General features: G+C 43.1%; 1 long non-coding RNA gene across 1 annotated transcript; it reads left to right on the top strand.

The window, feature by feature from the left end:
- Positions 1 to 51,675: 51,675 nt before the first annotated feature.
- Positions 51,676 to 137,566, top strand: LOC102900808. The gene is made up of 5 exons (XR_002740524.2): positions 51,676 to 52,043; positions 53,535 to 53,644; positions 65,632 to 65,862; positions 82,160 to 82,274; positions 137,147 to 137,566. It is a non-coding gene; the product is annotated as an uncharacterized LOC102900808 (long non-coding RNA).
- Positions 137,567 to 144,179: the final 6,613 nt, after the last annotated feature.

The raw sequence follows: 144,179 nt of genomic DNA, 5'->3' as shown, positions 1-144,179 counted from the left end.
TGAAACTCATGGCTCCTGGAAGACAGCCAATGAAATTCCCAGAGCTGAAAGAGGCCTGTCTTAACCACCAACCTGAGTTACCACTGACACCGAGCAAAACGTGTAGGAAAATATTAGCATTTCCTATTCAAACAAATAGGAGATAGTCTGGGGACATAGGTTTATCTAATTTGCCTTTGAAAAGATAACATAGAAGAAAGCACGGAGTTTAAGCAGGAAAATCACTTTGCACAAAGTAACCAGTGATCCAAAGTGGGGTAGTCCTCCTTGCCTCCGAGAACAAGCAGAGCATTGTCTCAACCATGAAAAGGAAACACCCTCTGATTTTCTAATTTTGTTCTGAACCAGATTCTCGGTTAGAACCTGAGGATGTATTTTCTTTGTCCTTCTCTTGCCTCCCTTCTTAATTTTCTTAACCTCCTATTTTTAATGGGCCTATCTAAGTGGATGTTGAAACAGTCTGAATGTTCAGAAAGAGTACATTTCCTACGTAAACAAACACAGCCCGGCTTAGAGAGAAAGGAAAGCAGTCTTGTCAACCCGAAAGGACCCAGCACATGGTAATTTTCGTAATTGAAGTATTCCAGGGATTCCAGAGTCCAGGAACAATCCATAAAACGGGAACTGGACCACACAAAAACACACCCATGGCTCCAGGCGGGCATGTTTGAAAATAAGCAGACCTTGGGGAGTAGGAAGCAGGGGGCTTGCATCAAATGGTCTTTATAAATGCCCCTCTAAAATTAAAACCCTCTCTAAGCTTCTTCCAGGTAAAAATGTTGTCTCGGGGGCTGGAGGCTGTGAAACCCAAGTGCTGTGGAGAGGAAGACAAATAGACTGTTGAGGTCAGGGCCGGAATGACATGACCTTGAGATTTTTGTTTTTTTTCTCAAGGTCTTTTACACGCATCATTGGATTACAGTCTCAAGACTGGGATGCCGATGGAATTCATATCCATTGAGAATGTTCTGTGCTCTAGGCACAGAACTACATGGTTGTGTACACATTCTCTCCTTTGGGTTCTTCAAAGACAACCCCTAATTATCCCCACAGAAATCATGGCTGAAAAGATGGGATGGTGAGGGAGTTCCTAAACCTATTCTAAACATGCTATCCTCTGGAAGTTGTCTGCCATTGTCAAAGACAATGCTTTCTTGCCTACTCGTTGGGAAAATTCTTGACTCTCTTAATTCTCTAAATAACTGTTATTGAAGCAATCAGATAATTTTTTAAAACAGCAGGCGAAACGTCAACGTCAATCTGTGATTCTTGTAGCTTCCATTCTAATCCAGTTGAAGTGCTGTGGGCACCAGAGTATAGATGAGAATTCTGGCACCTCCAAGGATTAGCAGAACATGGGGAGAAAAAAGAGACCCTATTATCTTTCCATAGTGGTGGCCATTTAACCTCTCAGAGATGGGAGTCAAAATTTCCTTCGGTGTAAGTGGTAGCTTTTGACTGGCTGTAAGGAGAGCCCAAGTTTGTTTAATTTGGAGTAAAATTTTATGAGTTAAGCTCTAGCGAGGGAAAGCAGCAGTAAACACAGAACATATTGGTCATTATCCCAAGTAGTTCTACATTCTTTCTCATGCATGAGAAGAGAAAAAAAAATTCAAAAAAATGGGGAGCCCCGTTACTCAAATGTGTGTGTGTGTGTGTGTGTGTGTGTGTGCGTGCACACATCTATAATTTTGTTTTGACCAAACCATCTGGTGTACAATATGCCCCAGTAGTGTGAAGGCAAACATTTACCAGGAGATTCACATGGTTTCTGCTGTGTGTAAACATACTTGCCGAAGACTCTTACGTTTCTAGAAAGTGGAGATAAACATAGATCTCTCTCTGCATATATTCACACAGTTCAATCCTTTGCAGACCAAACTGTTATTTATTTTGGTGGACCTTATAAACTCAGGTGGGTTAAAGTGCCAGAGAGCCATACACAATCTGGAAATGATCACTGTTGCGTCTGAGGGAAACTACCTTTCTTCTCAACTTTAGTAATAGGAGCAAAAAATTCAGGGATATTGTGGTATGATTGTGTGCTGAAAAGTGGATTAAATCTCAATTAAAGTGTAACATAAATAATACCTTAACTAAGAATGTTAAAAGTGAACTCGAAATGGTCTTAAAAACAAAGGAGGTAATTTGCCTGATTTATTAGGGGAGAGAAAAAGTAGCTTGGTGTGTGTTCTGTGGATTTCATGTTTAATGGGACAGACTTCTAGGGAAACTGCTGGGATTTGGGGAAAGCTAAACCAAGAGCTCCTAGCATGCTGGCTGGATTTTTAAGAGGCTGGAGGGAGGGAAAAATCACCCACCCATCCACCCAGCCATCCAACCAACCAACCAACCAACCTACCAAACAAGCTGATTGCCCAGGTCTGGGGAACATGGCCATTGTTTCCAGAGGGGGTCCTGGATATCAGAAAGCCACTCAGTGAGGGAGCACTTAAACTTCAAAAGGAGAAAGGGGATTTATTAGGAGACTTGAGGGGAATGTTCCTGTAACAGGGGCCCCTGCTGTTATCATTCCCAGGCCTGTGCGTTGCTGAAAACATTCTGGTAAGATCCAGATACAACTTTGGCTCTTCTCATGTTAGCTGCGGCTGGAACATTTCGCACTACCGTCTCTCTGAGAAGTCCGGGATGTAAGGTGCTTCCTTTGAAAGCCTCTTAGCCCTTCACAAAGAATAGGCCACATTCAGCTTCACTATGGGTTGGCAGTGGGGACGGGCTGGAGGTGCTGGAAGACATGCTTCTGGCTGGTCATGTGTCAGTAGGCAAGGACGTCACCTCTTGGGCCCTCAGTCCTCATGTGAAGTGGGGGAGTTGTTCTTTAAGGAATTTCCCAGCTTTAAAATCCTATGATTCTCAGTGGGCCAGAAAAATGCAGCCTCTGAGCAAACAAACCTCAGAGTGGCAGAGTGGAAAAGCTTGCCAAAGGCCATGCAGCAATTGATGGTCAGTTCTAAAAAGAACCTGAGACCGTATCTGTCTTCTGACAGCTGGACTCTGACATCCAATAAGGCAGTGGGCTCTCGGAGGGCGATGACCATGCCTACCCTGGTCACGATTGTATGTCCCGTACGCCTGGCACATAGCCAGCCCTCCAAAGACATTTATTGACTCAGTAAATGAAAGGATGCATAGAAACCAGGGACTTCCTAGGAGAGGATATGGCTTTCTCAGTTCTGTGGCATGGAACCCCACGTGATCAGCAAGCCTGAATTTCATACCGAGGTCGGCAGACGCCCCAGCATCCTGGAAGAGAGACGGACAGAATGACTGTTTGGGAGAATAAAACATTTCTGTCATTAATATTGATGGCAAAATCTGGATTGCTGTTTCACAGACGCACACGCCAAGCGTCATACTTCTGGAGGCGACACAAGGAAAATTGGATGATAGCTTTGACTGTGGATATTGATGAGTCAAGCGGCAAATCTCGAACTGTCTAGGGTTGTGCAACAGAGTCCCTTTGATGGGACGCGCGGAGGAAGTAGGTTACGTGAGGACTCTTCATAAAACATGTCACAAGTTTTTGAAATAGCACATTGTGACCCAGTGCATGCTCACCAAATGAAAATTAAAGCTTTATGAGATGAAGCTGGCTTTTACTTTGTGCACCGTACCCTGATATTTTACGCTAATTCCATTTGGTTTTTATTTTATTATTTAAAACCGCTCAGTACAATTTACTAAGTTGATTTTGTGACCAACGCATAATCAGCAAACAATACTAAAAGATGTGTTTGAAGTGGGACAATTTATGGTACGTGTGCACTAGGCAGTTTTTTTTCATTTTCATTAAAAAAAATCGTTTTGTTGAGATATGGTTTCAATGCCACACAACTGACCCATTTATAAAGTTTTTAAAATTTTTGTTTATTTTTGAGAGAGAGAGGGAGAGAGTCAGAGTGCTAGTGGGGGAAGAGGCAGAGAGAGAGGGGGACACAGAATCGGAAGCAGGCTCCAGGCTCTGAGCTGTCAGCGCAGAGCCCGTCGCGGGGCTTGAACTCACGAACTGTGAGATCATGACCTGAGCCGAAGTCGGATGCTTAACCAACGGAGCCACCCAGGTGCCCCAATTCGCCCATTTAAAGTACACGATTCAGGGGCACCTGAGTAGCTCAGAGGGTTGAGCGTCTCTGACTTTGGCTCAGGTCATGATCTCACAGTTTGTGAGTTGGAGCCCCATTTCAGGCTCTTTGCTGTCAGCACAGAGCCCTTTTTGGATCTTCTGTTGCCCTCTCTCTCTGCTCCTCCCTTGCTTGCGCTCTCTCTCTCTCTCTTCATAAAATAAATAAATATTAAAAAAATAAAAAAATTATATAAAAAAATAAAGTACACAATTCAGGGGTGACTGGGTGGCTTGGTCGGTTAAGTGTCCAACTCTTGGTTTTGGCTCAAGTCATGATCTCATGTTCGTGGGATTGACCCCACATCAGGCTCTTCAGTGACAGTTCAGAGCCTGTTTGGACTTCTCTCTCTCTCCCTCTCTCTCTGCCCCTCCCCACTCTTTCTCTCTCTCTCAAAAATAAATCTCTCTCTTTCAAAAATAAATGTACAACAAGGTACATCCATGTTGTAGCATGTGTCAGAGCTTCATTCCTTTTTTTCTTCTTCTAAGTTTATTTATTTGTTTTGAGAGAGAAAGTGAGGGGAGGAGGGGCAGGGAGAGAGAGAGAGAGAAGGAGGGAGAGAGAGAGAATCCTAAGGAGGGTCCACACTGGCAGCGTGGAGCCCAGTATGGGGCTTGAACTCACACACTGTGAGATCATGACGTGAGCCAAAATCAAGAGTCAGATGCTTGACCTACTGAGCCACCCAGGCGCCCCTTCATTCCTTTTTAAGTCTGAGTAATATTCCAGGGTATGGGGTATGCCACATTTTGTTTATCCCTTCATGTAGGCATTTCGTCTTTATGTACATAAAGGCTGACTGTTGCTGTTAGAGCCTTCCAGAAACCACTAATTTGAAGGATGGCATAGTGGAAGCCCCGGACACCCTTGCTGGTGAGAATGTTTCACAACCTGTAAAACTGTTCACAACCCCACAGTGCATCCTGACACGTCTTCCTGTTTCCTCCCTCGTTCTCACCGTCAGGAGGAGTCACAGATGGAGGGTGCAGGAAAGAGCTGGTTCTGATGGAAATGAGGGTCGCAGAGCACCTGTTCCTTCCTTCAGGTGGCAGCGGCCGCTGGCGGGAAGCACGGGCGGGTGCAGGAGCACTGCATGCGCCGTTTGTCAGGGCCCACGGAGAGCACAGCCCACGGTGCATGGAGCCCCGCGGCAGGAAGGAGCCCCTTGTCCGCCCACCATGATTTCAGGTGCAACCTGACCTGCAGAAGGAGGTTTCTCGCATCTGAGTATTCTCACCTTGAGTTCCTTAAACTCACGCTTTTAAGGTGCTCGGTCTCACCAAAATCACAAAGACAGGCTGCTACGTTGCAGTTGGATCCTCTTTTGGGGTCTGTGTTATTTTATCTTTTCAAACATCTCCTTTCGTGCTTTTATTTTATTAAAAAAAATTTTTTTTAATGTTTATTTATTTTTGAGAGAGAGACAGGGCATGAGCAGGGGAGGAACAGAGAGAGAAGGAGACACAGAATCTGAAACAGGCTCCAGGCTCTGAGCTGTCAGCACCGAGCCCGACGCGGGGCTCGAACTCACAAACCATGAGATCATGACCTGAGCCGAAGCCGGACGCTCAACCGACTGAGCCACCCAGGCGCCCCTCCTTTTGTGCTTTTAAATAAAAACATGAAGTGATATGTGGACAAATCCCCAGGTGGAAGATAGTGGGTGCGCTCTTGCTCCTAAGGACCTTACAACACTTAATAGAGGATTTGATTTAACGTTCACTGAAAAGCCGCCTTTGGCCTGACCTGGTTTCTGGAATTTTCCGGGTTATGGAGGCTGTGCAGGTCTTCATTTTCTTGGCCTTGCCTGTGACATTCCATGCGGACGTGGCTGCGTTTGCCTGCTCTGTGTCTGAAAAGTTCCTGGCGTTTTCCTTGGGTGTTTGCTACCCCAAGGTTGTTCGTGATGGGTTCAGAGAGGAGAAACCGGGCCACAGAGCAAGGCAGAGAGGAGATAGCGCCCCCCAGAGGGAGCTCTTGGGCTTTGCACACAGCCACAGGTAATTGGAGCAGAGCGACAGCGGTGCTGTGCAGGGTCCGGTGATCTCTCTCAGCTTCGCCCGGAGGCACCAGCCTGTGGTTCCAGACAGCGGCCACGTGTGTATATGCCGCAGACCTGGGAGAGCGGGGAGGGCTAGCTTTCTCAAGCAGCAGGCCCTGGGAATAAGCCACATGGATGGTTCCCGTGAAGGTGGAAGCTAGGAGGGCTTCTCTAATCAGGAGGATTCGTGTTTGGAATACGCTGCCTATCGGAATTTCTTCAACAGGTGCTTGCTCAGTGCTCGCGATGCGCCGGGCAGCATTGAGGGCATTCAGGACATATTTTGGCAGGACAAACTAGAGAATGTTTCTCTCTTCATGGTTTTCTTGTTGTGGGGGGAGGCAGAAATCAAATGATCAAATATGTAGGTATCATATGATTCAGGGAGAGACACACGGCTTTTAAAGGAAAATAAAGCAAGTAAGGAATGTAGAGTGAGGTGCGACCACAGACACAGAAGTCAGAAGAGTTTTTTCAAGGAGGTGATGCTTAGCAGGGATCTGAATGAAGCAGGAGAGTGAGCTGATGAATTTCTAGGGATTTATATTCTAGGCCCATGTGCAAATGTCCTGAGGAAGGTGCTTGCTCGGCTAGAGGAGCAGCTGAAGGTACAGTGTAGCTGGCACGAGGCAAAGAGCAGTGGGGGTGGGCTTGCCAGGCAGCCAGTGACCCCACCATATAGGGCCTCCCAGAAGTAAGACTGGTGCGAGTCCAGTCTGTGCCTCAGTTTCTTTATTTAATGCTGTTTGCGATCATAAGATATGCAGTGAATTGTCTGGATGTAAGAGGCACTCAGAAAGCGCCGGTTATCTTTCTCCTCTCCCAGGAGATGGCAACAGGAACATTTGTGATGCCCCCATCCCCATAGGACTTGCTTGGTTCACCAGGATTGTCACCCTTTAGTTTCGCCTTCAGTCGGGCATTTAAAAAGTCTAGTTTATCTCCACTTTTGACTATCACTAGACCTCCTGTGTGTTGACTTTGATTATGGTGGAGAAAGGAATTGGAAAACCTATGCCATGGGAATGCTTTCCTTGGCTTGCCAGCAGGAACTGCATCTATAGTTGGTCATTGTATTTGGTGCCCAGAGGAGGAAGAAGCATATGGTGCTTCATGAAGCCAGAGAAGGGGCCTGGGTGCCCAACGATCTCTTCAGCTTCCGCCTGTGATCGTTAAGACAGTATGGTGAGTGTTCACTTTACTCTTCTGCACCTATTTGTTTTTTCTTTTCTGTTTTGTTTTTATTAAAATTAAAAAAAAATTATTTTTAACGTTTATTTATTTTTGAGACAGAGAGAGACAGAGTATGAACAGGGGAAGGGCAGAGAGAGACGGAGACACAGAATCTGAAATGGGATCCAGGCTCTGAGCTGTCAGCACAGAGCCCGACACAGGGCTTGAATTCACGGACCGTGAGATCATGACCTGAGCCGAAGTTGGACGCTTAGCCGACTGAGCCACCCAGGTGTCCCTAAAAATTTTTATAATGTTTATTTATTTTTGAGAGAGACAGAGAGACAGAGTGTGAGAGGGGGAGGGGCAGAGAGAGAGGGAGACACGGAATCGGAAGCAGCCTCCAGGCTCTGAGCAGCCAGCATAGAGCCTGACACGGGGACTCGAACCCACGAACCATGAGATCGTGACCTGAGCTGCACTCGGATGTTCAACTGACTGAGCCACCCAGATGTCCCTAGCTTTCCATTGTTGAGCTGAAAAGAAGAGTTCCCTTAGAAGTTAGGCATCCTTCATGCCCCATCCCCTCCCTCCCCCTCTCCCCTCCTCTCCATGGGTCCCCAGCCTCTTCTCCTCAACCAGTTAATCCCCTGTGAGTCACTTGCAGGTGTGGGTGGGGTGGAGCTGCTGGGGGCTGTCTCCAAGTGGCCTTCTGTGAGCAACAGATTGAATTCTGCCTCAAAGGGAATCCCACGGCATGGGTTTCATGGGACTTCATGTTGCCTTTGGCTCATAGATCAGTAGCAGCATCTGCTTATAATAAAATGAAGTGTCTGTGCCCTTACTCTGTTTGCAAAGGGCCACCCTGCCACAGCCATTCAGAATGGACCAGACCATTAGTCTGGCCGTCCACTAGAGAGCTACATGTCAGTTCTCCAAAATGAAACTACAACAAAACAAAACCCAAAACAACACGACCGCTTCCTAACAATAGCATTTAAATGCCTTTTATTGTGGGAACTTTTAAGTATATACAAAAGTAGAGAGAAAAGTGTAATAAATCACCTTTGCATCCAGCACCCAGGTTCCCAAATTACCAACTTATGGCCGATCTTGTTTCATTTATAGCTCCCTGATTTCCCCCATGCCCTGGAATATTTTGAGGTAAATCTCAGACATCATATCATTTCATCCCCATACGTTGTTTAAAAAGACCATTTAGGATATTGAACCACCTGGTGAATGGTAAGCGGCAGAGAAAAACAATCCAAAACCTAGCTAAAAGCAGCCAGTGTGCCTATGACCTTCGAGGGACCTCTGTAAAAAAATGGAGTGGAGAAATGGCCAAACTAAACTCACTGTCTCAACGCTGAGGCGGCTACTAGGGGCGCATCTGGTCCTGAGTCTTCAACTCTTTCACAGCATCAATCAATTAAGAAGTAAATTTTCTGGGATGCCTGGGTGGCTCCGTCGATCGAGCATCTGACTCTTGATTTTGGCTCAGGTCATGGTCTCACGGTTTGTGAGGTAGAGCCCTGTGTTGGGGGTCTGTGCTAACAGCATGGAGCCTGCTTGGGATTCTCTCTCTCTCCCTCTGTCTGCCCTTCCCCTGTTCACGCACACACAGGCACGCTCTCTTTCTCTTTCTCAAAATAGGTAAACTAAAAAAAAAAAATTAAAATAAAAAAAATCCTTTAGAAAAATTACAGCCACAAAGAAGAACATATTAATGGAGGAATAAGCTAGAGAGAATCTGGGAACCTGGTTGTAGTCTGAGGGGGGGTCGTGACGCTCCCATCAACTTAGGGGGTGTGTTATTGAGCCTCGGGATTGGAGAATCAGTGACTCAGATGTATCAAAGAGGGACTTTTACATTTCTGAGGGAAAATGGCAAAGCTGGTGTAGAAGAAAATGATAATGTCTGATTTGCCTTCTAAAAAGGAACCCAGAGGGGCGCCTGGGTGGCACAGTCAGTTAAGCGTCCGACTTCAGCCAGGTCACGATCTCACAGTCCGGGAGTTCAAGCCCCGCGTCAGGCTCTGGGCTGATGGCTCGGAGCCTGGAGCCTGTTTCCGATTCTGTGTCTCCCTCTCTCTCTGCCCCTCCCCCGTTCATGCTCTGTCTCTCTCTGTCCCCAAAATAAATAAACATTGAAAAAAAAATTAAAAATAAAATAAAATAAAATAAAATAAAAAGGAACCCAGAGAAGATTTCAGTGGCCTTTTCCTTGTCATCCTGCTGAAGAGTGTGGTTAGGTGCTCACTTCCTTCTCTCCCCGAGCACTCCCGTGGCATGGGGACAAGCCACTCGGGTAGTTTTTGAAATGTCACCAGCTCCTGATAGACAATCTAAATAAGGAATGCTAAGTGAGTAACTTGTTGTAGTTGTTGTTCGGAATTTGAAATTCTAGAAAGTTTTATCCAGCATTTCTACACATTTTTTTTTTTCTTGGAGAGTCTAAACAATTTCTTTATCTTACACATTTTGCTCAAACAATTCTGTTCTTCTCTATTACCACTGTCCTAATACATCATGTTCAACTTCTCTATTCTTTTACCTTCTTCTTCTTCTTCTTCTTCTTCTTCTTCTTCTTCTATTCTAATGATTTTCATTAGTAATCCATGCCACAGGAAAAGATACAATTTTTTTTTTTTATTTTTCTTTCGACGTTTATTTATTTTTGGGACAGAGAGAGACAGAGCATGAACGGGGGAGGGGCAGAGAGAGAGGGAGACACAGAATCGGAAACAGGCTCCAGGCTCCGAGCCATCAGCCCAGAGCCTGACACGGGGCTCGATCTCACGGACCGCGAGATCGTGACCTGGCTGAAGTCGGACGCTTAACCGACTGCGCCACCCAGGCGCCCCAGGAAAAGATACAATTTTAACATGAAAGCAGTTCTTCTTCCACCTAAGTAAACTATTAGAGACAATGGAAAGGAGAACGAATGTGCTTTTCAAGAGCCATTTTCCCCCTCCATTGTATCAGCACATTGCAGATGGCATGTGTACAATTCACTTTTGACTGAATCATAATAAATATGAGACAATATGGTATAAACCACTTTTTACAACACGATGCTTACCAATAAATTCCACTTATAGCCTTAAATCAAATTGGTGCAGATGCGAAAATTATATAAAACTGGTGGTACCTGTTCCTGACCTTGTGCGGGCCTTCCCAGATTTGACTCAATAAACTTTTTCTTCCCTAATGATCTGGCAGTTACTCCTATCAAGAGGATACAATGGGGGAGCTGCATGGTGGGGGAGTGAAGCAGTGATTCAGAGACCACCAGGGCCCTTAAGAAGATTAATTTGTATGAGGAACCTGAAAAGTTGGAAAAATCTCAGTGCATTTCTGAATACACATATTCATTTTGAGCTGATTTCTGTTCCTCTTGTGCCCTGTAAAATTTCAAGGAATGTAGTTGAGGTCTGGAGATTTCCACAAAGAGATTAAGAGAGGCTATAAACTGAAGAAATAGTGGTTTTGTATAACTGTTGGGCATGAAATATTTTCAGTGCCGAGACGATTTTCAGTATAGAAATCAGTACACTGATTTTCGGTACAGAAACTGAGCAAACACCTTATAAACATTCAGGGAACATTTCTATTAGTGCTCTTAATAATAGGGCATATGAGTTTAAAAAGGGCCTGCATCTGTTATGTTTACTTGGAACAACATATGAGTCTAGTGTTGTATTATTTCATTAACTAGTCAGTGAAGTGGCTAGATTTTCTGTAGACATTTATGTCTGATTTTGTGTTTTGTTTAGAAGCCAACCCCTTTGGGAACCTTAATGAACACTTTTATTTAATACTCGCTGGATTTCATGATAATAACCAAATACTTATCATCTTTCTACTTTTAAAAGAAGTGGGGCCCCTTGGCCCAATGAAACCCCGAAATGTTCTCTCACAACGCGTCCGTCAGTCCACTTTAGAGCAGGGCTAGACAGACTATTTCCTGGCTCCTTCTTGCAGTCCAGATGATGCACTGATCTTGTAATTGCTTGGAGAAGGGGGAACCTTATTCATTTCTTTGAGAGTGGTAAGGTTAGGGGATTTCATGGAGTCTTACCCAAAATTTTAGCTATTTCTAGCTCAGAGGGGCGCTGGGGGGGAAAGAGAGCAGGGCATGATGGGAGCAGGTGCAGTTAGGTAGACCTGAGGTGCAGCCTCACTTGAGCTACTTGCGGACTCAAGCAAGGGACTTACCCTCTTTCAACCTCTGTTCTCCCTTGTAAATTAAGGATAATGTTATTTACCTCCAGGGTAGATGTTAAGATTAAATGACTTTGCAAAGTGGTATGTAAAATAGAAACAGTTATTTTATTATCGTCATGTAATTATGGAGTGGTCCTGCATCCCTAAGGGGTAAGTAAGGGCACAATTTTGAACGACAGGGAGTTTTTTTTTTTAAATATAATTTATTGTCAAGTTAGCTAACATACATTGTATACAGTGTGCTCTTGGTTTTGGGGGTAGATTCCTGTGATTCATCAATTACATATAACACCCAGTGCTCATCCCAACAGGTGCCCTACTCAATGCCCATCACCCATTTTCCCCTATCCCCCAGTCCTCCCCCCCACCCCAGCCCTCAGTTTGTTGTCTGTATTTAAGAGTCTCTTCTGGTTTGCCTCCCTCCCTCTATGTTTGTAACCATTTTTCCCCTTCCCCTCCCCCATGTCTTCTGTTAAGTTTCTCAAGTTCCACATATAAGTGAAAACATAGGATATCTGTCTTTCTCTGACTGACTTATTTCACCTAGCATAATACCCTCCAGTTCCATCCACACTGCTGCAAATGGCAGGATTTCATTCTTTCTCACTGCCAGGTAGTATTCCATGGTATATATAAACCACATCTTCTTTATCCATTCGTCAGTTGATGGACATTCAGGCTTTTTCCATAATTTGGCTATTGTTGAAAGTGCTGCTATAAACATTGGGGTACAAGTGCCCCTATGCATCAGCACTCCTGTATCCCTGGGGTAAATTCCTAGCAGTGCTACTGCTGGGTCATAGGGTAGGTCTATTTTTAATTTTTTGAGGAACCTCCACACTGTTTTCCAGAGTGGCTGCACCAATTTGCATTCCCACCAACAGTGCAAGAGGGTTCCCGTTTCTCCACGTCTTTGTCAACATCTGATTTTTCCTGAGTTTTTAATGTTAGCCATTCTGACAGGTGTAAGGTAGAATCTCAATGTGGTTTTGATTTGTATTTCCCTGATGAGGAGTGACGTTGAGCATCATTTCATGTGTCTGTTGGCTGTCTGGATGTCGTCTTTAGAGAAGTGTCTATTCATGTCTTCTGCCCATTTTTTCACTGGATTATTTGTTTTTTGGGTGTCGAGTTTGGTAAATTCTTTATAGATTTTGGATACTAATCCTTTATCCGATATGTCATTTGCAAATATCTTTTCCCATTCTGTCGGTTGCCTTTTAGTTTTGTTGATTGATTCATTTGCTGTGCAGAAACTTTTTATCTTGATGAGGTCCCAATAGTTCATTTTTGCTTTTATTTCCCTTGTCTTCAGAGACATGTTGAGTAAGAAGCCTCTGTGGCTGAGGTCAGAGAGATTGTTGCCTGTTTTCTCCTCTAGGGTTCTGATGGTTTCTTGTCTCACATTTAGGTCTTTCAACCATTTTGAGTTTATTTTTGTGTATGGTGTAAGAAAGTGGCCCATTTTCATTCTTTTGCATGTTGCTGTCCAGTTCTCCCAGCACCATTTGCTAAAGAGACTGTCTTTTTTCTATTGGATGCACTTTCCTGCTTTGTCAAAGATTAGTTGACCATACATTTGTGGGTCCAATTCTGGCATCTCTATTCTATTCCATTGGCCTATGCATTTGTTTTTGTGCCAATACCATACTGTGAATGACAGGGCATTTGATGGATTCAAAACCTTTTGGTTTCCACCCTTGCCCCCTTCACAAGGTGATCTTAATTCCAAAGATATTAAATAAGTGGTATCTCTACACTAAGGAGCAATTTTATTTTTTAAGCAACAGTAACTTAATCTATTATAAACTATAATAGATTATAATGAGATGTGGAGGATGTCTGTGGGGACAGATTTACTTCTCAGATAAAAAATACAAAATACATTGGGGATAAAGCCTTCTGATTATCCTCTTCTTTGTTAATTGCAATAGTTCTGTGAAAATATGATGCTAGAGCTCTAGCAGCCATCTTGCAACCATGAGGCAATTAGCAAGAAAAGCCAAAATGCTTAAGATGGTAGAGCTGAAGGAAGGAATAAGTATGAATTTTCAATAGTAAAGTTGAGCTGCTAAAAGTGTTGAATTCACCTGCTTCCAGATTCCACACAGTTCAAAGCCCCCATTAGACAGGTTTCAGTTTGTACATGAACCCATTGGCTACTCTAGGCAATATTCAAAATGCAGCATGGGATCTGTGGCAGGGGAAAGATGGATGAAGCCTTTTCAGAATTAGGGAAGATGCATCAGGTGAGGAAGAAAGGTCAGATGAACATTTCAGTTATAAGGAACAGAATGTGCAGTGACCCAGAGGCATAGTATTGTGTGGAGTGTTTTAGAGGCTAAGAGTCGTCCAGCTTAGTTAAACGCAGTGGTTGTCCGCTGGACTACCCCTCGGAGAGAATTTGGAAATGTCCCAATGCCCAGCAGGTGATTCTAGCATTTGGTGGATGGGATGCTAACTGCCTTGCAGTTTGAGGGTTGTGAAATGAGCACAAATATCAAACAGGAAGTCCATATGGCAACAAGATCTGGGTTGTCTACCTTGTTGATATAACATCTCCTCTAGGGACAAGAAGTCTTCCTTTCTTCAAATGCTGAGAAAGAGAAAGAGTGATTTCATTTCTTAGGGACGAGAGACTGTAACCATGCTTAAAGAGTGAGGGGACCCTCCTGACAGCCACTCTCGAATATCATCAGAATTGTCTTCTTAAACATTTCAGTCTCTCATTCTGAAATTTGTCATTCTTATCGTTAAAAACCAACAACCCAGGAGCAAGGAGTAAATGATCCCCACGAATGAAAGGTTGTTCTTATATTTAGAACAGATCCACTCTCAAAACTCTGTAGCTACGTAGCTCATTCCTTTAGAATTTTAAGGACTAAAGTGTGGGCATATTTACAAATGTAAAATAGGTCGAAATATTTGTTTATGTTTCTTGAATACAAAATAATATGTGCACATGGTAAAACCACGCAGTCTATAAAGTCAAAGTTTCCTACAATTCCCTTCCTTCCAGATAAATGCTATTAACAGGTTGATGCATTAGAATGTTTCTATTGATAAAGCAGCACATTTACTTTCACGTGAACGGATAAGACCTAGTTTTACATTTTGGGGCAATGCACTATGTAACAGAAGCCATCTCTTAACAAGCACGGTGGGGATTTTTCCACGAGGAGGCCAAGAAGAGGAGGACTTTTGTTTCTTCTGTTCCTTCTAGGTTTGAGGGGCAGAGTGAATGTTCTGCCAGTGTGCACCAGTCCAACTGCAATCCGATCAGATTTGGCAAGTATCTGTTCTAATTGGTTGGGGCCTGTGCCCAATAGTTAAATATTTTAAATACGCCCCTCTGCTATGGACTGAATTGTGCCTCCCCCCTTCCCATTCATATGTTGAGGTCCTGAGCCCCTAGTGTGGCTGTATTTAGAGAGAGGGTCTTTATAGAAATAATTCAGGTTAAATGAAGTCATGAGAGTGGAATCCTGATCTGGTAAAATTAGTGTCCTTACAAGAAGAGAAATCAGAGATTCCTCTGTCTTTCTCTCTCTCTCTCCATCCTGTGAAGATACGGCTAGAAGGTGGTTGCCTGTAACCCACCGAAAGAGCTTTCACCAAACACTGACCCCTGGCACCTTGATCTTTGAGAGATCAAGAGCGGTGAGAAACAAATTTTTTTGTTATTTAAGCCACCTGGTCCGTGGTATTTTGTGATGGCAACCTTAGCAGACTAAAAGATCCTTCTAACAATATTGATTCACCCTGAAAATTCCAGCAGTGCATTTAGTTATCTTTAGAGTATGATAGCTTGAAAGAAGATTGTGTGTGTGTGTGTGTGTGTGTGTGTGTGGTGTTTTTTTTTTTTTGATGGCCATTTGCAATTTATCTGTCCATATGCAATTACATAAAAACAGACTCCACATTCAAATTTCAATAGCATCAACTTTCCAAGTTCATTGTATCCAGGGAACCACCTCTGCCTTCCTTGGACACCGCTGGGTGGAAGAAAGTCTCACTCAGAAAAACTTTCTCACATAATTACCAGCCAGGGGATAACCCAAGTCCACGGTCCACAGACATCTTTCCTTTTCCCTCATTCTCAAAATACTGAAGCTTGGATGAGGAAAAAAAGAAAACCTTTCCCATGGAAATATTGTATCTCACACTCTCTATTCTCCTGATTTACACCAGGTCATCATTTTGGACAAGTGTATTTTGGAGTGGGGCTTGGGAACAGAAGGGGAGAGACAGAAAACAATTTGTTTCAAGCCATACTTGTTGCAGGGATTTGTATCCTTAATTTTAGAATTAGAAGGATTATTAAAAGTATTTGGTTCTAGTTGTCTATGAAGGATGTGTTTCTTCTTTTCTTTTTTTTTGTTTTTTAAGTTTATTTTTGAGAGACAGATCATGAGTGGGGAAGGGACAGAGAGAGAGGGAGACACAGAATCTGAAGCAGGCTCCAGGCCCTGCACTGTCAGCACAGAGCCCGACACAGGGCTCGAACTCCTGAACCGTGAGATGGTGACCTGAGCCGAAGTCGGCAGCTTAACTGACTGAGCCACCCAGGGGCCCCAAGATGTTTTTCTTCTTATCTTTAGAAATAGGTGAATGTGTTTTCTGATATGCATTGACATAATAGGACACACATAAGCTAGGTGATATTGGGACTTCCAGTTCAGTTTGTTTTCAACTCAAATTTATTTGGAATCTCATTGCTTGATAAAACATTCTCAGGAAAAAGAAAATTACTTAACTTTCTTGGGAAAAGCTGGGCCTTCTCATGTTTACCGGAAGATAACTTTATTTTACAACTTACTAGATGTCTTTCCTGAGATGGTTCTTCAATATTTCTCACAAAAATAATTTATTGTTTTTTTTTTAAATTTACTTCATTTCAAATAGCCTTTGAGAGATTTCTTATGTAGATACGAGATTTCTTTGGTTAGATTGAAATTTATTTGAGTACGTGATATGAAGCTTCCTTTTATTTATTACTGGAAAAATCTAAAGGGTAGCTCATTATATCAACACACCCTGAAGGGTAGGACACACTCAAGCCTTCCTCAGTTGTTTAATAGAAGCTCCTAATTTTCTCCTTGTCAGTGTTCATACCCGTTAGGATTTGTCTAGAATGTTCTTAAAGGTGCCTGTGCATCTTGCTCCCCAAAATGACCACACCCATGTCTAGAATGGAGGGACCTCTTCCTTGCCATGCAGGACAGTCAATTTTGGAATTTACTGGTGTGAGAAGAATGGAGAGGCTGGGTTGTTCAGGTCCATCCCCTGAGCCATGGGGCAAGTTAAGGTAGAAGCCGAATTGTAGTTCATGGTCATGGGGGCTTCACCGTGATGGCCGGTTGTCCATATGCCCCTTCACACCGCAAAGGCAGGAATGTCATCAATGGGAAGAACCCCCATTTCCCTGTGATCAAATGACATACAGTTCTCATGTCCCATTCTGAGAGAATATATTTTATGTATTTTCTTTCCTAGTGCAAAAATAACAGTTGAAAACGTCTATCATTTATAGGCCTTTTATCCTCTTGGAGAAAACAAAGCCACGGAATCTCAGTGCTGTGAACCTGTGGCTTCAGACCATGGTGGGTTCTTTGGGAAAGTGCCAAAAAGCTGGTTTCTGGAGGAGAAACATCAGCATTTTCCTTGTGGGACTTTAATTGGAAAGAGAATGGTGGTTCAGCCTAGACAAGAGATCAAAATGAAACGGGCTGTGTTTTCATCCTCGTCCCTTAATGGACCATAATCCTGGTTGTAAAAACCCACCACTTAAACTTTGGCAGTCTTGCGTTCCCAGGAAGCTTTATTACTCAGTATTAGCTCGACTCAAGACGTAGCTTCTCCACGCCAGGTTTGAGCCAAGGCCACTGGGGAAGAGAATGTGTTTGTGGGCAAGTCAGGGCTCCCCCGCGGCCCTGCAGTGAGCTACACAGTGGTCCTCTGCGGCCCAATGGCATTTTCTGGGTGGAGAAAATATGTTTTAGCCCATTCCATAGAAACCATAGCTTGGGCCAAGGACACAAAGGGAGGCTTAGAGAATTCTGAACCTCAGGTTTTCCTGAGAGTGGCAAGCTAATACATAACCGTAAACCACTTTAAGAACATTTCCCCCCTTCAAGTGAATCCAGCATGCTCTGGATAATCTCATGCAAAAGGGTCAGGACCTGCAGGCCACCTGGGGACGGTGTTCCCAACCAGTTCTTGCTCATTTATGCCTAGTGCTCGGTCTGTTTACCTTTGTGCCAATCAGTCAACTCTGGGGGCTCTTGACCTTGGTGCTTGGCCCTCGCTGTTTCCTGGTCAGACTGATCTGTTCCATTCATCCTGCCAGTCAGATCTTCTCCTGTGTAGGCAATTACATGCTGAGGAAGCATCCAAGGTTCTTGCTGTATCATTCGGCTTCCCTGGATAGTCGTAAGAAATGGAATTTACTCCAGCAGAAACCCATCCCTGATTGCCGTAGGTAGATTTAACGTCAAAAGTGGACCCACTCCAGGGTCCGCCTAGGCTGAGGATGAGCTATACTTCTATAATTCCAGCAAAAGATAATCCATGTCCAAATTAGACTTTTTTCTTCTCTGATCAATCTTGTGGCTTAAAAGAATGTAATGGAGATGAAGTGTTTTCACTTAAGATGACTAAGTCTTATTTTTCCAAATATATTATTAAACCACTTAGATTTCTATTGCCCACCCTTCTCGCCGTAGTGCACTTTGCGGATCCCCCAGAGGAACGTTGCTTTGCTACAATGCGCCCACTCAACAGCAGTGGAGAGGGGGGGACGCCAGCACAGCCCTGCCTGGCTAGCTTTCAGAGGATGAAATGAAAATCATTTCTGTGTCTGAAACGCGAGGGGGGATATTGTGTAGGCAGGAGGCAATTATCCAGGTGGGACTTGGGCCAGGCCAGTAAGGATCAGTTGCTCCTCTTGCAAAAATTACCATCTGGTCTTTAATGACCCAGAGTGGTCAGGCTGGCATTAATTTACACCTCATCTCAGGAAGGCACCTCTGAGAACGAGAATGCCTGGTAATGTAATACTGCTTCTCGGCTCCAAGGGAAGGGGGCTAGTGTTAAGTGGAGATGGGAGCTGTTTGTTCGAAAGAGCGTATTCCAGAATGAGGGCAAGTGTTCACAAAAAGGCGACCCTTTGAACAGAAGGCAGTAAGAGCCAACACAGAGGGGATGAGCCCAGACACTAGTAACCCTTCCTAAGATGTGCTAGGTCCATTTGTACCATTCACGTGTTCATTCGGCAAAGGTTCGTGGGAAGCTTACCAAGCATCGAAGACTGAGCACCGTGCTGGCAAGCACAGGGGCCCCATGGCTTACAGGGATGAACAGACGGCGGTCTCTGAACACGGGCCAGTGGGGATGTAGATATAAACACATATTTTTGTAGAGGTCTGTTCAAGGTGCTGTCACAGTACCAGAGAGCAAGAAAGGACTTTTCTTGGGGGCAGGGGTGTAGAGTGTATCAAAGTAAGGAATTTTCAAAATCCATTGAAGATGACCTAAATGTCGAAAGATGTGCTTTGATGTGGTCTTTTTTAAAGTTATAATAAGAAAAAAATAAAGTTGTAATAATAGTTTACATTCATTTGAGCCTTACATATATCAATTGCTGTTCTAAGCCCTGTATATGTATTATTAAAAAATTTTTTTTAATGTTTATATATTACTGAGAGACAGAGAGACACCGAGTGTGAGCAGGGGAGGGGCAGAGAGAGAGAGGGAGACACAGAATCCGAAGCAGGCTCCAGGCTCCCAGCTGTCAGCACAGAGCCCGACGCGGGGCTTGAACTCACAAACTGTGAGACCATGACCTGAGCCAAAGTCGGTCGCCCAACCGACTGAGCCACCCAGGCGCTCCTACATGTATTATTAATAAGCTAGATTAATCCTCCTAACAGCCCTGTGAAAGAGAGGCTATAATTATTTCTACTTTGCAGTTGAGGGAAATAAAGCACAGAGAGATGATGAGGCAGCTTGGCCAGGGATACCCAGGGACTAAGTGGCAGAGTCTTGATTTGAATTTGGAACAAGACAGAAAATTACATAAAAGAATATGATCAAGAAATCAGCATAAACCAAAAGATTACCTTGTAAAACAATGACGTTTGGTTATTAACAATGACATGTATTTTGCTAACATGAAATATATTCCTAAAGAGACCAAACCACCCTGCAATTCTTTCCTTTTGACCAACAGAATATGTCCTAACATGTTACAAAGAGAAAATGAAACACAGTTAACTATAACTTTGAAGAAATCCTGTTTCAATAGCTGTTGAAAATCATTCTGCTCAATACGAGTATCTGTAAACTCTACAAACAGTTGAAAGAAACCAGTTTCACTAAGTTAGTGAAGTTGGAAAATGTATCAAATGGGGCGTTTAGATAAATGGATTATTTGGTAATTGATTTTTAGCAAATTAGTTTCTGACGAACTGATTCTCTGTTACTGACTTACAGCCAATGCTCACTCCTGAGAGAACTTAAGGTAACGACCAACAAATGCCTCCTCTTGTACCTGTAGTCTTCAGGCTACGAGAGTCATCAAAGAGGTCTGCCAATGTGACATGATAAAGAAGGAAGGTGGGTTCTGGACAAGAGAATTCAGTGGCTGCAACCCTTGAGGACTTGAGCAGATTCAGAACTCAAACCCAGTCGAACTTCATATTCCATGTCTTTTCTACGATGCTGTGTTGCCTCACAAGAACAGCATCATATGAGCGTCAAGATTCCAGTGAAACATTTGCAGACCAAGCTCTGAAATCTTGTTAGGGCTCCTTCCTGGGATAGCTTTGAGGGACTGTCCTTGTGGTGTCTTATCCCTTACAGATTTCATGCAAAGAGGCTGGAGGCGAATGTGAAGGAAATGAAAAACAAAATAAAACAAAGCAGCTAACACACCCACAGTCCTGAGATAATAGATAATGTTAAAAAACACGGTACCGGGGCGCCTGGGTGGCTCAGTCGGTTAAGAGTCCGACTTTGGCTCAGGTCATGATCTCATGGTTTGGGAGTTCAAGCCCCGCGTTTGGCTCTGTGCTGACAGCTCAGAGCCTGGACCCTGCTTCGGATTCTGTGTCTTCCCCTCTCTATGTACCTCCCCTGTTTGCACTCTGTCTCTCTCTCTCAAAAATAAATAAACATTAAAAATTAACAACAAAAAAACCCACACGATACCAACTGTCCTGATATCCTGCTTGAGGAGGCCAGAAATGGGCTATGAGATCTCCTCCAGTCCTGTCCAGTCTTGTGAGTCTGACAGCTGCTGGAGTTTGTGGGATGCTTATCGTTGGTTGGACCAATGGCCTGGTCATACTGCCTGTAAACATGGAGTGTGGCCTCCCCGAAATGTTGCCGTAAGATCTTTCCATCTTAGCATTTCGGTACCCATCCTCTTTAGTGTTTCCCAAAGAAATTCTTTGGAATATGATCTGCTAGTTTTCAGCACGTCATTCCAGCGAGCCCAAGCTGTGCCCAACATTGCTTCACCACATCAAATAGGTGTTGACGCCACGTTGGCCCAAGTTTGGCATTGCTCTGCACAGACCGCACGTGTCTGGTTTGTAAACATAACAACGCTGAGCTTTCATTCGGGTATGAGGCAAGTCCCAGCACTTGTTTTTCTGCCAGAGTGCCCCGATGGTAATAAATCTGAGACACTAGCATCACCCTGGTTAGCATCTCTTGAAGACAAGCCCTCCTTCCAAGAATGTTGCAACGTGTGGGCCTTTCTCTTGGGTATTTCTGCATTTTCTATCTATTACGTGTGCCGTTATAGATCTCTCTTTTTTTCCCCCATGAAGCTTTTAATAAAGTACGACATTCTTAAAACAAAGGGTATTTTCTTCAGAATCCTCTTTGGTGGCCATCTAACGATTTTTTTTAAAGGCTGTTAATACTGGAGGCATTCTTTAAACAGGGCTACCCTTCGCCAGGGGCCCTGGAGGATTTGTATTTCAAATGGCAGTACTGTGAGGGAGGAAGCTTTTATGGCTGGAAGAGCTATTCTGCTTTATAGTTGTGAAAATTTGTTTTTGAAACAGGTCTTTATGGATTTACAATACTGCATCAGCCTGGCGACCAGAACCTTATGCAGTTTTGTGAGATTTCGCTCACTTCCCTTCTCCCAGTATCGCCTGCATCACGGGTCACAAATAGCTCCGGGGGAGGGGTCCCCGTTTCTGCTGATGTGGCAAAGTATGGTACAAATTAAACTGCCCCGGTGGTATACGGAGGACTGCCAACATTTTCTTTTTTTGGTGCTTTTATCTTCAAAAGGGCAGAATTGGCCCTTAACATGTGTATTTTATTTACATCTCGTACATACACGGACAAGAATAGTTAACCAGAAACAAGCCACCTTGGGGCGCCTGGCTGGCTCAGTAGGTGGAGCGTGCAACTCTTGACCTCGGGATTGTGAGTTTGAGCCACACGTTGGGTATGGAGATTACTTAAAAAAAAATCCTGGAGTGTCTGGGTGGCTCAGTCAGTGAAGCGTCCGACTCTTGATTTTGGCTCAAGTCGTGATCTCACGGTTTGTGGGATTGAGCCCCACATCAGGCTCTGTGCTGATAGCATGGAGCCTGCTTGGGATTCTCTCTCTCTCTCTCTCTCTCTCTCTCTCAACCCCCTTTCTAATCCCCCCCCAGAATAAATAAATAAACTTAAACAAATAAAATCTTTAAAAAAAAAGTGTAGGCATTAGTCTTCTAGTTAAAACAGGTTTATAATAGGGACACCTGGCTGGCTCAGTTGGAAGAGCACGTGACTCTTGATCTCAGGTTTGTAAGTTCAAGTCCCACGTTGGGTGTGGAGATGACTTAAAAATAACATCTTTAAAAAAATAGAATGAAGCCATCTAACATTTCTTACCACAAATTTGGTAATATACACAATAGAAATGTTGTAGTTCATAGTCTTATTTTGCTTTGCAAGCTATGTTGATGTACAAAAAGTTCTCTCTTTTCAAGCTAACACTGTATTTTCATTTGCCCATGCCATGTTGGCCTACTATGAACATACTTATAAAATAAAATGTTTTTATGGCACAAAAACAGACACATAGACCAATGGAATAGAATAGAACCCCAGAACTAGACCCACAGAAGTATGGCCAACTCATCTTTGACAAAGCAGGAAAGAATATCCAATGGAAAAAAGACAGTCTCTTTAACAAATGGTGCTCGGAGAACTGGACAGCAACATGCAGAAGGTTGAAACTAGACCACTTCCTCACACCATTCACAAAAATAAACTCAAAATGGATAAAGGACCTGAATGTGAGACAGGAAACCATCAAAACCCTAGAGGAGAAAGCAGGAAAAGACCTCTCTGACCTCAGCCGTAGCAATCTCTTACTCAACACATCCCCAAAGGCAAGGGAATTAAAAGCAAACATGAATTACTGGGACCTTATGAAGATAAAAAGCTTCTGCACAGCAAAGGAAACAACCAACAAAACTAAAAGGCAACCAACGGAATGGGAAAAGATATTTGCAAATGACATATCAGACAAAGGGCTAGTATCCAAAATCTATAAAGAGCTCACCAAACTCCACACCCGAAAAACAAATAACCCAGTGAAGAAATGGGCAGAAAACATGAATAGACACTTCTCTAAAGAAGACATCCGGATGGCCAACAGGCACATGAAAAGATGCTCAACGTCGCTCCTTATCACGGAAATACAAATCAAAACCACACCCAGATATCACCTCATGCCAGTCAGAGTGGCCAAAATGAACAAATGAGGAGACTATAGATGCTGGCGAGGATGTGGAGAAACGGGAACCCTCTTGCACTGTTGGTGGGAATGCAAATTGGTGTAGCCACTCTGGAAAACAGTGTGGAGGTTCCTCAGAAAATTAAAAATAGACCTACCCTATGACCCAGCAATAGCACTACTAGGAATTTACCCAAGGGATACAGGAGTACTGATGCATAGGGGCACTTGTACCCCGATGTTTATAGCAGCACTCTCAACAGTAGCCAAATTATGGAAAGAGCCTAAATGTCCATCAACTGATGAATGGATAAAGAAATTGTGGTTTATATACACAATGGAGTACTACGTGGCAATGAGAAAGAATGAAATATGGCCCTTTGTAGCAAAATGGATGGAACTGGAGAGTGTGATGCTAAGTGAAATAAGCCATGCAGAGAAGGACAGATACCATATGGTTTTGCTCTTATGTGGATCCTGAGAAACTTAACAGAAACCCATGGGGGAGGGGAAGGAAAAAAAAAAGAGGTTAGAGTGGAAGAGAGCCAAAGCATGGGAGACTCTTAAAAACTGAGAACAAGCTGAGGGTTGATGGGGGGTGGGAGAGAGGGGAGGGTAAGTGATGGGTATTGAGGAGGGAACCTTTTGGGATGAGCACTCGGTGTTGTATGGAAACACATTTGACAATAAACTTCATATAAAAAAATGAAATGTTTTTATAGTGCTCCAAACAGAACCATCAGGAAAAAAATTGCAACCGTTAAAAATTATCTTCGGACTTCAGTTCCAAGATGGTAATTAAATTGATATTACCAACTTGGTTTTCACCACAGAAACATTTGTTTTAGTTGTTTGGTCTGACATTTATTATTTGAAAATAGAAAATAGAAATGGTTTGTGTATGGGGCATGACATCTTTTGGAAAGAGATCTTTCTGTTGGTGATGCTTAATGGTCATAATTTGGTTTGCATTGCAAATGAATAAGTGAATGGGTACAAAAGTGTTTAGGGCACCTGGGTGGTTCAGTCAGTTTAGCGTTCGACTCTCGATTTCTGCTCAGGTCATAATCTGTTGGTGAGTTCGAGCCCTGCATCAGGCTCTGCGATGACAGTGTGGAGCCTGCTTGGGATTGTGTCTCTTTCCCTCTCTCTCTGCCCCCACTCTGCTTTCACTCTCTCTCAAAATAAATAAATAAAATTAAAGACATGTTAATGTGCTTCTGAAGTAATAGTTGAACTTGAGGAAACATATGGAGGGTTTGGGAAGATAAGGAGGTAGCCCCCTACAGAGCAAGAGGTTTCTCAGGGCAAACAGTATGGAAATGATTTCATCTCAGGAATTCCTACAAGGATAGAGATGTAACCGAGAAAGAAATGGTTGTGTGGATGGCAGGGTGAAAGGAAATAATCTGGGTATAGATAAATGTTTTTAAATTTTTTTTTCAACATTTTTTATTTATTTTTGGGACAGAGAGAGACAGAGCATGAATGGGGGAGGGGCAGAGAGAGAGGGAGACACAGAATCGGAAACAGGCTCCAGGCTCTGAGCCATCAGCCCAGAGCCTGACGCGGGGCTCGAACTCACGGACCGCGAGATCGTGACCTGGCTGAAGTCGGACGCTTAACCGACTGCGCCACCCAGGCGCCCCGATAAATGTTTTTAAAATATTTATGTATTGAGCCTGGGTGGCTCAGTCGGTTAAGCGTCCGACTTCGGCTCAGGTCATGATCTTGCGGTTGGTGGGTTCGTGCTCCGCATCAGACTCCGGGCTGACAGCTCAGAGCCTGGAGCCTGCTTCGGATCCTCTGTCTCCCTCTCTCTCTGCCCTTCCCCCACTTGTGCTTTTTCCCTCGCATACATATAAATAAATATTTAAAAAACCATTTATGTATTAAATTGTTGGAATTACTAATAAATGGTTGGGTTTGTTAATAAGCCAAGAGTGAGTAACGCACTTGTGCACAGTAATAGGTAAGATGTAAGGTTTGTTTGTAAAAGTCAGCTGTGTGTAAGCCATGGCCTTCCTCTAAAAAGTTTGTTCTAGAAAATGAAGAGGAGGAGTTCCTTCCACTTATTATTGAGAAGGGGTGTTGGAGAAAAGAGCACAGCGTTTGTCATGTGCTTTGAGCTTCAAGTGCTATAGTCCTGCTGCAAGGCGGAGAGAGGCTCTCTGGGGACGTCATTTCCGAAGAGAATCTTCTTCCGCAATCACATGCCACCTCTAACCACAGTAGCATGTTCTTAGCTTTTAAATTTTCTTGAAAGAGTGCTCATTTTTCACAGCAGAAAGCGTTTTTGCTGCATTTGAAAATAGGTTTTATGAATTAATGAGTCCTGTTCTGTATTTCCCCGTTGACCTGGATATGTTCTTTACACAACACACTCCTCTTTTAAGTTAGAAGAGGGAGTAATAAACTTTTTTTTTTTAAGGAGAAAATCAGAACTTTTATTTCCATTTTCTAGTGGCAGATCTTTTAAAAAGTTATGTAAATTTTCAGACCAAAAACAAAAGGAGAGAACAGATGATCTCAAATGCCCACACATCCATACCCTAGCTTTAACGGTTACTAACATTTTGCCAATCTTGTGTGAAGTCATTATAAAGTACAAGTGTCTGGGGACATTTTTTGCAATCAGACGCATTCCTGTAAAGGGGCATATAAATTGGGGAAACTCCTCTTAAAAATCATTGAGGGAAACCCATTTGTTGGAGTGAATAATCACCCCCTTATTTTCCTGTTTTGTAAACAGAGTGAATATCTTCTATCCTCCCTCTCTCCCTTCCCGCTTTCCTTATTGATTCAATAGGCACTACTTTTTGCAGTATGTTGGACCAGAAGGTTGTTCTCCACAGGATTGTTCTCATCTGCTAACTTTAATGAGAAAGTGAAGAGTGTTAGAGAGAGGTTTGTGTTGTTGTTGTTGTCATTGTTGGTGTGATTTAGTAACCATGTGTTTGGTTCCTGTTTTATGGGTCAATCTTGTCTCGGGAAATCTTGAAGCCACTTGCTTCCAGAATTAGTAGTGATCAAGCCTGGATCCCACAGTTGCCCACTTGGCACAAGGCATGATATAATTCAGGATTTAACCCCCTGGGAATTCAGGGCAAAGTTGTCCCTTTTGGAGAGTGAATGCCTCTGGTACTTACCAGTGTCTTGGGGAAAGACAGACTGTTCCACTGAAGTCTGGGTGTGCCCTCTCCTTTGGGTAGAGATAGGTAACTAAGAATGCTCTGTGTTAGACTCCACCGGGGACCTTCCCAGCATCCACCATCCCCTCCACCTTCATGAGAGAAATCTGATCCTATTTGGGGTGGCAATGCACCCACCCTGCCCAGTGAGATAGTAGTGAAAATCTGCCAGGGACTTGGGGGAAAGATTTTGCTTTTCTGGTGTAGGCTGGCATCACTTTCTTCCTTTATGCTTTCTTTCTGTCTGGACCAGGAGACTTTCTGTTTTCAACAGGTGTTCAAGACCACCATCTTGGGACCATGGTAAGAAGCCCGAGGATGAGGTGAACGAGACGGACACCTGGCTCACGTTGAGAAATTGCTACACTTGCCTGGACCGGCCACTTCAGGGCTGCTTGTTATGTTTGGGAAATAAACCCCATTTGATTAAGTTGGTAGAGTCAAGTTTCTGTTGCATGCAGAGAGAGGCAATTTCAACCAGATGCATGCATAGTGTATAGGAAATATTACCACAACCTCTGGTAGCATCTCTTGAGTTAGAGAGAAACTTTCTCAGAGAACCGTGAGACCAGGGCTCACCCTTCCAGGTAGTGACCGTTCTTCTTGAAAACAGCCCGTATTTTCTACGGAGGACGTGCTGCAAATGTTCCTGAAAAAAGAGAAAAAATTATTTAAAAAAAAATTTATTTAAGCAATTATTTATTTATTTTGTTAAAAGAAAAAAAAAATTCTTATCCCCAGTCTGTGCTGACAAAGTGAAGCAGAGAACTGCGGAAATTGCCTGGAGAGTCCTGACTTCTCGAGTTCATCACAGGAACCAGTCACGTGATCGAGTCACCGATGATTTTTAGGCATTTTGTGGGATCATTTTTCCCTCGGTGGGTGTAGATCTGCTCTTAATGTCTCCAAGTATTACATAAATACTCTAAGAAAGTTAGAATTGTGTCGTTCTCTATTTTTAAATGCTTTCGTGGGTTAGCTGAGAAGGTGCCACATGGGGGTGGCTGATTCTGAGGTGAAGAAGCAGGGCCTGGGGTGGCATCACGGTGGCTTCAAATACTCAGAGCAGTATGTATAGGAGGGGCATTCAAGAGTGGTCTTTTTGAGAAGTGACAGATTACCTAACACAATAATCCATGCGATTGGACAAATTGGTTTGAAAAGGAAGACAGCTGGCTTTGTTCCAACACCAATAATACTATTAACAGCAGCGGCGGAATGATGCCAGGAGGGCGGGGGGAGGGGGTGCTGCTTGGCAGACCTGGATCCGGGCCAGCTGAGGGGAACATGCTCAAAGAACTTTCTCCCCCACTGTTTTTCTGTTTACACTCGGCCTTTGGCAGCCACAGAAGGGCTGTTAACATCGGATGTTGTGTAAATCTAAACAGGTAAAGAGCAGAACCGATTTTTAAGATGGAGAATTTTCCAGCAATTCATCTTGAACACAGAACTCCAGCATTCCTCATTCTCTGGGAGGCCTCCTTTGCCACCAGATAATTTATGACTCCTCGATCTTGGCATTTCGTTAAAACCCAAGGCATGTGACAAAGGATATTTTTTAAAAAGTTTTCCGCGAGTTGGTTTCTAGCAGGAGGAATTTATGATGAGTTGACTTAATCCTTGCTTTTCGGAGACTTCTAAAAAAAGTTCTTTCTCTCAACAATGGAATTGTGTGTAGGGGCCGGGAGACCAGGCGATGGTAAGACGTCAGGGCCGCTGTGTGAGAGAAATCTCCCCAGACGACTTCTTAAAGGCCCCTGTGTGCAGCCCGGCATCTGTGTCTGCCCTCTGAGCTAATTGTGCTGTATGGCTACTGGCAGGCTTCCAGCTTTACCTGAACCAGTTCCGCTCCTGAGCCCAGCCAGGTTGCCTCTGTATTCAGTTATTACAACTAACCACTGTGAAATCATTCACAGACCTTGGAAATAACATATGTAAGGTGATTTATTTATATATTTTGACTAATAATCTTAACTTGTCATTTCGTTTTTAAAATTTGATAAACGGACTGGGAATTTGAAGAGGGAGCTGTTTGTGTTAAATTTATAACCCTGCTTCCTGGCATTTTGGAATTGGTTATTGCTTTTGGATTCTGTTCTTGTCAGAGGGGTGTGTGTGTGTGTGTGTGTGTGTGTAAAGAGTCCCTTGCTCACTCTCTTCTGGTTTTCCCCCCAAATAGTATGATGTCACAAAGACAATATTTGAGAGGTGTAGGTTTCACAGGATACATTGGTGTTTTCCAAATTTCTATGCACTGACAAAATGGAAAAGTGAAAAATGTGGGTAGTGTTTTACTAGTGCAGTTTTGGCCTTCTCTTGCTGTACTTCCCAATATAAAGTCAAATGGCGTTTCAGCGACTGTTCCGTTATTTTGACAGGCAAATAGAAAATTCAGACGCCCAAATCGATCTATTTCTTGTCTGTTTCCATTGCCAACTGCATGGAATTCAGTGATGTTCACGATTTCACTTCACTCTGACCTGAATAGACATGGTTATCTTCCTAACCCTTGTCTGTTTCTATGACCAAAGAGAAATGGATGGAGAGCCGTGAGACAAGGGTTTGAATATTTCATATCCCAGTTGCAGTTGCTCGAGGGAAAAATAGGAGGACAATTATTTTGACTGAATGCAGTTGACTGATACATCTCCTCCTAGTCTCTGCCTGTGCAGACGTAGATCTGCGCAGCTTGGCTAAACAGCAATAGTTCCGGCAAAGAAAATCAGAGATGTGGCAACTATCTGCATAATTCAGGTAAAAAACGACTCGCCCTGGAAACACTTTCAAAGGGAAAAATGGTTTTGTGGGGACTTATTTAGATCAGAATCTAGCAAACTTTCTTCAAAGAACCAGGTAATAAATATTTTAGACTTTGCAGACCAGATAGACTCCATCGCAATCCCTCAACTCGGTGGTTGTAGCACCGCAAAAGTCAGAGGAAATACTTAAAGGGGTAGGCATGGCTGTATCCCATAAAACTTTATTTATAGAAACAAGCAGTGGACTGGATTTGGCCTGGGGGTCATGGCGGCCAACCCGTGATTTAGTCCCACTTCCTCAGTTTACTGGATGAACAGATGGACCCAGTAGGATGGAGCACAGTACTCTGAGTCACCCAGCCGGGTATGTGAGGCTAGAATCCCTCACTTGTGGCTCCCGGATACCATGATTCCTTACCCAGACAGCTCTCCTCGGTTACTCCCCTGTGGATCCTCATTCTCGAAGTCGTGTAAACGTTGACAGCCAGTGATTGCTATGCTCTGTGGGAGTAGCAAGCACCTGTGTGAGAATGTACCCGCGTGGAGCTGCCAGGGCTGTTTATGGGTGTTAAAATGAATCAAGATATAAGAAATCTGAAGTGTGTGCAAGCTACTTATTTTCAAAATTGGTAATGTTTTTACACGGTCTTTTCTCCTGTCAATCTTTGTGGTTGCCCCAGCTTTTCCTGCAGACGTGCCGGTGGAGCTCGGGGTCTGGGGCTGGCTCAGGGTGCTGACAGGCTGTGGGAAAGGTCTCAGGCAGAGACTGAAAAATGGAAAACCGACACCTTACAGAAAATGAACAGGATGACATGGTCTGGGATGTCTGAAGAAGTGAAGAAATGAGATGTTAAAGCTGGATTAGGCTGCAAAGCCTTTCTGAGGTTCAGAACTCATCTGTCATGGACAGGTACTGCTTTTGTCTGCCCCATGACTGCTCCATCGGCCATAGAGACTGGGGCAGGATTGCCACATGTCACCCACCAGGTGAATCGGAAGCCTTCCCTGCACTGTTAGAACACGGGTCTGGCAGTGAGGGCGTCTTTCCTCAAGCCGGAGCTGTCTGTGACCGTGCTCCCTTTAGCAAAAGAAGCCCCTTGGCAGTAGACAGAATGGCTCCAACGGCATATAGACCCAGGCACATGAGATGCGCAGAAAGAATTCTGGTGCCCAGGTTTCCTTTGCGATGCCCAGATCAGCTCCGATCCCTGAGGTCTTTCTCTGGCTCTGTGAACACAGCAGTACCTCCTGATTACTGTCATCCCCCACCCTCCAACTTTGCTTGAGCTATTTTTAGTCGAATATTTGACACCCCAAACCAAACAGTACAGACTGTTTTTTTAAAAAACCGTATCATTGGTAAAAGTATCTGTCTTCAAATGTCAAGTTGTATATAAAATCTATGTTTTCATGTAAAATCTGTTTCTTTTTAGCAAAACTGATGCCGCTATATTCCTCTGACATTCATTATGCTCCTAAGAGAAGCAAAAGTTACCTTCCAATGTCTTTTTAGGGAGAAATGTATAATTATATCCAGAACTTAATGAGTTTATGTGCACACACTCATAGCACGCACACATACAATCATACTTACCCTGTCTCCTACTCTGCAAGAAAAGTTGCTATTTTGAGACACAGCTACCTTTCGTAAAAAGAATAAATAATAAGAAGAACAAAGAATAAAACTTCCACAGAGGTTTAGGCCAGTATAGAGGAACTGAGCAGTGTTTAAAGAGTGCTTTCATTGCATAAGGGGATTCTTTGAGATTTGGATTCATATAACCACATAACTGGTCTCCTCTGCTAAGGTGAAACAGAAGCTCAGGACAGAAAGCCAGGTGGAAAACCAGAAATGAATGTAAGCAGTGTTCACAAAGTATACATTTCAAGGAAAAAGATTCTATTTGATATGCCAATTTTCATATGAGGCAGTCCATAAAAAGCTTGATAAATAGTATATTTTAAAGAATCCTCTTGATTCTGTGCAATGGCTATGCAACCAAGTCAATAGTAGAGACAAATTCATGAAAGAAAATGTCAAGCACCTTGATTTCCAATGGTGAAGACATTCTTTTGACTTTTTACAACTTATGTACAGTACAAATCTTAAGTGGACAGATTAGTCAGTGAATTTTGATATGGAATCACCACTCAAATCAAGATTTACAGTATTTCTAGCACTCCATAATGTTCCCTCATCTCCCCCTGCCCCCGGCGCCATAAATTCCCACCAAAGGTAACCACTGTTCTGGATCCTTTACCATATATTAGCTTTGCCTGTTCTTAAACTTCATATAAATGAGATCAAATGCCATATACCCGTTTAAGTTTGACTTTTTCCACTCAATATATCCGTGAGAATCATCCAGGTTGTTGAATGTAACAGCGGACTTTATTGTTTTGTTTGTTTTTCTGTGTGTCTCTGCTTTCTTGTGTGTGTGTGTATGTGTGTGTGTTCGTTGTGGAATATTCCATTGTATACGTACACAGTGATTTATTTAACTATTTTGTTTTTTTTTTAAGTTTGTGGCTATTACACATTAAAGTGCTAAAAATATTCTTGTATATATCTTTTTTAAAAAATTTTATTTTTAAGTAATCTCTATACTCAACGTGGGGCTGGAACCCACAACCCCAAGATCAAGAGTCACATCCTCCATTGACTGAGCCACCAGGTTCCCCTCTTGTATGTATCTTTGAGTGGACACATATACCTTTTTCTCTTTGTTAATATATCCCCAAGAGTGGAATTGTTGGGTCATAGAACAGGCATATGTTTAGATCTAGTAGATACTACTAAACAGTTTTCCAAAGAGATTCTACTAATGTATACCCAAAAATGTTCCGTATCTTCAACACTTGGCATTGTAAGTGCTTTTAATTTTAGTTCTGTTGGTGGTCTTGTACCGATATCTCATTGTGGTTTTAATTTGCATTTCTCTGAAGACTAGTAATGTTGAGCAATTTTTATATGCTTACTGGCCATTTGGCTATCCTTTTGTAATGCTCAAGGTTTTTGCTTAGTTTTAAAAACATTGGGTTATCATTTTCTTTATTGATTTGTAAGAACTCTTTATATATTTTGGGTACTAGTCATTTGTCAGATATATGAATTATAAGTAATCTTCTCTGAGTCTATAGTCTTTTAATGTTGGGTTATAATGAACAGAATTTCTTAATATTAAGAAAGTCCAGTTTTTCAAACTTTTGAAGTCAATGCTTTTTGTGTTCTGTTTAAGAAATCTTTGCCCACTTCAAAGTTATGATAATGTTCTCTTACATTTTCTTCTAGAAGCTTAATTGCTTTGACTTTCACATTTAAGTCTATGATATGCATTGAATTAATTCTTGTATAAAGTGTGAGGTAGGGGCTCAAAATTCATTTTTTTTTATATGTAGATCCATTTGACCTTTTTAATCATTTATTAAAAAGATTCCTCACTGAATTATAAGGTACTTTTATTGTAGATCAGATAACTGTGTATGTATGGGTCTATTTTTGTGTTCTCTATTTTTTTTCCCCATTGGTCCACTTCTCTATGCCTATGCTTCCATTACTGTTTTTACTGCTGTAGCTTTCTAAGTTTTGTTATCCAATGACAGAAGTCTGCCAGATTTGATCTTTAAGATTTCCGTGGCTAGTCCTTTGTATTTTTATGTACATTTTAGAATCAGCCTGCTAGTTTCCACACAAATCCTGCTGAGATGTTTGATGGGATCACATTGAATTTATAAGTTAATTAGGGAGGATCAACATTCTAACAATATTGAGTCTTTTAATCTCTGAAAATGGTCTATTCTTTAATCTATTGAAATCTTCCATTATTACCATCAATGCTTTGTAGTTTCTGGTGTATAGATCATGCATATTTTTTTATTAGATTTATTCCCAGGTATTTTATGATTTTTAGTGCTATTGTATTTGTCATTTAAAAAATTTGATTTCTAATTGTTTTCAGTATTACATAAACATACAATTGTTTTTTGTATCCAACAACCTTGCTAAATTAACCTAATAAATGTAATAGTTTGAAGTTTCATTTGGATTCTCTCTGTACACTTAATCATATTTTCTATGAATACTGATATTTTACTTTTTCCTTTTCAATCATTTTACCATTTATTTCTTTTACCATTTATTTCTTTTTCTTGCCTTACTGTACTGGGTAGGACCTCTAGTATAATACTGAATAGAAGGAATATGAGAGTGTTGCATGTAGAGTTTTGTAAATTCTTTTATCAGATTAAGGATTTTCTCTGCTCTTTCTAGTTTGCTGAGAGTTTTTTTTTAAAGCATAAACAGTTGTTGAATTTTATCAAATGCTATGTCTGTGAGTATATTTGAGATATGACTATATTTGAGACGAGAATATTTCTTTCTCCTTTATCCTGTTAATGTGATTAATTATTTTATTTTATAATGTCAAATCAACTTTGCATTCCTGGAGCAAATCCCATTTGGTCATGACTTATTACCTTTTTAATCTATTGCTAGATATGATTCATTAATATCTTGCTTAGGAGTTTTGCATCAGTAATTTTCTTAGGTCAGGTTCTAATATCAGTGTTATGGTCTCCATCAAAAAGTTGAGAAAAGCCTTTTTAAAAATATTCTCTGGAAAGGTTAGTGTAAGAATTTATAACTGAAGCCATTTGAGTATATGATTTATTTTGGAGGAAGTCTTTAAATTATAGATTTAATTTCTTTAACTGATGTAAGAATATTCAGATTTTCTATTATTCTTATGTCAGTTTTGGTAAATGGTGTTTTTCTGGAATTTGTTTATTTCACCACATTTTCAAATTTATTTTCATAAAGTTCTTCATAATATCATCTTATTATCTTCTTAATATCTGTAGGATTTGTGGGGATAGCCTCTTTTTATTTTTATTCAAAAATAAATTATTTTATTCATAAATACATTAGTAATTTGCTTTTTAAAGTTTATTTATTTATTTTGAAAGAGAGAGAGAGAGCACGCTGGCAAGCGGAGAAGAGGCAGAAAGAGAGGGAGAGACAATCCCAAGCAGGCTCTGCACTTGTGGCCGACGCGGGGCTCAATCTCATGAACCATGAAATCATGATGTCAGCCGAAACCAAGAGTCAGACGTTCAACAGATTGAGCCACCCAGGTACCCCTGATATCCTCTTTTAATCCCCAGAATTGGTTATTTGTGATTTCTCTCTTTTTAAAAATAGTCTTACTATATGAATTTTATTAATCTTTTCAAGCTACCAACTATTTGGTTTGTTGATTTTTCTCCATTACATATTTATTTTATCAGTGATTTATGCACTTATTTTTATCATAACTCTCCTATTTTTCTTGGATTTAATTTGCTGTTTTCTCCCCAAGTTTCTCAAGATGGAAGCTTATCTCATTAGCTGTCAACCTTTCTTCTCTTAAAATATATGTAAATACTTAATATATTCATTTATATTTTTAATATATGCATTCAGTTATGTAAATATCACTTTAAGCACTGCTTTAGCTGCATTCCAAAGGTTTGGATATTCCGTATTTTCACTTAACTCAAAATATTTTTTCATTTCCATTTTGATTTCTTTGATGATCTGTGAGTTATTTAAAAGTGTGTTCCTTAATTTCCAAATACTTGGTGATTTGCTATTTCTTTTTCTGGTATTGATTTCCCATGCAATGCTACTATGATCACAGAAAATATTTTTATTTCAATCTTGAAATTTGTTGAGACTTCTTTTGGTCCAGTTTATGGTTTATTTTGATAAATGTTTCATAGGCACTTGGAAAGACTATGCATTCTCCAGATGTTGGGTTGAGTATTCTAAGTACACCAGTTAGGTCGAATTGGTTAATCACGTTTCAAACTATGTTTTTTACGGATCTATTATCTGCATGTTCCATCAGCTACTTAGAGAGGTGATTCGAAGCTGGTGCCCATTTGGCTTTGAAGAAGGTGGGCTGGGCTGCCTTCTGTAGCTGCAGAATCTGGCCCTCCCCTTAGGGAATATGTATATGGCACTTCCTGAAGGTGTGGGTTGGAACTTCGGCTGAAAATGAACGTCAACCTAGGACTTGGGCTTCTAAAGGCTAGACAATCTCAAGATGAGCCCGAGGCCTGTGTGAAACATTTAGTGCCATATTTGAAGGACAAGTCAAACTCTGTCGTTTATATAGTTGGCGTCTGGTTGGATTTTTTATTTCTTCGCTGTGCTATTTCTTTTTTAAGTCAGGCCATAAAAACACCACTTTTCCCAGGCTACAGAGTACACACTAAGACCCCCGGCCAAGTTCTGTGTGAAGAGCCTGAGGAATGTGAATGTGAATATGGAATAACATAGATGCTGGAGGGTGGGTATATGGTAATTATCTTTTATATGGAGATTTGCTTCCTTAGCAATTTCTAATTTGGGGGACCTGACACTGGCTGAACCATGGGTTCAAACATCTCCCCCAAACCTATTTCTACGTGGTGAACATTTCCAGATGGGTGTACATGCTGACTCCAAATTGTCTATGGCTCTGGGCTTGGTACCGGTGAGGGGTTAACAAGCAAGCATAGATCTCTTTGGAGCATCACGCTGGGGAAGAACAAAGATTTTTGAATTCAGAAAGACCTGGATTTGAATCCTAGTTTTGCACTTTCTTGCTACGTGGCAAGGACAAAGTCACAAGCTATCCAAGCCGCAATGTTTTTATCTGTAAAACTTGATTCACAGGACTTACATTTAGGATGAAATGAGTAGGAAGCTAGTAGCACTGTGCCAGGCTATAGAGAAAATGAACACATGCTCTTCCTCCTCCTTCTCTCCTAGTGTCCTAAGTGAAAAAACTGAAGAACGACCCTAGTTTTTGCTTTGATGTTAGACACAGTGTGGGGTTGGCAGAAGATCCCAGCACTGGAATAAGGCCGGGAATAGAGAGGATTGGGGTCCACGGCTCTTTGCCGTTGAACAACAGCAAAGTTTTCTCACAAAAGGAACAAGCGCCCGTTCACAGCAATATTAGACCCTGCCCGTTACCCTCGGTGATGCTGATGCAGGTACTCAACCCAGGAGAATTGTAAGACAACCAGGAAAGACCTGACGGGCACTCCAGCTTGTGTCCAAACGTGGAAAAGGCCCTCACGCATCCGGAGTCGACCCAAATATAATTCTAGTGTTTTACTTTTGCACAGGACTGGGATCTGTTAGCACTCATCACTTTCTGAGATTTGCAGTAAAGCACATCAGAGGAAAATGTTATTGCCAGTGACTGAAGGAGGGCTGGTGGTTGGGACTCAGCAGGAACTCGGGCAGAAATGGAAACGTCGGCTCAGGCTGGTGGAGGGCAAATCAGATATAAAGAGTCATTTTAGGGCTTGGGTGGGAGCTTCTGGGAGCCCTAGCATCTCTGGGAGGGTGTTCAACTTGACCTGGAGTAATGGAGGACAAGCATTCTGGGTTAATACAAGCCTGTTTAAACTGTGAGAATAAGTTACAGGCAAAGCACGAGGCAGATACACATTAAGTAAGGTCTAGTTCCAGCATGGGCTTCATCTTTTGCAAGATAAATGGAAGATTCCAGAGGGTCTTCCTGGGTTGGTGCGAGATTAGGCAGCAACTGATTAGTGATATCTTCTGTGGAGCAGGGAAGGGCTGGTTGACCCACATGGGCTCTTTCTTTCTTTATTTCCTTTAGAATTTAATTTTAATTTTTCTCAAGGGAATATATTTACAAAATGGGAAAAGGCGATGATACTACAGGGCTTTAATGAGAGCAATGTCTGATCTCACCTTTCCCCATACTGGAGCCCTGCCTTCTGCCCCCTGACTCCCTCTCCAGAGGCAAACCTCTTCCACCTTTTACAAGCTATAGATTCTTATGTCCATATTTCTTTTTTTTTTTTCTTTTATTAAGAAAAGACTCAGACACAAGAGTTGAGAGAATGGTATGAGAAACCCCTTATCCATCACTTGGCTTCAACCATTATCATCACATGGCCAGTCTTGTTTCTCTCTCCGCTTTATCTCTTTCCACTCTCAGACTATTTCAAAGCAAGTTCAAGTCACTGAGTCATTTCATCTCTAAATAATTCACTATGACTCTATAAATAAGGAATCTTGTTTTTAACATAAACACATACCATTATCTCCTTAGTATCACCAAATATCTGGTGTTCTAATGTACTTGATGATCTTATCATTTAAAAAATATTTTGACTTACTATTTTTAAATGATATGCTTATATTTGAGCCACTTATTTTTGAATCCAATAGCATGGTTGCTGTCTTCCAGGGATCCTCATCTATTTTGCAGAGCAAGGTTGCGAATCACTGAGGGGCACAAAGGTGGCCGTGGGTGAGTCCTGATGGCTTCCCAGCTGGGGTCCCCTCTCCTGCGGCCTCCCCTGCAGATGCTGGCATTTGGAGCAGCTGTGTGCTGGGATTAGCTAACATGGGGCTTTGTGTTTGAGAACACAGTGTTGGAGACAAATGTTATAAAGTGCACTTACGTACTCAAGTTTATTCGTTCTGGACACTGGGAAAGCAGCAGTAACAATGCCAATTGTTTCTGAGGTAGCCAGTGTGGAAAGACATCATGGGTTTTGGAACTAGAGAGCTGGGGTTTAAATCCAGGCTCTGTCACCTAGCAGCAGCTATGTGACCTTGAAAAAAATGACATAACCTCTCTGAGTCTCAGTTTTCATATGTGTGATACAGGGATACCAACGTGTACCTCTAAGGGAAGTTATTGTAAAGACTCAATGAAATAACACACATATCACACTGGAGTAGTACCTGGCACATAGCAGGGACTCAGTAAATTCACCTGCTCTTTGTCTCTTGGTATATACATATATATGCTACATGTATGTGTACGTGTGTGTGTAAATATATATATTTCCAAATATAATATTTTACTTTTTATAGACAGATAGACAGCAAATCCTACTCAATTTTATTTTGAATATTTACCATTGTATTCACTAAAGAACCATATAGCCTTTCTATTTAAACTTCTACTTATGAGTGCCTAAAATAAAAAACAGAAAACAATTCCTTTCAGTAAACCATCCTTAATTCAAATTAAGAATCAAATTATAGAGTTGAAAAAAATAAAATAACTTATCAGTTTCACATAATGCTAACTAATTGAATGTAAATTCTTTTAGTCTGAGGTGGTACTCGATCCCATGGCCCTGGGATCCATGACTTGAGCTGAAATCAAGAGTCGGATGCTCAACCGACTGAGCCACCCAGGTGCCCCTCCCTGTTTGGGCCTACTTTTCTTTCTCTTTTTTTCTTTTTTTTTTTTTTTTTACATTTTATTTATTTTTGATAGACAGAGAGAGACAGAGCACAAGTGGGGGAAGGCCGGAGAGAGAGGGAGACACAGAATCCGAAGCAGGCTCCAGGCTCTGAGCTGTCAGCACAGAGCCCGACGCGGGGCTCGAACTCACAAACCACGAGATCGTGACGTGAGCCGAAGTCAGATGCTTAACCGACTGAGCCACCCAGACGCCCCTGTTTGGGCCTACTTTAATGGACACATGACTCATATAGTTAAAAGTGTTTCAGTCAGGGCTCCTCTGGTTGCAAAGCACAGAAAGATAGTACCAACTTGCTTAAAGCAAAGAGGCATTTTACTGGCTCCCAAATGGGGCAAGTGTAGAGGCAGAGTCGTCTCCAGTTATGTCATGATCCAGAGGCTCATCAAGCATTGTTAGATTTTTCTCTTTCTCTTGCCATCTCTCAGCTCTATGCGTTGGCGTCCATCTATAGTTTCTTCTATTCTCAAAGGTGTTCAGGGTAGCCACCTACCATCTCCAGCTTGTCTTGTCCATGCAGCTCTTAATCCCAGAGGAAGAGGATCTTTTGTTTTTCAGGATCCACAAATCACCTCTCCTGGAAGACTCATGTTGGCTCACTTTGGTCATGTGCTCCCACAGACAGTGAGAGCACAGCATGGGCTGTGCTGGTTGCTGGGATAGGCAGTCTCACCAGGACCACATGGAGGCAAAGAGGTGAGTCTCCAGAGGAGAAGCAGAGTTGATATCCTCTAAGGATAGTGTTTCAGGAAAAATAATTATACCATTTACATAACTATTTGTCCAGTGGATATTGGTCATGCTCGCACAATCAATATATTGTAATTTTTATCAAACTGAGAAGGTGAGTTTTAAGCTGGGCTGTAAGGGAGGAACACACATGGATTAGCAAAAACTCAAACAAAGCCATGGCTAACATAGGCATGAAGACTGACATTTGTGCTGCCATGAATCAAGCAATCTATTAATGCCTTCATGTGTAGGCTTATATCATCTTCATGCATGATAACCCTATGGGGCAAGTATTAGCATTACCCTCATCTTAAAATATGAGGAAACCGAGTCGTAAAGAAGGTTAGGCAATGTATTCAAGGTCACACAGCTGGTAAGTAGAACTGGCATTCATGCTGAAGTTCTAGCTGTTCTAGAACCCCAATTCCAACCACTATGCCCTTAGATATATCCTGTTAAAAACATTCCCATTTAAGAAATGTTGAACTCTATCATGTATCAAGTACAATGGTAAGACAGATAAAGCATTCATTTGGTTCTAGATGTGGGGAGATACCCTTGGGTCTCTGGTGCACAAGTGTGTGTGGGTTCTACCACCTTCACTCGTGTGGCAGAGCAGTTGACCTGGCAAAGGGACATCTATAGACATGAGTGGCACAGTGATATTGACACCAAAAAATGCCCAGGCTCCATATTGTCCAAGCTGGATCGTTCCAGTGATTTCCATGGATGTCTTTCCTGGGGCCATACATTACCAAGGCTCTGCAAAGAAAGTGAAGGTTGGACTATAAAGCACCAGTCTAACCTTAAGCCAGTGAAACAGCAAGGCAACATTATTCAGAGTTTGCTCACATCAGCATAATCTGGGTGAACCAACCCCAAGGACAAGCCAAAATGAGTAAGGAAAGGCAGGTAAATGACGTACAGTCATCAGAAGCAGAGGAAAAGACAGGACAAATTGACAAAGCCAGCTGTGTGACATTTTCTAACCAGCTTTCCATCATCTTTTTGGCTACAGGGTCCACAGGCACAACCCAAGTCCCTAAGTTGACAAAGAAGAAAAAGGACATGTGTGTTTATTTTGTGTGCCTGCATGAGAATGTGTGAGAGTGTTTAAATTCATGACCAGCAACTCTGTTGTATGTGTTAAGTGGCTGAAAAATTAGGAGAATGCCAGGCTCTGCTTTAATTGAATTTTCTAAAGCATAAATAAAAGGTAGGAGAGGGAGATGGATTCTTTGATTGATGTCTTCCCTCAGAGTGTGCACAGCTGGTCCAGAGTCCCTCTCTTGCCTAATTAAGGGACCTTATTCTGCTCACGCTCAGAGCTGCTGCCTGTGTGCTGGTCTGGAAGCTAACGTCAAACCCATGTGGCCAGAAAACGCCTCTAGAGGTAGGGTGAGTACAGAAGACTGGACCCCTAAAGTGTTCTGGAATCTATACAGGAACAAATGTTAGCATAATGGAGAGTAAAGAAACATGATATACAGCTCCAGTTTGGAGAAAACGTCCCTAGAAAACTGGCTTCAAGTGAGGTTTAAAAATACACCCCAAGGGTTAACCTTTAAGAGCTTCATGAAGATAAGCCCCTAAAACCTTTGAAGACCAGCCTTTTGTGGTGGGAGTTGGATTTGGCGAGGCTGGGCGAAGAGAGAAACCATCTTGTAGTCTTGTCTTCTATTGTCCATTTTCCTCACTAGGGCCAGGACCCCAGAGAGGCAAGGTAGGCACTTAGGGCATGAAATTTAAGGAGACATTCACTCTCTGGTGCTTGCAATACCACAGTCAGACACATCTTCCAACCATGCAAATATGAGTGCCGCAAAGATGGAGTCCAAAGGCCTTAAGGCTTGCAGAAGTGCTTCTCCCATTTTAATGTGCCCATAAACCACCTGGGGAGCTGTCAAACATAAAATGCAGATTCTAGGTTAGTAGGTCATGAGCTGGTCCTGAGACCATGGACTCATGGTCCTGGTCCATGAGCTGGTCCACATTTCTAACAAGCTCCTGGGTGAGGCTGAGGCTACTCGTTTGGGAATCACACTGAGAAGAGTGAAGATTCAGATGCCAGCTAAGAAAGGCCACGAGCCATATCCAGCCTGCTGCCTGTTCTTATAAATAAAGTTTTATTGGAACAAGTTCATTTACATATTGTCTGTAGGTATGTCCTTGATACAGCAGCAGAATTGAGTAGTTCTGACAAGGACTGTACTGACCACAAAGCCTAAAATATTTACTATCTGTCTTTTATGAAAAAGTTTGCTGATCCTGGTTTACAAAATCAATTTTTGTTCATCACTCATATTTTAGCCAAATGCCATGTACTTCAATTTGTAGAGCTTTGTGAATGATGTTACTTCTCTTTTGATGTTCTATCTCTTTTCTTTGTTACTTCTTACCTTGTCATTCTGATCTCAGCTTAGATGTCATTTTTTCCCATGATGCCTTGTTTGACCTCCCAAACTGAGCTAGGTGACCCTTATATATATTCTCAGAGATTCTTGAACTTCCTCTTGAGACACTAATTACCCTGGACTATAGTTGCCTATTTCATCATCTGTATCTCCCCTTAGAACACAGACTTCTTAAGGATAAGGACAACATCTGCTATTTCTTGAATTCCTAGCCCCAGACACACAGTTTTCAGTTTTAAATTTGATAATTTTATGATGACTTTAGATACCTTTCTTATTTTTAAGCACCATGAATGGAAAGAGGTCTTGACATTCCAGGGAAGCACAACCCAGTCTGTTTCCCATTACTGGCCTCCTTGAACAGGATGAAATACTCAGTGGTCATCCACTCTAGTGAGAATAATGCCACCACACACACCCAACACCACACACACACACATACACACTCACACACACACACACACACACACACACGCACACAGTGGTTGTCAGCTCAGATTCCTGCATGGGCCAGAGGACCTACATGCCTTTTGAGATTAAAAATACTTGACAATTGAAAAATGGATCTATTTTTTCTGGAATCTTCTGCATGAGGATGCTTAAGAGCTTCAGTAAGAGTTTTGGGGTGTGGGATGTGGAGGGAGGTAGTGAAACTCTTGTTTAGAATGATTCTTGGATTATATTTACCAGTTCTCCTTTAACAGGGAGCATGGAAATCCAGCTCAATGGGCCATTTCAAGAAAATAATCAACCACTGGGTCAACTGCCTCTTTTAAGAGGCCAAGGAGTGGTTTTCAAAGCTCATTTCAAAGCAGGGCCAGTGGAACGTTGGGTGAAGGGCCAGAGTCTGCCCCATGAGTCACTGTGGGCCAGCCTGGGGTCTGGCTGCTGCAGACAGGCCCCTGCAGTTCCCTCAGATTGTTCCTTGAACAGCACAGCATGTGGCTCCAGGGTGGCCCTCCGGCAGTAGGAAGAGGTGTCCAGTGGCGAGGCTTGAACATGTTAAGTCAACCATTGATTGAAGGTTGGTTAAGATTAGCTGGGTGAGATGGTCTGAGACAACCAGATGTACCTCCAACCACTGATTCCTTCATTCTTCCCTGAGACGCTAAAATCATCACCACAATGTTTGCACATCATGAGGCATTTACCTCTTTTCCCCACACTCTTCATTTCTGCCTGTTTATGGTCAGCTCTACCAGGCTCCATTCCCTCGAGTTCATGGGTAACTATCAGAATCTATGTACATCCAATGCCGCTGCTTTTTCGTTATCACAGATGAGTACTTATGACTTTTTAATATCATAGGCATTTCCTCCACAATTTCTCTCACTCTTTTTTTTTTTTTTTTGAAGTGAGAAAAAAAAAAAGCTCCTTAGGAGAAATTATGTAACTCTAGAAACACCAGCCAGCATTTGAGACATCCTGTGACAGTGAAAAGCCAAATTCCAGATGTTGGGTTTTGATACTCTAAAGCGGTGTGTGCACGGAAGGGAAGGATTGCAGGCGGGTCAGGAACTCGTTAGAGAATTGATGGTCCCCCCACCCCACCAAGGCGCACATGGTTAAGAGTTCAAGGCAGGCAGCTGAAAAAGGCTTCAAGGGACAGGTCAAGTTGGCCAGGACCTTCAGCCCTGTCCGCTGAGCAAGGAACGGTCCTCCACCTTCAGATGTCTGGCCTATCTTCCCTCCTGATACTTTCAACAAGCTTTTACCGATGGCCATCTGAGGTAGGACGGATAGGACGAGGTGCTTGCAGAAGTTAGTTTATTCATTTTCCTTTGTGCGGGAAAGGAAATAAAAGATTTCCCCCCCTTTCAAATATGAAGTAGATGCTCATTTCTCTGTTTTAGTTTTGTCATAGCTGAGATTCCTCAGGCCACACGCAGACATGCTTTTTAGTTTGGGCAAGAAGTAAACAGCCAAAGCTCATAAATTATATTCAGAAATATTTGGTGCACTTAGTTGTGTAGAGGAGTTTTAAAGGAAAGGAAAAACTGAGACTGGGTAAAAACAAGCTTTATCTAGAGGAAAACGAAATCCTTCATTGTTTGAAGACTTGAAAGCAGTCACCAAGAAACAAAAATGAACTTTTGAAGTTTTCAAAGGAATCATATTCTGCTTCCAACGTTAACAGCACGGAAAATATATCTTGATTTCAATATTTTTGGATTAAGTGTCCCAATGACAGGGTGAAGAAGTGGTTGCTTTTAAGAGCCGATGAATCACGAAGAAAAAGAAACTGCTCCTGGAACTAATCAGTGATCTAATACGGAACCGCTCTGGGGTCAGACGGTGGGCAGGAGTCAGAGAATCTGGCTTCTCATCTTCCATTCCTGGGGAGGGAAGCCTGCATTGCCCTCCTGTGTCTGAAAGAGGTAACTAGGTGTACCCCAAGTGAAGAGGCTCTGAAGTGCAACTCTTTGCATATATCAGAAAGGATGCTGGTAGGAATGGTGCTTGTTTTGGGAAAGGATTCTTCACTTCTTAAGAGTGTTCGCCTCCATTTATCTAGTGGATTGCTCCAATACATTTAAAATAGAATTTAATTTCTAAAACTTGGATTGCCACAAAGTTTTTGTTTGTTCGTTTGTTTTAGGTCTCTATTGCGTAAAGTGAGATATTCTTGTATTCTTGTGCTGGCTAACTTTGTCTCAGATTTATGGGGTATCAACTCCAACTTCCTTGCTCAAAACCTCTGGTGTCTCCCCACCACTTGCCACAAGCTTTTTCAAGTTTGGCCTTCTTGATATTGGGGCTGGATAATTCTTTCTTGTGGGCAGCCATCCTGGGCATTGTAGGGCGTTTAACAGTGTCTCTGGCCTCTACCCACCAGCTGCCAGAGGTATCCCCACTCTCGCTTGTAACAATCACAGATGTCTACAGACATTGTCAAATGTTTTTCCATGGTGGGCAAAACTGCCTTCAGATGAGAACTAGTCTCTTAAATGAAGGATATAGGTATTTCTTTCTCTACCATCAAAAGTTTGGACCCCACCTCCCTTGCTCTCTCCTTGAGGCACGTTTATCTACGAGTCCCCATGATACATACTTTGTTCATCATCTCTTTTTGGTCACGTGTCTTTCTCCCTTGACGCCTTTCTTTTTGCTTGTTCCTGTATAAAGCCTTCCCCTTCTTCAGATATGTCTCTAGTTCCATCTCCTTCAGAGTTCTCAGCCCATATCTTTTTCCCTTCCAGACACAGGTAGTGTTTATTTTTCCCCTTGTGCTTTTTGGGCCAGCAGAAACTCCACCTATGGTTAGGGCAATCTGAGAGCAGAGAGATCTTGAGGTCCTGGGGACAGCCCTGGAGAAGAATCAAGAATCCAGAGTGGAAATGACTACCTGGAATTGCCCAAGAGTTCCTGTTACTCAGAGGGGACCAGGTGCTTCTGAGAGAGGACGAGACTCAATGAAACTTTGCAATAGGTTGGCAGTGATGCCTGGTGATCACCTGAGTAGGCTGATTCCAGAAATCCAGATGGGGACAAGGAACATGGTTCTTGGGGATGGGTGACAACACAGGATAATTTCCTTGCATGCCGACATCTTGGCACTGCATAACCTATTTCAGACAGTCAATGGTGGCACCGAATGGGTAGCTTAGAAGTTTAAGTACCTCACAATCCCATCCGATTCTTCTCTAGTCTCTATGATAATGATGATGATGACGATGATGACGATTTTATTACTTAAGAGTGGCCAACTCTCTCAATTTGCCAAGATGGGTTGCAAGGAGAACCTGGGACTTTCAGTTTTCAAATTGAGGGAGGGGCACCTGGGTGGCTCCTCGCTGAGCGTCTGACTCTTGATTTCGGCTCAGGTCATGATCCCAGGGTTGTGGGATTGAGCCCCATGCTGGTCTCCAAGCTGAACGTAGTGCCTCCTTAAGGTTTTCTCTCTCTCTCTCTCCCCGCCTTGACCCTCTCCCCCACTTGCATTCTCTCTCTCTGAAATAATAAAATAAAGTAAAAGTTAATTAATTAAAAAAATAAAATAAAATAGAGAGAGTCCCGAGCATGTTGGAATGAATTAGTCACCCTACTACCATTGTTAACTCCTGCAACTGTCACCATCATCATTACTGCAGGTTCTAGTCTTCTCTGTCACGTACAATTTAAGTTGTCTCAACTTTAGGCAAAGGTAACTGAAAGCTACTTAAAAAAATTTTTTTTTTCTGATCTGTAACATATAATCCAAGAGAAAAAAAACTGTGCCTATTACCCAAACATCTTTCACCCAAAGGTCCGTCCTCGTGAGTCTCCTCCTATATAGAATTCTGGAGTTCCCACTGCCCATAGGGCTTTCATTATGCCCCTGGCTGGGATACCGTTCCGTCAGAACATGTGTGGTCATGAGGTTGCCCAGTCATGAAAGAATATCCAAATATTTGAATGAGTAGGTTAGGTTTTCTTTTCTATTTCTGCAGTTCAGGCCTCTTTACTGGTTGAGCCAACTGGGTGACTCCATCTATGCCACCTGTATTTGCTATAGGCAACTGTTCCATTTGTAAACCACCTTGAGTTCCAGATAATTTAGTTAGCTAACCTGGATTCTCCAAAAGAACAAAACGAGCCAGCAAAACTCGTTTAATTGTGCTAATCCGAGTAGACTCGGTCACAGAAGTACTTGTCCTGAATTCCAGTCTCATATACATTACTGACAGGCCTTATAACTATACAGACCAGTTAATTCTCCCCCACCCCTGGCTCTCTCATCTATAAAATGGAGAAAATATTGCTTCATTTACATCAAATGAGGTGAAAGCATGCTGAGAAATGTAAAATGTTATGCAGATGGAAGTCTTTGTACTGAAAATGCTTTCTTTTGGTGACTTTTAAAAAAGAATGTTATATTAACCTTACGCTGGATTTGTGTTCAAAATCTTATGATGCATCAGCACTCGATTTCACATGTGTGGTATAGCTGTTATTTTTGGCTAATGTCATTGTTCCATTCACTGTGCAGTCCTGAAGTTTGAGCCCTGAGACAGCACATGGGGAACGGAGACAATGGAATTCTCTATCCTTGGATTCCATCAAATGCCCTCGACTTCACACAGGGCCCACTTGATGGTAACTCTGAGCTGTATTGCTCCAAAGATTAAACTACCACAAAGTATTAAAAGCCTTGTTCCGGATGGACAGAGGCAACACTACCTAAACACGCCTCAAAATTCAAGCTCGAAAGAAAACGATCCAATTCTATGATTCCTATGTGATGTTTCAGCCTGGGCTATGAGGGCTGGGTGTTGGGTAGGACGTTGGGTGGGGCCTATTTTACTGCTTCAATAGTATTTTTGGCATTGAGAACGTCATGGAGGTTCTGAGAGAGAGAGAGAAAGAAAGAGAGAGAGAGAGAGAGAGAGAGAGAGAGAGAGTGTGTGTGTGTGTGTGTGTGTGTAGGGAGGATCGAGGAGCACGTCAGCTTTAGAGTTAGACTACCCTGGGTTTAAAGAGCTCTTTACCTGTGACTTTGAATTAATGATTACTGAATTAATAATACTCATATTAATAATTAATATAATTATGCTGGCTAAGTTGAGATGAGAATGTGGTCTTTGTGTCAAAGATACCTGCCTGGGTGGCTCATGATGAGACAAACCTGGGAGAGTGCTTGAGGGAGGATGATTCAAGACAGGAAGAATTAGCTCTGGCCTCATCCTATCAGCTTGACTGTCTTGTAGGAGAATCACCTGGGAAGTAGGTGTGTGGAAGGTTGGTTTCCAGAAGGGTCTACTGGCAGATAGAAGAGGAATAGAGGAAAAATTGTCACCTAACCTTCAGGCAAAGGGGAGAACACTTCAAAAGGTGTGGCTGGGAGGGGCAGTTGGGTGGCTCAGTCGGATGAGTGTCTGACTTTGGCTCAGGTCATGATCTTGCAGCTTGTGAGTTCGAGCCCCACATCGGGCTCCTTGCTGTCAGCCTGTCAGCGCAGAGCCCGCTTCGGATCCTCTGTCCCCCTCTGTCTGCCCCTCCCCCGCTTGTGCTCTCCCCTCAAATAAATAAATAATTCAAAAAAAAAATGTGTGGCTGGGAAAAGAGAGTGTTCAAGAGCCAACTGCAGCCGGGCCCAGACTGGGCCTGGTGAGGGATGGGAAGGTGGGTTTCAAGGTGAAGGACAGGAGCTCTGTCGTCTAGCAGCTCCAGGCTGCTCAAGGGCGTTCAGATAAACCTGATTCTAGACGGTGGATAGAATGACCCAGGCTTCCTTCTTCCTTCCTTGCTTTCTCTGCAGATTCCACTCACACCACAGTCATTTCCACGTGCTGGAATCCAGCCCACCTTGAGGTCCATCTCAAAGGACTCCTTCTCCCTGGAGTGACACAGCTCACAGTGCTCTCGCTGCCCTGACTGTTGGGGTGAAGGCAAAATAAAAACAGAGAAGGAAACAATGTGAGGTTTTGGAGAGGGTAGGTTTTAGATGGACAACTTTTATGTTACTAAGTAAGGATATTTTAAAATGCACAACCCAAACTATTGTTATTTAATTTTATAAAAGTTAATATTTTAATTTCACAGGTAGGAAGAACACGTTTCCAGAATAAACAAAATAAACAAAGGCTTTTTAAATACAACAAATTTAACTTTACAAAGGAATCTGTTGTGCTGTCTTTTTCTTTTTTTCTTTGCCTCATTTCACCTTGGATTGCTGAAAAACACACTATGGGCTTATATTCCCCCTGCAGAGAGTGGGATCTCAACCTGTAACAATCTCAGCCCTGTAACAATTTCTTGGTTCTTTTTTGGCCTTTCTCAAGGTCCTCACTATGCTGGCATGCCTTTGGGTATCCTAATCTCCTTGGTAGAACTCTGGCCTTTCTTATTTCTGTATCCTATAAAGCTCTTAGCCTAGAGTCAATCCCCATAGAAGTTTGAATGGATGGATGGATAGGCTATGCGTGAACAAGATAGACTCCTGGGTGGACCGGAACAAATGATAAGGGCTTTCTTAGGTGACCTTTACTGCCCTAGTCCCAAACTGGAACCAGTGCTATGATTGATTGCATTAGCTGTCCTTTTTCTGTAACCTTACAGTGCCCTACAAGGGGCCTAGCCATATGACTTATTTGAGAAAATTGGACATTAGCACACATAATGCAAACAAGGGCTTGAAAAGGATACTTGCTTATTTCCACTTGTGTTCTTGCACTTGGTTATTGCCTTGAAAAGAACATGCTGGAAAACTGCCTGCTGGGAAATGAGGTAAATGAAGAAAGCCAAGTTATCCCAGTCAAAGCCAACCTATATTAGCCAGCGGAGAGCCAACACTCCGACACCGAAGTAAAAAAATAACACTATTATAGGCAGAGGCAACTGGTCAAACTGCAGCTAACAAGAGGCTCATGAGATTTCAACTGAGATCAGCTTTGTTAAAATCTGAAGTGAGCAGAAAGAGGACTGAGCCAGAAGAGGGGAGGGAAAGAAAAGGAAATCTACAGAGAGGGGAGGGGGCAAAGACCACCTCTGCCCACTCAGCAGTTATCCCTGGGCCTGGACTCAGCGGCGGCCCTCGAGTTCCTGGGGACCAGCTGAGAGGGGTGTGGCACCTCTTGAACAGGATCAAGTTCCCAGGAGATGCCCCTCTGTTCCCTGGGACTCCTGGCCCTATAGTCCCAACCTCCAGCAAATGATTTTGCTGGTCTGATACACAGGTAAGTACTCCCCTAATTCTGAGTTTGTTAATTAAACACATATGAAGTGCATCTAAATATTTTCAAAACAATGTGCCATAAAAAATACCAAAGTTTTGATATTTAAAACTAAGCCAGACTAGACAGGCATCCCGCCTCTTGATGCCTCTGCTGCATTATGTTTCATCTTCTCAAATTTCTCAGCCAACAAGCGGGGGGGGGGGGGGCAGGCTTATTGCCTTTTAACACAAGCCTCTGGTACCTCTTGTCAAGCCATAGGTCAGGTGCAAATGAACCATTTTCTTCTGGCTTTTCTTAAGTTTTCAAAATTCAGCCCTCCTTGTAAGATACGGAATTCTGCTTTGAAAGGGCTTGAGAAGAGAGTAAGTAGAACGAATGTCGGCCGTTCACCAGAAACCATTTGGCACCCATGGTCAAAGTGGTCCGTGGAAGATGGGATTGATGTAGCTATCTTCTAGAAAATGTGTGATTGTGCTTCTTGGCTACACCTACGTGTGTACCTACAGAAATCACCTTGCTACTTTCTCTGAAAGTAGTTTCCCTGGTATAGACATAAAATACCTTATCTTTTTCTGTCCTGGGCAATTTGTTAAAGGCTAGGCAGTCTTTGGTTTTGAAGAGACTGTAGGCAGTGGTGGATATGTGGAATGGAAGGTAAGTGGTTCTTCACCCTGGCTAGACAGGAGAAGCATCTGCGAAGCTATAAAATGACCCATGACGGTTACCTTTATGTGTCAACTTAGCTGTGCCACAGTGCCCAGGTATTTGATTGAACATCATTCTGGGTGTTTCTGTGAAGGTGTTTCTGGATGAATTTGACACTTAATTTGATCAAAGTGGACTCTTCCCATAATGTGGGTGGGCCTCATCCAATCAGGTGATGGCCTGAATCAAACAGAGGACTGAACTCTCCCTGTCGGCAGGCACCGTTTGGACTTCCAGTGCAGCACTGGCTTTCTGGGTTTCCTGCCTGACCACTTACCCTGCAGATACTGGATTTGCCAGCCTCCATAATCACATGAAACGGTTCCTTAAAATAAATCTCTCTCTTTATGTATATGCATCCTACTGGTTTCTGTGGAGAATGCTGACTAATAACAGCAGTCGTGTTTGGACCCTTGCCCCTGTCATTAGGATGCAGTTGTCCCTGTGGTGGGCCAGAGGACTGTTATTTCTATAAGATCTCTGGTGACACACATGTGACCAGTGTTGAGGACTACTGCCAGAGTCACTGTCTTCTCCTTGCACATAAAATAGGTCCTGGTCCATGGGGCACCTGGGTGGCTTCGTGGGTTAAGCATCTGACTTCTGTTGAGGTCATGAACTCACGGTTCATGGGTTCAACCCCGTGTTGGGCTCTGTGCTGACAGCTCAGATCCTGGAGCCTGCTTGGGATTCTGTGTCTCCCTCTCTCTCTGCCCCTCCCCTGCTTGAGCTCTTTCTCTCTTAAAAATAAATAAACATTAAAAAAATATATAACATAGGTCCTAGTCCAGTGATATCACTGTCATTTGAGTCTTGATTCTGCCGCTAACTGGCTGAGTAACCTTAGGCACATAATTCTGAAACTTTCTGAGGCTCAGCGTTCTCATCTCTGCGGGACCTCAGATTGCCGTGATGACGACGAGGTGTCCCATGCAATGAGTGTGGAAAGGTAGGTGAGCGTGAATGTGCGCGTGCCATACCCCTGTTACTTCTGCAATCTGCGTGTGTGAAAAACGCAGGGCTCTGTGAGTGGTCGGGGAGGGGTTTCTTCACCCTCCGGCACTCACCTTCGGCCTCTCCTCTCAGGTGGGCAGCCCAGTATCTGCCGTCAGCCTCCTGTGGCTGAGAGCCTGGGGTCTGCCCCGGTTTCAGCACAGCAGGGGCCAAGTCAGGATGGGTGGGTGGGGGACCCTGGCTAGTCAAGATTCAGCCCTTGTAGTTGATTTCGGTGGGGGGGGAGCGGGGGGGAGGCGCTCTGCACAGCAGGACTATCCGGGGCTTTGGGTGAAGCCATAGGTCACTTTGCAAGTGTTGGTGAAACAAATTGAAACATTGTGGTCCAGTCGAGGAGCCACACATCTGAGCGATTTTCATGGTTAGCCCTCGCCTGGGGCGAGAAGCTTCAGCTCATGCGTGGGTGAAAGCGATCTCTCTCCGGCCCAGGGGGCAGCCTGCTGCGGGTGGCTTGTTCCTTTCAGGCGGCCACGCTCCCGTCCAGGTATCGGGAGGCCCGGCTGGGAAGCACGCTCCTTGGTGCAACTTCATACCAGGACATTCGAGAGGGTTATGGGAAACCATTTTTCCCTTACTCTGTCATCTGGAATGACACGGATTCAGGGCGTGTAAAAAGCGTGTCCTTTAATTTATGGCGACATAAACAAACCTGAGCAGCCTGGACTGAAAATCAGAGATGAAGGTGATAGGAGAGAAGCGTTGGCGTGGATAATGCTGTTAACATCCTTTTACCTCCTGTGACGGGGCTCCGGGAGGGATGGCTTCGGCACGCGGGGTCTTTGCAACATGTTCTGCTCACATTAAAACTGTAGAAATAGCAGTCGTTGTTTACTTCCTGCATTGGAAGAGGGCGTTTTTAAGAGCCGAAGGAAAGCACTTCACTGGCAAGGATTGGAGAATAAGAAGTCAGTCTACATTCAGAAAAGCGTATATAGCAGGTATGCGAGTTTTTGCCTTATCCAGGAAAATACAGTATTCAGTGGCTACCAATGGAAACCCCTTAGCAAGATCATGAAATTCTTGATGGTTTGAGATGTAATCTATTCATTTCAGCATATACTTATAGGCCAACTCGGTAAGGTTCTGTGCTAAACTCTGAACAGGAAAAAAGATGTGTTCGTTGAATGCCAACCCTAAAGGGACTTAATATTAAAATGCAGTGATTAACACAGTATGCAAGTTCCAGGTTTTACTAGTCGAGTAATTATATGCAAACCACTTTAAAACTCAGTTTCCTCATCTGTAAAATGGGTTTGACAGTGGTGATGATGTTGATGATGATGTAATAAACACATATTGAGCATTTACTGTGTGCCAGGCTCACAAGGAGCTCAGTTGTAAGAGCATGTATTTCTCATTCAATCCTCATAATAACCTGAAAAAATAGGCTACTGTTATCTCTATTTTTACTTCCTTCATAGGGTATAGTTAGGATTAAATGAGCTAATGTATATAGAGCACTTAAGACAATGCTTGACATTTGCAAACCTCAGTAAACGTTAGTAATAATAATAATAATAAATATTACATTATAATTGGTTGCCAGAAGCCAGTCCCCTAATAATTGTAATATTTTCTCTAAGAGAGGTATAAGAAAAATGCTATGAGGGTTCCAAATGGGAAGACAGTACGTCTAGCATGGGTAGAGACTCCATGAGAGAGGTGGTCTGGGAACTGGGCCTTCCGGAAAAGATGTGATCATGACAGACAGGGAGGCTGCAAAGGCATGTAGGCAGGGGCACCAGCATGGGACGTGACCCACACAGTGGGAAGTAAGCCAGTGTGGGGCAAGTCTGGGGCGACTGTGACTAAGCCAGTTGGCCAAGGCCAGAGGAAATCTATAGGTTAAGATTGAAAACGTGTGTTGTATTGTGGAGCACCCCCAAGCATTCCAGTTTCCACTGGATCTGGTAGGCGGGGAAGCCACTGAAGGAGTGTGAGTGGTGAACGCCATGGTCAAAGCTGTTTGCCTCTTGAACACAGTGGCGCTCCAGGAGTTTCCCAGGGAACACATAAAATGTTGGCAAAGCCATCAGTCCTGGGATTCAAAATGCACTCAGAGCCAGGCCATAGTCCAAAGTGGATGCGAGTTTGGCTTTAAGGGTAGGATTAGATCAGACCTGAAAACTCACAGGGGCCAGATTTAGCGGGTCTGGTCCTGGCGTCAGGGGCAGTGCCAATAGTTTATCTGTTTTGAAAATGATCCTGCCCATCTTGCTTTCGCCTTTTGCCCTTCTGATAGAGACAGTTAAAAGGAGCAGCACGTAGCACACACCTGAGACCGAGTCGTGTTGGGTGAAATCTGTGTAAAACTTGCCACTAAATATTGCAGCGTTTCTTCCCCACTCCCTGTTACTTCTAAGTGGGACAAAGAGTGATTTAAGGACAATCAGTTCCTTGTGTATTTCTTATGTGATTTCAACACACAGGCACGGAGCTCTAAAGCTGCATCCCATGAACCCTGTCCTTTAAGAGCTTAGAGTCTCCTGGAAAACCTAAGATGGGAGCATAAATAGCTGTGAGATAAAGTGAAAAGGAGGTAAGAGCATTTGGGAGCGTGCAGGCAGCGTGCTTGGGTGGTGGTGGGGGGGGTGCAGGTGATGATGACTTTTCTTGGAAAAAGGCAACGTATATTATAACCCACCCCCCTGATTTTGTCCTTTATAATTTAGCACACCATCTACTGTGAGCTGTTTGGTATAGTGTCTTGAAGTTAGACCTTGGTTTGAATCTTGGCTCCGCCTTTTACTAGTAGGACTCCCTTGGTAAATTTTTTGAGCTTCTTTTTCTGCAAAATAGTGATGATATTGGGGTATAATAAGGCAACATATCAGTTAAGATATGTAGATACTTTTGTCCGCAAGTAGCAGAAAACCCAACCCAAACTGACCAAATGGGGAACTCCTTAGCTTGTAACAGAGGCACTTTAGAGTAGACTAGCTTCCAAGTGGAGCCATCTCGTCAAGGGGCATCTCTCTTCTGGTTTCTAGCCTGCTGTTCACAGTGTCAACTCTCCTCGGACCTGTTCCACTTCCGCTGTAGCATGGATGTCAATGTCCACATGACTTTATCCATATTCACTTCGGTTGAGCTAACTTAGGCCAGTGCCTGCTCCTTAACCAGGGGCAATCATCATAGGTGCCTGTGTGAATTGCTGGAAAGTTGTGAGACCTTATGTAAGTTCCTTAATCTTTCTGTGCCTGAGTTCCCGCCTTTGTTGAATGAACTAGATGATAGTACTTACCTCATAGGGGTGGTGTTAGAATTTAATGAATGATGGTTACCTTAGATCAGTGTTTTGCTTTGTTTTCCTAGACCATCTGCAGCAACCTATTGGTAAGTCATGAAATAAATTTAGTGGATTGTGGCTATCTTGAAGCCACAGAGAAAAGAAACAAAATAGGACAGTAGTGAATAGAGAATCTCAGAGCGTGTAGCATATGATAAACATGAACAGTGTTTCATGAAACCTTTTTTAAGGTTTTATATGTATTTGTGCATGTACTTGGTTAAGACAGAAAACTTATTAGTGAACTTGATACATGGAAAAAAAAAGTTGAGGAACATCAGCTGGACTAATCAGGGTAAATTGCTTTAACCAGGACATTGAGAGAGAGGAGAAACTGATGTTGGGGAGAAAGACAAATCACTAACCCTTCCACAGGGTTTACCAAGTGCCAGGCACTGATTTAAGAACTTTGCATATATGAACACATGAGACATTTGCATCAACTGTATAAGTTAGGCTCCTTTATTAAACCCATTTTCCAGATGAACATTGAATGCTGATTCTTAGTGTAGTGTAGTAAAAATGTGGGCTGTAGGTTCAAATCCATGCAACCCAGTTCTAGAGCCCAATTTTTACATTATATTGAGAATCAGCATTCAATGTTCACTCCCTAGATTATCAGTGCTCAGCACAGGGCCAGACACGGAGAATAAGCACTCCAGAAACGTAGTTATCATTAGGAATATTTTTTTGAAAAGACCAATTTGCAGTCAGGAAACGCCCTTCTTTGGTTTCTCTCCAGCCTGAGGATGTGTAGACAAATCCACGGGAGGGTAGGAAGACTTGACCTTCCGTCCAAGTCGCATGCTTAATAAAGAGGACACCATGGTGTCCTCAAAAGACCTTTTAGGACACAGCCAAGTTTTTCAAAGGCTGTTCATATCTATGGGGTGGTCAGGGACAAAGGTAATTTGTTTTAAAATGGGCCACCTCTGTCACCCTGAGCTGTGTTAGCGAATGGTTTCAATGGTGCATCCAGAAACACATAGTACTAGCCCCTGGGGCATGATGAGGTAGGTGCTGGTAGATGAGCATCAGCTTGATTCTTGTGTTTAGAAGATATTCTGATCTCTTCCTGGGGTGTTTGAAGGGAACCTGGGAGACTAAAGTGAGGGACCTGTATGTGCCCTGGTGTAGGCAGGAGCAACAAAGAAATATCCTGGAAGATTCTGACCTTATTTTATACAGGGCGTCTAATCTAATACAGCGGAGGAAGAATTTTTGCAAAGAGTCCCAAGAGGACTAATAAAATGGCTTTGAATTTCATTACGTTTGAGAGGGAGGCACTAATTCAATTAGCCACAAAATGAGAATTTTCCTACCCCTTCTGTTTGGAGCAGCTCCGAAGCTAGGCTGCACCCAAGGAAGTGCTCGGACTGCCTTTGGATATAGTCTTCCTTGTGAGGAAAGGTGATTCTTGTCAAATTTTAGGCCAGCTTCTGAACCTTTATGCTTCTGCTCTGTGCAGTTTTGGGGAGCCAGGATAGCATAGTGAAGAAGAACACAGACCTTGCATTCAAATCTCAGCTCTGCCATTTATGGGTGTGAGCCGTGAGCAAGCTACTTAACTTTTCCAAGCCTCAGTCCCCTCGCCTGTGAAGCGGGGTTAGTGAAAGTAGGCATCATTGTCATAGGACATAATATGAGTATTAACTTAGTTAATAGATGTTAAAGCATTCAGAAGAGTGCCTGAAGAGATTTCTGCTCTTCTGGTCTTAGAGTCAGTAGACAAGCAAGCAGAAGGGAACCATCACACAAGCAGTCAGTGCCTGACATGGTAAAAGGCCCAAGGAAGGAGCAACTGTCTCTGGAATTTGTGGGGAAGGAAGGAGGTGAACTTGGATCTTGAACAATTCACAGGAGACCGCAGAGACGGGAGTCAGGAATAGCATGTCTGAAAAACGTGTCTTGCGCGCCCATAGTGTCTCCGGGGATTGTTGGGCATTTACTAGGGGGTGAGGCCAAGCATTTATGGGGTGGGCTGGTGAGGTAGGAGGCTGGAAGGTCCCTGGGGGCAGGCGATGAACAGGACTTTTCATTTTGGCAAGACAAGATCGTTCCATTAAATTAGGAGTTCTGTGAGCTTTACAGAATTCAATAATTCTCGTCTAGGTTTTTTTTCTTGGATAGAGGATTTCAAATACTTTTGGAGAAAGCTCATTCCATAGCTGAATAGTCATGTCTTGGGGTTGACATTGGATCTTTCACTGGTGACTGCTCTGGTGATCCTCCCTCCCCCCCCCCCCGCCCCCCCCCCCCCCCCCCCCCCCCCCCCCCCCCCCCCCCACCACCAACAGGAATTTGCCATTCTGGTTAAAAGGATTCTGTAAGAATCAGAAAGAAAATGTCTGCAGTTTGTTCTTCCTAAACCTGCTAAATTGTTAAAATCACGGTTACAATTTGATATGTCCATGGAATATGTGGTTTTTGACTTTGGCAGAATGTGCCATTCTGCTCTTGAAATTATTCTCATAAGTTTTTTTTTTTTTTTAATTTGTCAGTTTCAGAACCCTATTTACTGCATAATTCCTACTTGTAAATGGGTGATGTGTTAAAAATTCATTTTTAAGTCCGTTGTTTGGACCACAGATTGCATAGTTCCATAGAAATGACCATGTCATTTGTTAGGTCTTTAGGCAAGTTTATCAGACTTAGTTGACACAAAATGTAGTTGAACAGTAGCTAACATTTATTAAGCCAACAATACAATTACACTAATGAGAATTTTTGTTATGAAAAGATAAGAAGACACTAATGGTGAATAGAAATTTTAAATTACTGTTATATTTAAATTTTTTATTTTTAACGTTTGTTTTTGAGACAGAGAGAGACACACTATGAACGGGGGAGGGTCGGAGAGAGAGAGGGAGACACAGAATCTGAAACAGGCTCCAGGCTCTGAGCTGTCAGCACAGAGCCTGACGTGGGGCTCGAACTCACGGACCGCGAGATCATGACCTGAGCCGAAGTCGGACGCCCAACCGACTGAGTCACCCTGCCGCCCCAAATTACTGTTATATTTAAATATAGATCAGCTTTCCTAGATTGATACTCTTTCACATCCTTGATAGTTTTAGGGTGCTTTTGGATACATTATCCAATTACAGCCTCAAAACCAGCCCGTGTGGGGAGTGCAGAGAAGGAATCTACAGTTCAGAGAGGCACACTGGCTTGTCCAAGAACATACAACTTTCGTCAACACTCTTTTTTTAAAAAAAAAAAATAAAGGTACATTATAAATGGATGATGAAGTAAGGTTAGCTTCACAATGTCAATTGTATAGAAATCTTGCTACATTTTGATTAGAAATTTTAGAGGAGATGTTGGCTATGACAAGATCCTGCAACTGTTTATCTAATCTATTAAGTATTTATTGAACTCCTACTAATCAGTCCTGTTTTTAGGGGGGGTGGGCAGGGGGAGGGTAGAGAATCATAAATATTTAAGGCTTGGCTTCTGGTCCTTTTTAGTTATTGTGGTACAAATTGTAGGGTAGAAGGCCCCTTACCCAATGCAGGTGGGGCCGGGGGTCTGTTGGTTAATCTAAAATTGTGGTTTAAGGTAATAACGGGAACAACAACAAAAAACCACACGTTTTCAATAGCAAATATCACCATGTCTTTCTAAATACACCAATTTACCCCAAATAAGTCAACACCTTATAGAAAAAGCAAATTGTTTCTATAGTGGAATGAATATGTCTTGCTATATTCTAGGGCATAGGAGAAAAAAATGAGAAAATGGTAGACTGAGGTTATGTGACAATGTAACAGTCATCTGCTCATATGGAGCACCTTCCTCAGGCTGTGATGGCAACTTTTCTAGGATTTATTACTCTGTGATTTTTAATTTGCATGAATACTCCTTAAAACCAGAGACCTGCCTTATTTTTTCTGTGGGTGTTCCATGGCAGCTAATTCTGTGCTGAGTACCTAGTGCTGGATAAATGTTTGACAAATAAATGAAAGGATAATTTAACACAATATTAGCGATGTTAGTAGAATAATAACGTGAATCAGTCTCAAGCAGTCAGTTATTCTTTCCTGTTTAACTGTCTCCCAGAGACAGCCTTAGGCCTTGGGAGTTGAATCTGCCTCGGCTGAATTTTCAAATGACATGGCCAGCTTTCTTAAAAATGTATTTCCATTCCATTCCATTCCACACTTTGTTATGATTCTTGGCTGTCTTCCTGGACCTTGTGACAAATCCTCGCAGAGAAAATGCCTTCTACACCGGGACATTTGCCAAGAAGAAGAGAGGTAAAATTCTACCCACCACCATTTTTTTTTTTTTTTTTTAACTTTGAGGCTTCAAAAAGGGGCGGTAGGACATTTTCGCCTTACCTCCAGATTTTTCCTGGAGTTTATTTTTGCCTTCTGTGATACATTTAAGCTCTATTGTTCCCAGTGTATTTATTTGTAAAATGGATTTAATTCTGTTCTTGTAAAGCCTTTAGAAAGGTCCGTCAGGGGCAGGCAGGGGTACACAATGCTTAAGAATGATGTTAAGGTTTTAAAAGAGATTTATTTGACCCTGAGGCCAAATGGCACAGCCTGCAAATGTGATAAATCTAGCAAATAAATAAACAAATAAATAAATAAACATAAATGCCTTTGAGGAGGCAACAGGCCAATAGGCAGCTTCGCAGTTGGCATTTGCTTTTACAAGAGCACTTGTTAATCCCACATGCTCAGGACAGTTATAAAGGTTTCATTTCCTCCCCAGACCTTACTTCCCCCGCGGGTGTATGGAGTGGAACACTTTATTTGAGACCAGAGTCGTGAATGTACTCCCTGCAAGGTGATGACTTCATGTATATTGATATTGCCAGTAGGGGTTTATTTTCTTTCTTGCGAGGCTGTGATCGTTTGAAGTAAGGAACGACGACCAGCACAGCTCTTTGCACAGAGCTTTATACATAGAATGTGTTCGAGAAACACTTGTTAAGTGAATGAATGAAGAAGGTCCTATTTACGGCTGTACCTCCGGCACCAAGCACCGTGCCAGCACCTGGGAGGTGCTCGAGAAATACTTGTCAAATGAATGAATTGTGCCAATCATGGTTCCAGCAGGTGTTTCTATCTTCAGTACTCTTGCAGATCCGAAGCAAGGCAATATCGGAGTTTTTCCGTTGCTGGAAAGGCACATTGCCATTATCTGAAAAAGTCAGCCTCAGAACTTATCTCAGTGACATGTGGTGCTGGATTGTAGAAGAGGGAGGAGAGAAAGGCTAGAGAATGAGAGGAGAGAGAATCAGAAGCACAAATGCCAAACATTCGTGTCTGTCTGTCTACCATTCATCTATGTATCGTCTACTGATGCAGATATACACACGTATATGAAACTAGCTGTTGAAATTTATTAATCAACGTGGAAAACTAACATCCGCGTTTATTTCCGTCTCCATCTATTTATATATAAATGCAGTTTGTGCCTTTCTCCTGAGTGAGAGACCTGAGTTCCACTGCTGTGGGACATTTCTGCCTGTATGCCCACTGACAGCCTAAACTCTGTTGTGTGTCCTTGAGGACCGAGCGGTTGGACCATCACAGAAGTCAGCTGTACCCATCTCAGGATCCACTTTAGATAAGGTCTCTATCTCAACGATCCCCTCCCACTGTTTTACATGGAAATTTTCTAGGGGGTCCATCACTGACGTGCTGCAGGTATCTGTGTAAAGTCTACTCCTACCACCCTTTCTGCTGCTCAGAAACCTTCAGTGGCTCCTCATTATTTATAGGTTGAAATTCAAATGCCTTAGTCTTGTTTCTAAAGAACTTTATAACCTTTCCTTGGAACTCTCTCCTAAGACTCTATTTATATTCCGCTTTTCTAGCCGGGCTTGTACTTTTTCTAGAGAAACGGCTGTTCATTTCCATTTCCCCTCAGTGACCCTCAGTGAGCACCCTGCTATATGCCAAGCCCTAGATAACATTTTGTTTGTTTCTTCACCTGTTCGCTGGACACAGGAATGCCAGCTCTCCCTCCTCCCAGCTGAGCCAAATCCTGACATCCTTTAAGGCCTGTCTCAAGTCCTTCTTTCGCCAGGTAGCCTGCTTTGACAATCCCAGCCATAGTCCTCTTTCCCCTATTTGGGCTGGTCACTTACTATTGTGTGTTGATATATCTTTTAATGTTTGCCTTGTCCCCCTAATTGCATTGTAATTGCGTTGTCTGCTCCCATGAGGGAAGAGTTCCATCACAGCCTGTCTCTCTCTCTCTCTCTCTCTCTCTCTCTCTTTCTCTCTCTCTCTCTCTCTTTCTCTCTCTCTCTCTCTCTCTCTCTCTGTGTGTGTGTGTGTGTGTGTGTGTGTGTGTGTGTGTATTGCTTGCTAAAGGCACTCCTTAACTGGGGGCTAATTGATTGTGTAACTACTTTTCAACATTTTGAACCTTTTATTATTTTCTAAATTTGTACCACTTTAACAAAAGTGCCTTTGAGGCAAACGTAATTTATTATACAAAAATTTCAAATCTCAGTGTTAATACACACATAGATTTGTTTATTTAATTGTTTATTTATACACATCATTTTAAACATGGACATTTAAAACACAAGTTTGTCCTTTCAACTCTCCTTAACCAACATTTTCTTTTCTGGAATGTTGGTAAAAAAGTAAACTTATCACACTCATTTCTACTTTGTGAGCTCGAAAGGATTGGAGAAAGGTCTGTCTCAGGCCCAATCTTTCCCTTGTTCCTGGTGGAATAGTTGAAGGGTCATAAGGAAAGATTGTATTGCTGAGAAGTCTGGTAAAATCTCCACCATTGACTAACTATTGACTAACCGTGCTACTTTGGGTGAGACACCCATGTCTTATACTTCAGTGTCCTCATCTATAGAAAGGGGGAAGAGGGGTGCCTGGGTGGCTCGGTTGGTTAAGCGTCTGGCTCTTAATTATGGCTCAGGTCATGATCTCATGGTTCACGGGATCGAGCCCCATGTTGGGCTCTGCACTGACAGCACAGAGCCTGCTTGGGATTCTTTCTCTCCCTCTCTCCCTCTCTGCCCCTCCCCTGTTCTCTCTCTCTCTCTCTCTGTATATATCTATATCTATATCATCTATATCTATATCTATATCTATATCTATATCTATATCTATATCTATCTATACCTATCTATACCTATCTATCTATCTATCTATCTATCTATATTTATATATAAATCTCAAAATAAAGGAATAAACTTAAAAAAAAGGGTGGTGATACTAGCTGAGGTCATGAGGTCATGTAATGTGCAGGAAAATGTTCTGAGAACTATAAAGGTCTATCTAAATGTTAGGTCTTATCGTTGTCATCATCATATTACCAGCATCCCAATCACTTTATCACCCCTGCCACCATGTGCCCTCAACTCAGGCATCAAGATGAGAAATGCTTATCGGAGCTGATGACTTCTTATAGGAGGCATCAATCTGCCATTTTCCAAATGTGAGTGATTTGTAGCTCATACCTTCTTTTATACATTACAACTTCTGAGGACACTGAGTGGCGCAGACCATTTGCCTCTCTTGCAGCACCAGGGTCCCTTCTGGTTTTTGTGACTCCCGCTCTCACTGCTGCAGTGGGTCTTTTGGATTATAAAATGTCTCTGGGGAATAGACTGGGAGTTTTAGTTTAACACTGTGAGCAGGTGGTCTTGCATATCGTTATTTTTTTGAACCTACAAAAACATCAGCTGTAAAACACACCATTATTTCTGAAATCCCCAAGAAAGGAAAAGCTAACAATTTTCAAGTATGCCACACCATTGATTACAGATACATTCCTATTTCAGAGTTGTTGAAATGTGAAAAATGAGTGTCTGGGAATTAGTCACATACAGTGGGGTGATGGCCGGAAGAGTTTGCTTGGAGTCTTCTAAGCCCCAGCCGTGGTGGGTCCTGGGATCTCCGTGCCGCCTCCCCCTCCCCGGCCTCCTTTGTACACACATGCTGCTAAGCACTCCTAGGCTGAGTGGCCACTGGCTGACTTCTTCCAGGCTTTTCGTTCTGTGTCCTATAAGGGCAGTGGGAGGAGGAGTTGGTATGGGCAGAGGGTGACGACAGGCGATGCCACCCCCTTTGTCCCCACTTGGTTTCCTTGTTGCTATGTTAAAATTTTTTTTAACGTTTATTTATTATTGAGAGACACACATGAGCATGGGAGGGGCAGAGAGAAGGGGAGACACAGAATCCAAGCAGGCTCCGGACTCTGAGCTGTCAGCACAGAGTCCTATGTGGAGCCCGAACTCACGGACTGTGAGATCATGACCTGAGCTGAAGTCGGATGCCTAACCACCTGAGCCACCCCGGTACCCCCCCCCCCCCCCCCACCCTGTTGCTATGTTAAGTCAGCCTGGTAAGAAACTGCCCCAGAGGCAGAGCCTTCCAGGTCGGAGGAAGCACATTCCTGGGCTTATATGTTCTCTTATCCAGAGGCACTGGAAGATCAAGTGCCCACTTGAGGCTTTTCCCAGCCCTGAGTAGCTCCTATTTGGTCAGGGTTCATCTTGTGACAGGGACCTGCCAAAGTGACAGTAACCTGATACACTCGGCCTGGGCTAAGAGCAAAGTGGTTTTCTTTTTTTCTCAGAGATAGAAGCGAGGGCTGGAGGTAAGCAGAAGGTTCAAAGCTATTTGCGGCAAAAGGCCCGATCCCTGCCCTTGCATGCACAGGGTGGGGGCAGGGGCGGTCACCCGTGTTCTCAGGTGTCACTGCCAGCGGCAGATATTTCAGCACCTCTTTTCCTTCAAACGTCTTGGGTTTCAGAGAGGGAGGTAACCGGACCCTTCACATTTGTTACAGTAATGCTGTTTCAGGCCCTGTTCCTTGACCTTACAAGTCACCTGCTCCTCTTGAGATATTGTCACCCTGTGGGGTGAGACGTCTACTATCCAGATTTTGCTGACGATACTGGGAGTAATGCGCAGCTCTAACTCAGGTTTATCATTTAGCGTGGCTCTTTGGGTAGCTTTTGGTAGCAAAGTGTGTTATTCTACAGTGGCTGTGGAAAGGGTTTAACTGCTTTCATTTGCATAATGAGTTAGAAGGTTCTGTGGATGTTGCCTCTGACCCCTGAAAGGTTGTTTAATCTCTCCATAGACTTTCCGTCTGCAGTACAAGTCTGTTCTCTAAGCATTGAAGAGGAGAGGCTTTTCAGTGGCTTCCCAGCCCTACCTCAGGAAGCCCAAACTCCTTAGTATAACATTCGTAGCCGAACCGGTCAGGACTCTTGGCTCAAACTAGCTCAGGGGAGATCAGTTAATGGCTTACGTGACTGAGGAGTCTAAGGATGGATCTAGAGCCTCAGACAGAGGTGGGTGCAGGGGCTCAATCAACGTCTTCTGGGCCCCGTCTCTGTCTGTCACCTCCTGGCTTCAGGTCCCTCATTGTCATGGCTTCACTCTACAGGCACAGTCTGTTCAGAAAGTGGGGAAGATGGCCGCCCACATGCAAACTGATAATCTTTCAACATAGGAAGAAAGAAGCACTTCTTTTTTCTGTTATCGTGTGAAGCCAGGGAAGCCCTGATTGACCCTACTAGGATCTTGTGTCCAGCCCTAGACCAGTCATTCATGCCGGCTCTGATTAGGTCCTCCCGAGCCATGTGCCCACCCCACGACTGTGGATGCCTGGTCTCAGTGATGACAGACCCACTGGGACCACACGTAGTGAAGGAGGAGCAGCTGTCTAAAGGCAATATGGATGGCGGGTGTACAAAAACACCCCCTGTCTTCTGTAAAGGTCCTGTATGGTTTGGCCCCTTCTGTCTGTCAAGCTCCTCTCAAGAGTCCCGAATGGCCTCTTACCTACCGATCAGATTAGACTATTTTCTCTGGTGAAGACCTGACTTCAGCTTACCACCTTATTTTCTTTACCCCCAGTGTCCCCTGGAATTTCTTCTTGCCCTTCTACACTTGTCAAAATTCTTCTCAGCCTTCAAGGCATAATTAAAATGTTACTTCCTTCAAAACTTTTCCCTATATTTCTGGTCTTTCCACATGGAAGTCAAAGGATTTGGCTGGCAGCACATTTGTGAAGTTTGTCTGTTCTTCCCTCTATTTGCACCTGCTTACGTGTCTGCCCCAGAAATGCAAAGATCAAACTAGTCATTTAGTATTGTTCCAGTGTCACGTGGGAGATAGGCAATAAAAATGTGTTGGATGGATAAAAGTTCTCTCAAGATCTTTTTTGAGAGGATCTCGTGTGTCGGATCTACCCAAATACATATGCACATACATTGTCAGAGGTTGAGTTCACATATGTACTATCTGCTTACTGATAAACACAGAGCACTTTTGTATATTCCCAGCAGCACTCCGGGAATGACATTGATATTTTAGTTACAAGTATACTGTCTCATCTGGTAACTTTTCCATCTTGGGATTTGGGAGCAGAACAAACTGGGAGTGGGGTCATGGAAGAAATTCTATGAGGCCAAAAAAACCCCCCAAACTGGGCGGGTTGTGGGATTGAATCACATCACCTCTGGGAAAAGAACAAAAGCTAGGGGAGGTAGCTGAGCGTAATGGGTAAGAATGCGCCTCCAGGTTTGAGGCCAGTTCCCACTGCCTGTTAGCTGTGTGACCTTGGGCAAGTTAGCAAATATCTCTGAGCCTCAGTTTCTATGTAAAATAGAGACCATAGAGCTTTTATGTGGCAGGATGATTGTGAAAACAAAACAAGATAATGCATGCAGAGTACCTAACATAATACCTGGCTACTAGTAGGTGCTGCCCCTGCCCCATCCTCTCTTTCTCTCTCTCTCTCTCTCTCACACACACACACACACACACACAGAGGTGGTGGTACAAATAACTGCATGATTTTTCTTCAGTGTGACCAGCCACACTGGGGAGGTCCATACTGGGAATGCATTAAAGAATGCTCTCTCTCTGTTCTGACTGTGGTTATCTGGCTACTATTGTTGCGATCTAATGACCAGAATGATGACCGCAGTGAGAGGTGGGAATATGGGGATGGCCGGGAGCCAGTTGCCTCTGTTGAGAACTGCAGTGCTGGCGTCGACAGCAGCAGTGGATGACTGGATGACGGGTTTTTATTTCCACTGCGTCTGAAATGTGCAATTAGCCTGGAGAGCGAGGAGAGCAGAAACCCCCTTTGTCCAGATGACACCTGGTGTGTGGACGAGCCCCCCCGCCCCCGTCTCTGGCTAAAGGATATGCATGTTCAGGGAAGGAGACTAAGCCATTTTGTGGATTAACTCTGTGTTTATTTGTAATAAACTATTGTAGGCGCTACAGGAAAGGAACCCCAGAAAGTGGTCCACTGCCAGAATGATGACGACTCCTGGAACTTTCTCTGATTCTTATTCTCCCTCCTACCTTGCTCATCATCTTATGTATTCAGCTACGATGCTTCACCCAGACCATTGCACATCACATCAGAGAGGAAGACACATGTGTGATTCATTTTCTTAAGCCTCAAGTCTAAGGATTTACCTAAGGACCCAGGAATGTCATGAGGTAAGTTTTGGAAGTGTCTGAGGTGGTCTGATGATTATCGATTGGCAGGCTCACCTCCTCTTCCACTAATTGGCTCTGGGTTTGCATTTACAAACTGTGACCCACCGTGTTGATAATCTGATGGAACATTCTAGAATGTGGAGAAAAGTAAATGGATGGTCATGAGTGTGCTTACGCCCTGTGTAGCAGTCCTGGACACCGAAGGGAGGCCCTCAGGAGCCATAGAGTGTTGGGATGGGGTCAGGACTGGAGGGCTTTAAAGGTTATCTATGCAGACCCAGTCATTTTACTAATAGAGATCCAAAGAAGCTGTACTTTCTGTCCAGGGCTCCCCAAGCATTTATTTAGTTTCTCTCTTCATGTGAGGATTGATCACATTGCATCATGATTACTCACGAGTCTGTCTCCCTGTGCGTCCAGATTCTTCAGCTGTAACAGAAAACTCAACTCACACTACTTTAAGCAAAAACGGGACTTGATTGGCTCAGTAACCAAAGAGTTCAGCTGGATCCAGAGGCTTTAACAGTGCTCTTGAGATCCAGTCTTTCTCCGTTTCTCAGTTTTGCCTTCCATTGAGCTGGCTCTGTTACTCAGGCGTGCTTTGCCTGGTGAGGCCAAATGGCTGCCAGCAGCCCTACAAATAGATCTCCCCAGCTCCAAATCCAGAAGAAAAAAGAAGACACGTTTGTCTGCTAAATTGGCTCACGTTGGCTGTGAACCACTCCTGAACAAGTCATGTGGCTCTAACGGGCCAGCCGTGGGGCACATGCCCTGAAGCTGGGGATGGGGTCAGTCCTACTTAAACTGCAAGGAGTGAGGGGGAGGGTGGGTGCTCAAACAATATCTAGGGCACCATTGTTAGAAAGGAGGAAGAACTGGGGTGCCTGGGTGGCGCAGTGGGTTGAGCGTCTGAATTAGGCTCAGGTCATGATCGCACAGTTGACAAGTTCGAGTCCCGCGTCGGTCTCTGTGCTGATAGCTCAGAGCCTGGAACTGCTTCAGATTGTGTCCGTCTGTCTCTCTCTCTCTGCCCCTCCCCTGCTCATGCTCTGTCTCAAAAATAAATAAACATTAAAAAAAAAAAAGGAAGGAGGAAGAACAGAAGCTGAGCATACAAAGAAAAATAAATAGCTCCTGCCCTCCCAACTCAAACGTGAGCTCTTTAATAGAAAGACAGTGCCTATGAATTTTGCTTCTGCCCTGCTTCCTAGGGCATTCCTACCCATGACCAGGGAAGCAGAGACTCATACATGGTGACTATTGTGAATTTCTAGCTATGGGAACAGCTAGGCTAATTCTTAGTGTGAGGTTTTCACACCCTTGATATTGGTGACATGGTGGCTTCTGGAAAGGCTTAAAATCATCTATGCTTTTGGCATCGTGTCCCTTCCATTTAAACAGTGTATTTAAGAACGTATTTTAACTTTGCTGTTCAAAGTCAGAAACGTCAACGGCCTTGGTTTTGACCAACGCCATGTTCTTTGGCAAAGTGATTGGCACTTTGGTAGTTCTTCCTAACTTATAGGTATGCCAAACCTGTAGTTATAGTAGGGATTCAACTTGGCTAAATGCATTTGTACTGGACACATCTCACGAATATCTTCAGATTCTCTGGGCTTTGCCTCCAGGCTCTCAGCCGCTCTCTCTGCTGAGTCCCTCCTGTGGCTTTCACCCGCTGAGGGCTGACATCATTCTGCAGCCTGACGCCATGCTGTCACACACCCACCTCTCTGGTTCTCTGTGACATCCTGGCTCCGATGGAATGCTGCCCTGCAGGCCATGGGCTGTGTCATAGGGACTAGATGGTTCAACCTGGAAGTTCGGGGTGTTACCTCCCCATGGTGCACTCATTGACCAATGGCAAACAGGAGATAGGAAATTGGTAAAAACATTTCCTCTCCCTCCTCCCGCTCCAGATTCTTTGAGGCCCACCGTGAAGCATCGCTTGGCCTTGCTTTTTATCCTTCCCTGCCTCGCTTCTCTTTCCTTTCACTTCTGTTGCCCCGAGACTATACCTGCCAAAGAAAGCAACAGAACTTAATCCCTGCTTCTGGCTCTGTTTACTAGGAAACCTGGTCTAACACATTATTTCGTGTTTATGTCCCATTTACTCTCAAAGCTGCAGAAGAGGGTTTTAAGTCCAGTCATCTTGATTGGCTTTAATAAAATGGGGTTTCTCTCTCTTTGCCTATTTGTAAGATGAATAAACTGAGGCACGCAGTGGATGTAACTTGGTCAACATTACAGACTTAATCATTGGGCCACGTAAACACAGAATCTGAGTTTCCCATCTCCCCATTGAAGGTTCTGCACCCAATCACAAGGTAAGCCTACATCTGCATGTACAAAGTGTTAGGGAATAATTGGGACAAATATCCCAATCATTCAAGCTAGGCAAACCAAACCAAAATAGCTACATAATTGAACTCAATGTCTCCACTTCACATTGGGACTCTGGAAACAGCCAAAGACATGCTACCCCAATCTTGCCATTGTGTTGTTATAAGTGCTCCTGATGGTGGTGTGTATGTATTTTTAAACAGCTGATTCCCATTTCTTTTTTACCTTTGTTTTTAATGTTTATTTTTTGCACGTGCAAGCAGGGGAGGGGCAGAGAGAGAGGGAGACACAGAATCCGAAGCAGGCTCCAGGCTCCGAGCTGTCAGCACAGAGCCTGATGTGGGGCTCGAACCCCCAAACCGTGAGATCATGACCTGAGCCGGAGTTGGACACTTAACCGACTGAGCTACCCAGGCACCCCCATTTCTTAAAATATTTTGCATTTTGGGCCAAATTCATTTGCTTTTTAACTAATGGAGATGAAAATAAAGTTTCAGCAAAGAGAATAGACTCTTCACAGGAGGGGAAATGTCATGATACATAAAACATTTCAGACTTGGCTACAGACGTGGTATAAACATGAAGGTAAGGTTAATTAGTACGTGTATATTTTGTGCTCTGGTGTCTCACTGATTTCAAAGTGACTCTTTGCCATTGTTACGAGTTTGCTTAAAATGAGTTTTTTAAAAAAGATCTGAAATTATACTCAAATACTTATAGAAAACCAGTAGTAAAGAGGAATCAATTACAAGAAAAAAATTCTGGTGATAGGATAAGCTCCAGTCCAAACCTAAAAGGAAGATGTTATGGTTCCTGAAGTTTCCTCTGTGTGGTGGCTAATATTTAGGGTAAGGAGTGGGTGCTTGAGTTGCCCCGGTTTATATAGAAATTTTTTAAATTCATAATTGTGTTATATTGGGGATCCTACTCTCTTTCAAGTATTTTCATTAAAAAAAATTAAGTTTACTTTAATTTATTTTGAGAAAGATACAGAGAGCAACTGAGGGAGGGGAAGCGAGAAAAGGAGACAGAATCCCAAGCAGGCTCCGTGCTGTCAGCACAGAGCCCAGGGCGGGACTCGACCAGACAAACAGTGAGATCACGAACTGAGCTGAAATCAAGAGTCAGAGCCTTAACTGACAGAGCCACACAGTTGTCCCTCAAGTATTTTTAAGTAGTTTTTAAAAAATGTTTATTTATTTATTTATTTATTTATTAAAAAAAATTTTTTTTTTCAACTTTTATTTATTTTGGGGACAGAGAGAGAGAGAGAGAGCATGAACGGGGGAGGGGCAGAGAGAGAGGGAGACACAGAATCGGAAGCAGGCTCCAGGCTCCGAGCCATCAGCCCAGAGCCCGACGCGGGGCTCAAACTCACGGACCGCGAGATCGTGACCTGGCTGAAGTCGGACGCTTAACCGACTGCGCCACCCAGGCGCCCCCCAAAAAATGTTTATTTATTTTTGAGAGAAAGAGAGAGAGAGAGTGAGAGGCAGAGCATGAGTGGTGGAGGGGCAGAGAGCGAGGGAGACAGAGAATGTGAAGCAGGCTCCAGGTTCTGAGCTGTCGGCCCACCGCCTGACGCGGGGCTCAAACTCACGGACCTTGAGATCATGACCTGAGCTGAAGTCAGACACTTAACTGACTGAGCCACCCAGGTGCCCCACCCCCAAGTATTTTTCAAGCACAGTTGAGGATCTGATGCTCAGAATGCAGGTGCTTCATCATGGCATTACAGTCAGCACAACATACATTCACCTGCAAAGACAACGCATCAATCCAGCAGGAAAGACACTCATGCACACAGGCAGCCCAAATTGTCAATGACACACCAACAGTAAGAGCACGATAGTGCTTTCTGACACCCGTTTAAAACTGCATGAGTGGCGACTGTTCTAGAACAACAGCCAATTATATACATACTTCGAGTACTTAAAGTAGAAAAACTCTTGGCTTTAATGAATGTGCATCTAAAAGAATTGAAGAAAAGTTTTACTTTGCTCAATGTTTCCAAACCTATCAGTTTGGAAAACGATGGTTTTAGGTTTTTGATTGGCTCCCAGCTTGGATTTTGATTTTTTTCTGTAGCTTGGGTCCTGGAACAAAGAGGGAAAACGATGAAGACTTCATAGAAAATCTTGATCAGGCATTCAGAGAAAGGCCACAGCTATATTCTGTCCTGGAAAGACCAATATGAAATACCATTCACATGATGTAGTTGGGAATTACAAAGAAGGACAGGGCCTAAGCCATGGTGTCCTTGTGGGAGAGACTGTTAGAAAGAAAGGCATGACATCTTATATTTATTTATTTTTTTGAGAGAGAGAACATGACGGACAAAGAGAGAGGAAGAGAGAGAGAATCCCAGCACAGAGCCAGCACAGAGCTCTGCCAGCACAGAGCCTGATGTGGGGCTCAACTGCATGAACTGAGAGATCATGATCAGAACCGAAATCAACAGTTGGATTCTTACCTGACTGAGCCACCAGGTGCCCTAAAGGCGTGATATCTTTTAACATCTCACCTGTCAACCTTTGCTGAAATGATAGGTGATGTGTTGATCAGTTCTCATGGAAATCTGAGAATTTATCACGTTCTGATCAAGTGTATGGAACAAATGGATTCTTCTCTCTTGATTCTTTCATCTCCAGAGTCTTAGAAGAAACTTGGAAATTTCAAAAAGCTCTCTGTTTCCCAAGAAAGATAAGGAGGTTCCAGAAAGGAACAACAATTGGCTATTTGGTGTTGTGAACTTGTCAACACTACTTGACAGAGAAGCAAATGGTGCAGAGCAAGAAAACTGAGCTTTGAACCTTGGAACATTTTCAAACAAAGATCTTCTGCCAAAGAATCTTTAATATCTATTACTGCCTCTCAAATTATAATAAAAATACCATGAAATTCAATGAAACACATTCATTTCCAATATACAACAATGCTAGGCTTTTGGTCCCAATTAAGCACATGTTTTTCCAGGGCGTTGTGCTCTGTGAGAATTTGTTTTCTCACAAAAGGTTAAACAGTTCTTTCACATGAACTGCTTCAGTTTCTAAATGCATAAGCCGTAATAAATGTTAAACGTTAGAGAAAAAAGATCATGGGACAGAATTTGTTTGACGATTAGCTCTTTCTGGCTGTGGAAGCACCATGATACTCAACTTCATTTTGGAATAAGATCAACTTTTTCTCATTACTTAGTTTAAGGATTAACTGGACACCAGCATCTTGAGAAAACTCATCTGTGGCTGGTTCATTTCTGTGCTGTTTCAATCCCGCTTTTGGGCTCCATGGCTTGTTCAGCCCTCAGCTGAGCTAATGATGAATGCTCATATCAGGGATGCATCATTATTAACCTTAGTAACAAGCTGAGCCATGTTACTTTCTTACCTCTTCCTTTGTTCCGTTATCTCCTTCCATTCCTTCTCCTTGTATATTTAAGAGCAAAACAAGTGTTTGAAAGTTAAAGGGCACGATATTTTTCAAAGCCAGTCAACTGTATGAAAGAAACGAGGGAAATCTTACATATTTGGATTAAATTTATAGTCCACTGCTATGAAGAAGGCACTCAATGCTCATTACTCCCAACCAGAGTTAATTTTATCTTTAGAATGACTTTACTTTTCTTAGTTAAGTTCCCTTTTAAAAAGCCAGTCTTCTCCTAGGTAATGATTATTCTAGTAAATTCATTATAATCCATGAGGTCTGGGAAAGTGAAGCAAAGATTAATGTGCCTGTGTATCTTTAATCCCTGGTCTAAGATCATTGTTGAGGTTCAGGGTCTTGGAAAAATTTAGCCTTATTACTGTTTAAGGATCTGACAGCCAGCTGTCTCTGTACTTTTAACAGATCAATTCATTCATTTTTTCAAATGAGCTTTTCCAAAATGCTTCTGTGCACTGCCAAGAATATACTTCTCATATTTAAATTTAAGGCTGATATATTGGATTTCTTTTCTTAGTCAATTATTTTTGTTTTTTCTGACTCATTCTGTATCTCAGTTCCTTCCAACTTATTGCTGTTTTGTCAATAGGGCTGTGAATGTGGCTAATAGAAAATCGTGGATAATTTTAAAAGTAATGAAATTTACCTTTGAATATGGGTATATATGATGTTTTAGAAATTCGTAACATTCCAAGGAACATGTTAGAGCCATCCTCACAGGATTTGTTCCAGTGGGGATTACAGGTGGTCATTCAAATCCTCAGTTCCTGTCCCACTGTGGAGAGAGACAGAAAGACAGAACTCTTAGCACAAGGCAACCTGCTAAGTAAACATCTATGTTTCTGGCTCAGCATTTTCCTGAGTTGGTGAGTAGGGAAGAAGTTAGGTATTATTATGTTGAGTGCCTCTTACCGAGTCTCTTGGTTTGCATGGGAGAGAAAATGAAAGACGGAAGAGTGGTGTTTAGGACAGATTTTATTGCTCTTTTATAAGAATCTGACAAGCGTAGGCTGGTTCACAGTGGGGGTATCCTTGCACATAAGTAAGAGTGAATTGTCTAAACTTATATAGAGTCTAAATGGTGGCAACCACTTATTCCGTTGAATTTGAACTGTAGCAGGTTTGGTTTAAGGTTATTCCCAATGTAACCGGTCAGTGGAAGTTACTATAAGAATATACAATCCACAAAGATAGTACCCAATGGCTATTATACGCCAGGAAGGAAGCCTTACTGTCATCGAGGACCCAACGGACCATTTAAGTCCTGCTAGCACACTGCAAAGAAAAAACAGGAGAGACACAGTCCCTGATATAATAGATGGTGGGATGTGGGGCCAGAGAGGGCTATGTCAACCTCTTGGTTGGGTGCAGTCAGGAATTCGTTGAGAAAGGAGTAAACAAAGATGGTTGTCTTTCCAACACAGATGATTTGATATTCAGATCTCATACTATTGGGCCTTCCACTGAGAAACATTTGGAACCCGTGGTCTGTGGTAAGGCCAGAAGTGTGAGCATCTCACAACACTGGATCTGAAATCCTTGTGAAAAATCATGAGGAGGAGGGATGGGGTTATGGCGCTTTGGAGGGTGACGTGGAGCCCCTGGATGGGAACCCAGGTCACCATTCAGCACCCAGGAGCTCCAAGCATCTGCTCACTCGGGGCTACTCCAAGTGACATTTTTGAAGTACTCCATCCTGAGCGAAATGCTCCCTGTATCTTTTTAGATAGTAACTGAAGTCTTTTATCGGTGGCACTCTCCCCCCACCCCGCCCCCCGCCAGGAAGTTAGAGCTCTTTGCGTGCATCCCTGCCTATCTGCCCAATCCCTTAGGTTGGTTTCCTCTCAGCTTCCGTGATGAAAATGTGCAGAGGTCGCAACCAAAGACCTGCCAAGCAGTTTGGAAATGTTCATTCGTTAGTGAACCCTTAGTGCCTCCCATGACTGCTGCAACTTCTGTTGGTACAGATGGCAAAGGGCTGGCTCCTGAGTGTGTCTTCCTGAGGCCATAGAGCAGGAAGATGACAATCAAGTCATCTCTTTCTCTCTTATCATGCTGCCCACTTGCTCCTCTGCATAGAGCCCCAGTGCCAAAAATCTAATTCATTCCAAATATCCCCAGGCACAGTCTTCATGTAGGTGGTACATATTCCGAGACCCAGCATCTGGATGCCTGAGACCAGGGTATTGCTGCGTGGATGGACTTCAGCCACTCCAGATGGGGTTTATGTTCAGGAAGTATGGGACCCCCGCAGAGCCTTCAGAATGAAGGAGGAAATAAGAGATAGAAAAGAGATAGATATCATGGCCCTGGCAGCACAGAGAGGGCTTTATGTTCATGTTCTTACAGGATTTGGCTAAACATCGTGTACGGTTTATGTGAAAGTGGGAAGCCCTGTAATCCCTGTCCCTGAAGCGCCATAGAAGTATTGCAACAGAGAGGCCAGCCAGCCTTGGGGCTTGGCAGTGGCTCTCTCCAGCACTCAGTTTGGTCCAAAGTGCTGCCATTACCATTAGCATGTAGCTCCCTGTAATGTGCAAAGGCTACCAGGAAAATGCTAGCAGTCACAAATGCTGCCATCACAGGACGCGGAAAGACAACCACTTATCTTTGTAGGAGGCCATCATGGCTCGGATTTACGTCCTTGTTTGAGGCAGAATCCAGAGAGGGTAGAGAGAGGAGAGGAGGGGGTAAGAGGCAATAAGGCAATTTTTGCCAGTGAAGCCAGGAAGCTCAGGTAAACGCACCCCTTCTTTGTCGTTTTGGGTCTTCGGGGTGATCGGCTGAGGCCGAGGAGTCTTTGGGGGCGAACCCAAGTTAGCTTGTGTGTGTGTCTGGCCTTGAGGAAAGGAGAGAGCAAGGCAGAAAAACAAAAGTGGGAAGTGGTTGCTTGGAACTGAGTTTGGCTTAGGGTTTTGAACTCCATTTGAGCCTTTGGGCTCCAAGCAAAACTCAAGGGGGATCGAAAGCCACAGGAACCTAAACAAGGCTAAGGCTTGGCAGGAAGCCCTTTGTGGGGCCAAGGGCTTTTCACACAGCTCTGCCTATGCCGGCCTTTCGGTGGTGGGTCCACCTTCCACCACAAATAGCATTTCTTTGGGCTCGTGTGAACCAGTCCTTGAATGTATTCAGTCAGGACTTCAGTTTTCCCAGAAGTAGAACCCCTCTTTGACACCTAAGACTGTGTCCTTGGCTGGCAAGTTATTTACCCCGTAGCCCAGCCAGGCAAGGAAATGATGTTGTTTTTGTGAAGCAATTCACCCTGGGGTTGAAGAGATGCGGGGGGTTGTAAAAGGAAAATATGAACAGAAATTTGGAGCTGAGACTTAGACTCTGATGGGTGAGCCCCCTGCCCACCCCCCCCCCCCTTTCTCTATAATAGTCCTAGAAAAACAGAGGTGATGTCGTCATAGCAGCTGCTGATGGCCTGACAGACAGTTTCCGCAGCGCTACATGAGGCCCTTTGGTGTCCCTGTCAGGAGATTGGCGGCTGAATGACACCAATGAGGCCAGGCCTGTATTCCCTCTGGGAATGCCGCCCTAATTGATAGACAGAAGGCAAAGAGAAGGATTGTTTTTGAACCTGAAAAGAATCCCCTTTTTTTCTCCCTAAAGCTCATGCCCCCACTCTCCACAGCTCTATTTTCCCCTCCCCCCGACACTTTTTTTTAAAGGTGTTTTGTTCCCGAGCAGTTACAGGGCTTAATGGAACCGAATGACTTTTACCCTTCACAATCTGTCAGTCAAAAGCCCGACTCCAGGACTGTTAAATAAAGTCCTTTCAGAGGCAGACAGGAGAGGAATGTGTCAGTCAGGCAACAGACCCTGTTGTGTTTTAATCTGTCAGAGGGGTGATGGGGGAGGGCAGCGGGCCCCAGGCAGGGCACATTCCCAGCAGCCGTTAAGAGGCCTTGACAAATCCAGGTGTGGAGCCAAAATGTCACCCAATCACCCACATTCTTGAGGTGTGGGCTCAGAGCCCCCAGGCACTCGGGTTTGCAATCAACTATGAGATGTTTGGGCAAACTTTCAGCACAGGCTTCAGACTAAGCATTTTTAACATAAAACCAACCACTAAGTGCTGGGTATCGGTACAAGGCATGGCTTTCAAATTAATATCCCGCTTAGCCGCGAGCCCTGCAGACAGTAATCCTCCAACTGAAGGGCCTTCACGTAGACTCCAATTCCAAACCAATTTTGCAGAGCCACTTTCGTTTTTTTTTAATACTTTCCCTTCACATTATATGACAATCCATTAATCTTGCCCATTAACTTAAAATTGCTGGGCAATTTTTTTTTTTTTCTTTGAGAGCTCTGAACAGTTGCTTTTGTTCAGTATGGATTCAGAGCTTTCCATAATAAAAAATGTCTACCGTTAGACATACTAATGATCTATTCCTTATGTTTCAGTGACATTTCCTTTAAGGGATTAAAAAAAAAAAAGTTGGAAGAGGATGAGGGTAGAATGGAAATGGGGCAGAAGCGGTGGGGAAGTTAATATTTAAACAAACAGGGCTTGTTCTTATCAGAATGCTACAAAGTACCAGTGCAGATATTTCTACAAAGGCCAAAGGCCTGAGTGTTAGGGCAGGAAAGCCACCCACCGACCCGGACAAGTGGTTTGCTCATGGCGGAGGGGTCGGTGGGACAGGAGTGTCTCAACTCTGAGGGTTGTTTTGGCTCAGGGGTACACGTGGGCATATTATTTATTACTTGCTTGCTTTTTTGCCTCTCTTTGGGAGACTTTGCACAAAACAAAGGAATTTCTCCCCATTCCCCGGTTGGCTTTTCTTCCATATGCCATCTTCCACCTCCCAATGCACAACTCCCAAGATACACAGAATGAGCAGAAAATGATGTCTCTTCTCTTTCCCCTTTTCACCCCATGCCCAGAGCCAGGCATCAGGGTGTCCACCTCCTAGCCATCCCTGGGGCCATTGTTGATACTTGTGTGTGTTCATTGTGTGATGAGAAATCCCCCCACCCTCTTCTCTCCTTCCATCCCTCTCTAGCCAAAACAGAGAGGCTGTGTTTTCTTCTATCCGTGCATTCGGGCCTCTAGGGGTGAGCCGATTTTCGACGAATTAAAGTAAGATGTGAAAGGCCTCTGGCCTGGGCTGATAAACTGTCATGTTGAAGTAGTTCTAAACATGGTTAAAACAAATGTGGCACACTTTATGTTACCGGAGCTAAACATTTGCCAAAGAAATGGATGTCCAGCATTTTGCTACAATATATAAGCCTGGAGACTCAAAACAGGCGAAACCCGAACTGATTAACAGCAAAGCAAACCAGCTTATTTCTGCATTAGGGTGGAGAACCCCACTTCTCCCGCGTCCACTGATAAAGTTCTGGAAGCTAATCTCAGAATCTATTGCTCCTCTGCTGTTTACATGGTGCTGAGTTAGATCGGAGGCCCAGAGGAAACTTCATGGGAGCAATCTTCCTCTAGAATATTAATGAAGTCTTCAACTTCAGCCCTAGAAATATGTGCACTGAGGCTTCTTGAGTTCATCCTTCACCGATTATTAATGATCTGCCACTCTTAGAAAAAAAGCCATTTCTCGGCTCCCTTTCTGCCTGCCTTCCTTTCCCTCCACCTAAAACAAACATTGCATCTGGGGCACTGCTGGAAACACAGGGGCCTTCTTCACAAGGGAAACAGTTTTCCTTTATGCCTGAAATGCCAACGGATACCGTGGCTTCTGTTTTTAACATTAATGGCTACACAAAAACTTGCAAGCAAACCCCTACAGCTGATAGAAATGCTTCTTGAAATGGCAGTGTGTGCTCTAGTGGGAAAGAGAAACCTCTAGATAAAGCCCTCGTCCCTCCAAATTCTCTGTAGGTGGCAGTCAGAAAGCTGCTCTGGCTAAAACGCAAATAAACACACAGACGAACAAATAAACAAAAATAAACCCCAATCCTACTTGTTTTTCTGGCAGTCCCCAAGTTCAGTGAAAGCCCAGTGAGGAGCAGTTTCTCATCCTTCCCGGGCCATGTCTACAGCTGTGGATGGAGAAAGCAGAGCCTGTTGGTAAGTCACGCCCTGGGGCAGCGTGGTGACACTCTCAGCGTTGGACTGGTGGTGCCCACATATGACCCAAATCTCCTGTCCCCTCACTTGCAAATGGAGCCCGTCCTGCGGTTTGTTGGTGGCTGGACAGAGCAGTCACATATTGGCCATGACATTTCTCAGCCTTCACATTTAATGATTCTTATGAAACCTACATCCGGCTAAGTTTTCATTCGTGATGACACAGTTTCCTTCCTAGAGTTGTACATGGAAGCAACTGGAAGCCGCATTTGAAGGTGGTTGAAAAGTCCCACTATTTTAATATTCAGCAACTTTAGTGTGAATTGCAATAACGTGCTCTTGGAGTTTCATCTGAAGATGTCAAAACCAGATTACCAAAAAGCCTGAGGAGCTGTCTCCGTGGGCAGAGCCTGGGGAAGTGAGACGCAAGTTTGCAAATCAGTACGTCAGTGACTCGGGATTGGCAACAGACTCAGAAACTTGGCCACCGCTCGTCCAGTTCCTTTGTTATCAGTTCTTACATGATTTCTTTCTTTCTTTCTTTCTTTCTTTCTTTCTTTCTTTCTCTTTCTTTTTTTTAAGTTTTATTAATTTTGAGAGAGAGAGGATGAGCAGGGGAGGGGCAGAGAGAGGGAGAGAAAGAGAAAGAGAGAGAGAGAGAGAGAGAGAGAGAGAGAGAATCTTAAGCAGGCTTCATTCACACTGTCAGTGCAGAGCCCAATGTGGGGCTCGAACTCATGAACCATGATTGTGACCTGAGCCGAAATCAGGAGTCAGACGTTTAACTGACTGAGCCGCCCAGGCGCCCCAGTTCTTATGTGGACTTCTAGTCAAATCAGATCATCTTTATCATCGATTATTTGAAAATAATAATTTTAGTAATGTTTATTAATTGTAATATGTTGATTAGACATTATATTATGGTGTAACAGTAATAACATATGCTGGACGCACTCCACCTACATTCTCTATGCTTATCCTACTTACACCACAAAGACCCCTGTTTGGGGGCAGTGTTTACAGCAATTATGGGAATGACCTCTGGTGACAAACCGTGTGCTTTCAAACACGGGTACTGCCAGTTACCGCGTGTGATCCTCATCTATAAAACAGGGGTGATAATGGCATGCACTTCACAGGGCTTTTGTGTAACTAAATGAGTTCACATGTGGAAAGCCTCTAGAACTGTGCCTGGCACGTCCTAAGTGCTGTGTAAGTGCTGTTACTTGTTATTGTTTGGTTCCACTGTGTGCAGCCGGCATTAATCACTCAAGACGTGGTTTCCACCAATGGGAACAGCGTTTTTTTTTTCCTCCCCATGACTTATTCATTCCCAAACTGGAAGCCTGGGTGCCCTGCTCTCCGAGGGCTAGCATTCTTTATCAACAACAACAGGCACTGGCCTGACCGTTGACCACTATCCATCCTCCAACTGTTCTGTTGGTGTATAAGACAGCTCCAAAATGGCGGCAGTGAATTTCTTGTGAGAAAGTGGTTTTTAAAAAATTTTTTTTTTATTTTTTAAATTATTTTTGAGAGAGATAGAGACAGAGAGAGAGAGAGACACAGAGAGAGAGAGAGTCAGAGAGAGAGAGAATGCAAGTGAGGGAGGGACAGAGAGAGAGGGAGACACAGAATCTGAAGCAGGCTCCGGACTCTGAGCTGTCAGCACAGAGCCTGATGCAGGGCTCGAACTCGATAACTCCAAGATTGTGACCTGAGCCCAAGTTGGACGCTTAACCCACTGAGCCAGCCAGGCGCCCCAGGAAGTGGTTTTGAAAAAGCTTCTGGGGAAAACTCCCTTGTGAGCAGACAACCCTGAAGGGACAGCCATTCCCCCAGAGTCATGCTCAGTGAATCCCCTGTGCAGCGTAGCGTTCCCTAGAAGCGGCTGAAAACTTCTGAGGAGCCACAGGATGGCACCTTGTTCTCTGGATCCCTGTGTGTTCTTCTCACTGTGCAGTCTCAGAAGTGCTGGGCCCGGCCCTTGAGGCCATATTCTTTCAAGATGTTTGACCCTGGTCATTAAACCTGTCTTGGTTCTCCCCCAGGCTGCCCTTGATCTATACTGTTTAGTGCCACGGCAGGATATTAAAGTGGCACCCTCTGTTAAGAAAATAGTCTTGAAACTAGAGAAGATCTCGTAACAGGGCACACAGCAGAGCGTGGTTGCTTAGTAAGGGTATTCTTGAAAGCCAAAACCCCTTCCTTGGCCCGCCCTGGGGTGTTCTCAGACCATCTTGCATAGTGGATGAAGTCACACCCTTTGGGCTGCAAAGCACACTCGACTTCTGCCAGGACACTGTGCCCGCTGCCTCCTAACTGCGACCAGATCTGCCACTCGCCTTTCAGAAAGACAGCTAAACCTGCCAGGCGTGGCCTGCTGGCCTGTTTAATTGAAAGACCAGACCACACTGAATTTAATCCAGTTCAATTCAACAAATATTCATTGAACACCTCTATAGGCCTTTAATCACTAATTTTCTTTCCTATCAATAAATCGCTGGGTACATATTGCCATGAAACAAGAACATCTGCAGAACCAGACTATCTTAACGTCATTTTCTGATAACCTTGGTCCTCCCCAAACGAATCCGGAAGTGCCTGTGGTTTTTGGCTCATTCTAGAAATGGAATGTGGCTTGCCCTCTAGCTCTCACCTCTTGCAGGTTCGCCTCGGTGTGGTAGGTTTGGACTGGTGCCCATACACAGCTTTGTTTGGTTTGGGGTAAAGTAAGGGGTGCTTGAGTTTGAACCTTGACTAGGTCTGACCAGGTCACAGGATAGTCTGTAGCCCTTTCCTCCCAACAGGAAGCAAGCTATGGATCCATCCTGTTCTTAGGGGGGCAGGAGGAGTGGGGGAGGGTGGCACTGTCCAAATTAGAGTAAGTGGTAAGCTGGTCTTTCAGCCTCATGAATACCAACTTTGTAATAAGGACCTAGTTCGTTAATCAGCAAATGAAGTGTTTTGGAGCTCACGGGCAGGATGGTGGGGGCACTTGAGGACGAATGAGCGAGACAATACTGGACATCGTAGTTTTTTTTGTCTGCCTCTCTTCTCCTTCCGCTGGGAAATTTCTTCATCTCTATCTTAGGTGTTTCCACTGGATTGTTTGTTAATAATAGAGCCTCATTCCTGGCTGTCTTAGGCAGTTAGTGCTGCTGTAACACAATGTCATAGACTGAATGGCTTTAAGGCAACAAAAATTTATTTCTCACAGTTCTGGAGGCGGGAAGTCTAGAATCAGGTGCCAGCGCAGTTGGGTTTTGGTGAGAACCCTCTCCAGGTTGTAGACTGCCGACTTGTATCCTCACATGGCAGAGAACAGAGACGAGCAAGCTCTTTTGTGATCTTTATAAGGGCACTGACCTCATTCAGGAGGGCTCTGTCTTCACAAACTCCTCTCATCCTAATTACCTTCCAAAGGCTTCCCCCCACAACACCGCCGCACTGGGAGGCGGATTTCAAGATATGAGTTTTGGGGGTATGCAGATATTCAGTCCATGATGCTGACCCTGGGAGTAGACCCATGACCTAGGCTTCGGCCAAATCCAATCTTTCTCTCACAGGGATTGGGCCCAGCCTTGGGCATACGGCCAGTGAGGGACACACAACTTACTAAGAAACCATTGCTAAAGTGTTGGCCTCACCCTAGAAACTATTGAAAAAGTCTAGTGTTGGCTTTTTTTTTCTTCAAGATTTCATCTTTATCAGTGAAATGTGTCTCGTACAATCTGGGAAGGATGTAGATAGTGTCAAACTGAAAGAAGAACTCTGACATCACACTTCCTAGAACCCCTCCTTTTGCAACTTCTCTCTTTGAATCCCTTTGGAACTGTCACTCGTCAGCCCAAAAGAGTCAAGGATCAAGGAAAATGCTGAACACAAGATGCCTTTTCAGTCATCTCTGTGCCGACTCACCCTGTCTGCATGAGAATTTTCGCCTTTTGTCCCTTTTGTCTGGGAAAGAACCAACTTAAACTCTTATCTGTGCTGGCTCAAATCCCCAATTTACATCAAGCAGAGGCTGAAGAATAATAATGGGACACAGCCAACGAATAATGCAAATTTTGCTATGACTTTAACCCACACGTGACTGGGTTGTCCCACGATGTGGCATTTGAGATGCATTTTGATGTCCATATTTCTTGCTGTAGATTTCTAGACACGGTGCAGCAGTCTGGTGTGACGGCTGATTCTAAATACCTCAGTTTCAGGATGTTTGTCCATCAATTCTCCTGCACATAATGTGTACTTAAGACACAGCCAGAGCCTTGCAATTTGCCCAAGTCAGGCTGGCTGCTGATCTCACGTAGGAAAAGAATCACCCACGGAGAGCACGGTTCTTACCCTTCTCTGAGCGGCCATTTGGTTAGCTTTCCTTTGCTGACTCACTGGGGCTTGAGGACTTCTTCCTAGGAAGGGAGTCCTTCTCAGCTTTGAGTAAACAGCATTCTCTTCTTTTCTTCTTTATTTCAGGTCCTGTTTCCTCCTTTTACTTAAAAAAGTCACCTTCCTGTGAAATAACCTGCTATTTTGCCAAACCGGTCTGTCAGTATAAGGAAGCCTGGGAATGCCTTAGCGGACCTGTAGAGTAAGTGCTCTAATATATGTACAATGGGCTGAAAGTAAAAATGCGTGTGGGAAAGGCCATAGTCACTAGCATGCAACCCTGATGTTTGGGTTTATCTTTTGTAAATAAGAGAGATGTTCTTCTTCTACGTGTACATAAACACAACAGTTTAGTGTAACCCAAACTGTGCTGTGCGGCCTCAGAGCTCCTGTGGCTTTGCCAAAGCCTCATGCTCGTGTACACACATTTCACACGGGGCCCTTCCCGTTGCTAAAGGAGCTCGAGTCACTTTTTTGTGAATGTCCTGTGATTGGCAGTAAGGCTGGCTGTTGTAAGTATCATATTGTTCTGCGGTAGAGAATATATTTTATTGCTAGTTCAATAGCATTTCACAGTTATTAAGCCAGAGTCATTGTCTCTGCAAGCTCCCGAAGGCTCAGAAACTTTGGGGCACAGGCAAAAAAACCCCACACATGCTCAAAACCTGTCAGTTATCCCCATTGTCCCACTGTGGCTGTCATACTCTGCCTGCGGTGTTTAAAATGTTTGGGGGGAAATGTTGAGAAAGTGGATTTCTAAGCATATCATGTATAGCCATTTTTTTTTCATAAATAAGAATTTATCAGAAATCACATTTGTTTTGCAATGCTTAAAAATAAAAACACTTGAAAAATGGCACACCTATATTATTACAACTGCAGATTAAAGCAGGTAGATTAAAAAAAAATGCTTGCAGCATTAGCAGATAAGGCCAATTTTCTCAAAAACTCCAAGATAAATGCCTGCCTGAAACCATGGCTATGCCCAAGTAAAAGGATCCAAGCAGGAGATGGATGGATGCGATTGGGCGGGGAACACATATATTTCTCTGTAAGAGCTCCCCCAGCTTATCTAGCAGATAATGAAAATATCCCGGGTGGATGACCTTGTACAATTGGCAGGTGTTAGGTGACAACTGAGAGCTTTGCCAGGAGAAATAGGCAGCCCCCTTGGACAAATCTACGAGCTCCTGTGAGGAGACAGTGTGGGATCTTGGCTGTTTCTGTAGGGCAAATATGACATCCCAACAGGAGCACATTGTCTTATGTGGGTCACCCCCGGTAAGAAGCACTTAGGATCTTCCACAAACACCCAACTTCCTGGAAATTTGATTAACATTTTGTTATTTTTCCTGACAGCGCTGAGCCGGTTCCTGCAAATTTTGCCCTCTTCAGCTCTTTGTGTACTTTCTGTATTGTTTTCTTTTTCTTCTTGAGACCAGAGTTTGTGAGGCCCCGAGGACCACACCGACACTGCAGTCGGTGGATGTTCAGTTAATCTTTTGCCGAAAGGAAAATGTATTCTTATTTCTCTTCAAGTGTCTGTGGCAACAACAGGGTGTGGGCAGAAACCTGTGTTTATCTAAACGAGAACAGAATATCTATGACCTCTCTTAGCGCTCCTGGCCAGCTCTTCTCTAAAGATGCCACTCTATGGCTGGTTTCTAATATTTTTCTAGAAGTAATTGCAACTTTAAAGGAACATACTCTGTTCCCTGTTTAGAGGAACATGCCTGGGAGGAGATATACCCAAATGGTAGAAGGTTATCTTTAGGGGGTTAGGGCCATTTTCTTTCTTTTTTTTTTAATGTGTTTCTGTATATTCTGAATTAGTACTTACACTAAAAAAAGGCGGCGGGGGGTGGTGGTGGGTATTTTGCCAACAACCCTTTCCACAAGCTTCTCAGTGTTTTGGTGATTTTTAATGGGGTTACTTGTAAAAAGATTGTGTCTCCAAACAGGATCTGAGTATAAGGGCTTAGTCTGCTACCTACATTAGGGCATCACTTTGAATAAGTCAGGGTTCCTCAGGTAAGATAAATCTACACTGGTAGAAATTATGGCGAGAATCTAATGGCGTGACGTATGGAGAAGACTATGATACATGTAAAGTGCTCCTCAGCGGGAGGAGCAACAATAGCAATCATTTGTTTGCAAGGAATCAATGGGGCAAATGTAGACCAAAGAATCTGCAACAAGGGAATGCTCACCCTGGTAACCTGAAACACACAATATTATACTTCGGTTAGCATGGATGGAAGAACCCTTTCCAGGAGCCTTCCAATTTGTGCAAGCAGTTTAATATTCTTAGCACCAGCTTCCAGCACTGTTTTGTGAAGGGAAAGTGTGTGTGTGTGTGTGTGTGTGTGTGTGTTGATAACCAAAGTGCCCACATGTAATACACAGGGACATCAAACAACATTTAAAAGTAATCATTGGGATGCCGGGGTGGTTCAGTTGGTTAAGCATCCAACTCTTTTATTATTACTACTATTTTTTGAAAACTTTTTTTTAATGTTTATTTATTTTTGGGAGAGAGAGGCAGAGGACAAGTGGAGGAGGGGCAGAGAGAGAGAGGGAGATACAGAATTCAAAGCAGACTCCAGGCTCTGAGCTGTCAGCACAAAGCCCGATGCGGGGCTAGGACCACGAACTGCGAGGTCATGACCTGAGGTGAAGTCAGATGCTTAACCGACTGAGCCACCCAGGCGCCCCTATTATTATTTTTATTATTTATTTAGTTTTTGAGTTTTATTTTATTTTATTTTATTTATTTTTTAATTTACATCCAAGTTAGTTAGCATATAGTGCAATAATAATTTCAGGAGTAGATTCCAGTGAATCATCCCCTATGTGTAACACTCAGTGCTCATCACAACAAGTGTCTTCCTTAATGCATCCAACTCTTGATTTCAGTTCAGGTCATGGTCTCGTGGTTTGTGAGATCGAGTCCTGCATCTTTGGGCTCTGTGATGACAGCACGAAGCTGCTTGGGATTCTCTCTCTCTCCCTCTCTCTGCTTCTCCTCTAGTCCTGCTCTCTCTCTCTCAAAATAAGTAAACACTTAAAAAAAGGTAATCAATACATAAAACCCCACTACCTGACTGATTCAAGGGGTTTTTAAAGACTGTTTTATGTGGGGCCAGAGGTTTGGTATACTGTCACAGAAAGGTAAAAATCACTAGAAACAGAAACCAAAAGCAAACAGAAATAACAGCCGTCTCTGACGGAACACCCAGCCAATCTGCTGGATGAAATAGCTCTCCAGTGACCCAACTGCAGTGGTGTTTCCTCGCTGTAAGGAAGAAGTGGAAGACAAGGCACGGCCGCGGTGACGATAAACTGTCTTCTGGGAACAGAGGCAGGTTGAAAAACCAGTGCGTATGTGGGAATACCTTGACCGTCCCCGAAAACACCGGACACTCCCCGGTCTTGTCGAAGATGTCCTGCCTGCACGGGCTCAGAATCACGTTCAACACAGCCCACGTGCTGGAGCGGGGTGCTCATCTCAGGTCTGGACCGTCCAGCAGGGAAGGGGTTACGTGCAAGAGTGATCAAAGATTTAAACTGTCATGTCGACAGTAAGCTGGGGGAACAGGCTATGCGGGGGCCTTAATAAATCTGCCCTTGACTTATGGCCGAACTTCATTCAGCAGAAAATTATTTCTGCAGCATATTGAGTGCCGTGCTCTGATGGAGACAGAAATAAAAGAAAGGTGGAAATGGGGAGAAGAGACTGGAAATTCAATCCACATGTGGTGGGGAGGACTCTTCAGTAAATTCTTTCTCAGATGAAATAAGAAACAGAATGTGTAAGACTCTCAGAATATGGTACATTCCTTTTACTAAAATGTCTTTGGGGAAGAACACGGGCAAGGAGTGATTCTCGGGAAAGACTGATATGGAGGGTGGGGAGGGGGAAAGAGGGAGAAAATCTTAGTGATTTAGACATGATTGTTCATTTATTTGTTAATTGAGTTAGCCAGGCTCTATTGAGTGCTTACTAGGAGTGAGATGTTGGCTATCAAGATAAGCCTCATGTCTTGAGGGGTTCACTGCGAAGGAATTAGATCCACTCTAAATTTGTCCCCTCCACCCCCAAGCTCAGTTCAGTCCAGCGCGATGGAGATGCTCTGCTGTCCAGAGGAGCAAAGTGCTGCAGAATCTTCTCTGAATAAAGTGTGAGAGCACTAGTCAGATTTTAGGTATCACAGAAGCATCAGCACATTTTCCCAATTCAACATAAAGAACAGACTTTTCAATAATTTGAAAGGCTGGTTTAAAAAAAAAAGACATTTCTCTTTTTTTGATGTTTATTTATTTTTGAGAGAGAGAGAGACTGAGAGAGAGTGAGAATGAGTGGGGGAGGGGCAGAGAGAGAGAGGGAGATGGAGAACCCGAAGCAGGTTCCAGGCTCTGAGCTGTCAGCACAGAGCCCGATGCGGGGCTCGAACCCACGAATGGTGAGATCATGACCTGAGCGGAAGTCAGACACTTAATCGACCAGGTGTCCCCAGACATCTCTTTCTTAGAGGATATGTGATTTAAATTTTCTTATTGCTTTTCCTTATGACATTTTAGAAAGAGAAGAAAGGCTTAAGATTGGGGGACTCGGTATTTTTCAGGCTAATCCACGAAGGCACGAAGAGTCCTTTCAATCCCAGACCAGAGATAATTTGAATTCAGGAGACAGTTTAGGAGGCAAGACTTGTCTTTCTCTATGGGTTTTGAAGCTATTGGGAAACACTCAAGAAGATAATGAAGGCTTTTCCTCTTGTAAATAATTTATTCACTGTTTGTTTGTTTGTTTTTGTCTCCCTATACTTTCATTCCCAGAGCTGTAATGAGTTTTAGGAACAGAAGGTGTCAGATATTGGCTTGTTGTTCTTGTTGAGATCTCCAAATTCATGACCCCTCTGGGCATTCTAGGCGCAGATAATACGTAATTTACAGAGATCTGCAGCTTTTGTGTTCTCTTCCCTCCAAGTTTTGGAGCTTTTTGTTCAAAGGGATGATTCGTTTCTTCGTAGTGGAACCAGCCACATTGAGTGGAGGATCTGACACCCGGTGGTATCCCGAGCCTTTGCAGAACCTTGGTAACCATGCTGCACATTTCTGTGAGCTGGGCTTGTGGGTTCTTCCTGTCTAGGGAAGGAGAGGGACCAAGGCAGAACCAGCCGGTTGTCTTCAGGAGTTAAGGTGAAGGCTCAGGACATGTGCGAAAATAAAGATTTTCATCTGCTAGCGAGCATGGTGGTTGGTTGAATCAGAGTAAGGATATGGTGGGCTGAAAGAGAGGAATTATGCTTATATTCCTCTCTCAACACTTCAGAGAGCAAGGATACGTTTAGGCCAGGGGTTGTTCCATGGAGGACGGGACTATCACTTAAGGGCTGGGTTAACCGTCCAATATGCAATACCCAAGGAAAGTTTGTCTCTGGTAAAGAGTGTGTAGGTCCCTGGAGGTAAAACCAATGCAAATGATCTTTTCTGACTTTCCTATCTGTATCGCTATCCCTCTCTCTATCTCCATTTCCATCCCTCTTTCTCTTTTGATGAAGGAGAGTGGGACTCTGAGTGGCCTGAAGGGGCCTGGGGTTCTGGTCGACTCTCTAGATAAACCTGGATACAAACTTGGGGCTGTAGACCTGGATGAACCAACTATTGCCAAGAAGACAGACTGTCAGTAAACTTCTCTCGCTGTGTTACATAGGTAGTGATGTATTTTATTATTTGGAGGATGTTACTCGTAAACTCAATTTAATATTTTTTTGTGCACGTGTTTTTTATTTTTTTTTAAACCTTACTACCTGTTTAGGTATACAAGTAGATTTCATCCTAACAGGGCATCCTGGTGAAGGATATATTACATATGGGTGCACAGAACCTTGTGCTTTGTTTGGCTACCCTGGGTCAATTATGTCGTCACTCTGTTCCTGGTTTTCCCCATTTGTACAAGAAGAGAATACACCTCTTTTACTCTTGTATGAAGACTGAGATGATCCCCCTCTTCACGTTATCCCCATCAAGACTTAAAGTTCTCTGTGAAGCTTCTATGGAAGTAATAATAATGATGATTTAACACTTTTTGTCATTATTATTTGGCCACTCTAATTTAGAACCAGGAGCAAAATTGTAGACATGTGATGGTCTCATGAAGTGTTAGTTATATGATCTACTTTAATTCACAGTCAATGAATAAATCCAAGTTGTCTCCCTTGGACATCATTTATCTCTTTTTGCCCAAATCCTGCCAGGAGATGTGCCAAACTGAGTTCTTGGAGCAGTTTTCTCTCCCTGCTTAAGAGAGAACTGTTAGACAGCATCTAGCCCAGGGTTCGGGGCAGCTGAAGCCCCCTCGTGCTTCCCTTTATCCTTGGCCAGCCTCTCCTTTTCTTACCTAGGCCAAATTCCTTCTCTTTCCACTTGAATTCAGAGAGTTCATGCTGGACAAAGGGGTTGGAGAACGCAGAGGGACCTTCTGACAAATGTCTCGGTGTGAAGGGTGAGCAGGAGGCGGGAGAAGCTAAAGGGAAAAAAAGTTAGGGAAAGAATGAAAAGGAGGTGCGGGGCATCTGGAGGAGGGTTCGGTTATCAATTCCTTTGAACATTCCTGCTTCGCCAGGCAACAAAGACGACTTGAAGCATGTAAAAGAAAGGAAAGCCCTGGAGCTCAAACAAAGCTGGTAAATTACAAGAGAGAGAGCATTAGGGCAGTGGGTCCTCCAGGACGGAGGGTGGGTGGAAATCCCGCCCCCCCGCTCGGCCCCCCCGCCCCAAACCCATGGCTTGATTCCAACTCAAGAGAAAAGGACAAGAGAAGAATGTGCCTGACTACACTTTTTCCAAACCTTGTTTTTTAGCTTGCTATATCTAAGATTGAAACTTAGCCAAATAATTGCAGGGAAAATATTTGGTTAGGTTTTGAAAGGCTGTTTGGAGAAACTGACTAGTTGTAAAACGGAGTATTTGGAATAACCGTCTGGGAAAGATAAACTTAAAAACTGGAAAGGTGAGCCCCGCAGACCTAAGGGAACAAAAAGGCAGAGAAGAGAGTGTGGTGTTTTGCATTTGGGAGGATGAGAGTGAAGGTGTCTATGCAGTCATTTGCCAGGTTTTGAGTTCGGAATGTTTTTCTCGATGCGGCTTCCAGGAAGGATTATGACCTTAGTCTTTTATGCAAAGTGGTGTCTTATTATAGAAGTAAAAGTAATCGCCTCCAGTTACCGCATCTGAAATCCTGAGCTGTGCTCCAGGCGTCCATCGCCCATCTAGTTAACTGTAGAAATAAAATCGGAGGGAATTTGGCCTTCAGGTTGTAGGGCTGGAAAATGCTTTGAGAGGCCTTCTGGTTGGATTACTTCTAAACCCTCCCTGACAGATGAAAATTTATCTTATTTTTAAATGTTCCCCAGAGGAACAGTGTCCACCGACTCCCTTAGTAACTCATTCCAGTTTTTAACGACCTCCACATTCAGGAAATTCCTTCTCCTGTCTTACCTAAACCTACTCTGCTACAGCTTAAGCGCATTTTCTTTTGACCTACCCCGGAAGAAATGGAGCAAAAAGAGGTCATCCTCTTGCATAAACATCCTTTCACATAATTAAAAATTCTTTGAATCTAGAAAGTTCTGTATCTCCTTTCTTGATCCCATCGAAGCTCCCCCTTTCCTTTAGCCTTCCCTGGGGGGATCCGCCTCCCAGTCTCTTCCCCACCTTTGCTGTAGCCTCAGAACCTTCCTCTGTTGCCTACAGTCTTGGCTGTGGTTGGGGAGAGAAGAAAGAATGTGGTAGTGCAGTCCTTCCCTCATTTCCTTGGGCTGCCTCTGCCAGAGCTGATGTAAGAGACTGAACAGTAGTGATAGTGTACAACTTAAACATTGTTCTTGTCCACTTGATATTTGTTTTCAAAATCAAATTTGTCTCATACATCAGGTCTGTGGACATGTGTAGGGGTACATATCTTAAGGTTTTAGAGAGGCCAAAAAGAAGTATGAGAGTACATGAATACACTATACAAAGACTTGCTCAGTAGAACACAAAGGTAGGTTCAATAGTGGCCCTTAGGTAAGCAAAAATAGACTTTCTCTCATGGACTCCTTCTATTAGGTATACGCACTTCACAAAGCATCCTTTCAGCTCTGCCCAATTTTTATTAGAAATTTTCCATGAGTCAGTTTCCGTTCCTTGTGTGGAACCACTGATCCTTGTGTGGAACCCTGTGTGGAACCTTGTTCTTGGTGATAAAACCTTAAAGCTTTAACTAGATACGACCATTGCCAGAACTTTACTCAAATGCTACCGGGGGGGGGGGGGGCGAAGTCTTGCCTTGTTTTCTTGGGCATCAAAGCTGTTGACTAAACAAACTGATGTACTTTTTAGGATTTATTTTTGCTTTAAATGAGATCTAATCTGTTTGTACAGTTTCCAACACTTTTACATATGCGAGGATCAGACAATCACATAGATGACTTTATTACAACTTGTATTTCTAATTCCTAAAAAATGCTAAGAAAATCTGAAGCATTCTCAGAGTTCCCTATAGTTTTCAAAACATGCTTATGAGGGTGTTAAATAGGAAACAGGTGCTTTAAAAAAACCCTATTTCTATTTTTATGACTCATGTGTTTACTCTTACTTGTGCCTTAGCAACAGATCGTAGAAGAAGCCAGAGAGAGTTGCTTGTCTGTCATTATGAAGAATGAGTTCATAGCAAATCAGGGGATAGTCTGGTTTGGAGAGGGAGTCCTAGAGCCCTCTAGGACTCCACATGCGGCCTCTGGGACTCCACATATTTATCTGCAGAGAATAAAAAGAGACAAAATAACCATCCTCAGAGAATCTACATTTAGTTTAGTTTTATACACTTATCTCCCACAGGACCTAACACAGTTGGGGATTTTACCCTTAAAAACGTATGTCTTATTGGGGGCCTGCCTGGGTGGCTCCGTTGTTAAGCATCAGCTCAGGTCATGATCTCACGGTTTGTGAGTTTGAGACCCATATTGGGTGAGCTCGTGCCCAGCTTGGGGTGAACGTGAGCCCCACTTCAGGTGAGCCCCGCTTCACTTTCTCTCTCTCTCTCTGCCTCTCACTCACTTGTGCCCTCCCTGTCTAAAAAAATGTATCCCTTATTTTGTAGCCATTAAGAGTTATTATTCATGAGAAATTTATAATAATATGGAGAATGCCTCCTGGGTTATAATGTTGAAGAAAAGAAAGATACAAAGTTATCTATGTATTCTAAGTTAAAACTAAAAACAGCAATGTAATCATCTTTTTACACACACACACACACAAATAAAGGTTACAATAAATAGGCACACAGAAAAGATGAAAAGAAAATATTAATACAAAATATTATATATATATACAACTATATATATAGATATATATATATATATAACAAAATATAACAAAATATTAATGGTGCTTGTCTTTGGGTAGGAGGCTGACAGGTAATTCTTCTGCTTTGTACTTTTCAGCATTTGTCTTTTTTTTTTTTGGTAGTAATCACATATTACTTTTAAAATAGAATGACACATGTTCATTAAAAAAAATTATTCCCTTCAATCTCTAAAGGCTTTAAGATTTTGCAGAGTCTGTCATTAAAACGCACGTGGGATGAGTCAGTTCCTAAGCCACTGTCAGTGAAGACTTGAAAGACAAGCACCTGGGGAAAAGAGGTGATGCGGAGAGGGAGGAGCATGGGAGGGAAACAAAATCAAACTTCAGCGGCAGCACACTTTTCCCACTCCCCAACAGCTACTCTCTGGACAGTCTCAATGTATTGGGGGGCACAGGTGTTTTTCCACCTCGATATAGAAGGAAGAAATAAACATTTAATAAGTGCATCAGGCATTGTGTATTCCATCCCATTTTATGAGCAAGGAAATTGAGCTTTGGAGGCATTTTGGAGTTGCTTAAAGTAAGTCAGAGGTGCGGTCAGGATTCAAATCCAACTCTGCCTGGCTGGACAGAGGTGATCTGCTCTCCCTGAACTTCCAGAAATGCCCCTTAGACCACAGGGGCAGAGCTTCCCAATGTTCCGGAAGGGCTTTAGGTTTGGCAAGTATGTGCCTGGAATGTTCAGAGTAGTCCTAATTTAAAAGAAATTGCATTATTTTTAAGAAAAGCCATTTAAAAAATATGTAACTAAATGTGACTATAATTTTAGTAGGTTGGTCAGAATACTTCCTTTTTTTAATTAAAGAATATTTTTTGGTAATCTTTATTTATTTTTGAGAGAGAGACAGCATGTGAGCAGGGGAAGAGCAGAGAGAGGGGGACCCAGAATCCGAAGCAGGCTCCAGGCTCTGAGCTGTCAGCACAGAGCCTGACGCGGGGCTCGAACTCACAAACTGTGAGATCATGACCTGAGCTGAAGTTGGACGCTCAACCAGCTGAGCCACCCAGGTGCCCCGGTCAGAATACTTCCTATCAATTTAATCATGAATCAGAAAAGTGCTGGAGCGACATTACCAAGATGGTGGCATGAATTATTCCTGACTTTGCTCCCCGTCCCAAGAACAACGAATTCCTATTCATGAAGAAGACACTGCTGGGAGAATCCTAGAACATGGGGGTAAGGCTGAAGCACCTTACAGAGATCAAGACAGTTGGCATTAAAAAGTTAAGAGGAGAGGCTTCTCATTGACCACATTGCCCCTCCCCCAGGACCACAGAGCTCTACACAGAGAGGTACCCCTGAATGTTTGGTTCCTCCTCTGGGAAAAGAGAATCCAGCAGTGGAGGACAACCAACCTCCCTCAGCATTGTGGGTGGCTTTGAGGAAACCCTTGACTTGATCTCCTGCTGTGGGGACTACCCTGCAATCTGCAGGGCCTGGCCATTGGGAATCTGGCTGTGGCAGAGAAGTGGGGAGAGGGACTTGCAACAGCGAGCACTTGGGTCTCTGCAGACTGGGTTCACATCTGCAGTGCCCAAGTAGTAACACCACCAGTGGTTTTGGTCATCTGCAGAACCAAGCTGGCAGCTCACACGGACCAGGGAACTTGGTGGAGTGTAGATCTGCTTGATTTGGATCCTCACACGAGGAATTTTGCCAGGACTGAAGCCCCATTTGCTCATAGCCGGGCAAGGTGCTGAGTCACAGCCCCGTCCACTATTATGAGTGCCTTCCAGCTCCATCTGACCAGAAGGGCTTGGGACAACTGGTGGAAGTTGTGTGGCCCAGCTAAAAGGTGGGCAAGGAAAGCTGATCACCTCCAGAGTAAAGTCAGTACCAAGGGTGGAGTCTTCCCATGCTAAGCACAGATAGGGGGATTAATTCATAGTCAAATTGGAGGGTAGCTCTTTCCCTCCCCAACTGGAAAGCCTGTTTGGGAAATTGAGAGTAGCCTGGAGTACCCAGGCTGGGGGCTGAAACACAGCCATGCCTACTGAGATGAGTGCTTTCTGGCCCTATCTGACAAGAAGCGCTGTGAAAATGCCTGCAAGCTGTACGACCCAGTGGTACTCAAGTTGAGAGAAGGGCAGAGATAGCTGATAGTTTGCAGAGCAAAGCCAGTGGTCCTCTTCAGCCAAGGAACTTGGGGTGTGGGTTGGCTTGAGTTAAGACAGTGAAGAGCATTAGTGATTTTAGAGCTGCTTCTCCCGTTGCACCCAGGCAAAGAATCTAATTCATAGCTTCACTCATTGTTGAACACAGTCTTTATCTTGTCTAAACAGGGAACCTAGGTAGAGCGCAGGGGAACCTGCAGAGCCCATTCAGTGGCCTGTGTACAGTGGCACTTCAACAGAGAGCACAACCTGTGGCTTCCCCTGTCTGCAGAGCAAAACTGGTGGCCTCACCTGACTAGGGAATTCAGTGCACGCTCAAGATTGATTCAGGACTCAAACAATGAGCTGTATAGGTCTTGGGCTCCAGTCTGCTGCTCTGCTGGGGGAAGGAAACTAATTTATAGCCACATCTACTACTGAATATAGTACCCAGTCCCAACCATCTAGTATACCTGACCAGTGAATCCAGGCAACTTCAGAATGCATCCTACAGCCTCACTTGGGTAGGAAAACTCCTCTAACTGCCCTCAGCCAGTGGATAAACCCCCATCCCTATCCCTATCCTTAGAGCTTGAACAGTTGCCTTGCCCCCCACATAGACCATAACAGAAGGCCCCACTTGTCCAATAAAATTACCAGAAAACACACCAAGAAACCCAAACTGGGCTGACAGGTGAAGAGCTATCTCTCCCAAAGCAAACTTGTAAAGTGTCTAAGAGTAGCTCCATTACTCAAATGAACAGATATCAACATAAAGAATCAAGGATCACAAAAAAGTCGGGTAACTATGACACCATCAAAGGAAACTAATAAAGCTCTAATAACTGACCCTAAAGAAAAGGATATCTATAAATAGTCAGACAAGGAATTCAGAATAATCCTCTTAAGAAGGTTTAGAGAACTATAGGAGAACACAGACAACTAAAAAGAATTTGAAAAACAATGTATGAACCAAATGAGATTTGACAAGAAAATAGCAACCATTAAACAAATAGAAATCCTAGAGTTAAAAAATACAGTAACTAAAGTGAGAAATTTCACAAGTAGGCTCAAACATGCAGAAGGATCAGCAACCTGAAAATTAGGACATTGAAAATTACCTAGTCAGAGGAGCAAAACAAAACAAAACAAAACAAAACATTGAAGAAAGCCTATGAATATTCTGGGACACGATGAAAAGAAATAGTATTTGCAGTATGGGAATTCCAGAAGGAGAAGAAAAAGAAAAAGAGAAAGGAACAGAAAGCATATTTAAGCAATAGTGGCTGAAACATCCTAAACCTGGGGAGAGAAATGGACATGCAGATCCATGAGACCCAAAGGATCCCAAGTAGATTGAATCTGAATTGGGCTACACTGAGACACATTATAATTAAATTGTCAAAACTCAAAGACATAGAAAGAATTTTGAGAACAGCAAGAGAAAAGAGAGAAGTTACACATAAGGGAACCCCTGAAAGACAGCAGATTTTTCAACAGAAACTTTTCAGGTCAGAAGAAAATGGGATGCCATATTCAAAATATTGAAAGAAAAGAACTGTCAACCAAGGCATTCTATACCCATTGAAGCTGTCCTTCAGAAACAAAGGAGGGATAAAGACTTTTCTGAACAAACAAAAGCTGAGGGAGTTTGTTACCACCAGACCTGCCTTATAAGAAATTCTAAAGGGAGTTATTTGAGTGGAAGTAAAAGAACACTAATTAACAACATAAAAACTCAAAAGGTAGCATACGTATCATTGGTAATGGTAAATATATAGTCATAGTTAGATTCTGACATATGGTAATGAGGTGCATAACTCACAAATGTAGTTTAAAAGTTAATAAAAAATGAACGTAGCAAAAATAAACATGAATACAATGATCTCTTACTAGTTACACAATATAAAAAACATGTACATTGTAACAGCAATAACCTGAAATGTGAGGGGGAGAAGTAAACACATGAAGTATCTGAATCCTATTCAAGTTAAGTTGTTAGTGTAATATAGAGCGTTATAACTTTAAGATAGCTTATGTTTGCCTCATGATACCCATAAGGGAAAATCTTGTAGTAATTACACAAAAGAACATGATAAAAGTTTCAAAGCATACTGATATCAAAGACACAAAACACAAAAAAGACAGCAGGGTAAGAAACAAGGAATAACAGGTCTATAGAGCAACCAGAGAACAATTAGCAAAATGGAAATAGTAAGACCTTACCTGTCAATAATTACTTTAAATGCAAATGGATTAAATTCTCCATTCAAAAGACATAGAATGGCTGAATGGATTAAAAAACAAGATCCAACAATACATTGCCTATAAGAGACTCACTTTAGCCTTAAAGACACACATAGAATGAGAGTGAATGGGTGGGAAAAGTCATTTCAAGCAAATGGTGACAAAAGAAAAAAAAAAGCAGTGTAGCTATATTTATATCAGATAAAATAGACTTTAAATTTAAAATGATAGAAAGATGATAGAAAGAGACAAAGAAGGTCATTTTATAATAATAAAGAGGTCAATACATCAAGAAGATATGACAATTGTAAATATTTATGCATTTGACATAGGAGCACCTAAATATATAAAGCAAACACTAGCAGAGCTAAAAGGAGAAACAAACAGTAATACAATAATAGTTGGAGACATTAATACCCCTTTTTCAACAATGCATGCATAGACCACCCAGACAGAATCAATAAAAATACAGTGGATTTGAACAATGTTATAGGCCAATGTACCTAACAGGCACATCCAGAACATTCTACCCAACAACAGCAGAATACACATTCTTTTCAAGCTAACATGGAACGTTTTCTAGGATAGACCATATGTTAGGCCATAAAACAAGTCTTAGCAAATTCAAGGAGACTGAAATACCAAATAGCTTTTCTTGGCCACAACAGCATGAAACTAAACATCAATAAAAGAAAAACTGAAAAATTTATGTTCACATGGAAATTAAACAACATTCTCCTGAACAATCAGAGGGTCAAATAAAAAATTAAAGGGGAAATAAAAAAGTTTCTTAAGACAAACAAAAAATGGAAACACGATGTACCAGAACTTGTGGGATGTAGCCAAAGCAGTTCTAAGAGGGAGGTTCACAGGAATGAATACCTACTTTAAGAAGCAAGAAAGATCCCCAATACACAACCTAGATCTATACCTTAAGAAATAAACTGAGCCTAAGAAAAAGAAAAACTAATAAAAATTAGAGCAGAAATAAATAAAATGGAGAACAGAAAAAACAAGAGAAAAAATGAACCAAACTAAGAGTCAGTTCTTTGAAAACATAAACAAAATTGACAAACCCTTAGCTAGACCAATCAAGGAAAAAAGAGAAAAGACCCAAATCAACAAAATTATAAATGAAAAAGGAGACAACTAATACCACAGACATTCAAAGCATCATTAAGATGCTTCTATGAACAACTATGTAACAACAAACTGCACGATCTAGAAGAAATCAAAAAGTTCTTAGAAACATAAACTTACCAAGACTGAGTCAGGAATAAAGAGAAAATCTGAGCAAACCAATCGTTAGCAAGGAGATTGAATCAGAGATCAGAGTCTCCCAAAAAAGAAAAGCCCAGGACCAGATGGCCTCACTGATGAATTTTACCAAACATTTGAAAAAGAAATAACACCAATCCTTCTCCAGTACTACCAAAAAATTAAAGAGGAGGGAACCCTCCCAAACTCATTTATAAGCTCAGTATTATCCTGATACTAAAACCAGAAAAGGACACTACTACAGGCCAAGATCTCTGATGAATATAGAGGAAAAAGTCTCAGTAAAATCCTAGCAAACCAAATTCAGCAGCGCATTAAAAGAGTCATTCACCTTGACCAAGTAGGATTTATCCCTGGGATGTAAGAATGGCTCAATATATACAAACCAATCATTATGATACCTCATAGTAATAGAATGAAAGAAAAGAATGATACAATTATCTATAGATATAGATACAGATATAGACTTAGATATTTCAGTCTGGTTTCAAGATTTGTGCTGAAAGTCTCTGAGTTCTTGCAATCCTAATATAGCCACAGAATCTCTAGGGCTTACTGAGTTGTGAGTTTAATCAGACTTCTAGTAAGCTTGAGAGGTATTTTCCTAAGGTTTGTCTTCAAAGGACCAGAGGCCATGGAATGATCTAGCTAGTATTTTGTTTACTGTTTTCTTTATCAACTTTTAGGCCCTTAGAGGTTACGGATCACGGTATTGGAGATTCTCTCACTTACCATGTTAGAGGAGGTAGACTCAAAAAAGTTGGAGTCAGTTGGCTCTGTATCTAAGAGGTCACACAGCATTGGGTGGTTGGTAAACTAAAGCACTTACTCGGGGATCCAAGTAAAATAACTGTTTAACACACTCAACATTGGTCACTCTGGAAGCCAGGGCTCCAGAACTCCTTTCAAACCCCTGTGGAACATCTAAACCACCATACCTTCAAACACTGGCTAAGAGTTAAGGAAGACGCGAAAGCTTCCCCAGGTGAATTTTTTCTTTTTCGTTTTCTTTTTCTAAGTAAGAAAACTCAGTCAAATTTTTGCATCAATAGATGATAAAGTTCTATTGCTCAGCTTTTAATGATAGCATGAATTTTAAGTAAACATCGATGAAATACAACTTGTCAGCACAAAAATACCGCCTGTCATAGTCATTTGTGTATAAAATATGACCTGCAGGTTTGAACCATATGGTTACATGAGTTCTAATTTACGTGGCATCTTCTTAAGTCAGCAGAATGCGTCCTGGCCTGCCTGTGGGAGGTGGAGTCAGCACCTCACCCACTGAAGTGGAAAGGGCTCCCTGGGGCTTAGGCCAGTTTCAGCTGCTGCAGTGGAGGCTGGAGATTTGCAAGGCCAGTGGCCCTGGCCCAGGCCCGTGAGGGCCATCGCTTGCAGTGGCACGGCTGTCCTGATAATCAGCCTACAAAGTCGGACATGCAAACTTGAAAAATATTCAACACCGCAGCTTGTGACTTAGGCGTTCCCTCTGTTCTCACTGGTGGGAGAGTGGGGGGAAGGTAACACAACCTCCTCTAGATGTGATGGGAAGAGCGGACATTTGGATGCCATTTTAAAGCAACGTTTAATGAAGTGAGAAAATGCATATGCGGCGTTGTGCTTCGTGGCACATATATGCAAGGCCAGAAGTGCACAATGGACACATTCTGTGATTTAGACATGAATTGGAAAAGCCAAGGAAATGCCATGGAAATAAAAATCAGACTCCAGAGTCTAAGCTGAGCCAGAAACAGACGTACTTTTTGCTACTTAAAAAAGAAATTCTTCTTCCCCCCCCTCAAGCTGTGCCCTGTCACTATCTTAAGATGACCTTTCCACCGGGTCTCTCTGAGATGCTTTCAGGGAGCTGGTTGGCTGACAAGTGACTCTTGACCTTTCTGCAAATTCGCGGGGAGCCCCAGGGTTCTCTGGCTGCCCTCTGGGTGGTCCCTGAAGACATGGTTGCAGATGTCTGCTCCTGATAAGTGTGGAGACCAAAGGCAGGAGGCGACCCATCAGGGGCTGCACTGGAGGGTGAAGAAGCAGCCGGGGGAAGTGCTGGGCCCCAGAGCAGCTGCTCACGCTGGGAGACTGAGGGCTGCAGCTTTGGGCTTTGTGTTTCTTTGGCAGGTGTGGGGGGAGGTGACTCTTGCTTTTTGCGGATTTCTTTCCCCTGCCACTGTCAGCTGACAATAAAATCTTTCTGGTGTTGACATCCTTCTGAAGGATGCTATCAACACTGAGACCCAAAATAAGGCTCCGATATTCATTCCAAGTAAGTCTCAAAGTGAAGGTTGCAATTCACATTGCTTTGGAAGAGTAAACAGAGCAGCCTTCTTAGGAAGGGATGTATGGCCAGCAGGTACAAAAGGGGAATAACTGACTAAGCACACATGTAACGGAGAAAATCTATACATCGTTGTTCCAGTTGCTAATAAATCACCGTCGCTGTGGAGAAGAGAAGAGATCCAACGTTTACTGAGTAAACCTTACTTACATACCTACTAAATACCAAGTACGACCCCAGCACTTCCCAGGATGTGTGGCTTCGTATGGTCTTTACCACAATGCTGGGAAGGTGGTATGATTGCTCCTGTTTTAAAGATGAGAAACTGAAGTTCACAGAGATTCAGACACGTGCCCTTGGGCACAAAGCTAATAAACGGTGAGCCAAGTGACTCTGGTTTGTGTGGATCTGGATCCGGTGTTCTTTTATCACAGAAACAGCTGGTCTGAGGACCTATTAGGCTATTGTTTAAAATTAAAACCGTTTTCTTCATTTCCAGTAATGAGCTAGAATTTAGTTACCGTGACTTGAGATGAGGCATTCCTATCTGGGAGTTTTTCTGCTCAAAGAAGTTCATCCCTTTTTGTCCCTTCAAAGGGATCCTGTTTGTTTGTCCATTTGTATTAAACCCACTCCAGGTATGTACATTTCATCATTTCATCTAGCCCTTTTATTGGTTGTCTGCTCTGTTTTTTTTTGTTTTTTGTTTTCTCTCAGATTCGTTGTTCTCCAACTTCTCCTTCTGGTGTTTTGGATCCTGTGTCTTAGCCACTGTTCTCTCTCTGCCTTGGTCTGAACAACCTGGTTTGGTTTTCCTCTCTTTCGGTGCCGACACAGACCTGCTCCCAGGCATCACGCGTGCCTGTGATGGGCAAGTGTTTCTGGAGGCAGCCCCTATCCTCCGGCCTTCCTGGTCCACAGAAGGTATTGGGTCACCCTTATCTGCACCATAGTTTTAGTGCAGGGATTTGTTTTTTACTTAGAAATACCCTGAAAGTACAGTACACATTTCTGCTTTCTCAATAATATTAAAATTATTATAATATGGTGAAGCAATGTCCTAATATGGTCAGATCATGAAGAAGGTCAAGACCAAGAGCCTCTTGACAGTTCTGTTGCTTTGTTTATCTCTCTGCTGGCTTTTGCACTTAATACCTTGTCTTTCTGCCATCGGTGTAGCTTTTCATGTGCAATTGCCTTAGACAAACTTGAAGGTGCTTTTTATCATGCTTGAGGCAGGAGGGGCAAGGGATTTTGATAAGTCTCTCTCTCTCTCTCTCTCTCTCTCTCTCTCTCTCTCTTTTAAAGACAGAAAGAGAGTGAGAGCACAAGCAGAGGGGAGGGGTAGATGGAGAGAGAAGAACGTAAGCAGGCTCCACACTCAGTGCAGAGCCTTGTGCTGGGCTCGATCTCATGACCCTGGGATCATGACCTGAGCCAAAACTAGGAGTTGAATGCTCAACCACTGAGCCACGCGGGCACCCTAATAAGTTGCTCTTGTTTTAAGGAGATCTCTTTTGCTTACTTATCTTTATTACTCTCTGTTCTACATGATTAAAGTTGCCTGAACTAGGTGGTATGTGGCCAATTAATAGCCCTACCTTGAGAAGGTTATATATCCGTGGTCTCAAACTTTCAGCCAACTGAAAGCACTTCATTATTTTCTTTTCTCATCAACCCAGTGTTTCAAAAGATTTGATCTGCAAATTGCATTTGTTTTTCCCATTATTCTATTAATTTCCCAGAAAAACACAATTATTCAGTGGCAGAATGAGATTCAAACCCTGGTGTGTCTGTTGATTGAAATCTGAACTCCTGGCCCCTGTATTATGGGTCAAATTGAGATAGTACTAGGCTGAACGTCTAGAATTGTTAGCGTTTGACTATTTTTGATCTCCAAAAATGGCAATGGCTCCACCAAAAAATTATGGTTCCACCAAAAATTATTGGATTGAATTAATATCATTTCAGACAAAACCGACACTTTATACGTCAACTGGCCTAGGTAGCCTTATCTTGGAAACCATAAAACTTCTGGGAAAACTTTTGTGGTAATGGCAGTCTCTCTGACACCCCCTTACCTGCCATGCACCCTTCCCCTAATCTGCCCTGCTCTGCTCATTCCTTAGACTTCCAAAGGCTCCTTGGGATTGGTGACATTAGCTTGGGAAACACTAGATAAGTTGTATACTACAAATTATGTTTGATGGGTGTTTTTTTTTAAGCTTAGTATTCATACCTCATTAGTATTCAAATAGGATTCTAGGACCTTTTCACTTAAACATTGTCTAGTTCTTTGTCCTTAGTCATGAAGTAAAGGAGAAACTTAGAAGAAGAAAGAGAGAGCATAAATTTGGAGGCAGAAAAACCCCTCATGACTTGGACTTGTGTACTCTGAGTGAAGCATGAGATTGCTTATGATTTCTAACTATATGGAGGCTTCCTCTGTAGAAGTCATTCATCATCATCATCATCATCAAAATAGCTAACATTTGTTTTATAGCTTCCAAAGAACTTTTATATACTTTGGATTCTCCTAACATTCCTGTGAGACAGATATTATTAGTTCCCTAATTTTTCAGATAAGGATATTGAGTGAGGCTCAAGTTCATGGTAGTGGGCTCTTTGACTGTAGAGCAGAGCTGTCCATTAGAACCTTCTACAATGATGGAAATGTTCTGTATTTGCGCTGTTCAATATGGCAGACACAAGCCACATGTGGCTATTGAAATGTGGCTATTACGACTGAAGTTTAAGTTGGAATGGCCACATGTGCCATATTAGTACACCTCTAAAACCTGCATTCTTTTCCTTGCCACGTGTTTTCCATCTGGGGCAGGGATTCTGCCCCAAAGGAAAAGGAAGGAACACAAACTCTAGCATCTGATTTGATGGCTACAAAAGAATTGTAAGAGGCTGAAAAGACTTACAAGAGGTTACACATGAACCTTGTGTGATATTCTGATTTGCCTGGGATTCTTAAACTATCTTATGCCCAAAAAACCCCTCCAGGCCAGGCTAAAATCCACACTCTCCCAGTTTTCTTCCAGCCATATGGTCTTATGACAAACATGACTAATTCCTGCTCTGTTTGGTCTGACTCTTGTTAATCTGCCAAATGGTTAGTACCCATTATAAAGCAGCTTTTATCCAGAGATTCTCATTAGCATGTGAAATTAGTCTAAGCCTAAACTCCATTTTGCCAAATCCCCCATCAGTCTGCTCTTGAAATAGAGTCTGTTCACAATAGAGGTTTTGTTTGTTGAGTGTCAGGGCTATCTTCCATGAGGTCAGATCATTTGCTGCAGATTTTTTTTTTATTTTCAAATGTATAACACTATTTGCTGCAGCCCAAACTTTGGTAGAATTATATGTATATATATATATATATATATATATATATATAAATTTATATATATTATATATATTTATATATTTATTTGTTTAATATATATTTTAGTTATATATATTTATTTATAAATATTTATTTATAATATAATATATAAATATTTATTCATATATATAATGTATATAATATACATATATTTAAAACTTTTACTTCTGCTACCAAGAAGGAATATCTTTTGTTGCTCAACAAACAAATTTTTTATGGTTTCATAACAAATAATTTTAAATTATTATTTTGTTAAATTTCACTTTATCCACTGGTGCATCTAATTATTCCCTTGTCACCAAAACCTCTCAATGTCGCCGAGAAACCTTGCTTTTTCTACACTCTTCCATCAGGGATAGTAAGTAATACAAAGAATCAGACATGGATGGATGAAGACAAAATAAAAAAAAATAAAGTTATAGGAAGGAGGATAGGTATGTATATGTGATTCCCCTAAATTTTATGGTTTATTTCTTTCAAAATAATTTTTTATTAGTTTTTACAAAATAATCCATACTGATCAGAAAAAATGAGAAGACTCAGAAGCAGTTATCCCAAGACTTTCTCGAGTAAGTAAAAAGTTTTAAAAAGTAGTTTTGTTTCGTGTTTTCAATGGACACTAGGTAGCCAACTCTTTATTTGGTCAAATGAAGACAATTTTTTTTTTAATGTACATCTTTAAAAAAAATTTTTTTTTTATATTTATTTATTTTTAAGAAACAGAGTGAGACAAAGCATGAGCAGGGGAGGGGCAGAGAGAGAAGGAGACACAGAATCTGAAGCAGGCTCCAGGCTCTGAGCAAGCAGTCAGCACAGAGCCTGATGCAGGGCTCGAACCCACGAACCGTGAGATCATGACCTGAGCCAAAGTCGGATGCTCAACCGACTGAGCCACCCAGGCGCCCCATATAAAGACAATTTTTAAAAAGAGAGAAAGAAAAAGAAAATGAACATTTTCTATCACTTTCTTAGAAGAAAGGGTATTATAACACTAAAAAAAGAGAAGAAAACAATTTCAGAATAAAGAATAACCATCTAAAGTAAACAAATGCAATCTTATAAGGCTCCTTGCAATGTCTCTTTTTCCTCATCTTGACCCAGACGTGGGAATGTCATGTTGGAAGAAAGACATCTGTAGAGAAGAAGATAACAGGCCACTTGAATCCCACTTCGCATCCTGTTCAATGATTTCATTACACTTTATTGGAATAGTTCTGACTGTCTGTGAAGGAGATCTGCATTTTCGGTGGTGTTTCCCACCCCTCTCTGACTTGTCTATCTCCCTTTCTACCATGTTTGCAATGCCTGCCTAAAGGAGAAGCCTCCAGGAGGAACGACTGCAAATCATGCTATCAGTAGAATCTTCAGAGACTCTTGAATCACATATGTTTTTTCCATCTTGTTGACTCTCTTTAAAAAATATTTATTAGTTCAACCAAAAACAAGATGGGAGATAAGTTGAATAAGAAATGTGTACCACAGTTTCCTCTGTTCCAGCCAAGAACAGTAACCAAACATTAGGAGAACTTACAGTATACCGGTTAAGAGCTTGGGCTTTGGAACCTGCTGTTCTTAGCACATCCATTTACCAGCTTGGTAATGTTCTGAGTGTTGGTTTTCCCATCTGTAAGATGGGGACACCTATGTCTTCTCACCTGTTAAAGTTGTCATAAAGATTAGCTGCCAGTTTGTTAGCGTAGGATCTGGACTGTGGTCAGGGCACTATTGTGAGTGACAGCTATTGTTATTTTTATCTGCAGGGCACTGGGCGCTGGGTGGAAGGTAAAGGAGCTTTTGTGTGTCTCATTGTTCAGGGTGCATTGTCACTGCTCACTAAGTATCGATCCTAATCGTCATAGAAAGTGGGTGCGTGCTTTTTGGAAAGGGCATGAAGGGTCTGTGCAGGGCAAATGTCAGCTTCTTTGATGTGCTGCGGGATCATAGCTAGCTTCTTAGAAACTCCAGCAGACTCAAATTTGCCTCCTCCTGAATGTCGATATTCTCTGACGTGAAGAATCCAGGACGGAGAAGTTGAGAGAAATCTCAAGTGTGGGTGGGATTCCCTGCAGAAAAGCTGTCCAAGGAATGCAGGGGGCTGAATCCTGAATCGTCAACCCTTTGTGAAGGGGCCCAAGATCTTAGATGCTTCCTGGGAGGGCTTCACTTTCAGAGAAGACAAGTTCTAGGAAAAAGCTTGTTGTTTGAGGAAAAGCAAATATATTTTTATTTCTTCGTCTTTATTCTAATTTTGTATTTGTCGAGGGGCAGGAGTGGGATGGGGGAGATGGAGTGGGTCATAGATGGACTGCAAAACTCCTCTGCAAATCGACTGGGTGAAAGCAGTTCGTGTTCTAAATAAGTATTTTACTATTTCTGTCTACCACAAACTGGCTTGGTTTTCCTTGGAAGGTTTTGGTTAACAGGAGAAGAACGTTTTTGCTGCAGATAACATTTTTTTTCTTTTTTCTTGGCTATTCCCCTCACTAGGAAAGAACGCTTGACAGCTTGCAGTGCCCCAGATGGTATTGTTTGAATCTAGAAGTGTAGCTTGACTAAAATATTGCGGCTACAACTTTGGCAAATTATTTACCTCCCCTAAGCTTCCCTTTCCCCATCTCTCAAATGGGGAGGACAATAACACCTAGCTTATAAGGCATTTGGGAAGAACACATATGATATGCTTGCAAAAAATTGAGCACAGTGCCTGAGCAGAGTCAGGTCCAAGAGTCAGTTGACAGTAGATTGTCATGGGACAGGTAGAACTGGGCTCTATGGGTCCCAATTCATTTCACTGATTTTTTTCCCTTGGGAACCTGGGGGGGGGGGGGTGTGTTTCCTCCAGCCAATCAGAAGCAAAAGTAGGGATGGTGGCAAAAAGAATCATTGCTTCTCTTAAGCACAATCTTAAAAGAGTGCTATGTTTTCAACCCATTTTAAGCTAACGTGTTGACTTGAGATTTGTTTATTTACAGTGGAAAGATACTAGACAAAGCCAAGAGAAATATGGCATTAGAACAGTCAAGTTAGAGTGGAAGTTCTCTCACATGCATTCCGTCACCCACCCCTGGTGTAGGTCCTTGCCCCCTGCTGCACCCCCAGCTCATCCCACTGTTATCTGAACACTTCTGACCCTCTGCCTCCCAGTATTGGGCTCTCAGTCCCCCGCCTTTTTCTCCCTGTGCTTTCCTAGGGTTGAGTCATGCTTTATTTGGGACCTAGGGCTATATAAGCCTCCTCTCCCATAGCTGTTGGAAATGAAAGTAAATTGACACACAGGTGCTCAAAAAATGGTAATAAATTTCAAGAAAACAGCCTACCAGTAACTGGTGCCTTTTTTGAGTTTTCTAAGCCTGGTGATAGGTTGTGTTGCATCTTCCACATTTTCACCTTCGTGATAAACTCTTACTAAATGGGTCGTTAGGCTTGGAGACGTGGCAGGGTTTGCGCTTTGACTTTTGTTTTTCTTGTATAAAGCAAACTTTTCCACTATGGGGATGCAGTGTATGCCTTTCAATATGCTTAGTATTCTGTTTTCCGAGTGCCTCACAGATCTGGCTGCATCTCAGGAAAAAAAAATGGGGGCAGTGGTTTTCAAACAGTTCTGGACCTTGGCCCTGAGGATAATTCAGCGGGTCTGGACTGGCGCCTAGAGATGCCCATTTTTATCATCTGTCCTGCGAGCTAATGATGGAATCAGGTCAAGGACCAGCATTTAGGAATTGCTCTATCAGTGATAATTACCAGCACCCCCATACATGCCGTGGCTCCCCAGCAGATAATAAATCCCTCCATAGGATTAGAAGCTCAAGGCCTCCCTTTTCCAAAGGAGACGGCCCTCAAAAAGATTTTGAATGATAAGAAGCCAAGCCCGATCAAATTCCCAGGGATAGAATTTAACAGTGACTGATTACTCATCATCTGCTAGTTGAGTATCATAATAAAGATGAATGGGAACTTGGGAAAGATCTCTCCATAACTCACCTATAGCAGTCAGTGCACTGTAGACCACAGGGCAAGAGGCTGGGCCCTGGGAAGGGCAGTTATTAGTTAATAGGTACACACTGAGCTTATAAAATGTTTTATTAAACGACAAAATCCTAAACATTATACAGTGTTCTATTTTGTGGTCCGTATGCTGACTAAATTCCCAGATGACTTTAATGAGCGAATGGCAGCCCATTAAAATTACAGTAGTTTTGCAAAGAAAATAGCTCCCCAGAGGGGGAGAAGAAAACCACCAGGCTGCTACTGTGTTGATAATTGTCCCGAGAGCTCCTTTCTCTTGCCCAAAGCTCGCTGGTGGAAGAGAGTCTGCTGTTCTGAAAACTGTTCCCCTCCCGTCTGGCCTGTCCTCCTATGCCTGAGAGATACCACTGACTCTTGCTAATCAGCTCCCAGCCCTGCTGACCTTGAAGCAATGGAGAAAACAACACCGTGTGTGCATTTTGCTTAATAAAGAAAACATTATTAACCACTGGGAGAGAACATATTTGTTTTTTCCATTTCGGTATAGAAACCTTCGCTTTTTTTCCCAAGAGACAGTCTTGTGAAACAATAACCTCCGATTCTACTCAGTTATCCAACTGGAGCCTCTGGCTTATGTTAGAGGTCACTAGAATTTTTGCTTTGTTTTGTCTTCAGAAAAGACACTGTTCCATGCTAGACCAAAGGGACAGTCTCTGACATCCTCTGTATTTTTCTGAGTGCCTGTGCAATGCCCAGACATGATTGGGACACGGCCGTCACTGTCTTAGGATCGGTTCTACAGAGACGGCATCTTGAATATTTCTTTTCTGTGCACATCATCATGCAAACGTATTCTAGAACCCTTGCCATTACTGGTTCCTAAGTGGAGATCAATGTTCAACTGACAAATTCTCAGAGGCAACAGAACAAAAAAGATATTCATTATATTAAGTAATATTATAGTATACTACATGGATGATAGCACATGGCAGCACTATCCAATGGAAATTTCTATGATGATGGAAGTATTTAATATCTGTTCTATACCTATTAGAATAGGTAGCTACACATGGTTACTGAGCCCATGGAGTGTGGCTAGTATGACTGAGGAACTGGATTTTTTCATTAAATTAAATTTTTAAGAATTTACTTCTTTTTAGAGCAGTTTTATTTCACATAAAAATTGAGAGGAAGTTACAGAGATTTCTCATACACCCCCCCTGCCCTGACTCATGCATAGCCTCCTTCCTTTATCAACATCCTCCATCAGAGAATATTTCTCATGATTGATGAACCTAATAATGATTGACGCATCATTATCACAAAAAGTCCATAGTTTATATTAGGATTCACTCTTTTTTTTAAAAGTAGCCTCCATGCCCAATGTGGGGCTTGAACTTACGACCCGGCGATCAAGAGTCACATGCTGTACTGGCTAAGCCAGTCAGGTGCCCCGGGGTTCACTCTTGGTGTTGCACATTCTATGGGTTTGGACAAATATTTAATGACAAATGTATCCATCAGTATAGTATCATCCAGAGTATTTTCACTGCCTTAAAAATCTTCTGTGCTCTGTCTATTCATCTTGTGTCCTACCCCCCATCCCTAACTTGTGGTAGCCACTGATCTCTATACTGTCTCCATAGTTTTGCCTTTTCTAGAATATCACGTATTTGGAATCACACAATACGTAGCATTTTCAGATTGGCTTCTTTCATTTCATAATATCAGTTTCAGTTTCTTCTATGGCCTGATAGTTCATTTCTTTTTTTATTTTTATTTTTAATTTTTTTTTCAACGTTTATTTATTTTTGGGACAGAGAGAGACAGAGCATGAACGGGGGAGGGGCAGAGAGAGAGGGAGACACAGAATCGGAAACAGGCTCCAGGCTCTGAGCCATCAGCCCAGAGCCCGACGCGGGGCTCGAACTCCCGGACCGCGAGATCGTGACCTGGCTGAAGTCGGACGCTTAACCGACTGCGCCACCCAGGCGCCCCAGTTCATTTCTTTTTGGCACTGAATAATATTCCATTGTCTGGATGTACTACAGTTTATCCATGTACCTACTGAAGGCCATCTTTGTTGCTCCCACATTTTAGCCATTATAAATAAAGCTGCTATAAACATCCATGTGCAGGCTTCTGTGTGGACATACATTTTCAAATAATATGGAGCAGGATTGCTGGATCATAGGGTAGTCTAATTTAATTTTAATGAATTAAAATTAAAATCGCAAGATGTGGCTGGCGGCTACTGTGTCAGGTAGCCAGACACACACACACACACACACACACACACACACACTCACATGTGTGCACACACACACACACACACACAAGCTTTTTCCAGAAAGAATTTGAAGCCAGGTAGGACATATAGTACAACCTTTAACAGAAAAGCAAGAGTGAGGCAATGTGGAGCCAAGAACAAAGGTTCAAAATATATACCAGAGTTATCTACTTCCATCATGGACTGGCCCTGACCTGAACTCTACATTTTCTAACAGAGAACACATAAAAAAGAAAAAAAGTCAATTACCCAAATGAGGATGTCCAACAGCCTCAAACAAACCAATTGTTTAGGAGAATTACAGTGTAGTCCTAAGATTAAACAGGAATTCTTCCCAGACATTCTCATTTCATCTGCACTTTCTTCTTAAAACCCTCCAGCAGCTTCCTACTGACCTTAGAATAAAATTCAAAGTTCTGACCATGTTGTGTCAGTCAGAGTTCTTAGGTGCAAGAAAGGGAAGTGAACTGTGGTTGGTTCTAGCAGCGAAGAAAGTTATTAGAAAGTGATGGGAGTGGGAAGCATAGAACCCCTAGGGAGGCTGCCAAAGAGGTTCAGAAAGCAGTCAGAGCAAGGAAGTACAGGTAGAGCCAGGACCATAGTCAATATCTCACCACCAGGCATTTAGTGAGCACACTGCTCTTGCCACGGTTGAACATTCCAGGCCACTGTGTGACGACCACTCCTACTCCCGTGAGATGCTGAGCTCTGCTCTGCAACTGTGGCCCTGGTTGCCCCTGGAAACCTATTCTGATGTGATGCTACATCACCTGAACTCCAGGTGGATTCGCCAGGATTCACGCTTTTTTGTATCACGACCTTCTGGTTTAAAGACTGGGGCTTGTGCATCTGATTGGCTGAATTAGACCATGCACCAGTACCCACCTGCAAGGGAGGCTGGAAGAGAAAGTCCTTCGTGTTTTTAAGTTTTATAACAAGATTGGTATGCCTCCTGTTAAGACTCAGAAGCTGAGAAATTCCAAAAGTTCTTAAAAAATAACAAAGGGGTTCAGCCACTGGGTAGACAACTGAGAAAGAAAGGAAAGAAGGGAAGGAGGAAGGAGGGAGGGAGGAAGGACCCACCAAACACGCTACAGGGTCCTGCGTGATCTGGCCCCTACCTGACTCTACAGTCTCTCCTTTGGTCACTATTCTCCAGCCTACTGACTTTCTTTTTGTTTCTATAACATGCTTCTGCCTTTGCACTCACTATTCCCTCTGCCTACAAAGCTGTCTCATGACTAAATCTTTTCATGACTGGCTCTTCATCATGCAAGTCTCCTTTACAATGTCACCTCCTCAGTGAAGTTTTCTCTGGCCAGGTACTCTAATCCTAGTTGTCCTTGCTTGTCACTCTCCATCTACTCATTCTTTATTGTATCATTCTATCTTGTCTTTGCTCTAACATGTGCCACTAGGCAATACCATGGTATCCATTTATGGACTTGTTTGTGTTTGTCTTTCCCATCCCTGACCCTGGAACAGAGGCTCCATGAGAGCCGGGATTCCCTACATCTTGCTCACCACTGCATCTCCAGCACTTAGAACAGTACTTAGCTCAGGGTGAAAGAAGACAAGATTTGTTGAGTGACTAACCAACGTAAATCCTTTACATCACATTTGATATAACAGTATGTCCCATGTAACCAGTTATAACAACTTGAGGACTACTGCTAGTCAAATCTTTTATATTGGAAGAATGCTTTCCAGCTTTACAGTTTCTCTTCATTATTTTATTTATTCCTCAAATAACCCAGTGATAGATATATCAGCATATGTGTGGCCCAGAGCATGGAGACAATCACTCCTATTGTCTGCTACCCATTAGTTGATCCTTAAGACCATAGACCTGTAGTAGCTTGTATAGTTAAATTATGTTGATTGCCATAATGTTTTGACTGTAAGATGTTACTTATTTTAACACTAAGAATTTTAAAAATCCAGTGCAGTAGGCCCCATGTAGAGAAACACTTGGTAAGACTTAAAAGAGGAGGGGGTTTCCTACTCCACCTGCCTGCTCTGATCTGTCGGCTCCAAAGTGGACCTAACTTACAAGTCCTTAGCTTTTCAATCTCTACCCTGATCTGCTAAGTAGACTTCCCACAAGTTTTATTTTTGGCATTCTCCTTTCTTATAGTCGATATTCTACTTTTTGAGTGACAGAAGTGGTTTCCCACTAAATTTTTTTCTTGAACGATTGGTGCCATATTTTTTTTCAAGTTAAGGAAACTCTGCCAATAGCTTTGGAACATTATTTGTATTTTGGGACTTGATGTCACCTAATGGGGAGGTCACATCATTGAGACTAACTATAATAAAATATACTGGCCCAGTTAAGTATCAAAACATGGGGCAAGGGAGGACGTCACTTTTTCTTTAATTCTTTAATCCCACCTCACTGTCCATTTTGAGATTCCCAGAAAGAAAGTCCTGTTGCCCAGGGTGCTGTCTAGTTGGAAGCAGAAATCTGCACTGGGGGCAGGTGGTTGTAGATGCTTCACCAACTGAGCCCTGTTGAAGGATCTGAGGATCAACAGGTAAACTAGATTAGGGCAGCCATTTGTGGGTTCTAAGTTGCACACTGCCTCTAGCCTATACCATATGCATAGATATTGTAGTGAAGAATGAAGGTCTGGGACAGAAAACCCACCCTGGGGATTCCTTGAAGGTTGTAGGAGATGCCTGGCCCTTCAGACTAGCCCTGTAGTCTAGAGAGTTTAGGAAGTGATGATGCATACAACAGATGTGCAGGGTCACAGTTGTTCTCGACCACACAGAACTTAGCCACTGTCCAGATGGAAACTCTGGCCAAGTTAACTTTACTGTAGAATCTCTAGACGGGCCCAGAGATTGACAAGTTCTTGAACTATTTCTTATAAGAGTAGCAGTACTTCTAGGAGAAGGCACATCAATTTTCCCTGTGGCTATGATATCACAAGATAATAGACTGCATTTGGCTCGGGGCCATGTGCGCACTTTATTCTGCAAGCTCTAAATGAAAACTGGTTTTGTTACTGTGTAGTTACACCATACCAAGAGCACGACTGTTATTTCCTTTATATCTTAGAAATGGTTATGATGTTTTAAAGGGAACACTTGTACATGGAGGTATAAGGTCTTGATCAGAAGAAGGCTGGGCGGGGGTGAGAAAGCTGGGCCTTCCTTGATCCTTGCCTCGCCTGGTTCTGTTTTGGTCCATGTGCCGTGTTGGTTCTGTCTGAGGAATGCCTTCATGTTCTTGATGCCAATGAGTTCTTTGCTCCTAGGACCACTATCTCCACTCACCATCGGTTTGGGTGACTGCAGATCTTGAGACAGGTTTGGGAGAGTAACACCAGGAACTGAAAATCTGGCCTTCTCATTTTATGAGTGAAATCAGCTTTTTAAGGAATGAGTGGAGGAAAATGATTTTTCCCCTCTGAGGCAACTTCACACAAAATGGAAGGGGGATGCGTGAACCAGCGTAAATTCAGTATAAACACAGTTGCAGCTGTTATTAGGTGCTATCGTGTACAGGACACAGCGATGTGCTGGGGATACAACATGAATAAAGTGTATGTGCCAGGAGCTCATTGGCCGGTGGATAATAGTAAATAACCAGACCAAAGGTCTCCATAAGTTTCTTTTAGAATTTAGAGGAGGGGCACCGGCTTAACCTGGAAAGTATGAGTAAATGAGTAAATCTGACAGATGATGTCAAGCGAAGAGAGGTGGGACAATGGATCCAAGTCTTTAAAAAGAATTCAGAGAAAGACACAGGCAGAAGGAGAAGGGTTCTAGACAGGGAGAATAGCACCTGAAAGTGAATGGAATCAGAGCAGTTACAAGGGACTGGTCCAGCAAACGCAAAGCTGGGGAGGGTGGAGAGGAGGGTGATGTCATCTGAACCGCCAAACTTTCTGAAGAAACAAACATGGCAGCATCGTGTGAGGTCTGAGTCTGGCTGGAGATCTGTAAAACAATTATGCTGACAATAAGCTCACTTACAAGGGTCGAAAACAAGATGCATGTCACATACATCAAGCTCATTCAGACATGTGTCGGGGGAAACTGAGAGACTTAAGTCCAAGCAATATTGTTAATATTCTCCATCAAATGCTGGATCCAGGCCAGAGAGAGTTTTCTGTAATAAATTTTTTTCTTTGGATTTTATCCTGTGTGATATATAAAGCTTAGGGCTGTCTGTTGAGACACATTCTTTAAACCAGAAACAACTGACATTTTGGTCTTGTAGAAGTTGAGTGTGTATGGCTCCAATCTAAAAGGGATGGAAATTATTTTTATTCAGCAAAGAATCTTTGTTGGAGATGTTATAAAGCCCACTACAAACATGAAGTCACTGAGCCTTCCTCTTTGCATGGAAAAATGTGCCCAACTGGCCCACGTGGAAATCAATTTTCTTTCCTGAACTGGCAAAGAGGCACCAATACTGGGATTGAACTTAATAAGTCTGGAGACACACACGCCAGTCGGGCACCAGGCGCTTTTCTAAGGACTGGCCTAGCAGGTGCCATCTTCTTTAACACTGGCCTGCAGCAGTCATTCGGGAATTCAGTAAGTATTTAGGGAGTGCTTTCATGTGCCAGGCTCAGCTCTAGCCTGTGGGTCACTGTGGCCAACAGGACAGAAAGAGGCCCCTGCTCTCATGAAACTCAAGCTCTGGTTGAGGCACTTGGCAGTCACAGAATCATAAACAGGAGATTACCAGGGGGTGGTTCATGCCCTGAGGACAATCTAATGGGATCCTGGGAGAGGGAATGGCTGGTGGGAAATGGTCAGGGAAGGTCTTCCTGAGGAAGTGATACTGGGCAGAGGCTCAGACAATAAGGAGGCAGCTACACAGAGATCCAGGGGGAGGGAAGAGCCAAGTCCTTGCAGAAGGAATGGGTTGGCAAGTTCACAGGTGTTAAGGGATGGTTCAGGCTGGGGCTTCTGAGACCAGCCTGCCGGGGTTCCATCTCAGCTCTGCCACCTGCAACTGTATGATTTCAGCCGTGTTACTTAACCTCTCCAAACTTTACTTTTTTTCCTTTGTAAAATGGGAAATGTTAGAGTAGCTGCCACGGACATTATGAGGTAGAGCAGGAAGAATGTCTGACAAAGAGTGTGCTTGAGTCAGTGTTGCTCTTCCTTTTCAATAATTGCTTCAACATGTTTTTATTAAGCATCTACTATATCCTGGACATTATCCCGCAAACTCATTGTCAGGTGTCTTCTTCTTCTGTCAAAGTTTGGGGAAACATTTCCCTCTTTCGACTATGACCTTAGGGTTGACAGAAGACATATACATAGGGGAGAAGCTATTTATTGCAATATCACTCGTGGTACTTGTGAGTTAAATGGATTATTGTACCACAAAACCCTTATTTCCCCGATAAATACTTATTGTGTGCCTGCTCTGTTAAGCACTATTTTAGGTACTTGAGACAAATCATGAACAAATTAAAGCATTTGAGCTCATAAATTTTACAGGCGAAAACTCTTGGAAAAGACTTTTCCATGTCTAATTTGATTAGAGGTTCCAACAAACAATTCTAAAAAGGTATGAGAGGCTCTTGTAAGCCTTTTCTGGGTACAACTGAACACACACACACACACACACACACACACAAAGTATTTCCCTTTGGACCACCAGCAAAATTGCAGTTATGATTTGGGCTCATGGCTGCTCATGATGGTAAAAACTCCCTTGAGGCTAGATTTGAGGCATCATTTGGGGAAATGTTATTTCAGGTGCCCACCACCTACTGACCTGAGATGCGGCTTTCTCATTGAAAGAAGGGAAAGTGATGGCTGCTGATTGCAATCACATCGGCTGGTTGTGCGGATGAAATGAGGTAATATAGGCAGAGGGTATAGCATGGCGTCTGGCACAAAGGAAATAAGAACCCTGGCTGTTATTCATATGCAGATATTTTAGACCCATGGCCTAAGGTTCCCCGACCAAATTGTCGTGGCTAGATGGTCTTGGGAAAGAACCACACCCATGGACTGTAAACCCCCTTGTTCTAAATTTGAAGCTGAGCAATACAGGCTGTAACCTCATTAGCTCTTGGCCAATGGCACTAAGCTGTCTCTTGAGACAAATGTGACTAAAGTATCACTTTGGACAGAGGACAAACATGTTGGGTAAGTATGCTGAACCAGGAACTCTTGGGTTGCGTTTTCCTCTAGGACACAAATGGGTAGAAAGGCAAAGAAAATGAAACTATTTAAGATAAACTGACATTTTGTTTTTCTAAGCAGAACAATGTTGAAAATTTGAGTAATAGGAGACTTGAAAAACATTCCAAGCATATAACAAGCTTTACAGATACCTATTCATCCAACAAATATTTATTAACACATGCTATATTCAGGCCATATTTTCTGACTTTTCTAGGATCCTAGTCCTCAATTTCATTGTGTATCTATTGTACTCATCCCAAACTTATTCTGAAAGTATAGCTAAAATTTATCCAACTTCCAAACAAGTCAGCATATTAATAGGGAACGTGTGAGTTTTCTTTTGATTAAACTTTGAAATTTAATTAGTAAGTCTCTGGAGAGTGCAGTTGATGTTACTGTCAACATTATGCAGTCGCTGATCCAACAGGATCTTGGCCAAATTTGTTCTAATTGTAGAACAGGGAGAAGAAGTCTATAGACTTGTCAATGTCAGCTTTCCCCAAGCCTGTTCTTCTCCAAGAAAGGACAGAATTTGGTTTGCACACCAGTTTTGTATAGATAGAGACATACATTCAATTTCTCCATTATCTGCTTCTCTATCTTTATATCCTACCTTTATTGGTAAACAGACCTGAGACATTACAAGAAAAGGAAACCATAGTCTTCCATCTCTCATGGATATAGATACAAAAATCCTCAGCAAAATAATAGCAAATTGCATGCAATAAAATATAAAAAGGACAATACATTAGGACCAAGTGAGTTTCATTCCAGGAATGCAAGGCTGGTTGAACATTCAAAATCAACATTCAAAATCAACTAATATAGTTTACCCTAGTAACAGACTGATGAAGAGAAGCTATTTGGTCATTTCGATAGAGAGCAAGCATTTGACAAATTCAACGATCACCTGAGATAAAAACTCGCAACAAATTAAGAATTCTTCAACCTGATAAAGGGCATTTGTGAAAAATCTACAACTAATAAAATAATATTAATCTATGGTTATCAGACTTGGTGGTAAGAGACTCGAAACTTTCAACCAAAGATTGGGAACAGGCAACGTTCTGCCCTTTTACTGATCTTATTTCACGTAATCAAGAAACAAAGTAAAGAAGGTGTACATCCTAGAAAAATAAATCTGTCTCTATTTTTAGACTATCTTTTAGTCTAAAGACTATTAGTCTTTAGTCTATTAGACTAAAAATAGTCTGATCTTATTTCACGTAATCAAGAAACAAAGTAAAGAAGGTGTACATCCTAGAAAAATAAATCTGTCTCTATTTTTAGACTATCTTTTAGTCTAAAGACTATTAGTCTTTAGTCTATTAGACTAAAAATAGTCTATTAGACTATTTTTAGATTGTCTATGTAGAAAAGCCTAAAGAACCTACAAAAATGCTCCTTGAACTATAAAGTAACTTTAGCAAGTTTGTTCGACACAAGATCAACACACAGAGTCAATTATATTCCAGCAATGAACAATTGCAGATAATGAGAGGTTGGTGTTCACTGTGGATGGTTATAGAGAAGCAAAGGGGTAATGCTAGAATGAACCCAACGGTGTTGGACTGGAGTCAGAGAAATCAACATAAATGCACATTTGTTTTCACATGTATACTTTCAAGTAGACACTGAAGTAAATATGTACAGATAAATACATATATATGTGTCCTAGCTCTGTCCACTAAAAGCAGGGACACCCCTCAGCAACAAACACATCTGATAATGTTGCTTTCTCCAAATGTTAATCTCCAGATTAACTGTTAGCTTCTATAAATTAATCTCTAAATTTCTTGGTGGTTCTACTAACGTTCTTCATCTGGTCCTGGATCCGATGTACAATCTCACATTGCATTTGCTACTTACTGTCTCTTCTTACTCTCCTCTGATTTGCGATACCTTCTCAATCTTTCATAACCTTTGAAGAGTCCTGACTGGTTATTTTGCAGACTATTTCTGAAGTTGTGCTTTTCCCAGTTTGGGTTTTGTCTGATGTTATATGCTGCTTCTCCGATCACATTGCTCTTGATTTAAATACAAATACATAATTCAAGAATGTTTTTTTCTCTGATGGACATTACCTGGGCAATCTTTTCTGATGTCAAATATACATCTCTGTTGGGAATTAGTTTTTATTTGTGAAGCCTTTTCCGAGGCTCTTAATGTAGGCTTTTTTTTTTTTCCTGGTTCCATCTTTGGAGGAGGTGAAGAACAATCCTCATTTTGAGCCCCCTCCTCAGGATTCAAACTGACAGCAAAGGAATAGGTGTGCTTCCCTCAGGTCTGGGAGACCAATCACAGAGGCAGGGCCACACTTTGGCCCATGCAGAGATGTCTCTGGTTTTTTGAAATGAGAGCAAGGCTCTTCAGCCAAAAGTTTTGTCTCCTCCCTTTTTAAAATTAAAAAGACATTTTTTTCATTAAACATTTTTTTTAATATTTATTTATTTCTGAGACAAAGAGAGACAGAGCGTGAGCAGGGGTGGGGCAGAGAGAGAGAGAGAGAGGGAGACACAGAATCTGAAGCTGGCTCCAGGCTCTGAGCTGTCAGCACAGAGCCCAATGCCAGGCTCGAACTCACAAACTGAGATCATGACCTGAGCTGAAGTCGGTCGCTCAACCAACTGAGCCACCCAGGTGCCCCCTGTCTCCATCCTTTCCAACATGGAAACTCCTCTTCTGAATTGCTGAGCACGCAGGTACCCACCTCTGCAGGTTTGCCTGTCAAACGCTTGCTTTGGGTTTGGGCTTAGCCTCTTACTCTTTAAACAAAGGGAGTAGAGACCCAGCGACATCTCCAAATGCACTCTCTGCCTTTTGAAGCTTTGAGAGGCTCCTTGCACGGGCATAAATCAAAGGAGAGGGAGCTTACTCATTTAGCTCGTCAGAAAAATCCCACTGTCATCATGTCACATACAAGAGTTTATTCTTTTAATAGCTTTATTCTTTTCCCGTTAGGAAAGGAATTATTCCAGGGCACTCATTCCATACTGTATATTAGCCATTTCATTTTTCACAGAGGGAAAAAAGTACCTTTCCACACATGATTAATACTGCAGTTGAATACCAGAAGAGCCGACCATGTGCTGGCTTTGGGCCATCCATCAGCAATTTAACATCTGTAATCTAGCCACAGTGAGTCACTGCTAACATCATGAACAAATCATGGCTGGTCCGTGGTCAGAGCAGTTTATGGACCTTGTGTGAGCAGAACACGTATTCTCTCCTGGGATCTGAAAATGAGGATGGCCTATAAGGAAAGCCACATATGAGAGGACCCATAGAGTTTTGTCTTTAAAACATGCCCTTTTTTAAAAAGTTTATTTATTTATTTTGAGAGGGAGAGAGAAAGAATGAGTGGGGGAGGAGCAGAGAGAGAGGAGATAGAAGAGAGGGAGAGAGAGAGAATCCCAAGCAGGCTCTGCATTGTCAGCGCAGAGCCTGATGTAGGGATTGGACTCACGAGATCATGACCTGAGCCAAAGTCAGACACTTAACTGACTGAGCCACCCAGGTGCCCCAAAACATTCCTATTATATTCTTGCCAATGGGATTTCAAAGCCCTCTTCTTCTCCCCTTAAAGGAGATCAGGAAGACAAGAAAGGCTCATGTTCTAGAGACAAGGGGGCAAGAATTGTCAGAATGGGGCTGTTTGCAGGATCGGAACAGTGGCATAAATATTCTCTGATTTTTTTCTCCAATGGGTCTGAATTGATAGCACAAGTTGGAACCAACTGGATGGGGTTGGCATCCCAGTTCACAACTGAGCATTTGTCTTTGGATGAGCCGCTTAACCTCTCTGACCTCCTGTTGTCTCTGGGATCTATACCCACAGCCCAGGACCCGTGTGTGAGGCCCCGTGGAGCTGCACTAACATATGTCCTGGTGCCTGACTCATAGTAGGTATTCACAGAACATATGTTTCTGCTCTTCCCTGCCTCTGTCCTCTCCAAAGAGAACTACGTGTCTTGGTCAGGATTAACCTATCAAGACAACTTTTCTGGAAGTTAGTTGAAGGGCAGATCCTGTAGGGGAACATGAATAGCTTTATAAATTGCCTTCAAAAGTCGCACCAAATCCTTTAGTCAGTTTTAAAGGAACTGTTTACCGCTGCATATGGCAGTCATTATTTGGAATAATAAACCCTCTGAGAATCTGAACATTCATGGGCCAACAGATGGGTCAACTTGCTTCGCAATTTAACAAAGTAATTTATTTCAATCACCGGGACAGGGCATGTGAAGATTACTAATTCAGTTCACAAGCAAAAGGAACAAACACCAATACATGGCTGAATTGTGCAGCCATTATGGAAATGCACACCTGTTCAATTGGTTTTGAGACGGTCTTCATTTCGATTAGTCTTTCCTTTCCTTCGAAGGTGTGTATAAATTGCTGTGGATTCTTCTGCCGAAACTCATGTGCTAATTGGCGTCAGGATGAGATAAAGATCTCAGGGAAAATTTATACCATAGCGCAGGTAAAATTAAGGTCATCAAAGTCGGCGTTGGGAAGTAAAACAGGTGTATCAGAAGTATATTCTTATAATAATTGGGCAACGTGTTGTTCTTTCTTCTTGAAGCAGTCTGCTCAGGGTTTAATAGGGAAGGAAAAAAGCCAGGATCTTCCATCGTTCATCTTCGGATCTGCTTAAATCTTCCACATCTTGACCTCCTCTCTCTTTCTCCATCCATGCTTGCTCGGGCCAAAGGGAGCAAGGAATAGAAAAGGCGGTCAGAGAGTTTCTCAGGACGTCTGTTTGTGCTCAGAAGTGGAATTCAAGGTGTTAAAAAGAACTGGAGTGGAATATCCCCGATCTTCCTATCTCTTCACCCCACACCCTCATACCGAATTGGACAGAACCTCCATGACGTTGTCAGGAAGCTTCCCACAGAAGATGGCGCTCACCATATGTTCGATTAGATTGTTAATGCTACAAGGATGGTTTCGTTGTCCTTTTTGAAAGGAAGCTACTTTTCTTTCTTCTATATAGCCTTCCTCCACTTTGAGAACTGCAGTTATTAATTCAAAGTAAATGACTTCTCTCTTCCTCACCATCCCTCCCTGAATATTTATTTATTGCTTTGCCTTCTCTCTGCCAGAGGCCAGGCTGGCCACTGTGCTTTTAACCCTACATCATCCCTCAGACAGCGGGGAGATGGAGGAAGATACGGCAATTATCGTTCAGCGGAGAGATTGCTACAGTTGGAGGTGAGTGTGGGTTATGAGGGGACACCGAGCCAGAGCTATTAGAAGACCTTTCTTTCTTTCTTTCTTCTTTCTTTCTTTCTTTAAATAAGTCTCCGTGCATATGAGGACAGTGAATAAATATCCCGGTAGGGCTGCAAAATTGCGATGTATCTTGCAAGTTTATACTTACCAAATTTTCAACACCCACACAAACTCAGGGACTGTACATATAAACTCCTTTAAAGGCAGCATCAAGTCTCAGTTTGCAAAATTCCACGGATCCAAGGTCTGGGCCAAGTGGTCCCCCCTCCCCGCTGGGCCCACCTGGCCCTCGCTGTCCTGCCTTCTCAGCTCCCCTTAGCTCCATTTGGACGGCCTACCTCCCCACATCCCTGCCCGGGCTCTCCTGAGCACTTTAAGCTCAAAGTGTCTCAAACCCACATTTTCATCCTGTCCTCAGTCACCATATCAGTATTTCTGTCTCCAGTGCCTCTTGAGGTAGCACCGCATTGTCATTCCCCTAGCGCTTTGGCCTTGTCATCGTTCCTGACACTCTGACCTGTTTTCAAGAACAGTTGGCTCTTCCTCTGCTGGTACCTCCAGCCCCACCTGCCCTGTGCCTCCTCACTGCCCCTTGCCTCAGCTAGGGCCCTGGGGCCGTTCACCTGCATTTTCTCAGGCCTGGCCAGAGGCGTCTCCTCCTCCAGCCTCTCACCCACACGCTCCACCTCTCGCCCACCTGGCAGACTGTTCCTCCTGGTACCCAGGCCTCCCCCAGCTCCCTCTGGCCCACGGAATAAAATTGAAACTTGCCAGCCTGAGGATCAGCCCTTTCTAGAAGAGTCACTTCCCATTCCTGTCTCTTATCCTTCCCTTTGCACACTTTAAGTGCACAATAAGCAAGAATGCTGGCTGTTCCTCAATTTCATCTTTGCTTTTCCACCTCTGAATGTTTATGGACGCCGCTCCTCTGCGGGCGATCCACCGCTGAAATTCTGCTTGTTGAAACTCTATCCTTCCTTTAAAGTTCACTTCAAATGCTTCAGGAAACCGTCCCCCCTCTCCCTGCCCCCCTTGAGCCAGATGCACGGTTCTGTCTTTTGAACACTAGTAGCTCTTTGATTCTTTTACTGTCTTATGGAACCTATCTTTTCCTGACTTGCATTCAGCTCAATCCCAGTCCACACACACTTCGCAAGTACCTGTTAGGAGCCAGAGACTGGGGTATGTGCTGGGGGTAAGCAAGATAGATACAGAAGATCCCTTTCTGGGGTGCTTGGTGGCTCAGTCAGTTAAGCATCTGACTCTTAATTTTGGCTCAGGTCACGATCTCCTGGTTCAAGATTTTGAGCCCTGTGTTGGACTCCACACTGACAGCATGGAACCTGCTTGGAATTCTCTCTCTCTCTCTCTCTCTCTCTGCCCCTCCCTTGCTCTCTCTGTCTCTCTCTCTCTCTCTCAAAATAAATAAATAAACTTAAAAAAAGAAGATTCTTTCCTTCATGGATTTATAGTGTAATGGAGGAAGCTGACAGGTCAATAGTCAATTATAATAAGATGATCAAGTAAGATCGTATCCGATGGTGGTACAGAGATTGGCTGCTCACGTAGACTGTAGGAGAACCAGGCCCAGAGTGGGGGAGGAAGAACCCACACACACAACCTTCAGTTATTTATATTTTAACTTATCTTTTCTGGGTGGACATGTTCTTGAGGGAACCTGGCTCATACTGCTGTATCCCCTGTAGGTCGGAGTATGATGCCTACACATAGGCAATGAAACAGTGTGGAAAGATTTTTTTTTTTCCAAAATTACGTGTTAAGTCTTAAGTTTGCAGGAAGTTCCCTGGTGGAGAAATAAAAGCCTCAGGAGAAAAGTAAAATAGAGTAAAATGCAAAGAGGACTTCTGACAGTAAAGCTTGTACATAGTTCCAGAGCTTGAATTGGCCAATATGCTGTCTCCACGTGGAGAGCTGTCTTCATCATTTGTCCCATTTTACAGCTTTCACAAATAAAGGTACAGGCTTTGGAGCTGAGATCAGGAAAAAGCCTCTGAAGTCCAATGGCTTTGCGGCACCATTAGTCCCCTCCGGAAACTGCCAGGACCTTTAGTAGAATGATTTATGTAGAGCCCACTGCAGGCGTTGGATAAGCAAATGCTGAGCACCGAACGTGGTAGAGTTTGAGGGAAACCTTCTCAATCTTATAATATGTTGGCTGGGATCTACAGACTGGCAAGCTGTTGGCCAAACCCTTTTCTTTTCCTTCTCGGGATTGGATGTGCGGTCCTCGCCTCACTTGTGGTTCGTTTGGTCAGGCGACTGAGTTCTAGCCCATGGAATGGGAGCAGGCCTGGTGGCCACCACCTCTGCCTTCAGGCTCTGTCTCTTTGCTGCAAAGTGCCCTGTGGAAGATGCAGTCAGAGATGGAAACGGTTAGGGTCTTTGCATTTCCATGTGAAAGCGTCCAGCTTGCTTGGCATGCCGTGTTGGGCTGTTCGGTTAGCAAGAAGAAAATTTCCACCATGTCAAGCCACCGAGACTAGGGTTATTTGTTAGAGCAGCTGGTGTCACCCTAATACAATCCACCCTCCACCGTGTTCAGGGAAGCGACAACAAAGAAGCAAAAGCATCCCTGACAGGCTCACTGAGGGACCAGACTTGCCTTGTGCTGGGTTCGTTGCTTTGTCTCTGAATGCCCTCCGGGCCTCTGGAAGCTGTCGCTTTTAGATTTGTTCAATAGTGTGTTTGAAGTTGCTCTGCATTAAATTAAAAAATCAGTAGTTTGAATGTGGATGCAAATTCCTAATAGCTTTAGCAACTGAAGAAAAATTTCCAGATGTTTCACAAAGCACTAAAATACTGTACATTGTTTTCTTTTTCAATGGGAAATTATTCACAGGGCAATAAAAAGTTGTTTTTTCAGTAAACAGATTATGTTTCAGTCTGCGGTGTGAACACTTAAATGGAACGATGCAATATGCCGCTTTTTTAAAAGAGGGTTTTAAACATGTCAGTACAAACCTTTCAGCCCTCTGTCCCATAAATTCCACTTTTTAAAATGAAATCAACCTGAGCCTTGTGAAAGCTCACACTACTATATCAAAACCAGTGAAATCTGCCTGTTTATTGCCGCTGATGGAATGTGGCAAAGAAACATTCTTTTCACATGGGACAATTTCTTCAACTTTACACCAAGTGAAATTTAATTGCTTTCGCTTCCTGGAATCATTAGGCATTAGTCCCTCTGGAGGCGGAGCCAAAAGGAGAAGGTGAAAAATACGTCTGTGTTTAATACATCTCACCTTGGAATTTTTATCCTTCTTCCCTCCCTTACTGGTGATGTAGCAGGTTCCAGCCTGGGAAGGCACTTCAGACAAATTTAAGGAGGAGGGAAATTATAAAGGAAAAGAAGCAACAGGTGTCCTGTTATGACCAGTAGCCCCCGCAGAGGTAAATGGCATTGAAAGCAGTTCCCGATCATTGCTATCAGTCCAACACTTGGAAATTTCTGATTCTTTCAAGTTCATTTTTGGGGTGTGTTTTTCGTCTTCACACACAAAAAGGTAGTAAGTGCAGTACCAAGTCAGCAAAAAGAAGCACGGGCAAGCGTTTCTCTGGGCCGTGCTTGTATTCCCGGCCGGCCGGTCAGAATTGGACGACACAAGTGCTGTGCAAGATTGGTATTTGTGTTGCCACAGATTGTCTCACTTTTCAACGGGATTCATGGATCCTTTTAGAGTTAGTTATAACCCATCTATTAGAGTTCTTCATGGAGTGTTTGAATGAGTGTTGCGGTGAATACTTGACAGGAAGAAGGAGAAAGGGTGAAATTAAAGGCCTTTGATGAAGTGACCACCCTAAATGAAGGTGAGCATTCTCTTCACGGGAAAGGGAAGACAGAGGGGAACGAGAGCTACTGGGAACTCAGGGCTTCCAGATCACACTCCCTTTGTAGAGTGAGGCATACCTGTGTTACATGTGGTAAATGTCCCTGCTTCTGAGAGCCCTCATCCCAAGATAACCTGCAAAGCACTCATTGTGGTCCTTGGAAGGACATGGTGAATAGATGTCTGAGATTTGAAGACCCTTCACTCTTGGGAGCCACCAAGGACGGGATACAGAGTTGAAAAGTGTCCAAGGGGGAAAGCAGAGCCGGACTTTTTTGGGGAGAAAGGGGAAAAACAATTGTGAGAAGAGCAATTTCTTTACAGGCAGGAATTTCAATTTGTCCGCATGTTGGTTTCACTGTTCAATAGAACTGGATTCTGAGCGTCCTGGAAATCAGGTTTGTTTTTTGTTTTTGTTTTTTAAAACAATGGGCACCATTCATTCCTTTTTTTTTTTTTTTTAATTTTTTTTCAACGTTTATTTATTTTTGGGACAGAGAGAGACAGAGCATGAACGGGGGAGGGGCAGAGAGAGAGGGAGACACAGAACCGGAAACAGGCTCCAGGCTCTGAGCCATCAGCCCAGAGCCTGACGCGGGGCTTGAACTCCCGGACCGCGAGATAGTGACCTGGCCGAAGTTGGACGCTTAACCGACTGCGCCACCCAGGCGCCCCATCATTCCTAATGGAGATCTATGAACTCTGTGTGTGTTGTGTGTATTTAGACAATGAAGAAAATAATTGTTTCCTATTAAAGCGTTTTACAATATGGATAACTTGGGGTGCCCGGGTGGTTTAGTCGGTTGAGTGTCCGACTTCAGCTCAGGTTATGATCTTACAGCTTGTGAGTTCGAGCCCCACATCGGGCTCTGTCTGACAGCTCAGAGCCTGGAGCCTGCTTCGGATTCTGTCTCCCCCATCCCTAACCTGCCCCTCCCCCACTCACACTCTATCTCTCTCTCTCTGTCTCAAATATAAATAAACAGTAAAAAAAATTTAAATGTGGATAATTTGGGTGCAAAAAAACCCCCAACTTGATTGAAGTCTCTATATTTCATTATGTTTGATTACTCAGACTTCCGGTTTACTTTGAAGGCATATTTTTCAGAATAAGAGGATAGAAGTTATTTCATTTGATTGTTCATTAGCTTGATTTTAAGCTAATAAATATTTATTTTTTAAGTTTTTAAATTTATTTTGAGAGAGAGAGAGAGTGAGTGAGCATGAGCAAGGAAGAGACAGGGAGAGAAGGAGAGAGAGAATCCCAATCAGGCTCTATGCTGCCAATGTAGAGCCTGATGCAGGGCTCGAACTCACGAACATTGAGATCATGACCTTAGCTGAAACCAAGAGCCAGATACTTAACTAGCTGAGCCACCCAGGTTCCCCAAGCTTATAAATATTTAGATAGCTGGTTTTGGGGCCTCCATCTGTCCTGTTGAGCCAGGCCTCACAACTCTAAGGGGAGGGACCATCCTAAAGATCCTCAGCCTCTTCCTTTTCTCTCCCTTACATCCAGCAGAGAATAAAGATTTTCCTCCTCCAAAGCCCTCCCTGAATTTGCTTCAGAGGCTTCCACTCCAATGTAAAGTTTAGTTTAGGAGAAGTTTCTCCTTATTAAGAACTTTGTCCCACAAGGAAGGAATGCTTTCTGAGGGCCCACGTATAGTTTCTCTTCTAGGCTTTGGGGAGGTTATACTAGCCAAACAGATCCAGTCTCTGCTTTTATGAGGCTTAGTGGGAGACAGACATTTAAAACCAGACTAACTCAACAGCCACTTATCTACCATGTGGTCAGTGTGAGGAGGTCTGCCGAGGAAGGTTACAGTCTGTGAGGGTGCATGAGGCAGAACCTGGCAAGATTTCTTTATTGACTCTTTCTGCCAAGACTTGACAGTTGAGTAGGATTTGATTGGGAAAAACAGACATGAAGACTATTTGGGGCAGAGCTGTAGTTCAGGGAGGCTGGGAATGGGCAGCTGGTGGGGGAGGAGGCTGGGACAGGTGGTGGGGTGGGTGATAAACAGGCTGGTCATACACATAGGGAAAGTAGAGTGGTGGGAAGTCAGTATGTAGTACAAAGGTTTGGAATGGGCCTTGCCAAAATCAAAGTTGCTTGCAAAGGTTTTAACCTGTTCATCCTGGGGGGTTCCGAAAACATTTTTTTGTGTGTCACCTGGGCTGAATATCCTCTTGATGGGGCTGCAAGCAGAACTTTGTGGACCATGGTAAGACTTCACGTAGTGATCTGAGAACAATGGGAAGACATCAGAGGGTTTTAAATAGAAGGGTGTCTTATCGAGTTTATCAAGTGCCACCAACAAAACTGTCATCTTGACCCAACAGAATCAGTAGCTCCCAATGTTGAGACTTAAAGGCTTTGCAAAGAATATTATAATGTGTGCGTGTGTGTGTGTGTGTGTGTGTGTGTGTATGTGTGTGTCTGTGGGGTGTTTATGACAAGTCATGACTATTAATTTTTAGAAACTGTTTAAAAGGGGAAGGGGTTACCAATGTTTATAGCTTCCCTATCAACAATAGCCAAAGTGTGGAAAGAGCCCAAATGTCCATCGATAGATGAATGGATAAAGAAGAGGTGGTATAGATATACAATGGAGTATTACTTGGCAATCAAAAAGAATGAACTTGCCATTTGCAACTACGTGGATGGAACTGGAGGGTATTATGCTAAGTGAAATTAGTCAGAGAAAGACCAATATCATATGACTTCACTCATATGAGGACTTTAAGAGACAAAACAGATGAACATAAGGGAAGGGAAGCAAAAATAATATAAAAACAGGGAGGGGGACAAACCATAAGAGACTCTTAAATATGGGGAACAGAGGGTTACTGGAGGGGTTGTGGGAGGGGGGATGGGCTAAATGGGTAAGGAGTATTAAGGAATCTACCCCCCAAAATCATTGTTGCACTATATGCTAACTAACTCGGAGGTAAATTAAAAAATAAATAAATTTTAAAAAAAGGGAGAAGGGATTAGTGAAACATGAAGACATTTGATCTGCCTAATTGCTGTTCAGTCTAACAGCACACAGCTACACTAAAAGAGAACTGAACTCAGTATCTGACTTATAACTGTTTGGGACCAATTGATTTTTGCAGTAATCTCACTCCTAAAAAAATTGTATTCTTAAAAGAAACTCATGGTGAGAGGAGCAGAAGCTAACGCTGACATATCAGTCTTTGATATGGAGGTACAGTAGGCAGACATGAATTTTCCCAGATTAAAAACAAATGTGTAATGGAAGTTGAAATATAAAGAATTTCTCCATTTATCTTCTTGACTAAAGGGAGAAAAAAGCATCATACACACTGTAGATCATTTGAGTTTTAGGCTGATGATTTGAAACATTTTTATAATAATTCAGTGGCTCTTTTTGAATATCCAGATGTTAATAATGGTTCCCTGCTATGTGATTAGGAATGAATCTGCCAAGGAAAAATGAAGGCTTCTCTCTTGGGGAAAGTTGAGTTACTTCTGTTATTTTCCCAGGCTTCCTGGGGAAGTCTATCAACATCCGAATAAATGATGGGAATAGGAGTCTGGCTGGTCACCACGGAATTATCGGCCTTGTTTTTTGAGTTAGACCTTTATTATTTACACACTCAGTTTGAAATACGACAAATGTAGTAACCTTCCAATGATTTTATTCCTTGAAATCCAGCAGTCCTTATAGGTTTTGAGGTTGGAAAGCCTGTGCTATTTTAAGAAAAGTTTCTGTTGTCATTGCTTGTGAAAGCCATGACTGCTGCCTACATTAAGAAAAAATATGAATAATATGAATAACAATGGGGGGTTTCCTTTCTTTAGGTTAAACTTTTTTTTTTTTCAAAAATTTTTTTTTTCAACGTTTATTTATTTTTGGGACAGAGAGAGACAGAGCATGAACGGGGGAGGGTCAGAGAGAGAGGGAGACACAGAATCAGAAACAGTCTCCAGGCTCTGAGCCATCAGCCCAGAGCCCGACGCGGGGCTCGAACTCATGGACCGCGAGATCGTGACCTGGCTGAAGTCGGGCGCTTACCGACTGCGCCACGCAGGCGCCCCTAGGTTAAACTTTTTTGGGGGGAAGAAAAACATCATTTTCTTTTTAAAGAAAAGAAACACTTAGAAACTATAAACCTCTCTTAGAGATGTCTCTCAGAGTAACCAGCTTGGATAGTTTTTGTTTTATTGCTCTATGCCTGATATGGCACTTGCTTTAATTTTCTCCTTAGTATCGAAGGTACCATGCTAAGGCATCTTCAGTCTAGAATCCCTTTCAGAATAATTGTGTTCAAGCATTACAATACTTCATGTGGTCTTCATCTACTTTTGCAATCTTCATGTATACTTAGGAATTGGAACATTTCTGTTAGAATACTTAAAAATGAAGATTTAAATAAAAAGGCCTCTAGATCAGAGGCTCTCAAGGCATGGTCCATGGACTGTTTCCTGGGAATCCACAAGATCAAAGTGTTTTCATACTAATAGTAAGATGTTATTTGCCTGTTTCACTGTCCTGGCATTTACACTGAAGGTACAAAAACAATGGCGGGTCAGCTCGCTGGCTCCTTAGCATAAATCAAGGCCAGGCACCAAATTGTACTAGTGAGCATGTGTTCACCACCATGTACTTACAGAGGGAAAAAAGCCACTTTTACTTAGGAACACCCTTGATGAACGTGTAAAAATTATTCATTGTATTAAAACCTGACCCTTAAGTGTACATCTTTTTAATGCTCTGCGTGACAACATGGGACATGAGCGTTAAGGCTTCTCCTGTACCTTGAAGTACAGTTGTCTCAAGGAAAGGTCTTGGGAGATACTCTGAGCCCGGAGCTGAACAGTCACTTCCTCCACGGAGTCCCCCTTTTGCCTGCAAGAATAACACACACACTGTGGATATTTAAACGTGGCAGATGTAGTGGGTCTTTTTTATGAGAATAAACAAAATATGCTTTTTATGTCAAAGAAGTCACTGATTGTATGTATGGCTAATAATGAATGTAAGCTTTCAAGAGAAAATTGGAATTTTGGAAAACTTGTATTCAGCACCATGGGCTTGATAAATTCAGAATATTTAAAGACTTTTCTGATGACATCAGAGGTGATAGTAAAGCATGCAATACCTTAGATATTGTAATATTAAATGGGATAACATTTGGAAGAGTGAACCAACATTTCCCCAACAACCAACAGTCAATGTGAAGAAATCATGCATGGGTGAAAGAGTCACGTAAGGTGCAAAGTAGAAAATGGATTTTAATGTAATGAAGTATCAAAAGTTAATTTTTATGGTTTCAGACTCTATAGTATAACTAACCTTTAAGAAATTACCACTTGTTGAATGTCGGTGTAGTATCAAAGAAGAAGATCCACAATTATCTGATAAAATTACCAAAATGTTTTCCCTTTTAACCACTTAATCATGATGGTAGACAATCAAAACAATGTATCTCAGCAGAATGAAAGTAGCAGCAGATATGAGAATCCAGCTGTGGTAAGTTAGACAAAAAGAAAAATTAGATCTGCAAAACTGTAAAATCATGCCATTCCTATTACTCAACTTAATTAAAAAAAATAACTATGGGGCGCCCGGGTGACTCAGTGGGTTAAGCGTCTGGCTACGGCTCAGGTCATGATCTCACGGTTCATGGATTTGACCCACGTCGGGCTCTGTGCTGACAGCTCGGAGCCTGGAGCCTGCTTCAGATTCTGTGTCTCCCTCTCTCTCTGCCCCTCCCTCACTTGCACTCTCTCTCTCAAAGATAAACAAACATAAATTTTTTTAAAAAATTTAATTGTGGTAAAATACATATAACATAAAATTTACAGTCATCACCATATTGAAGCGTATAGTTCAGGAATGCGGTGCATTCACATTATTGCGCAATCGATCCGTACAAGTCTTTTCATCCTGCATCAGTAAAACCATACCATTAAACAACAATTCCCCGTTTGCTCACTCCTCCCCAGCCCCTGGCAACCACCCTTCTACCTTCTGTCTCTATAAATTTGACTACTCTGGGTACCTCATATAAGTGGAATCACAGTATTTCTTTTTTTATGACTGGCTTATTTCACTTAGTATGCATTTTTGTTCGTTTTGGGAGATGAAAAAATGCTATTTATGTTAACATGCCCTTATTGTTATTTTAACGAACGGTAAATACTTTGCAATTCCCAGTTTTAAATTCTAATACAATCAGTGCCGACAGATAAAAATCAGCTCTTTGCAATGCTCAGTAAATTTTTCAGAGTGTAAAGGGGCCCTTAAGGCAGAACGTTTGAGAGCCACTGTTGTTCTAGATACATTGTGTCACGGAAAGCTTATCACTCTGTATGGTTCAGAGAGCCTGAGTCATTTCTCAACATCCTACAGCTAGCAGATGCCCGAACTCAGATGCCACCGCTTTCAGGAAGCTTCCCCAGAACTAAGTGCGCTCTCTTCTGCTCTCCAGGTGTCTTACACACGTTTTGATTATGCCAGCAGGTGCACTACCGTGGTTTTAATTCTTTTGTTTTTCTTCCCACCCTATGATGGCTATCATGGCAGGAACTGTACGATGTTCCCTTTGCATCTCTATTTATTCTGTATTTACATTAACGGAATACTTAATAAGTGGATGGATGACGAAAGCCAGATGGTGGCCAACAAACTTTGAAAGTTACAGGTCAGCTGTATGTCCAAGTGCATGACGCGGAATTTTAAGGGGCTCTGAACTGAATATTGTTGATGGTTATTATAGAGTTTAATGGGTTTGAGAAGAAATACCTTTCATGTGGAACTTGTCATTTCATAGATTTCATTGTTCAGTATGAGCTTAACGTTAAATGTTAGGTAATTAATATTCTAGTGAGTACTTTGGAAAGGCACAACATTGCGAAGGTGGCGCTCTAATGCGGAAATTTGAAAAATTTTGTCTTATTCCCAAATAGTATTACTTCTGATGAATGAGTTTTCTTGCTGTCCTCCTTTTGTACCTCTGCTGATTAGAAGAAATCTATTGGCTGAGATTCCTCGAGATCTTTATAACATGTGCAAATAGGAATTAATACAGAATATAAGAATGTCACAGTATGGGGTTTGAAAGCCAGTGCTAATATAGCTTAACAAATGTTTTTTAAAACCTCATCTTTTCTTCACAATGGCTTTATTTCTTACTTGTTGAAAACATGCTTTAAAGTCTTTCTCTTGACAGATGTTCTGTTTCTCTAAAGACATGGAACCACTGAGGAAAGTTTTTGAACTTGATTATAAAGAGTCTGTGTTAAAGATTAAAAACTCGTGGAATGACACATTAAACCCTCGCACTCTTCATATGTTATGAGTAATAAACACAGTTAATACGTATAGATGCTGCCATGATAAAGAGATTTTCAGTGCTGTGAACATTGTTTTCTGATTTACTATGATTTGGCTATTTATTGATCTAGGACTATTTCCAGCCTGAAGTTATTAGGGTTTGGGGTCTAAATTAGGCAAGATATCAGAAGATCTTAAATTCCATAGGGAAGAGTGTCCGGGAAATGTGCCTTTTGCTGGTCTCTGAGGAGTAAAGCTTTTGATCTTCTGCATACTTGGTTTTGATTTACCTCCAAAGCCACGTTGACGACTTTGGCGCTCACGGCTACAGCAGAGTCTTTTAACTAGAGTGATAGGGCAGGCTTCAGTTCCCGTTGCATTCAGACCAGATGCAGGTCTTGTCTTCCCCTCCCCACTTGAAGAGTGTGGGGAGGATGCGTTATGAATAATGTCTTCCTCCTAGGGACCTGGTCCAGGGATCAGAATTTTTTGGAAGTGAGTTGGCCTGCTCTTTTATCTAACCCTGTTTAGCTCTGAAAATCACAGACTGTCTGAATTGAAAGGGAATCAAAGACAAAGCTATCCAACACGCCTCTTTCACGGTAAAGAAACTGGGAACTAGAGAGACTAAGTAATTTGCTCGGTCAGTTGTGAATTGGTGACTGAAACTCAGGTCCCTCGTTAGAAGTTCGGTTTTCTTTCAGCTACCAGCTAATGGAGAATGTTCGTGGACTTCTTGGAACGTAGTCCTGGAGTGTATAGTGAAGTGGGGTCAAGCCCACCCCAACTCCTCTCTCTCTCTCTCTCTCTCTCTCTGTGTCACACACACACACACACACACACACACACACACACACACACACACAGCATTCCAGTCTCAGGTCCAACCCTCAGCAGCTGTGTGACCATACTCAGCTCACTTATGGAAACTTCGGCTCTAGGAGGTGATTGTCTCCGCAGAGATGCTCGTTCCTGCGTGGGCTGTGGCGTGGATTCCATGAGACCTTGTATGTGGAAGCCCTCTGTGAGCTGTAAAACGTGGATGAGCGTAATGTAGTGGCAGTAACAGAAAACCCAGCCCTGAAATGCTTTAGTGTGTGCACGGGTACAAGAAATCTCGCGAGGTGGTGGTGAATCCTGCCGTGTGTTCTCCTTTGCATAACTCACAACTCTGTAATTATAATATTGTTATAACCAAACAGGCAGTCCTCCCCCTTCCTCTCCTCATCCCTGGCAGCTTCTTAAGCCCAATTCTCAATTTCAGACCTTGCTGGAGGTCCCCGTGGGCCTTCGGTTTGTTATTTCAAAGCTATGATAAAAAGAGTTTAAAGGTATAGACATGTTTAAGAAAAATATACTTATTGCTCTGGGCCTTTTCATTCACTCTGTGATATCTGACAACCTTGTTATACTTGCTAGAGCTGTGGGCTGCGGGGTTTTCGGTGGGGTGGGGCAGCTGGGTTTTGACCCCTGCTCTGCTCTGTGTCCCTTTGGATCGCTGTGAAAAATAAGAAGGCCGGCTCAGAGGACCTCTTAAGGCCCTGTCTCAGCCAGCCCAGGCTGCCCTAACAAAATACCATACACTGTGTGGCTTAAACAATGGGAATTTCTTTTCTTATAGTTCTGGAAGCTGGATGTCTGACTCCCAGCGTGGCTGGGTTCTGGTCAGAGTTCTCTTCCAGGTTCCCAGACGGTTGGCTTCTCTGCGTCCACGCACAGCAGAGAGAGAGAGAGAGAGAGAGAGAGAGAGAGCAGTTTGAAAGAAGAGTTTTGTTTTTGTTTTGTTTTGTAACCCCACTTTTTATTTCTTACATGAGTTAAGAGACAAAGGCATGCAAAATAATAACTATCCATGTTACAGGGCACACAATACAGAGAGAGTTAATTTGGGACATCAGTGACAGAAAGGGAGAACAGAGCTTTCCGGGGCAGAGTGGGGGGAAGAGTTGGGGGGGTGGTGACTTTGTACCCTACTGAAGTTAAGTTGGTATCAGCTCAAACCAGATGGTTACAAATTTAGGACGCTAAATGTAATCCCCATGGTAACTCTAAAGAAAGCATTTAACAGATACACACAACAAGAAATGAGAAGGGAATCGGGTTCACTGTAGAAAATCAACTTCATTCCCAAAAAAGCAGTAATGGAGAAAACGAGAGACAGCAAAAGGTAGAAAACATAAAGAAAACAACAATATGGCAGAAGTTCTTCCTTATACTAATTACTTTAAAAGCAAAAGGATTAGACTTTCCAAACAAAAGACAAAACTTGGCCAAATGGATAACAGACAAACAAACAAAAAATGGCTCTTTTCTGGTAAGGGCACTCATACAATCATGAGAGGCCCGTCTTCACCATCTCATGTGAATATAATTTCCCCCCCAAAGCCTCACCTCCAGATACCATCACGCTGGGGGTTAGGAGTTTCAACATAATGAATTTTGGTGGGTAGCGGGGGGAGGGGGGTGGTGGGGATGCAATTCAGTCCATAGCAGGCCTCTTCTAATCGAAAGGCTGGGAGTCAACATTACATGTACAATGTAATGCTAAGTACTGAGAGATCCCAGAAAATTCTTGGTACAGAAAATCCATAAAAGATCTAACTCCTAAGGAGAACATAGCCCATTTGGAAAGCAACTGTAGTACAAAGCCATATGAGGAACAAGGGCCTGCAGAAGTGCAGAAGAACGAGAGAGCACTTAAGGCTGGGAGAATTAGGATGGCTTCCTGGAGGAGGTGGCATCGAGTTGGATTTTGAAAGATAGCAAGATGTCAGTAAATGACGGTGGGTGTGGGGTAGGCACCAAGTGACAAGCACAGAGATGGAACAGATGAGATGAGAGTTGGAGAACAGATGAGTCAACCTGCTGGCCTTGAGTTTAGTTGGAGATAGTCCCGGAAATACTGCTTCAACTCAGACAATCCTAAAAGCCAAGCTGAGAGTTTTCGAACCTATGCGATGCCTGGAGAACCTCTTTATTTTATTAACAATCAAAGTGGACTTTGGGGAAAAGTAACCCTACTGCAGAGATGGGACTGGCTGGGGCAGAGAAAAGATGGACAGAGAGAGACCAGTCTGGAGCCTATAGAGAAGTGGTAACTTCTCACTTTCTCTTAAACACCTAGGATGTCCGTTGCAAAAAACAAACAAACAAACAAACAAACAAAACAAAAAAACCAAAAACAGCCTTGGACTTATTCACCACTGGAAGCTGCAACCGTCCTTCTGGTTTTGGCTTCTGCTTTAGGTAATCAGATTTATTTCCTCTTGTCAAGCATTCTACTCTGTTGACATAGTAGACAGAGGCTCTGGGTACATCCTGATAGGTGTCTGTAGCCAGGACAAGAAAAATGTTGTTTTTAGGAGCAACTGACACAGGGAGGACTGGCATTTCACCGGTCCCTGCAAACCACCGCTTTGGCAGGACTGGAAGGAAAGCATGAAGAAGAACGTGCTCGACATACGTGACATCTTAGGAGCCGTCCTCTTGAAGGATAGATGACTTTTGGTCCAGTTTTCTGTATCCCTGACTCCTACAAGTTGAGGCAGGCAGTCTGTTCGCTTTTGTAATCCAAAATTCCTTAGTCTTCTCCTGCTCTTGAACCTGACTGTTTCTGGCCGCATGGCAGGGGCACCTGTGCCCTCCTGTCCAAGCCTCCTGATCTTATGTATGGGTCTATTTCCCATGGGTTCACACACAGCTCTCAGGGCCCCTTTTGGTGCCTGTTTCCTACAAAGGCACTGGAGAATGCTGATTCCTGGACACCGATTATTGGAGTTTCTGAAGATTTCAGAAGCTACCAGGCCTCCTTCAGCTCTCACTCTACTAGAGCCACTTTGTGGTCAGGGAGAAATGGGGAGAGGTGGTCCACGGTTTCCCTTCTGGGTCTTTGGTGTCTCTGGCTGGAGCTAAGAACACAGACCTTCCTCCTTCCAGGCTGTTTACTTCCTGATAACAAACACGCGAACCCTCTGGTCTGCAAGATTTGCAGATGCGGCCGGACCCTGAATCGCAGAGCCCGAGTCCTGCCACAATGCACACCAGCCCTTACAAGGTTTGCTTGTGCCCTGACTTGGTTGTGTAAGCTTAAAGCTGGCTGGGACAGCGGAGCAGGTGCCAGGGGCACCGACGGCAGCTGCTCCCTGGGTGTTGGGGGCTCTCTGGTGGGCCAAAGGGTGGCCCAGAACCGCATGTAGATCTGAGGCATCAGCCAGGAACGTTTTCATTTTCACAACCCCCCAGAGACAGGCTGGGTTTTCACGGTATCAAGACAGAGCTGGGGTTCTCAGAGGGACGAGCTCTGTGACAAGACTGTTGGCAGCTGAGTCCACTGGGTTCCTGGGGAGGGTAAGGGACAGAGATGCAGGACAGTTGTCCTGATACACCTGTGCCAGACCTGCCACAGCACCACATACCGTATGGTCTCATCGTGCCCTGTTTGGTCCTCCTGGACATATCTGCTGCTGATTCCATCTGAGCTCATGCTGCGCTTCCTCAGTCATTACGGCTTTTTATCATCCACTTTATTACCCACCTATTGACCTATCCCCTACTGACAGATATTTGGGTTGCTTTTAATCTCTTGCTGTTTTCACAGTGGTGCCATAAGTTATTTCTAGCATACATCATTTCACAGATGAGCAAAGTACTTGTAAAGGGCGATACCTTTCTCGAAGCAGAATTGCTGGGTCAACCAGTATATTCACTTAAACTTTAGGTAAATATTACCCAGTTGTTTTCTGTAGAGGCCACCCCTCTCTCCACTCGCACCAGAAATGTATGAGAGTTTCCATTATCTCACGCTCGTATCAACACATTCTATTTTTAGGGGCGCCTGGGTGGCGCAGTCGGTTAAGCGTCAGACTTCAGCCAGGTCACGATCTCGCGGTCCGTGAGTTCGAGCCCCGCGTCGGGCTCTGGGCTGATGGCTCAGAGCCTGGAGCCTGTTTCCGATTCTGTGTCTCCCTCTCTCTCTGCCCCTCCCCCGTTCATGCTCTGTCTCTCTCTGTCCCAAAAATAAATAAACGTTGAAAAAAAAATTTTTTTAAACTTCTTGGTCTTGCCAAACTGACCCGTGAAAAAAATGTTTTCTCGTAATAGTTACAGTTTGTTTCCTACTATCCTGAAAGAGGTTTTGCACCTTAAGAGAGCACCTACAAAAACCACGTACCACCCAGCCCTTTCTGAGTAGGCAGGGGACAGAAGGGAAAAATAATTCAGAAACCGAGGTCTCAACCAGCTGAAAGATCACCGTCATACCTTCCTTGAGGACGAGCACGCGCCTTTTTCCGTTTCATCTCCACTGGTGCACAAAACTCACCATAAATGTGTGTCAGGTTGAATTTGCGTCACTTTGGTGTAAGAGGGGAAGTCTTTTTCATATCTGCCCTTCAAAACTTTGATGTTTTCCTTTCAAGAGTTTGGAAGTGCTTTCCTGAAAAATTCAGTTCAAAGAGTTCAAGTTTCAATTCTTGTTAGAGTATTACCTCCTGAAGGCTCCCTTCAACGATAATGCCATTATTTCCCCGACTTTGTTGTTGTCTTTCCAGAATCATTGTGCATCCGTGAGGAGGGTGTCGGAACCACACGGCTCTGAGGGCATGGGGAGAAAACATTCTGTGAACCGTCTGGACTCCAAAGCTTGAAGAAAAGTTTCTCAACAGCCTGCATCTGCTACCAAAGTTTTCATGTTGCACGAGCCAGTATTAAACGTCAGTGAATTACAGCTTTTTGGTGCATTAACCTTAACTTTAAGACATTTACCAAAGGAGTTCTAATCACTGGAGCCCAGGGGAAACATTAGTATTATAATCTATACTGCAGCCCAGTATTGAAAACTTTATTAGCATGCGGGATGATATATCAAGATCTCTAAAAAAAAATGAATCATTTTCGCAATTTGTCTTTGCAACCATTAAAACTTTCTATAAACATAGATCTATGCATCCAATAAAGAGCATCCAATATGATGCTTTTTGTATGCTCAAATATTTCAAAATTTAGGATAACAGCGGTAGTGGCAATGAAACTGATATCTATGTTCCTTGTTCTGCCCCCCCTCGGGCATAGAGAAATATCTGTTTTTAGCCACCAGGTTCCATGCTAGATGCCATGTAAAAAAAAGATTATGGATCGGATCTCATTGCCTCTCTTCTTCCCTTCCTGCTTCCTTGTCTTCTTTCCTCTCCTCAGGTAGATGCAGTCAAAAGCGTATGTAGGTGTGCTCCTGGTTTTTCTAAGCCTTTGTACAAATACATTATTTTTTTCTGAAAACCTTTTCATTGGCAACAAACCCTAAGAAAGTAGGTGACTCCACAGCCCAGAAATAGTGGTTACAACACCACTTTCTTGTGCAAAAATCTTCTTTTCGCGTGTCCGAGTGCTCGATATTCTAACGTTAGGGTTTTTATCCATTTAGTTTATTTGTTAAGTATTTTTTAATGTTTGTTTATTGTTGAGAGAGAGAAAGAGAGGGCGTGAGCAGGGGAGGGGCAGAGAGAGAGGGAGACACAGAATCCGAAGCAGGCTCCAGGCTCCGAGCTGTCAGCACAGAGCCCAATGGGGGGCTTGAACTTGACAACCGCGAGCTCATGACCTGAGCTGAAGTGGAACGCTTAACTGAATGAGCCACCCAGGCGCTCCTTGCCTTCCTTTGAATTACTAGCCTTGGCACTATGGCTTTAAACATGAAATGGACTGGCAGGGTCAGAGTCGTGTATTGGAGTGTCTGTTAATTTAGATGCTGTGTGATGTTGAAGCTGAACCACATGACACTGAGCCCGTCAGAATAGATGGTGTGTATATACTAATGAGCACATTGGATGCTTCATGTGGGGAAGACACTGATCGTAAATGGGAATACAGCCAAATAAACATATAACACCGAAAGTTTGGCAATGCAAAGAACAGTTATACGGGGCCAAGAGTGAGAAAACAGATGGGTACTCGGGCTAGACCACCCAGGAGGGGACAGCCAAGGTGCTCATCACGGTGGTGTGGATGATTGTCCAGTCAACTCCCACCTCCTGCTCTCCTTGCGAAAGATCTGGGGTGAGAGAGGGTCCAGATACAGGAGGCAGAAGGTCATCAGTTGAGACGCTCCAGTGGGGTCGCCCTGAAGCTAACTTGTTCCCAGTTGAGATGACTTTCCGAGAGGTTGTTCGAGGAAATAATTTGGGCGTTTAGTTTACCTTGGAGAGATCTGAGGGCTTAGCTGAAGAGAGGAGCCAAATGCATTAAGATTAGATTCTGCTGAGGTGGCAGAAACCTCACCATAACAGTGGCCTAATAAAAACTCTATTATTATTCATATAAAAGATGAAGAGATGTGTCAATCTGGAGCTGATATCTTGTTCTACGATGTCAGGCACCCGGTCTCCTTCTACCTTGTTGAGCATGTGGCTTCTACCATGGGACACAAGGTGGTTGCTCAAGCCCCTGCCATCACATCTTTCCAGAAGCAGAGAAGGGGAGAAGGGAAAGAAGGGCATGCCCCCTCCCATTAAACACAGTTCTAGATGGCGCCCACAGCCCTCCCTGCAGTTGCACACCTATCCAGGATTACTCAGAATCCTGACACGTCCAGCCCCCAAATTAGAAGTTCTTCTTGTCAAAGAACAAGGGGAGAAAGGATTTATTTTGTAGTATAGCCATCAGTCTTTGTCACTTGAAGGCAGACAAGAGGAACGTCTTGAAGTTCTGTGAGTCGTTAGGGTTGGGCTTCCAGGGCTGGTCACTCCAGATCTGTAACTCAGGCATTACCAGGAACTGCTGTACGCTTGTGGGGTGAAGACAAGGTGGGGGCGGGTTGGAGAGGCAGCTCGTTTCCCGAGGCCCATGCCCATGCCTACAAGCACCATGGGATAGACCCACCATGTGGACCAGCGACATCTCCTGACACATGCCCCTCACAACAGCACTTCTGCAAAATGGTAGAAGGCCTGACTCAAAAGTTGGGGTTCTGAAATAATTTTGTGCAGTGTCACTTTATAGACATGAAGCAGGCCTCTTTATGGTAAGAAGTCTCAGGACCTTTAGTGTGGACGATAGCGTATTGTGGAACTCCAAGGGTAGGATCGGGCCTGTGGTGTCCTCCCCCCTCCACCCACAGTGCATCTCCAGGATCCTGGGGTGCCCACCCGTGGACTCAGAGACCCATAGGACAAGAGACTCTGCAGGTGAATCTCCTGGTGCTGTCTCTGGCAATGTGAGTAACAGCAGACTGGTGCTACATGAGGAGATTGGGGGAGGGGCAGCAAAGGGAGCGAAAGATGCCGAAGTTCAAGTTGAAAAAGGAAGAAGTGATTTGCAATCTGGATGAGACAGCAAAGGCATGGGGGTTAAAGTGGAAACTCTCAAGTAGGACAGGTGTGACAAGAATTTTGATTGATCCTCTTCCCAGGATGGCAGAGTGAGAAGACCTGATTGTTATGACCCAAACAAAGATCAGCAGTGCATTCAAAGCAGTAGGACAGGGGCGCTCCATGTGTAACCTGCAGGCCGACCATGAGACAAGGATAGCTTGAGAAAGCCAGAGTGACATTAGACACGTCCTTCCACATGCCTTTTAGCTATTCTGGATAAAGGGCTCATCATAGGCGCTGCTTACGAGCCGAGCTTTAGCCCTCCAAAAATATGGAGAATTATCTTTCCCTCAGATTTAAAACTTTTATTTTAGGGAAAACGTCCCCCTTTTCCTAAAAGGTGTAGGGAAAATAAACTTCCAGAGGAGGAGTCGGTGGTGGTGGTGTTCATATGCGATGGGGAAGTGGGAGTGGCCTTCCCCGTGTCCCCTCTTCTCTATGTGGGTTTCTCCACATTATCTGTTATATGGAGACAAGTCTACCTCTTTGCAAACCCCATCTTTGAGGGGTAGAGAGACAGAGAAGGGGGGACAAGAAAAGGAGGGTGAGAAAATACCATTTTTCTCTTGCAACATATATCCCTACCCCTCCACCGCCCCCCTGCTCTGTCACTTCTGGCTCTATCTTTCCACAATTACTGAAATTCGCTCATTTGATACAACCTTCTGGATGCCCCTTCTCCCTCTCCATTTTTGGGGTTCCTTCTGTATTTTGACTTCACAACAGAAATCAGAGCTCGGCTACTGGATTTTTAGATGTTGAGAGCACACAGCCAGTGCTCCCCAGTGGAGCCTCGTCCATGGTCCAGGCTGGGGCTGGGGTGCACGTTCTGGGCTGTGATTGAGGATCAAATGGCGGGTCTGCTGGCAGGTGCTAGGTAGGGGAGGCTTGAAGTTCATGTGCATGCACACTCTCCCCATTATCTTAAGCCTCCTTCAAGCTGCCTTTCATTTATTTTAACCTGATTTTACTGGAACAAATATGCTCAAAGATCGAGTTAGGGGTGGAGACAAAGTACTGCTAATTCTCCCTTCCCTCTGCCCATCAAGCTAACCAGTCACTTTGTGCAGCTCAGCAGAGCGGAACCGAAAATTCCTTACCCTTGTTTGTCTCCATACCCATTGGAATTTAAAATAGAGAGCGAAGGTAGTTTCTGAGAGAGCCTCTCCTTTCCATATTTGAAGATTAGCAGCACGGTGTGTATTTCTAGCAGGACTTGGTATGACCTAAGCGATGCTCCCAGCACTCCCCTAGAGGCACCATTCTGTGCGCAAGCCCATCTCACGTGGTATATGATAACTTGTTCCCAGTGCTGCAGAAAACTAAGAGGGAAGAGTGAGAGAATCCACTCATGCATAATTGAAGTCTAGGCAGATATTTATTGGATTCATAAGCCTGAGTTATTGACAAAGAGAAGGGGGAAATAGCAGAATTGTCAGTGGCATTAATAATCTGTGCCAAAGGGTAGCAGCACCTACGTACTTCAGGAGGGCAATACAAAAGGCACACACGTCCAGCGGAGGAAGACATTCAGTAAGCTCTGGCCAGGGCAGCTCGAACAAATCTATACTGGATCCCCAGCTTGAAAAGCTCACACTGAGACTTGATAAATGTGCCACTTCATTTCTCTGAGTGGTGTATTCCATACGTGGCCAAACACTTCAACACTTCAGACCACATCCTTTCTGATTTTAGAATTTTTCCCAACAAGAGTGCGTTTTAAAACCTGAACTCTTGGATGCAGGAAGAAAACTTTTGTGGACAGACCAAGCAGAATGTTCAGCTGGCCGTGGCTGCGGGGAAGGAAGACAATATAGGCATTTACAGGCTGGGCCTTCTGGAATCCTCGTTGAGAAGTGTTGGATGTGGGCTCCGGAGAGGTCTGCCCACCTCCCCATCCTTACACTGTGCTGCAGCCCCTTTCAAATATCACACATGAACAGCAACAGAAAGCTTCTTTCTTTCCCTGAATGGGAGAAGTTAGCCTTAAGTTTTGTGCTTTGTATCGAGCGGGGCGCTTTATTTTTTGATTTTTACTTTTGATCGTCCCAAATTAAGTATTTGGAAATCAACTGACATTCCGTACGCCACCCCCACCCATGCCTTTCTTGGCAGCAATTAATTTTTTGGTCTGGAATACTTCCAAAACCTATGGAGAACTAACTTCCACGAGCCACTTGGTTTTCAATCATAAATGTCAGATACATAAACAACGCGTGTAGCACTCTCACATAACACAATTAAAAGATGTAAATACAGGGTCTTTCAGTCAAATCAACTGTGCAAATAAATACACTGTGGAATGTGTTACATATGTGCATCTTTAAGGTTATAAACACACACATCTGTTTAAATCCTGTGTGTACGAAGTTTGCACACAAGTAAAAGTTGGCGATACTATTTTTTCTTCCTCACCCTGTTAAAACAAAAGTGCGTTTGTGTGTCAAAAAATCGAGTGCAATCTAAAAATGATGTGTATTTCCACCGCGTGTTTTTATATAAAATGAAATTACCCATCGTACTTGGCATTTACGTGACTTACATTCCCCTTCGTCATGAGTATTATTCGCATTGGATTGTGTTTACACTGTACCTGCTGGGACCCGAGGGATTCAGGTAAGAGCCGACCTGGGATGCAAGCTCAGGTCTTCCCCTGCGGCAACTCTGTGAAGCGGGCAGGGAAGCAACCGTCGAATGAGGTGAGCGGGGTTTCAATGACATGCAGGCCGGCTCTGCCTGCAAACATCAGCACATCTGTTCGGCCAGGCACCCTGTCATCTACATGGCAGCTGGGGGGCACGTAGAGGCCAACTTTCTGTCAGGAAGCTCAGCACATAAACTCAGAAACTGGGTGTAGAAGGAGGACATTTTAATTCTCACATCTACTCCTTTAAAGTCAACACAGTTTGTGGGTTCCAGTTTCTATCATGCTGCAAAAATACTTCGTGCTGAAAAAGCACACTTTTTTAATGCTCGCAGAAGTTGAGAATTAGTAACCGTTCTAAATGAGCAGCAGCCACAACCACAAGCACATGGATGCTTGGGGCCCTCAGGTGCAAACGACCTCATGCACAAGAGCGAAGTGACGTCATGGATCTTGAGCTGTGGCTGCAACCGTCCAAACCCTCGCGGGGCTGACATTCATGGCCCTGAGGCCCAAGCACATTGGGTCTCTCACTCCTCAACAAAGGGAGAAATTTGGGCCAATGTGCATTTTCTCAGAGTCGTGGAATGTCTCGTGAAGGTGGGCCATGTTGTAAGCTATTGACCTGGGAGAAGACCCAGAGAGGCGACGATCTGCTCTAAGAGCTGGTTAGTAACAGGGCCAGGTATAGGATCTGGGCCTAGTCTGGTAATCTTGTGTTTTGTTTTTGGTTTTCCGGTAGTTTTATCTCAGGAAAAAAGACTGAGGAAAAGCTACAGAGGGTTCCCATAAGCCCTCTCTTCCACCTACTCCCAATTTCCCCGATTTTTAAAATACCATCTTGTAACAGTGTGGAGGTTCCTCAAAAAATTAAAAATAGACCTACCCTATGACCCAGCAACAGCACTGCTGGGAATTTACCCTAGGGATACAGGAGTGCTGATGCATAGGGGCACTTGTACCCCAATGTTTATAGCAGCACTTCCAACAACAGCCAAATTATGGAAAGAGCCTAAATGTCCATCGACTGATGAATGGATAAAGAAATTGTGGTTTATATACACAATGGAGTACTACTTGGCAATGAGAAAGAATGAAATCTGGCCTTTTGTAGCATCGTGGATGGAACTGGAGAGTGTTATGCTAAGTGAAATAAGTCATACAGAGAAAGACAGATACCATATGTTTTCACTCTTACGTGGATCCTGAGAAACTTAACAGAAGACCATGGGGGAGGGGAAGGAAAAAAAAAAGTTAGAGAGGGAGGGAGCCAAACCATAAGAGACTCTTAAAAACTGAGAATCAACAGGGTTGATGGGGGGTGAGAGGGAGGGGAAAGTGGGTGATGGGCATTGAAGAGGGCACCTGGTGGGAGGAGCACTGGGTGTTGTATGGAAACCAATTTGACAATAAATTTCATATCAAAAAATTTTTTTTAAAAATTCTGAAAAAAATAAATAAAAGTTAATCTTGGGGGAAAAAAATACCATCTTGCATTAGTGTGGAACATTTGTTACGATGGTGAGTCAGTATTGATATGTTATTGTTAACTCAAGTCCGTAGTTTACATTAGGG

The sequence above is a fragment of the Felis catus genome, chromosome A2 (genome assembly GCF_018350175.1).
Source record: "Felis catus isolate Fca126 chromosome A2, F.catus_Fca126_mat1.0, whole genome shotgun sequence".
In the NCBI taxonomy this organism is placed as follows: Eukaryota; Metazoa; Chordata; class Mammalia; order Carnivora; family Felidae; genus Felis; species Felis catus.
This window is presented reverse-complemented; position numbering and strand designations above follow the sequence as displayed.